The following is a 144,179-nucleotide window of genomic DNA, read 5'->3' as shown; positions in this document are numbered from 1 at the left end:
AGATAAGAAGGAAATACTTAAGAAAAATTTAAAACTATACAATATTTCTTATTACATTGCATTTACAAAATATGCTTTCAATTAATTACAAATAACAGTATTTTCTCATTTAGAAGCTATCTTGTTTGTGGAAATATTTAATTTAAACTAATACGTAGTAGAACAAATGAATTCTATATGGATATAATCTATGCAACAATATAGCTTAAAAGAAGGGGCAGAGAATGGAGCTATACTGAAACAATGAAGTAATACCAGACAGTAACTTGGAAAAAAGTGAGGAAGAAATGAAGAATATCAGAAATGGTATATACGTAGGTTAATAAAAAAGAAAAACTTCATAAATATAATATTCTCTTTTGTTCTCCTAATTTCTATAACCTTTTATGAAGCAATAATTTTAATACTATGTTGCTGGGTTATTAACACATCGATATAAGCACAAATGAGGGAGGTTGGATGGAACTATAATGAAAAAAGTTTCCATATTTTCAGTTCAGTTCACAGTGGCTCAGTCGTGTCTGACTCTGTGACCCCGTGAATCGCAACATGCCAGGCCCTGTCCATCACCAACTCCCGGAGCCCACCCAAACACATGTGCATCGAGTCAGTGATGCCATCCAGCCATCTCATTCTCTGTTGTCCCCTTCTCCTCCTGCCCCCAATCCCTCCAAGCATCAAGGTCTTTTCCAGTGAGTCAACTCTTCGCATGAGGTAGCCAAAGTATTGGAGTTTCAGCTTCAGCATCAGTCCTTCCAAAGAAATCCCAAGACTGATCTCCTTTAGGATGGATTGATTGGATCTCCTTGCAGTCCAAGGGACTCTTAAGAGTCTTCTTCAACACCACAGTTCAAAAGCATCAATTCTACGGCACTCAGCTTTCTTCACAGTCCAACTCTCACATCCATACATGACCACTGGAAAAACCATAGCCTTGACTAGACGGACCTTTGTTGGCAAAGTAATGTCTCTGCTTTTCAATATGCTATCGAGGTTGGTCATAACTTTCCTTCCAAGGAGTAAGCATCTTTTAATTTCATGGCTGCAATCACCATCTGCAGTGATTTTGGAGCCCAAAAAAATAAAGTCTGACTCTGTTTCCACTGTTTCCCCATCTATTTCCCGTGAAGGGATGGGACCGGATGCCATGATCTTCGTTTGCTGAATGTTGAGCTTTAGGCCTACTTTTTCACTCTCCTCTTTCACCTTCATCAAGAGGCTTTTTAGCTCCTCTTCACTTTCTGCCATAAGGGTGGTGTCATCTGCATATCTGAGGTGATTGATATTTCTCCCAGCAATCTTGATTCCAGCTTGTGTTTCTTCCAGTCCAGCGTTTCTCATGATGTACTCTGAATGTAAGTTAAATAAGCAGGGTGACAATATACAGCCTTGACATATTCCTTTGGGGGGTGTTTCCCTGACAGCTCAGTTCGTAAAGAATCCGCCTGCAATCCAGGAGACCCTGCTACAATTCCTGGGTCAGGAAGATCCCCTGGAGAAGGGATAGGCTACCCACTCCAGTATTCTTGGGCTTCCCTTGTGGCTCAGCTGGTAAAGAATCTGCCTGCAATGCTGGAGATCTGGGTTCGAACCCTGGGTTGGGAAGATCCCCTGGAGAAGGGAAAGACTACCCACTCCAGTATTCTGGCCTCGAGAATGGGGTCACAAAGAGTTGGACAAAACTAAGCGACTTCCATCTTTTACTGGATTTAAATTAGTGTTGCTCTGAAGTGGCATTTGAGCAGAGATCTAAATAGACTGAGATGTGAGACCCAGGACTATCTAATTAGAGTGTCTCAGACAATTTACACAAAGGATACAAGGCAGATGAGTTGGGTTTATTGAAGGAACAGAGAAAGCTAGAGTGGAGTTGACCATGGAGGGAAGCTTATGACTCAATCACTTCAACACTTTCGGATTTTTAAATATATCATGTGATCATATGGGCTTCCCTGGTGGCTCAGATGGTAAAGAATCTGCCTGCAATGTGGGACACCCAGGTTCAATCCCTGGGTCAGGAAGATCCCCTGGAGGAGGGCATGGCTACCAACTCCAGAGTTATGCCTGGAGAATTCCATGGACAGAGGAACCTGGTGGGCTACTAGTCCATGGGGTTGCAAACAGTCAGACAAAACTGAGCAACTAATGCACACACACACACACACTCACACACACACGATCCTTAATAATTATTGTATTGGTCAAGTTCATTGTTTCTTATTTGTGTTAAGGGATAAAGAAGGTGTCAAATGAGGCAAAGGTAATGTTGATAATATGTAATTGAGGAGTCCAGCACCACACCAAAATCCTACTTGTGATCTCTCAGGTCCAACCATTCATAATTAAAAGGCTTTACCTGGAAGGTGTCATGGGTCAAATCTGCCCTCTGCACCAGGGTTGGTACCAAGTCTGGAGGGAGTTACTTTCAAGGACTCAGCCCCTCAGTTGGCCAGCATGCTCTTCTTTGTACCTTATGGGTACCTGTATTCCCAGCCCAAACACCTCAGTTTGGAGATGTCTGTATCAGGAGACTTTGGCCAATGCCACCCTCAGATGCCTCTGCTCAGGTCACATTATTGAAAGGTCTTGAAAATATTTTTCTTCATCCTAACTCAATATTTAGTACTTTTCGACTCCCAGCCATCTCTTGAAAGCGAAAGTCACTCAGTTGTGTCCAACTCTTTGCAACCCCATGGATATACAGTCTGGGGAATTCTCCAAGCCAGAATACTGGAGTGGGTAGCTGTTCCCTTCTCCAAGGGACCTTCCCAACCCAGGGATTGAACCCAGGTCTCCTGCATTGCAGGTGGATTCTTTGGAAGACCAGCTGAGTTACAAGTGAAGCCCCATCCTCCCCTGCAAACCCCTGGTCTGTATAAGTGGCAGGAGCCCCTTTTCTGGGTTTTTATCTATTTAAATTTAGTAAAATCTAAAACGTTAAAATAAATAACTTCTGCTCTGCAAAAGAACAGGAAAAGACAAGCTACAAACTGGAGGAAAATATTTGAAACAGACACATCTGATAAATGGCTGTTCTCCAAAATGTAAGAGAATTCTTAAAACTCAATGAGAAAGCAAACTGATTTTTTTCCCAAACCTTTTAAACTTTTTATTTTGTATTAGGGTATATCTGATTAGCAATGTTGTGGTAGTTTCAGGTGTATAGCTAAGGGACTCAGCCATACATATACTTGTATCCATTCTCCCCCAAACCTCCCTCCCATCCAGGCTGGCACATTTTAACATGCAGCAGAGTTCCATGTGCTATACAGTAGAAAACAAACTGATTTAAAAATGAGTCAAAGGCCTAAACAGGTATGTAACCAAAAAAGATATACGATCAACAAATAAGCATGTGAAAAGATGCTCAATATCATATGTCATCAAGAAAATGCAAATGAAAACAACAATGAAACAGAATCATGGAGATAGAGAACAAACTTGTGGTTTCCAGGGGAAGAGGGTGGTGGTTGAGGAAGTGTGGATTGGTAGTTTGGGATTAGCCAATGCAATCTATTATATAGAAAATGGATAAACTATGTCCTACTGTATAGAACAGGGAACTACAATTACTATCCTATAATAAACCATTAATGGAAAAGTATTTGAAAAACAATATATATATAGATATGTATAACTAAATCACTTTGCTGTTCAACATAAATTAACATAACATTGTAAATCAACCATGATTCCATAAAATACATTTAAAAAAATGAGATACTACCCTACAGCCTGTTAGAATGGCTGAAATCTGGAATAGCAACAGCAAGAAGTCCTGGGAAGAATGTGGAACAGCAGGAATTCTCATTCATTGCCAATAGGAATTCTGAGTGGTGAAGCCACTTTGGAAGGCAGATTGGCAGTTTCTTACAAAACTAATGATACTCTTACCATGAGATTCTGCAATTGCACTTCTTAGTATTTACTCAAATGAGTTGAAAGCTTACATCCACATAAAAATCTGCACATGGATATTTATAGCAGATTTATTCATAATTGCTTAAACCTGGAAGCAAACAATATGTCCCTCAGTAGGTGAGTGGAAAAATAAAGTGTGGCATATCCAGACAGTTATATTATGCATCACTGAAAAGAAATGAGCCTTCAAGCTGTGTGAAATGACTGGAGGAAACTTAAATTCATATTACGAGTGAAAGAAGAAGAAGCTACATACTATATGATTCCAGCTTACATATCATTTTGAAAAAGGTAAAATTTGGAGACAGTAAAAAGATCAGTAGTTACCAGGGGAGAGGAGGATCCTTAGGCAGAACACAGATTAATTCTAAGGACAATGAACCTACTCTGTATGATACTATAATGGTGGATATATGTCATTATGCTGCTGCTGCTGCTGCTAAGTCGCTTCAGTCGTGTGCGACTCTGTGCGACCCCATAGACAGCAGCCCACCAGGCTCCTCCATCCCTGGGATTCTCCAGGCAAGAACACTGAAGTGGCTGGCCATTTCCTTCAATGCATGTAAGTGAAAAGTGAAAGTGAAGTCGCTCAGTCGTGTCTGACTCTTAGCGACCCCATGGACTGCAGCCTACCAGGCTCCTCCATCCATGGGATTTTCCAGGGAATAAGTTTGTCCAAATCCATAGAAAGTACATCAAAAGAGAGACCTAAAGGAAATGATGAACTTTAAGTGGTAATGATTTGCCAAGATAGTTTCACCAGTTGTAACCCATCTACCACTCTGGTGGGGGCAGGTGATAATGGAGGAGGCTCTGCATGTATAGGACAGAGGATAGGGTTTATATGGGAAATCTCCATACCTCCTCTTATTTTTGCTTTGCACTGAAAACAGAGCTCTAAAAAATAAAGTCTATTATTAAAAAAAAAAACTTACTCTTCTCCAATCAGACATTTCTTTTCCACATAATTACTCATTTTTCCTTCTGATATGGCTCTCATAGCATTTAACTAGAAGGCACTTTTCTGCTTATTTCACGCTAGGTGTAGCTAGTTATACCTTTATGTGTATGATTTTATCGCTCCAAATAAATGTTATGCTCCTTGAGGGAAGGGATTTTTCTTCATTCCTCTGAATATTCTCTTTCCTGAGAATATGCATGCCTTGATCTCTATATGACTGAAAATAAAATATAAGAACAACTTCATTCTGTAGAAAATATTCAAAAGGTGTTTTTCCTTTCACTTTGCATCCAATATTTTATAATTTTTTAATTCAACATTATTATTCTATTTTTTATTAATACACAATATTTTTTTATTTAAAAGCATTGGAAGCAACAGGAAGCATTTATTTTAAGGAGAAATAAATTATAAAACTACCTAGGAATGCAGGATTTGCTTGTTTAAAAACAGTGACACAAATTCATATGGCAATGGATTACTGAATTTAGTTTTCTTCCTTGTCTCTAAGACTACAAAGAAAAGATGTTGTGTTACTTTGTTCCTATGAATTGATAAAAAGGAAGTTTTCATAGTTTTTTAAATGAAAATTTTATATACAATTCACTACTTAACATAATAAACATTGTGCATGCTCAGTCAGTTCAGTCGTGTCCAACTCTTGTTAACCCTATGAAATGTAGCTCTCCAGGCTCCTCTGTCCATGGGATTCTCCAGGCAAGAACACTGGAGTGCGTTGCTGTTTCCTTCTCCAGGGAATCTTCCTGACCCAGGGATTGAACCCATGTCGCCTCGTCTCCTGCATTGTAGGTGGATTCTTTACCTCTGTGCCACCAGGGAAGCCCAAAAAGAAAGGTACTTACCTTAGTGGTGGTGGCGGTGGGGTAGTTGCTAAGTCGTGTCTGATTCTTGCAACATCATGGACTGTAGCCCACCAGGCTCCTATGTTCATGGGGTTTCCCAGGCAAGAATATTGGAGTAGGACTTTAATAGCAAATATGACAAAACTGCACATATTTTTTCATATCCTACTTTGATAGGCAGAATGAAGCCCCTCAAAAATGTCCATGTTCTTAACTCTGGGGCCTGTCAGTATGTTTCAGAATGTGGCAAAGGAGAACTAAGGTTGCAGATGGAATTAAGGTTCTAATCAACTGACCTTAAAAATAGAGAGAGTATCCTGGCTTTTCCAGGTTAAATGTCATCATGAGAACCCTGGATTGTGGAAGAGGGAAGCAAAACAGTTAGTTAGTGTCAGAATGAAGAGATGTGAGAAAATCCAAACTGCCCACATCTTGCTTCAAAGATGGGAGATGGAAGGCGACCATGGGCCAAGGAATGCCAGCACTTTGATTCTAATCCAGTAAGACCATTCTGGATTTCTGATCTTCAGAGACTGTAAGGTATTATATTGCTTGTTGTTTTTAAGTCACTAGTTTGTGGTAATTTGTTAAAACAGCAATAGCAAACAAGTGTATCAAAAATTTACAGGAATGATACTGTCACAGAGATAATATTCATCAAATATTCCCTCCCCTCACTTACATTTTCCAGTCCTCTCAAAGTCAGATGTTAGTCTTTCTGGCCAATGAAATGTAAGCAGAAGTGAAAAATGGGTCACGTTAGCACCATCGCTGTATGGTTTAGGTGGTACAGCCCTAAGACAGCAGCCTCTCAGTCAATGTGGGCCCCCGAGGGCCTATGTATAACAGAGAAAACATTTTCAAATCCTCTTTGAACATGTAGTGGAGCTAGAAATAATTTTTTAAAATTATGTTTAGCCACCACAGTTGGAGTGGTCATTTGTTACTGCCATTTGACACTTTATTCTAAAAAAAAAAAAAAATGCAGATACTAAATATAACTTAGTAAAAATAGTTCTGTCAGGAACTAAGTTTCTTTAATTTCTAGAGTTCTGGCTTAAAGATAGAAATTACAGAATTTCCAAAGACTTAACACTGCCCTTAGACTGTAACCTCTCATCTACACTTTTAGCACATAAAATTTCCAGATCTAACTTGTGTCTTCTAGTGACTGGAATAAGGACTGTGTATCTTATTGAAAAGATTCATATGTTCCTTATGGATGATGGTCAATAAGCAGAATAAGATGCAGTTACACAAATTAAAGAGGTGGTTTTATTTTTGCTTAGAGGTAATCCCACCTCTCATGGAGGTGCCTGGGACAGAGTCTACAGTAATGCTAGGAGAGGAGCCAATATTTTTCTCAAAGAATTTTGAGCCTCTCATATGCCTGAATGGGCTTCCCTGGTGGCTCAGACAGTAAAGCATCTGCCTGCAATGTGAGAGACCTGGGTTCGATCCCTGGGTCAGGAAGATCCCCTGGAGAAGGAAATGGCAACCCACTCCAGTACTCTTGTCTGGAAAATTCCATGGATGGAGGAGCCTGGTGGGCTACAGTCCATGCGGTCACAAAGAGTCAGACATGACTGAACGACTTCACTTTATGCCTGCATAATACTTCTGTGGCAGTTGTTTCCTGTGAACTAAAAGTTATGGTTTCACCTTAGCCTAGAGATCTTTAAAGGCAAGTTGTTCCCATTTGACCCAGTTAATAACAGAAGAACTTTAGTGTGAATCTGTTTTATAAAGTAATCAAAGATGTTTCCTAGGTTATTTATTCACAGCAGACTGGGTCCTGTTAGCCTAAAGGTCACTGGTATCAAACTAAAATTTTTACACATTAATAGGTTTTCAACATAATAGATTTTTAGTCAGTTTGAGTTGGACTGCTTTCTGTATCTTGGGACACTATGCCCAACATTTGCTAGCCATAGATAAAATAAACCCTATAGCTTCAAAAGCCTGGAGGAAGAAATGGAAACCCACTCCAGAATTCTTGCCAGGATGATCCCATGGACAGAGAGGCCTGGCAAGCTACAGTCCATGGAGTCGCAAAGGCTGAAACGACTGAGCACGCGCACGCACGTGCACACACACACACACACACACACACACACACACACACACACACAGCTACAAAATCAGAGCTGCTACCCTTTGGAGCTCTCTGACCCCAGCTCCCTGCTGGGCTCCTGCGGGATGTCACTGAGACATGTAAGTCTCCTCCCTGAGCCCCCTCTCCCTTGGAGTTCACTTGCCTCCCTTCCTCTAGATAGTCTTTTCACCATTTACCCCAGGGCTTTAGGCTCCAATATTATCACTATCACTTTAATTTCCTGGGCTCCAAAATCACTGCAGATGGTGACTGCAGCCATGAAATTAAAAGACGCTTGCTCCTTGGAAGAAAAGTTATGACCAACCTAGACAGCATTAAAAAGCAGAGACATTACTTAGCCAACAAAGGTCCATCTAGTCAAGGCTATGGTTTTTCCAGTAGTCATGTATGATGTGAGACTTGGACTATAAAGAAAGCTGAGTGCCGTAGAATTGATGCTTTTGAACTGTGGTGTTGGAGAAGACTCTTGAGAGTCCCTTGGACTGCAAGGAGATCCAACCAGTCCATTCTAAAGGAGATCAGCCCTGGGTGTTCTTTGGAAGGACTGATGCTAAAGCGGAAACTCCAGTACTTTGACCACCTCATGCGAAGTGTTGACTCATTGGAAAAGACCCTGATGCTGGCAGGGACTGGAGGAAGGAGGAGAAGGGGACAACAGAGGATGAGATGGCTGGATGGCATCACGGACTCGATGGACGTGAGTCTGAGTGAACTCCGGGAGTTGGGGATGGACAGGGAGGCCTGGTGTGCTGCGATTCATGGGGTCTCAAAGAGTTGGACACGTCTGAGTGACTGAACTGAACTGAACTGAAGACCTTAGTCTTTGTCTCTGAGAGACCAGTGTTTGAATTCCAGTTTTGTCACTTATTTATGTAAATTTGGGCAAGTTCCCTAATTTCTTTAAGCAACTTTTCTTCTTCCTGCAGAAAGCAGGAATAATAATTGTATAAAAGCATGTGTCTTACCTGTTATTGTGTAATACATTAATCTAAAATTTAGTGATTTAAAACATTTATCACCCAGTTTCTGTGGGTCGGGAATCTGGGAGCAGTTCGCCTGTGTGGGCTTCCCTGGTGGCTCAGATGGTAAAGAATTCCCCTGCAATGCGGGAGACCTGGGTTCAATCTCTGGTTTGGGAAGATCACCTGGATGGCAGCCACCTCCAGTATTCTTGCCTGGAGAATCCCCATGGACAGAAGAGGCGGGTGGCCTACAGTCCATGAGGTCACAGAGAGATGGACATGACTGAAAGACTAAGTGCACAGCACAGAATCCTGGGTTCTATGGCTCAGGGTCTCACAGGGGTGGAATCAGGGTGTCAGCTGTGGCTGCAGTCAACTCATGTCTTACATAGAGAAGAACCCAGCTCAACCATGATAATCATACTGTTTTTGTTTGTAGGATTCAGCTTCTCAAGGTATGTTGGACCAATGGCCTCAGTGACTCCACTGGCTTTTGACCAGAAGTCCTTTGCCATGTGGCCCTCTCGATGTGGCTTACACCATGAAAGTTGCTTCATCAGAGCAGCAAGCAGGAAGAGTCCAAGAGTAAGTACAAGCTAGATGGAAGTCAGGGTCTTTGGTAGCACAGTCTCAGAATTGACCGCTCATTCCTTAAAAAAAAACAAAAACAAAAAACAAACTAAACTACAACTTTATTCAGATTTCAACAGTTTCTCCACCTAGGGTCCAATTCCTTAGTCTCTTTGTAACCTTTCATCTCTCAGTAACCATTCCTCAGTCTTTCCTTGTGTTTTGTAATCTTAACATTTTTAGAAGAGCTAGTTATTTTGTAGGATTGCCCCTCAGTTTTGAATTGTTGATATTTTCTCATGATTTTGTTGAGGCTTTGTATTATTAGAAAGATAACACAAAAGTGATATCCCTTTCCATTTTATCATAACATGGGTATAAGATGTCAATATATATTGCCAGTATCCAGAGGTTTGATGGTTTGGTCAAAGTTGCATGCATCAGGTTTCACTTCAATGAATTTGCTATTTTTTTCTTATATCATCCTGCCACTACCACCAATTTTGACATATTCTGTTTGTTAGAGATAAGTCACTAAGTCTAGCCAGGACACACAAGGGAAGGAGAGGACATAATGGCAGAAGTATCAGGAGGTAGGGGTCATTGTGAGTCATTTCAGAAATCGCCCATGATACTGTGAAAGGAAAGTAAATGTCCATCAACAGGTGCGTGGATAAAGAAGATGCGGTGTATGTGTGTGTGCGTGTATGCACACAATGGAATATTATCCAGCCATTTAAAAGAATGGAATAATGCCATTTGCAGCAATATAGATGGACCTGGAGATTATCATACTAAGCGAAGTTGGAGAAAGACTAACATCACATAATACAGCTTATATGCAGAATCTAAAAAAAAATGATACAAATGAACTTATTTATAAAACAGAAACACTCACAGACTTGGAGAACACATTTATGATTGCCAGGGGGAAAGGAGTGAGGAGAGAAAAATTAGGAGTTTGGGATTGATGTGAACACTCTATTATATTCAAAATAAATAACCAACAAGACCCTATTGTATAGCTCAAAGAACTCAGCTCTATTCTGTAATAAATTAAGTGGGGAAAGAATTTGAAGAATACATACTTGTATGGGTATAACTGGGGAGAAGGCAATGGCACCCCACTCCAGTACTCTTGCCTGGAAAATCCCATGGATGGAGGAGCCTGGTAGGCTGTGGTCCATGGGGTCACTAGGAGTTGGACATGACTGAGTGACTTCACTTTCACTTTTCACTCTCATGCATTGGAGGAGGAAATGGCAACCCACTCCAGTGTTCTTGCCTGGAGAATCCCAGGGACTGGGGAGCCTGGTGGGCTGCCGTCTATGGGGTCGCACAGAGTCGGACACGACTGAAGCGAGTTAGCAGCAGCAGCAGCAGCATGGGTATAATTGAATTACTTTGCTGTACACCTATAACTAATGCATCATTGGTAATTAACTATAATCCAATATAAAATAAAAATTTTGTTGAATAATAAAAAAGAAAGGTAAGGATACAGTGGTCAGTAAAATGAAGTTACAATAATGCCCATAAAGGACTTTAGCATGTCACTGTCAATAATGATCATTATAATAATTATTTTGTGGCTTTGTTTCAAATTGATTTATTTGGCAAAAGTTTATTCAACTTTTATAATGCTAGAACAGGAAATACAAAATTATTTGGTTTAGGGCAGCAATGATAATAAAAAGGTAAAGAAAATATTTGTGAATTTTGATGAATGATAGAAAGAAAGAAATCAGAGCAGGTGATTGCATGTGTGTGTGTGTGTGTGTGTGTGTGATGACTATTTCAATTCAGACAGGGAAAGCCTACTTGATATCGTACTTATGAGGAGACTGAACATTGAGAAAATATCAGCTTTATAAGATTCTGGAAAGTAATCTTGTAGGCAGAGAGATTAGCAAGTTCCAGGACAATGAGGCAGAGACGAGCTTGGCATGTTGAAAATATAGGAGGAACTTAAGAACAAAGTACACTGCGTGTATGTGCGCTAAGTCCCTTCAGTCGTGTCTGACTCTTTGTGACCCAGTGGACTGTAGCCCACCAGGCTCCTTTGATCATGCGAATTGGCCAGGCAAGAATACTGGAGTGGGTTGCCATGTCCTCCTCCGGGGGATTTTCTCGACCTACGGATCAAACCAGCATCTCTTAGGTCTCCTGCATTGGCAGGTGGCTTCTTTCCCACTAGCACCGCCTGGGAAGCCCAAAGTACACTGAGCAAGAGGTAGTGTGATAACGTTGGTGAGATAGTCAGGGACTAAAGTGTATAGGACCTTGTAGGCTGTGGGAAGGATGCTATTTTATTCTAAGTATGATGGAAAGGATTGGACTGTTTTATGAAAGATCTTATTTTTAAAATTTTTACTCTACATTTCTATTTCTACAAATTATAGAAAACTTGCAAGAATAGTGTAAGGAAGTTCATATATGAGAGGTGAAAAATACAACAGTGTCAGTTCTCTCTGATCAAATCTATGGTCTTCAAAACATCTAAAATGGTATACTGGCCTTTCCTTTTCTAGGATTCAAAGAAGATAAGATTTCTATTCCTACTGTATAAATAACAGGCACCATCACAATTAGGTCACTTTTCAAATATTCAGATAGTAAATGCAAAAATATTTGGGGACTATTAAAATTATCTCAAGTGTTTAAATTTGGGAGAGTCATAAAATAGCACCTATTGACTGGTAGGAAATTACATTTCAGATCAGTCTGGTATCATTGCAGGTATCCTATGGGCAATTTGATTTTACTGCTTGAATTTCACCTTAGGATTTTTGCCTTAACACTTAACATTTTTTGGGGGGTGGGCAAGGAAATAATAGGCACGAGTTTCTGAACCATGGCCATTTTAAAGGAATGTGTAATTGATCCAAAACTTTGATACCAACAATACTTGAATATTTTGACACATATATGATTAACACACATATAATTAACATTTGCGCCTACAGTATCTCCACGCTTACACCATACCATACTTACTGATTTTTCACGCTTAGTTTAGAAAGTATTGTATGACATTTATTGAATACATCTTTTATATTCAGGTTCATTGTTTGGGCAAGGATTTGTGGGTGTACAATTGAATGTGCTTTACTGGTTCATGACTCACTGCACTCCATGGATGACCTCGAAACTAGGTAGTATTTCATCTGGCTTCTTTCTTGTTTTCTTCCCACCCACATCTCAGAACTGAATCTTTCTTTCTTGGCTAACATGTACCTTGAATGCCTTAGACATAAATAGAATAAACGGTAAACAGTACACCAGAAATTAAGAAGTCTATTGTTTATTCAGTCAAGGAGTGCTAAGAAAGGAAGATGGTCACAATAAGCAAACATCTTAGCTGGTGAGCTCATGAATGCTTCTAGTTAGAATAGAACATTTATTTGCCCGGCCAAGGCCTGGAAGTAAACATAAGGTTGCTAGCTATGGGAATAGGATCACAGGAAAAAAGCAGCCTAGTAGAAAGACAAAATTCTAAGTCTGGCCCTGACGTGAAATGGATGTTAGATGAAACAAATTTTAATTAAGTTTATATTTTATCAGTATTTTATGAAATTAATGGATTGCTGGAAAGGGGTTCAGTGGTTATCTAACCCAAATCTCTGTAGTATGAATGCTAATATATTCCCACAACATCCCTATTAACTAACCAGCTAGTCCCTTCAGTGACAGAGAGTTTTTTACCTACTGAAGCAATCTGTCCCATTTTGTATACCTCTATTTCAGTGGGTCAAATTTTCTTTCTGTCTCAGGTCCATTTATACTGTTAGAACTTACTGAATAGAATATGACAAACAGCTTTTTGTTTATATGGGATGCATCTATTGAAAGTTATTATATTAGAAATTAAAATGAGGCTTTTAAAGAATTAGTTCATATAAAATAGTGACAATACGCCCATTAAATATTAGCATAAATATTTTAAAATTTTAATAATTATGAGCTAGACACAGGAAGGCAACTGCTGCATGATCTCACTTACCTGCAGCATTTTTTTTAAGTTGAATTCATGGAGACAGAGTAGAATGGGACCAGAGACTGGAAGACCTGGAGAAATAGAAGAGGTATTGGTCAGAGTATAAGCTTTCAGTTATAAGATGAAGAAATTCTGGTGACCTAATGTACACCACAGTGACTATAGTTAATGCATTGTATACTTGAAATTTGCCAAGAGAATAGATCTAAAGTGTTCTCATACACAAAACACACACACACACACACACACAAGGTAACTCTATAAATTGATGGGTATATTAGCCTGGGCTTCCTTGGTGGCACAGATGGTAAAGAATCCACCTGCAATGCAGGAGACCTGGGTTTTATCCTTGGGTTGGGAAGATCCCCTGGAGAAGAAAATGGAAACCCACTCCAGAACTATTCCTTAGGAAATACCGTGGACAGAGGAGCCTAGCAGGCTACAGTCCATGGGGTTGCAAGAGTTGGACACAGCTTAGTGACTAGACTACCACCACCACACCTTAAATATATACCACTTTTATTTGTTACTAATATCTCAATAAAGTTTAAAAATATATTTAAAACAATGATAGTGAGGAGAATGAAATGGTTTTATCTCTGTTCAAATCTCTTTAATGTCTAGCTTAACAAGGGGTTCTTATGTCTTCTTTTTTGTGATTTGATATGTCAAACAGCCTCTGGAAAACTTCCCTGTTCCTTTATAAGACAATGGGAATCTAAAAGGCAAGAAACATCCTACTATTGTTTAAATATAGCTGTGAACTTGCAGACCCCTTGAAAAGGTCTCAGATTTTCCTGGGGTTCCTGGATCACATTTGGAGAATCACTGTTCCAATTACTTATAAAGGATTTTCTTTGTTTTGGACTCATGTTTTCCTTCTACATGAAAGGTCCTTTTACTAATCTTAAGAACCATAAAGAATAAATGTGATCTCTGTTTCAAATGGTCCCCTCACTCAAATATTGTATAACAGCTAGTTATCCCTGTATCTTTCCTTCAGGATAAACTCTCATACTTTTTTCAACTAATTATCATGTGAAAAATTACAATTTTTCATTCCATTTTATTTATAACATCATTGGGCCTGCTCCCATTAGTCAGTTGTTTCCTTGGCGTGTGAATCAGGGTAGTAAACAATGTTTCAGGTCAGTCTGAATGATACAGAGAGAAAATCTTAACCTGGATTTCATACTTCAATTAATGTTTCTTAAAACACACATTTGATCCATACTTTAACTAGCTGATATTTAGTCAAGTGTTTATTTTCCAGTTTTAAGTTGATTTATAGAATTTTTTTTAAACCTATGTCATCTTGTTAGATATGGATCATGGTTTTAGTTTGTGAATCTTGATGCTGTTACACAAAGTTTTCATAATAATATTAATGGCAGATATAATACAATATGTTCACCAAACTGTTTTATATACTGAGCTCCTTTTGCATTGAAGCATAGGTCTGAGTTTGATCAGTGACATATGGACGGAAGTTCCCTAAGATCTGTTTCAGTGCTAGCCAGGAACATGCAGTACGGAGGTGTACTCTCTCTCCAACTGACTGATTGCAAGGAAAGACTTCAGAGGGAACAAGAAAGTGGGAGGAACTTGGATCCCTGAGTTCTTCATTGGAAGGAGAACATTCAGGAGAGCCTCCTAAAGAGGAAAAGTCACACTGAACCTTTCACGAACCAGAAAAAAAATCTGTTACTTATGAACCAGAAAGAAGCTGCTTTAAGTTCATGGAATTATTTGGCAGCCTATCCTAATACATGTTCTCAGCTTCTATTAAAATTCTCTATGGTTGACATTAGTCTGTTATTCATTCCCTGTTTTGCCAGAGTCATTCAACCAAAAAAGGCCATAATGCCTCAATAATACTAAGGAGACTAACAGTACTGTTATTTACCTCACATTTGTTTATCATATCCACGTGAATATAAGATAACTGTTGGTAGATGCTACAGTGAAATTTAGATAAATGATAAGTGATGATGGCCTCAGAATAAGTTGGGTTGTGTTCCGTTATCTTTGATTTTCTGAAAGGGTTTATGTAGAATTGCTTTGCTGTTTAGTTGCTAAGTTGTGTCTGACTCTTGCAGCTCCACGGACTGTAGCCCACCAGGCTCCTCTGTCCATGGGATTTCCCAGGCAAGAGTACTGGAGTGGGTTGCCATTTCCTCCTCCAGGGGGTTCTTCCTGACCCAGGGATTGAACCTGTGTCCCCTACATTGCAGGAGGATTCTTTACTGCTGAACCACCAGGGAAGTCTAGAATTGATAAAGTTCTTCCTTAAATGCTCAGTGGAATTACTTACAGAAGTTGATGGGTCATATAGCAAATTCCTATTGGCTATCTGTTTTACATATGGTAATGTATGTTTCCATGTTACTCTCAGTGAACTCAAACCAGGGCTTGATAACAACCTAGAGAGATGGGATCAGGAGGAAGGTGGGAGGGATGTTCAAGTGGGAGGGGACATGGGTAAACCTATGTCTGATTCATGTTGATGTTTGGTAGAAACCAATGTAACACTGTAAAGCAATTATCTTTCAATTAAAGGAAGAAAGTCAATGGGACTGAAGTTTTCTTTGTGGGAAGATTTCTAATTACAAATTCAATTTCTTTAATAGACCTTGACTTGTTCAGATGATCTGTTACCTCTTGAGTTCTTCTGTAATTTGTCTTATAGGACTTTTGTTCATGTCACCCAAACTGTCAAATTTGTATGCATGGGATATTTATAACTATATCCTTTTATACATGTAGAGTCTATAATGATATCACCTCTTTTGTTCCAGATATTGGTGATTTGTGCCCTTTTTCTGGTCAGTTGGACTAGAAAATTTTCAATTTTATCTTCTAAAAAAGTTGGTTTTGGTCTTGTTAAGTTCTCTATTGTTTTCCTGTTATCTATGCCATTAATTTCCTCTCCGGTCTTTATTATTCCAAGTTTTTAATTAGATACTTTACATTTAATTTGTTCTTTATTTTTCAGTTTCTTATGGTAGAACTGAAGTCACTGACTCAAGCTCTTTCTTCTTATAGGCATGTTCTAAGCATTGTTTTACTAGCATTCTGCAAATTCTGATGCTTTTTTTTTCATTCGGTTATTTTCATTTTGATTTTGTTTTTGACCTGTGGGTTATTTGAGCTGTGTTATTTGGTTTTCACACATTTGGAGGTTTTCTACATATCTTTGTTACAGATTTCTGATTTGATTCCATTGTGATGAGAGAACATATTTTGTGTGGCTTGAATCATTTAAAAATTACTGAGACTTTTTTCACTGCTCAAAGTCTATCTTGATACACATTCCACGTGCACTTTGAAAGAATGTGTATCCTACTTTTATTGGCAAGAAGTTCTATAAATGTTAATTAGATCAAGATTGCTTATAGTGTTGTTTGAATATGGTATACTCTTGAGTTTTCTATTTGTTGTATTAATCATTGACAGCGTATTAATTATTGCAAGCATGATTGTAGATTTGCGTATTTTTCCTTGCAGTTATATCAGTTTTGATTTTCATGCATTTTGACACTATTTTAAGTGCATAATTATTTGAGATTAAGTGCTATTGATGAATTTACCCCTTTACCTGTAAGAAATAAACTTATTTATCTCAGATAATATTCTTCTCTGTGAAGTCTATTTGGACTGTTATTCATGTATCCATTCCAGCTTTCTTTTGATTAGTATAAGCATAATATATCATTTTCAATCTTCTACTTTTACATTTATATTTAAAGTATATTACTTGTGGGCAGTATTTAATTGGTGCTTGTGTTTTTATCAGACCTGATTATCTTTTCCTTTAAATTTTAATCTTTATTTACATTTAGTGTGATTATTAATATATTTAGGTGTAAATCATCACCTCATTTCTTGTTCTCTTTTTGTCTTATCCATTCTGTCCCCTTTCGTCTCATATTCTGCCTTCTTTTAGATTAATTGAATGTATTTCCACTTTATTTTTTTCCCTTGGCTTTTTTATTATTATTGCTATTTTAAAGGCTGCTCTATGCCTCATGGTATAAGTCATTATATTAAACTTTTGACATGTTGTTACTTCACATATATGACATTTACAATAGCATACTTCCATTTCTTTTTATCTGGTCTTTGCATTATTGTTGGCATATGTTTTGCCTCTACACAACTATGAATCCCACAATACTTCTTTATTTTTGTTTAAACAATAAATTGTCTTTTAAAGAGACTGACATAATAAAATCACACATATTTCTCCATGGGTCTTAAGCTCCATCTCCTCATTTCTGGCGCTCTTTATGGCTTTGCACAAATCATTATTTTTACTTGTTATCATTTTCCTTTAGCCTGAAGGACTTCTATAACATAGCTGCAGGTGCTCTGGAAGATAAATTATTAATATTTCCTTTTTTTAATGTCTGAAAACTTGTTTCACATTCATGTTGCCTTACTGGCCACTGTCCTTCTAATCTGTTCAGATGGTTCTTTTCCTGGACTAGGACTGTTTATTTCCACATCTCTCTGGGCTCTGCTAAATACTAGAGGGAATCCTCTGCCCCTCAACCCAGTCTAGCTTTCCCATTCCAGTGTTTCGTCTTGCATATTCTTGCTGTCTTGGACCTTCAGCTTTGTCTCCTCAGCTCAAGAGAGTCTGCTGGGTTTCCTATGGATCTCATGTCCTGTCCCACCCTACCCACACACACCATCACTTGAAAACTCTCTCAAGGCAGCAAACTGCTCACCTAGTTTGTTTACCGTCTCTTTGAGATTACTCCCCTTCATAATTTGTTATCAGGTGTCTTGAAAACATTCTTTTTTTTTTTGTCTTCTTCTTTTAGGTGTTTCAAGAAGAGATTAAATCTAGTCTCTGTTACCCCATCCTGCCTAGAAGCGGTTTTTGTATTCTATTTTTCATATTTTTAAAAAATGCTTTTGTTTCACAACTGCCTCAGAAGTTTTTACTTCTTATAGTTCTTTAGTATTTTTTTCTTCTTCTAGTCTAGCAAATTTCCATCTCCCCTCATAAGTTGGAGTATGGAGAGCCTTGTACCTTCTCTTTAACTGAAGAGACAGTTAAATTGTGTTAAACTGTCTGTTAAATAAACTGTCAATCAATTGACAGTTGATTCTGTGTATTTCTTTGGATACTCACTTAAGCAATTCTCTATTTTCCTATCTCTTTTTGCAGAGTGTACATGTTGTAGAGTGGAAATGTAAGGGTTTTATTTTACCTGTGTCTCCTGACTTGAACTTTGTTTATTAAAGCTCTTGCTTTATTTATAAGTAAATTATTATGCTAATTAATAGCATCTTGCTAGCTCCCTTCATCTCACAGTAGACGTCTCCTAACTCCCAGTGAATTGTAAAAAGATTATTGTGAAAGAATATATGAAAATTCCTCACTCACCACTATCACTTTTTCTGTTACTGGCCTATTTTTGCCTCTGAATGCATGAGATTTTGGGTGTATTGGACATTAATCTTAATAGAAGCAGGCTGCTAGAACAAATAAAATCATGTCTCATATAGTTTTATAAATCTAAATTCTATTAACTTTCATTATCTCCTTTCTTTTGTTAAAAAGTGAGAGAGTGGTTAAATTGTGGGTGTCATGGTTACTATCAAGAGTGATAAGATGGCTGTTTCTCTATTCAGTAAAGAAGGCATTTTGTTATGATTATGACATTGTAGTTATGTAAATCCTACAGAACTGGACATGGAACAACGGATTGGTTCAAAATTGGAAAAGGAGTCAAGGCTGTATGTTGTCACCCTGCCTATTTAACTTATATGCAGAGTACATCATGAGAAACACTGGGCTGGATGAAGCACTAGCTGGAATCAAGATTGCTGAGAGAAATATCAATAACCTCAGATATGCAGATGACACCACATTTATGGCTGAAAGCAAAGAGGAACTAAAAGGCCTCTTGATGAAAGTGAAAGAGGAAAGTGAAAAAGTTGGTTTAAAGCTCAACATTCAAAAAACTAAGATCATGGCATCCGGTCCCAACACTTCATAGATGGGGAAACAATGGAAACAGTGAGAGACTTTATTTTGGGGGGCTCCAAAATCCCTGCACATGGTGACTGCAGCCATGAAATTAAAAGATGCTTGCTCCTTGGAAGAAAAGCTATGACCAACCTAGACAGCATATTAAAAAGCAGAGATATTACTTTGCTGATGAAGGCCTGCCTAGTCAAAGCTATGGTTTTTCCAGTAGTCATGTATGATATGAGAGTTGGACTATAAAGAAGAATAAAGAAGAGCCCTGAAGAATTGATGCTTTTGAACCGTGGTGTTGGAGAAGATTCTTGAGGGTCCCTTGGAGTGCAAGGAGATCAAATCAGTCCATCCTAAAGGAAATCAGTCCTGAATATTCGTTGGAAGGTTGATGCTAAAGCTGAAACTCTAATACTTTGGCCACCTGATGTGAAGAACTGACTCATTTGAAAAGACCCTGATGCTGGGAAAGATTGAAGGCACCAGGAGAAGGGGATGACAGAGAGTGAGATGATTGGATGGCATCACCGACTCATGAGTTTGAGCAAGCTTCGGGAGTTGGTGATGGACAGGGAGGTGTGCTGCAGTCCATGGGGTCGCAAAGAGTCAGACACGACTGAGAAACTGAATTGACTGATAGAATCATAGCATGTTGAAGACTGCTTCCAGGGATCAAAATCAGACCTTGAGTATAAAAGCAATGTATTATAGAAATAATATCATAATTATTAATTTGGTATTGTTGTACAGTCTGAGGTTGTTGATATTTCTCCCGGCAATCTTGATTCCAGTTTATGATTCATCCAGCCCAACATTTCACATAATGCACTCTGCATAGAAGTTGAATAATACAATATATAAGACAATATACAGCCTTGTTGTACTCCTTTTCTAATTTGGAACTAGTCCATTGTTCCATGTCTGGTTCTAACTGTTACTTCTTGACCAGCATACAGCTTTCTCAGGAAAGAATTAAGGTAATCTAATAGTTCCATCTCTTTAAGAATTTTCCAGTTTGTTGTGATCCACACAGTCAAAGGCTTTAGCATAGTCAATGAAGCAGAAGTAGATATTTTTCTGGAATTCCCTTGCTTTCTCCATGATCAGAGAGACTGAACTGAACTGAATGTTGTAATACTTGACCATAAGTATGCTTTTAAGAAATTCAGTGTTTTGAATGAATTATAATAACAATCACTTATCAATGAAAGGCTTAACTTGATACTATATAGTAAATTTTATACTAATAGGTTATTTTTCACTTCTGAGTTTGCTTTCTTATGAGATTTATTGTACTATATGTTTACCTTTTTTATTTTAAAAATTATGATACCCGTGGTGGATTCATGTTGATGTATGGCAAAACCAATATAATATTGTAAAGTAATTAACCTCCAATTAAAATAAATTTATATTTAAAAACAATTATGATCAGTCCTGTTTATAGATACTCTCATTGTGATTTATGATTTGTAATACTGAATGAAAAGTACAGCTGTCTTCCTTATTAATATAAACATATTTTCCTGTGAAAATGCAATTCAAAGCAGTATTTTACAAATCTAGTCAGCATTAAATTTTTTCTTGGATATAATTTGTAATTTTTAATTATACATTTTGGAGAGAGCTTAAAGTGAACTTGAATGAGGCAATGAAACAATCTTTCCTGCTTTTGTTTAGTTAATATAAGATCTAGTGGTGTCAGGGCCTCCCTGGCGGCTCAGAGGGTAAAGCATCTGCCTGCAATGTGGGAGACCTTTGTTCGATCCCTGGGTCGGGAAGATCCCCTGGAGAAGGAAATGGCACCCCACTCCAGTACTCTTGCCTGGAGAATCCCATGGACGGAGGAGCCTGGTGGGCTACAGTTCACGGGGGTCACAAAGAGTCGGACATGACTGAGCGACTTCACTTCACTTCTAGTGGTGTTATAAATCTTTAATTCTAGGAATTTTTCTTAATTTTTTCTGGTGTTGCTTCACTCTTCTTTGTTTTGTTCTGTCCTTTAAAAAATTTTTATTGGAGTATAGTTGATTTACAATGTTGTGTTAGTTTCTGCTGTAGAGCAAAGTGAATCAGTTTTACATATACATATATCCACTCTTTTCCCATAAAGGTCATTACAGAATATTGAGAAGCATTTTCTGTGCTATACAGTAGGTCCTTACTAGTTATCCATTTTATATAGTAGTAGGTATGTGAACGCTAGGATTCTAAGTTATTTCAAAAATATCTGCATTTGACCATCTTTCTCTTCAGGCTTCCCTCCAATTTGAACATTCTATAAGTCTCATAACGTTATACTGCCAAAGATTTCACATCCTGCCTCAAAGTGGAAGGGAACTGATAGAGTATTACAAGCAAATAAAGGAACATAAAATATTCTAGATAGGCAGATAAGTACATTTTCACCCTATAAGTGTATCTACATAGAACACAAAAACATAATCATTAGAATGCTTTTAAGCATGGGATCAGAGCAAGGGGAGTTGGTGGGATCATCTCGAAAGCTTCTGTCACTAGTCCAGTTCCCTTGGGTTCACCCAGCTCCTGATATGGAAGATCCACTACTCCGCATGCCAGAAAATGAAAATGGAACTCACAGGCAGGTACTTCTGCTCCTGTGTACACTGGGGGGCGGTTTCTACTTTAAAATCTAGATGCTGTTCTTTCTCTCATTCTCCACAGTTTAAAAATATAGCAAATAAAATCTGCTAAAAGAATAGCAATTTATTAATTACTTCCTGAAAATTAAGATGGCATTTTGAATATGCTCACTAGATTTACCCTAGGTTGAACAAAGAATTTTCAAATGACAATGTTCCACACAATTATCAGAGACAAAAATCTATGAAACTGTTTGGTTTTTGCAAACTTCAACCCCCTTCGTTTTAAAATTGCAGCATAAAGGATGTGAGGGAACAGGAAAGTACTTCTTGCATTTTCATGAAGAGCAAGAACTTAAGATGAAGCAATGGTACTTTGCTAATCTTTTAGCAAAATTCTACTCTTCCTCACAGCAAGAGTGGCGATTTCTCCTTAGCCAGCATGGATTTAAGTGCATGAAGATTATGCTTCTTTGATTTTGATAGTTTGAGTTTGTTCATTCAAAGCTGCAAAATAGTCTTAAACTACGAATGTACTTAGATCTCATCAAGCAAACTTGGCTGATTGGTTAAGTTAATTTGTATTTCAGAGATAAAATGGTGACCATATCTATTTATACATTTTTTTCTTTTTTTAAATTTATACATTTAAACACCACTTATTTTTGTCGAAACTCAATTTTAATTTGAATATTTGCAAAATATGGGGAATTCAGAGCAGCATTAGTCTTCTAGACCTCATCAATATGAAGTAAATATGAGTTTTGATCTCTCAGAATTGCTATGCAATAATTGTAACCACAAATACAGGGTACAGCCATTACAAGAGAGAAAATGCAGAGGCCAGAGAGAGATCTAACTGAAAGAAGTACATTCAAATCCTTAATAAGTGGTTGACTATTTATTAGTTATATGACTTTGGAAGAGTTGGTAATCCTTTCTGGAGTGTAGTTTCTTTAATATGTAGAATGAAGATGATAGTAGATACTACTGTTATAAGGTTTAAATGATGGGACATTTAAAAAATGCTAGTTTCTACTTCTACTCTTTCCTTAGGTTTTAGGCCAGGGTAGACTTTTTTTGACTGTGAGGGGATAAAAAACAGAATGTACGTGTGTTTGTGCTCAGTTGCTTCAGTCGTGTTGAACTCTTTATGACCCCATGGACTGTAGTGACTTCCCTTTCACTTTTCACTTTCATGCATTGGAGAAGGAAATGGCAACCCACTCCAGTGTTCTTGCCTGGAGAATCTCAGGGACAGGGGAGCCTGGTGGGCTGCCGTCTATGGGGTCGCACAGAGTCGGACATGATTGAAGTGACTTAGCAGCAGCAGCAGCAGCACTGAATCTAGATGTAGCTTCTTGGGCAGGCAATTAGCCTGAACGAGGATAGGAAGACTTGAAAACTGTCTCTAGAACTGGTTATAAAAAGCATGTGCTTTTTATGGTTAGCATGCACTAACTTTTTTATAACCAATTCGGCAGCATGCACTACTGAATTATTGCTGTTTGAGCGGCATTAGCACTGAATCTAGAAGTAGCTTCTTGGGCAGGCAATTAGCCTAAATGAGGATAGGAAGACTTGAAAACTGTCTCTAGAATTGGTTATAAAAGTTCTCAAACAGTATGTCTGAACTACATTTAGCAAAGTTAATAGAGGTCTCAGATATTACTGGATACTGTACTGTTGGTATTGCTGTTGTTCAGTCTCTCAATCATGTCCGACTCTTTGCAACCCCATGGACTATACAGTCCGTGGAATTTTCCAGGTCAGAATACTGGAATGGGTAGCCTTTCCCCTTTCCAGGGGATCTTTTTTGTATATTCAAAAGCAGAGACATTACTTTGCCGACTAAGGTCCATCTAGTCAAGGCTATGGTTTTTCCTGTGGTCATGTATGGATGTGAGAGTTGGACGGTGCAGAAGGCTGAGCACTGAAGAATTGATGCTTTTGAACTGTGGTGTTGGAGAAGACTGTTGAGAGTCCCTTGGACTGCAAGGAGAACCAACCAGTCCATTCTGAAGGAGCTCAGCCCTGGGATTTCTTTGGAAGGAATGATGCTAAAGCTGAAACTCCAGTACTTTGGCCACCTCATGCGAAGAGTTGACTCATTGGAGAAGACTCTGATGCTGGGAGGGGTTGGGGGCAGGAGAAGAGGACGACCGAGGATGAGATGGCTAGATGGTATCACGGACTCGATGGACATGAGTCTGAGTGAACTCAGGGAGTTGGTGATGGACAGGGATGTCTGGCGTGCTGCGATTCATGGGGTCGCAAAGAGTCGGACACGACTGAGCGACTGAACTGAACTGAACTGAACTTACCAACCCAGGGATCAAACCCAGATCTCCCACATTACGGGCAGATTCTTTACCAGCTGAGCCACAGCGGAAGCCCAGAACTTGATAGCATGATTAATTAATATTTAGTGAAGTACTCCAATCCAACTTTCGATAAAAGGGCCCTTACAAATGAATAATAGTACTAATGTACTGAAAATGATATCATATAGCAGTGTAGAGGAAAAGACTCATTGGAAAAGACCCTGATGCTGGGAAAGATTGAACAGGGGGTGGTGGCAGAGAAAGGACAAGCAGATGGCAGAGAATAAGATGGTTAGACAGCATCACCAACTCAACTGACGTGAATCTGAGCCAACTCAGGGAGATAGTGAAGGACAGGGGAGCCTGGCGTGCTGCAGTCCATGGGGTCACAGAGAGTCTGACATGATCGAGAGACTGAACAACAATGACAGCAATACAGTATCCAGTAATATCTGAGACCTCTATTAACTTTGCTAAATGTAGTTCAGACATATTGTTTGACAATTTTTATAACCAATAATTGGGGCTTCCCTGGTACTCAAATGGTAAAGAATCCACCTGCCACTCAGGAGACCCCAATTTGATTCCTGGGTCGGGAAGATCCCCTGGAGAAGGAATAGGCTACCCACTCCAGTATTCTTGCCTGGAGAATCTCCATGGACAGAGAAGCCTGGCGGGCTGCAGTCCATGGGGTCTCGAAGAGTCGGACACGACAGAGTGATTAAGCACAGCACAGCACAGCACAGCATAACCAATGGTCAGATCTGAAGAAGTTGGTTCCTTAACAGTCTGCAGTCTTATGAAGCCTAACAGCTTTGTGTATGTAGCCCTGATTACGCAGCAAATAGACAGCATTTGTGGGTTTTATTATGTTCCTTTTTGGAATAAACATTTCATTTAGGGAAAGATAAACATTCCAAGATCATAATGTCTTTGTTTAAAATACATTACTTTCAGATGCATTAGTTTACCTTCGGAAGGGGAGAGAGAATGGGTTCTTTGAAAACCTAATCATACCATGATCGTGTCACGCCTCAGCTCCAAACCTTCCTGTTTAATCACAATAAAGCCAAAGTCCTTATAATGGCCTACAGGGTCTGGTCCCTGCCACTTCTCTCCCACCCTGCCTGTGCCCTCTTTACACCCCTGCTGTGAACTTCCAGTGCTCTCCAATCATCTCATTTGAGCCCACTCTACTTCCCCAACATACCAGACTCCCTCCTTTACTTCAGGTTTTTGCTTAAAAACCTGAGGCCTTTCCTGTCCACCCTATTAAAAATTGCATCAAATTCTCCCCCTTCCCCGAAAACACCCTTCCCAGCCTGTCCTTGCTCTACTTTTCTCCACAGCATTTGTAGAGAGGTACTCCATTATTCTTGTCTGGAAAAGTCCATGGACAGAGACTGGTGGGCTAAAGTCCAGAGGATCTCAGAGCACGCCTGCAGGCACTACATATGCAAGGGTTTCCCAGGTGGGCTCAGTAGTAAAGAACCCACTTGCTGTGCAGGAGACAGGGACTGCAGGTTCCATCCTTGAGCCAGGAAGATCCCCTGGCCTAGGAAATGGCAGCCCACTCCAATATTCTTGTCGAGGAAAATCATCCCACAGTCCACAGGGTCACAGTCACACATGTCTGAGAACACACGCACTGCATATTTATTACTTATTGTCTGTCTTCCATCAGAATGTAAGCACAGTAGGCCTAGGGGTGTTTGTCCGTTTTTTGTGCACTTTTTCACCCCTGGGGCTTAAAACAGTGTTTGCAGTCTGGAAAAGAAATGTGTTTTGTTGAATGAATGAAAGGACAATTGAATGAATTGTAACTACAATTAGCATAATGGTGTTCGGTTGTTCAAGGTGTTATTCTTATTTATTCCACAGATACAAATTAGTTACACTGCTATCAGCATTGTTCATCTGAAGGTATGCAATGTACAGCAGAAAGAATGTTATATAGATACATGGCTTTAAAGTTTTCTAATTTGTATTCCTTCACTTTGGGGGAAGTGAGAACTACAAAAAAGGTGGTTATCATGCCAATGGCTGTAGTGGTGAGGGCTGGTAGGTATTTTCGTTTCTAGGGAGGCTGACAGGTACAAAGTCTTTTAGCACGATGCTCACGGAATCCAAAATACTGTACCTGTGGCGGCTCAGATCCTTGGGAGTCCAGACCGAAGCCTGATTCGCTAAGCGGCAAGGGAAGATTTCCCGAGTGGCTCAGCCGGTAAAGCGTCTGCCCGCAAGCCGGAAGACCCGGGTTCGACCCCTGGGTCGGGAAGATCCCCCGGAGAATGGCGACTCATTCCTAGTCTTGCCAGGAAAATTCCATGGACGGAGGAACCTGGTGGGCCATACAGTCTATGGGGTCGCAAAGAGGGGGACACGACTGAGCGACTGGTTCAGGAAAGAAGGCCGCTGGAGAGTTTCTGGAATTATCTCCTGAAGCAGGTGTGTTCACAGCCTTCCCGCCAGCGGCCAGACGACTCCCACAACGTCCTGTTGGTTCCCAGTCCCCGGGAAGGGGCGCGGGGGCACCCGGGGGCCCCTCTCAGGCTCCTAGGAGGCTGACGGGCCGCGCGACGAGAGAGGCCCTGAGGCGGACGCCGGGGAGGCGGGGACTCGCCCCGCGCGGGCGGCCACAGGCGGGCGAGGCCGAGGCCCGACCGCACCGCCGCTCCGGGTGACGACGCCGGGGAGCCCCTGAGGGGACGCCCGGGAGGCGGGGACTCCCTCCGCGCGCGCGGCCACAGGTGGGCGAGGCCGACGGCCGGCAGCTCGCTGAGGAGGCTCCCGGCGACGGCGGCGGCGGCGGCGGCGGCGCAGACAGACCCCCTGAGAGGGACGCCGGCGAGGCGGGGACTCGCCCCGCGCGGGGGCGCTGCCACCTGCCCGGAGGAGGAGCCCCAGCGGAACCTGGGTGTATGTTTTATTTATTTTGATTATTATTATTATTTTGCGGCTCCGGCAGTCCCGGGGAGGCGGGAGGACGCGCCCGGATCATGAAGAGCCTCAAAGGCATCGAGAACCCGGCTTTCGTCGCCTCCAGCCCAGACACCCCGCGCCGCGTCTGTGCGTCGTCGCCTTCCATCGAGATCTCCGTCCTGCCCACCCCGGCCGCGGGCTCGCCGCCGCCGCCCGCGCCTCAGGAGCTCCCGGAGCGCCCCGAGCCGCCTCAGCCCCCGGGGGTTCCCGGCGCCTCTGGGCCCGGGTCGCTGTCCGAGTATGAGGAGGGGCCCTGCGGCTGGGGCAGCTTCCAGCCCCGGGCTCTCCAGCGCTGCAACACGCCCCGGGGCTTTCTGTTTCACTACTGCCTCCTGGCCCTCACGCAAGGTGAGGACGGGCGCCGGCTCCGGCGGGCGGTGGGCGAGCGGGGGGTCGTCGAGGGGCGTCGAGGGGCGCCGGGGAGGAGAGTGGGGGCGGCAGGTGCGCCGCCAGCCCCGGGGGTGACGGGGTCTGCGCGCCCGAGAGGGGTGGTCCCGGGCTCGGGACTCGCTAGCGCTCGCACAGACGCCACCCAACCAGGTTCACGCGTCTGCATTTTTAGCTTCTCTTATAGCGAAACATTGAAAACTTGCCAGGCAAGCTCTTTCTCTTCTAAGTGTTCTACCTCCAGCCTAGCAGTTTCCTGCAGAGAAGGTGGAAATGAGGGGAGCCCTCCTTCGGGAACTGGGTGCTCGAGGTGGGGTGGGGTGGGGTGGGGGAGCGCCTCTGCTTTACAAAAGCATGCATTTTGCTAAAAAAACGAGAAGTATTAAAGGGATTTGTCTTTACATCGCTTCTGGAAGAAAGTGGATTAATGTGCAGCTGAAGGTAGGACGATTCGCCAAGGAGAAACTTTTTGGATATACATACGATTGGTCAGATCTACACATTCAAGTTTTTGTGAGTGTAATTGGAGAGCATTGGATGTTCTCGTGAGTCCAGGGAATATAAATCTGCAGAGGCTTCAGGCGTTATTAACTGGTAAGTGTAAGTGAAGTCGCTCAGTTGTGTCCAACTCTTTGCGACCCCATGGACTGTAACTTACCAGGCTCCTCTGTCCATGTGATTTTCCCAGGCAATAGTACTGGAGAGGATTGCCATTTCCTTCTTCAGCAGATGTTCCCGACCCAGGGATCGAACCCTGGTCTCCCGCATTGTAGAGAGACGCTTTACCGTCAGAGCCACCAGGGAAGTCCTGTAAGTGAAGTGAAAGTCACTCGGTCTTTGCGACCCCCATGGACTGACTGAGAAGTCGAAGTTCGTGGAATTCTCCATGTCAGAATACTGAAGTGGGTAGCCTTTCCCCTCTCCAGGGGATCTTCCCAACCCAGGAATTGAACCCAGGTCTCCCGCATTGCTGGCAGATTCTTTACCAGCTGAGCCACAAGGGAACTGTTAAGGCACTTCAAACCCTGTATCTGTTCACGGATCTCTCTTAGATTCTCTTAGGAGTTACTGATGGAGAAGGCGCTGGCAACCCACTCCAGTACGCTTGCCTGGAGAATCCCATGGCTGGAGGAGCCTGGTGGGCTGCAGTCCATGGGGTCGCTAAGAGTCGGACATGACTGAGCGACTTCACTTTCACTTTTCACTTTCATGCATTGGAGAAGGAAATGGCAACCCACTTGAGTACTCTTGCCTGGAGAATCCCAGGGACGGTGGAGCGTGGTGGGCTGGCGTCTGTGGGTTCGCACAGAGCCGAACAGGACTGAAGTGACTTAGCAGCAGCAGCAGCAGCAGGAGTTACTGATAAAAGCCCAGGTTTATACCCTCAGGAAGTTGAATCTAAGTCTCGATTGGAGGGGTAGATAGGCAGAGGGACAGTGATTCTCATGAAGGAAAGCATGCAGAGAATGAAAGAAATGGAACTTATGCTAGGGTGACAAATTAAGGACAGGGAGCATTGAAATGGAACATCTTCAAGGACATGCTATAAGTTAGCTGGAATTTGATAGTATGTAGATTTTTTTTTGGGGGGGTCACAGTTTAAAACTTTTGTAAAGAGGCAATTAAGTACTGATGGAAAGAAATGTAATTGGAAAAAAATATTGGGTTTGAAATAGCTCTTTTTTAAGATTAACAGAAGACTGAATCAAAATATATTCTACCTGTTCTATTCCTGCCCCACTGTCTTAAAGCAACTCAGTGTCGCTTGCACAGGTTAGGTGCTGAGTAAATATTTGTTGATTGCAAAGCAGCTGCAGCTCTTCTCCTAGTGACAGTTTTGTGCTCCAGTTACTTCCTTTTCCACCTTTCTTGTCACAACCAAAGTTGGCCCTCTCTTAGCATCTTAACCTTAGTTGTCCAAAATCAGTGATTACCAAGCATCTTAAGGTCAAATGTAAAGTTCAAAGAAATTCAGTTCAGTTTCTCAGCCGTGTCCGACTCTTTCACAAGTAAAAAATTTATCTTATGTTTTAAGACATATTCTGAAACTGCAATATTATTCCAGAATATATATTTTATGTTTAATATAAAATATTGTTTAAAATTATTATCAAATGTAATTGAAGTTCTTAGAGAAATGTGTCAAGTTTAACCTGGAGTTACCCTATCTAGAAATCTCCAACTTCAGAAGCGTAATCTGAGATGAAAATGATTCCATAAATTCTTATTTCAGCTTAAGTTTGAATGACTGAAAACATTATCATGTTTCTCAATCTTGATTCTTAGGAAGACTGTTTCCAAGATATAGTATTGTAATAGGTGATTAATTGGTGAAAAAAGACCCAAAACTTGTCAAATGAGTTTACTTAACCCAGCCACTCATCAAAAATAAACAGTATTTCTCTTAGCACTGGCTTTCCTGGTGGCTCAGACAGTAAAGCGTCTTCCTGCAATGTGGGAGACCCAGGTTCAATCCTTGGTCTGGGAAGATCCCCTGGAGAAGGAAATGGCAACCCACTCCAGTACTCTTGCCTGGAAAATTCCATGGACAGAGGAGCCTTGTAGGCTACAGTCCATGGGGTCGAAAAGAGCTGGACATGACTGAGTGACTTCATTCACTCACTCACTCTTAGCACTTAATTTCCTAATGTACCTCCTAGATTCTTGCATTTACAGTGGACATAGTATGCAGTCTTTCATGAAATTTCTTTTTCAAAATAAACAAAGTTCTTGGAGTTTATGTAGTGTAGAATTTACTTTGGGATCCTAGGCTTAAAATGCTATCTTTCTGTAAGGGTCTACAAATTTACTTTCTCAGAATTTTTTTTTACTGTAAAAACAATGAATTCTAATGACTGATTTTTAATCAGTATAGCACGTGTTGGGAAGTTGATTTTAGATGGGAACTTTTCAGATTCTCAGACAAACTTGGTGGTGGTGGTTTAGTCACCAAGTCGTGCTGACTCTTGCGACCCCATGGACTATAGCCTGCCAGGCTCCTCTATCCATGGGATTTTCCAGGCAAGAATACTGGAGTGGATTGCCATTTCCTTCTCCAGGGGATCTTCCTGACCCAGGAATCGAACCCAGGTCTCCAGCCATGCAGGCAGATTCTTTACTGACTAAGCTATACCTCCTTATAAATCTGTCATTCCTAGCTATTTAGAAATTTTATCTTAAAACATCAAGAGCTATAAATTGGCATATAGATTTATTAAACTGATATGAAAGTAAAAATCATGTTAGGACTTTTAAAATTTGTAAAAAGTTTCTTGCAATATATTCCCAGTTACAGTCTTGATAAAGCAAAATTTGAAGAGATTACAGAGATAATGTCTTGGATATACTCTTTCTATTCATTAATGATTGAAAACAATTCATGGTAGCCTCTTAAGTAAAAAGAATAATCAATTTGAAACTTTGTAATTTGATTAGATGGTTTTTATTTTCACTTAATAGTAATATCTCAGAGAAGGCAATGGCACCCCACTCCAGTACTCTTGCCTGGAAAATCCCATGGATGGAGGAGCCTGGTGGGCTGCAGTCCATGGGGTCACTAAAAGTCGGACATGACTGAGCAACTTCACTTTCACTTTTTACTTTCATGCACTGGAGAAGGAAATGGCAACCCACTCCAGTGTTCTTGCCTGGAGAATCCCGGGGCGGGGGAGCCTGGTGGTCTGCCGTCTCTGGGATCGCACAGAGTCAGATACGACTGAAGTGACTTAGCAGCAGCAGCAGCAGCAGCATAGTAATATTTTAACTTCTGTATAATCAGTATCCTAATTGGACATTTTTGTTGTTAGTCAGATTTGAATTTTCAGCTTTTTCTGGTTTATCTTGTATTATTTCATCAGTTATAATGAGCAGATGAAGTGTAAGTTGTTTGTTTTTTATTTTCTGTCACGTTGCCTATGATTTAGAATGCTAGTAATTGAAATAGACTTTTAGTTTGTTTGTTTTTGCCCCAGGAACTTTTAAATGATGACTTTAATGACTCTAAGAGTGCTAGAAGAAGATAGAGGTTTAAGAACTCAATTGCATCTTTCATAGGACTAAGTCAAGGATTCGGTGATTTGAACAGTTTTAGCGTTTGACCTCTCAATCATCTATATGTTTTGTAGTCTTCCAAGTGAGGCCCATGGGAATATACTATACCTGGAAACTCTCTAATGAATCAGCTTCATGAGACTTTACCAGTCTCTTTTGTAATTTAAAGAAACATGGTTAACTGTAATTCAGTATGTGATAAACATCAACTTTATGTAACAACTGAAAATTCACAAATGTATAATTTAAAAGAGAACTGATCTGTAAAGGAAATATGTTTGGCTTGCTTAGTTTTGAAACGTTGAGATTTTTAAAATTGGACATTTAAAAATATCAAAAGAAATGAACAAACTTTAGTAATGTCATGTTAATGATCATGCTCTATATGGTAAAGTTGTAAACATAAATTTCCTCTTTTCTCTTTTAGGTATTGTGGTGAATGGCCTAGTAAATATTAGCATTTCCACTATCGAGAAGCGCTATGAATTGCAGAGTTCCCTGACCGGCTTGATATCATCAAGTTATGACATTGCCTTCTGTTTGCTGTCTTTATTTGTATCATTCACTGGTGAAAGAGGACACAAACCAAGATGGCTTGCGTTTGCATCCTTTATGATAGGGCTGGGAGCGCTTGTGTTTTCACTGCCCAAATTTTTTAGTGGAAAATACCAATTTGGGTCCCTTTTTGAAGGTAAGTTTCTCTTCCCTTCTTGCTTGTATTGGCTCTGTATTGCACCTCACTTGTATGGGTACGTAGGGTAAGGGCTTAGCTGTCTTCCAGTGTTCACTGCTGTGTTATGATGTGATTTGTGTGGAGCAGGAGATTATAGAGACAGATTGGGCATTGTTCATTGCTTCAGTGGATCTCCAAGGTTTTAATCTTCTTATACTCATTCCCCATATTATACACAATCTTCCTTAAAAAAAGACATGACCTGTTGTGCTTTGCTGGTGGTGTGGCTTCGCTGGGGCTTTAAGATCTAGTTTTTCCTCTTAATTCTGTTTGCTGTGCTTACAGCTTTTCACCCTGGACCTGCTGACTCCTGATTTGAGAATGAGAGGTGAAACTTACAGGAGTAGGGCTTTCCTGAGTACTGAAACTAGCTTCACTTTTGACTCTGATTTAGAGATGCAGAACTTCATGAGTTACCTAAAATGTTGCTCTGCTCAGTACATTATTTAAAAGCTCAGAAAGGAAGTTTGATTTTTATATTCCTTCTTTTTTTCCCCCAAAGTATCTTTTTTTAATGGAAAACCAATTATGGTAGAGCCCGAGAAATGTGCAAATGAAAGTAGACTTTTTAAACACTTTTGTCCTTCCTGAGACTTTTAATAGCAAATATTGAAAAAAGATCAGAGAGCTACAAAATCAGAAGCTTTCAGAGGTTAGGTAAATGAAAAAAATGCTTATAGTAAGAAGAAGGGGGAACTGGGGCCTGCTGCATGATAGTCATTATTTTTAAAAAGTTAAGATTTTATATTTGTATTAGTACTGAAGATTCATGTCAAAGTGTTAACATTTCCCAAGATCTATTTCCAAGTTGTAGACTGACAACAAATAGGACAGTATTTTCAATAACAAAGTGTATATTATCATGCAGCATGGTTTTAGGGGTGCACATACTAAGTAAGCAGACTTCATTTTAGAAATAAAAATAGAATGTGCAAGTATATGGATCAAGAGAAGATGTTTTAAAAAGGTGCTACAGCTTGAAATGAATGAGATAAGGTGAATGTGTTATCTATAGAAAGAACAGTTACTGGGTTCTACTATATTATCTAAGATTCCATAAAATTTTATTAGGTCAACTGCACATACTTTCTCTGGGAGTAGTTTTAGAAATAAGACATTCAGGATTTAGTATAGTATCTTTGATATCTTAATGGTAATGGAAAAGCTGAATTTTTGTCTGTCACAAGAAATACAAATCTGATTCTGAGATAGCAAAACCAGTATTGTATTGATAGCCTTTAGGTGGTGCTCTTTGTCCTGATTTTAATCCCTCATTTTTCCAGTTGATCAGATACCCTACTGTTATTAAAGTACACAGACTTTGTTTACAAAAAAACACTTTAACTCTCTGAACTAAAACATAAACACCTGCTGCAAGTGCAAAAGCCTGATCTGTCCTCAGCTTTCTTCTTATCTTGCTCTCTTCCATACACCGGTTGTATTGCAGCCAGTTTGAATAATTTCTATTTCCCAAAGGGAAATTGCCGCAAATTAAGGAGTGTGTGGCCAGAGATGAAGCCAAGAAGGTTCTTGAAACCAGATTATAAACTTTTAGTATATTATTGTATATCTTGCAGGTTTACACCACATTCATGTTGATGTTTTTCATGATTTTAGTCAAAGTAGATTAGGTAGAGGAATTGGATGAGCTGTAAAATTTTTACTCTAAAGTCACTCATAATTTAAATAATAATTTCTCCATGGAAAATAAAAATAAAAATTCAGTTTGCCCTTATTCTGCCATTGGTATGATGAATATTTATTGATATGGACTCTACCTGATGCCGAAATAATAGCAATGAAACAGTTTTATGCCCTCTGGATTGTATATACTAGTGGGAGGAAATACAAAATAAAGCAACAAACATGATAACTAAAGATTGAGGGGAGTGTGTAAGGGGAGAAATAGTATGAAGTGATAGTGCACACAGGAAACATACGTGGGCAAGGAAAGGCTATTGAGATAAAAACTGGATAATGAGGAGCCAGTCGTGAAAGATGATTTCCAGGCAGGAGAGAAAATGATTGCAGCCTTTGGAGCAGGAAACAGCTTGGTAGATTTTAGGAAGTGTCAGTTTTGGCCAGCATTCTCAAAGGTAGGGAAAAAGTAGCTGAGATGAACTTGAGAGGCAGGCAGACCACAGCGTGAGTCATTTGGATTTGTCTTTAAATGCAATGGGAATTCATGAGAGAGTTTTACACAGGGGAGTACATGATCTTATTTATGTTTTTAAATGATCATTTGGCATCTGTTGTTCTGAGGGACAAAAGTATTTGTGAGGAAATCACCCAGGAGATTTTCACTATAGTTCAGGTGAGCAATAAAGGTGGTTGGGGTGGGGTTGGTAACAGCAGAAATTGAGAGGAGTGATTGATTTTCAATCTGTTTTAGAGGAAAAAGAGATGGGTCTTTATAGTGGGTTGATTGTGAAGAAAGAATGGATAATGAGTCCTTCATATTTGGTTTGGCCAACTGGGGCCATTTACTCTCGTGTGGAAGACTGGGTAGAACAGAATTGGGAGTGCAAATCAAGAATTCAGGTTTGGACCTAAGTATGAACTGCATACTGTATATCCAGTGTTGCAATGTATATCTCTAGACATGAATGTTTATGTAAATGTTCAAGTCATTCTTTAGTCTTCATTCCTAGAAATGAAAACACTGGTTAGAAGGGCTTCCTTATTCTAATTATTGATAGGTAATGTCACACTGACTTTTAGAAAACAATATACAAGTTACTCTTCCACAGTCAATATATGAAAAATGCCTGGTTGCTATTTTGAAAGTTTTACATTATTTTTTCCTGAAAATTTTCCTTAATAGAAATGTCACTGGGGTGTGTTTGTGTGTAAGTGGAGGTGTTTACAATGTAACAGATACAAAACTCAGGGTTGAAATTATATTAAATATGTAAAGGAAACTGGACACTTACAAATAGAAGAAATGTTAGAAGTTGTGAATCCCTTCTTTTACCATGAAGAAGCTTAGGACAGGGCTTCCCTTGTGTCTCAGATGGTAAAGAATCCACCTGCAATTCAGAAGACCTGGATTCTATCCCTGGGTTGAGAAGATCCCCTGGATTGAAGATCTCAGTCCCCTGGGTTGAGAAGGAAATGGCAACCCACTCCAGTATTCTTGCCTGAAGAATTCCATGGACAGAGGAGCCTGGAGGGCTACAATCCATGGGGTCGCAAAAAGTCAGATACGACTGAGTGACTAACGTGCACACACACACACACGTATGCACACACCCCCTAGGAAAAGAGGTGAAGTGACTTTATAGTGATTTCATAGGTGGTCAATAACAGCTCAGATTAATACTCATTTTTACGGGCTGTGAAGAAAGCTGAGCGCTGAAGAATTGATGCTTTTGAACTGTGGTGTTGGAAAAGACTCTTGAGAGTCCCTTCGATTGCAGGGAGATCCAGCCAGTCCATTCTAAAGGAGATCAGTCCTGGATATTCTTTGAAAGGACTGATGCTAAAGCTGAAACTCCAATACTTTTGCCACCTCACGTGAAGAGTTGACTCATTGGAAAAGACTCTAATGCTGGGAGGGATTAGGGGCAGGAGGAGAAGGGGACGACAGAAGATGAGATGGCTGGATGGTATCACCGACTCGATGGACGTTGAGTCTGAGTGAACTCTGGGAGTTGGTGATGGACAGGGAGGCCTGGTGTGCTGCGATTCATGGGGTCGCAAAGAGTCAGACATGACTGAGTGACTGAACTGACTGACTGACTGATGCTTTGTTTAGGTTTTTAAAATTTTTTATTTATTACTGGTGGTTAATTAAGTGTATCAAATAATTTCAACATTTTTACTAAATTAAACCATTTCTTCCCTAAGTTCATATAGCCAGTTTAATTTTAATTTTTATTGTAGTGTAGTTGATTTCCAATGTTGTGTTAGTTTCTGCTGTATAGCAAAGTGGATCATGTATGTGTGTGTGTGAGTTTTCAGTGTGTCTGACTCTTTGCAACCCCATGGACTATAGCCCGCCAGGCTCCTCTACCCATGGAATTCTCCAAGCAAGAATACCGGAGTGGGTTGCCATTCCTTTCTCTGGGGGTCTTTCCGACCCAGGGATTGAACCCAGGTTTCCTGTGTTGCCAGCAGATTCTTCACTGTCTGAGCCACCAGGGAATCCCGCATTTACATCTATCCACTCTTTTTTAGATTTTTTTCCCACATACACATAGGTCATTACAGAATATTGAGTAGAGTTTCCTGTGCTATACAGGGTCCTTATTAGTTACCTATTTTGTATATATAGTGTGTATATGTCGGTTCCATCTCCAAGCTTATCCCTTCCCCCTTCTCCCTTGTGAAAGTTGCTCAGTTGTGTCTGACTTTTTGCAACTCCATGAACTATACAGTCCATGGAATTCTCTGGGCCAGAATACTGGAGTGGGTGGCCTTTCCCATCTTCAGGGGAACTTCCCAACCCAGGGATCTAACCCAGGTCTCCCTCATTGCAGGTGGATTCTTTACCAACTAATTTGTCAGAGAAGCCCCTTGGTTACCATAAGTTTGTTTTCTACATCTGTGACTATTTCTGTTTTGTAAATAAGCTCATCTGTACCATTGTTTTAGATTCCACAAGTAAGTAATATCAAGTGAAATTTCTTTCTCTGGCTTACTTCACTCAGGGTGACAATATCTAGGTCCATCCATGTTGCTGCAGGTGGTGTTATTTTGTTCTTTTTGTGGCTGAGTAGTATTCTGCTGTATGCACGTACCACACCTTCTTTATCCGTTCCTCTGTCAGTGGGCATTTAGGTTGCTTCCATGTCCTCGCTCCTGTAAACAGTGTTGCTGTGAACATTGCAGTATATGTCTATTTTTGAGTTATAGTTTTCTCCATACATATGTCCAGGAGTAGGATTGCTGTATATGGTAGTTCTGTTAGTTTCTTAAGGAACCTCCGTGTTCTCCATAGTGGCTTTACCAGTTTACATTGTCATGAACAATGGAGGAGGGTTCTCTTTTCTCCACACCCTCTCCAGTATTTATTGTTTGTAAATCTGTTGATGATGACTATTCTGAACTGCGTGCGATAATACCTCATTGTAGATTTAATTTGCATCTGTATACTGATTAGTGATGTTGACCATCCTTTTGTGTGCTTTTGGGCCATCTGTAATAGATAGCCAGTTTTAATGGTCTGTACTAACTTGTCTGCTCAACTGAATTAATCCACTTTTGTAAATACAGGATCGTGTAACCACAAATCTGAGTTATTTATCCAACTCTAAGGAGAATGTTGAAAAAAACTGGAGGTTTAAGTGAGAAAAGGAAAACAAATGAATTTGAAAGCTTTTGGAAATAAATTAGAAGGAAATGTGTAATCTTCTTAGGTAATTTTATGTAAATAACCTAAAGAGCATAACATTAAGAAATCATATTATTTGAATCATACATGTCATTTTAAGTTAACTTGAAACCGACACTGAGAAAATTAATATATTCCTTTGTATGCTTTTTTAGTTGCTGTTGTTTTGAACTTGAGGGAAACCAAACATCAGTTGGGATGAAATACTCTCTGTAAGAGGAAATTAAAGTAATGTAATATAATTGGTAAGCAGAAGAAAACAAAATATGAAATATGATAAGCATGTATAATTTCCACAGGTGTGAGAATAACACAAAAGGAGGTTAAGAATTAGCAAAAAGGAAGAAAAGTGTTTGGGAACAGCTTGAATTTTCTATTCTATAAAAAATAAATTTAAGTAGGTTTGGGAATTATTTTCTTAAAGAAAATTTTAGTGGAGACAGAAGCCTTAGAGGCAATTATCTAACTTTGAATGGAGAAAATAACATTTATCAAAGAGAAGTTTTGCTTGTTGTTATTGGACAAACACAAGAAAAAAGGAAGAATTACTTTCAAAAAAGGAAGGACAAACACGAGAAAGGAAGAATTAATTTCAGGGAAACAAATGCTTCTAGGGGCTAATTTCCTTATATGTTAACCTGAGAATAGAATAATGTCATAAACCGTTTCCAAGCAGATCATACTTGCCACTCATTTTTGCTGCATTTTGGGCTTCCTTGGTGGCTCAGACGGTAAAGAGTCTGCCTGCAATGCGCGAGACCCGGGTCAGACCAATAACAGAACATAACATATTTTAATATAGCTTTTAAATACTGTTAAATTGAAATAAATAATCAAAACTTTGCTACATAACATTTTGTTTTCACCCAAGCACTTTTTAATTTCCTTTGGATGAGTGTTAATTTAATGTTGGTAAATAAAATTATCTTTTCTTCTCTTTGAGACTTTGTGACAGGAGTCGTTAGTAAACACTTAAGAATTATAGAGAACTAATTGCTAAATCCAGTAAAGCAGTTTTTCTGTATTGATCAGTTAGTTGGATACATTTTCTTAAGTTGTATTATTTTCTTGTTTCTCATTCATATCCTTTTCTCTCTCTCAAAAAAGAAAAAAAAAAATATATATATATATAGCTCTCAACACTTCCCATTTGCTTAATCACTAAATTTCTAATGTTTTAGAAATGGTATTTCAGGGAGCATTTTGCATCAAAGGACTTTAGTTGAGCAGGCTGACTAAAAATGTTGAATTAGGAAAATGATTAGAGCAGGAGTCAAAATTGCACTTAATTTTTAATTACTGTTTTGTCTTTATCTTGTGTTCTTAAAGCTTTTTTTTTTTTTTTTGAATATGGAATGCTTGCCTGTGGAATACAGGATGCTTTAATTTTGCTTGGCCTCTGAATGTTCCTCCTTCTTCATATTGCTTCTTTCTTATGAAAATCACTTTTATTTTTCTTAGATTTAAATTTTACTATAATGAAATTAAGAGGGGAGGTGGTTTCTTAGGTTAAAATATATAGTAGTGTAATAAAGTGAATTATTTAAAATGATCTTTAAATTTAATATACAGTAGTGAAAGAGCTAGAGCTAACTGTTAGGGATATTCAGTGCCGTAGAAGAAACTACTGCCGTTTTTAATATCACTGTTTTTACTGTTTCCCAGACTACCTACCTTAATGTAGCCAGCTTTGTTGAAATTCACATGACCTAACTTCTGAAATAGAGGAAACTCACAGAGAAAAATAAGTAGGGAGGCATGTTTCAATGAGATGTTAACACAAACTCAGTTCTGCCCACAGTTATAGTTTGCAGACAGATACACATTTTAAAGTTCATGGTCTTGAACAAGAGAAAGTAATGTTGCTACATTTACCAAAATATGATCTGCCAAGCCGAGTTTCTGACGGTATCAGAAATATGTTAAGCATGGATTCCTCCAGTTCAGTGAGTTTGGGAAAAGATGAGTTAGGGGATATGAAATGTACAGTTTTGAACTTATTGACCAAAGAACTACATAGATATGCTTGTCCCTTTTACCCTGCTTCCACTATTCACTTTACATTTTCTCCTCCAGATTATTGAATTTAGAAACTTCATTATGGCCAGCACCTGTAACAACATATGATGGATAGTAGGTACCTTAGAAATGTTTGTTGAGTTATCTTATCAGACATATAAATGAATGACTGGACCCCTTCAGAAGAGGCATGTTAGGAGTATGATGACTTGTCCTTTCACAGAAGGCAGTAAGAGTAGGCAATGGCAGATAAAGGCAGTCTGGGATTCTCTGTCCACATTTTCTATTAGCTTGGCCTTATGGAACCCAAAATTACTCCATAAAGAATAATTTTCCTTTCTTTTGGCCACTGACTTGGAAAGAATTGTAAGTTATCAGAGTCAAAGATTATTTGCCATAAATGACCTTTATGGATAAGATTTGGGATCTGAAAAATTTGCAACATGAAAAAGGAAGCTAAAATGAGAAGCATATTCAGAAATAGAAGCAAAATGAATTGATATCCTATTTTTGGCTTTCATCTTAATTTGCTTGCTAAAATATTGATTTCACTATCTACTGTACTTCTAAAGTGATACTAAAATGTCCAGTGTTTTTGGATACACTTTAGTAGTGATTATCCTTATTTATTTTCGTGTGTGAAATAAAAGGAAATGTTCTGATAGGGCATTCAAGCGGACCATAGGCATAGTTGTGTCTAACCAGATGTAATATATGGGAGGTAATGATTAAGCAATGCTTTTTGTAGCTTCCTCAGAATGGTTGGTAAAAATTGTGGTAAGAAAAAATGAGGAAATTCAATTTTATTGGTCACTAGTTCTTTAAAATGCACAAATTAGCCAGTGTGTTTTACTGTATTTTTTCTTTTATTTTAGTGGTATTAGCACATTACATTGAATGAAAGTTTCAGTAGTATAACAGGGATGTTAAGGTCAGACAAAATAGTTTAAATTTTTGCTTGAGCACTGGATGATAGAGCTATGTGATCCTGCACAGGTTTTTTCAACTATAAATCATGATGGTAGTAGTAACTGCTACTTCATAGGAAATTACACACAGTGCTAAGGCAGTGCCTGGTATGGGTAAGTTCGCATCAAATAATAGTAACGAATAAAAATTATGTTCATGCTAATTAACAGCTATTTTAATGCAAAAAATTGCCTTTCTTGGTTTGTTTTAGTTATTATCAATGGTAGTAACAATATGGACAACTAAAAATCTTTCAGTCTAATACATATGTTTTTGTAGGTGCCGTTTGATATCAGCATATCCCAAAAGTCTGGCTAAACTTGATTTGCTGTAGCTAAATTAATTGGGGCTACTCAATATAACATAGTGAAATATTACCTTTTAAATAACCAAAGTGCCTCTTTTTAAATAGTTTTAATTTTTTCCTAATTTTGAATATGATATGTCCCTTTGGCAGCCAATCAGAAGATTGAAAAATTTAAAAAAATGATATAAAAGGAGAAAAACTAGAATATATGGAATAAAAGGAAGTAAGTCTGCATGATAACACATCCTAGATAGCACACTACCAGTAGTTCAGCCTTTTAATGTATATACATATTCAAATGTGTATTCACAAGTAGTTATGCATGATTGCACTTTTACATTACATAGTCATTAATATCATAGTCCTTGGATCCATCCATAGTCATTGGATGGCTGGATGCCATCACTGACTCGGTGGACATGAATTTGAGCAAGCTCCAGGAGTTGGTGATGGACAGGGAAGCTTGGTGTGCTGCAGTCCATGGTGTGGCAAAGAGTCAGACACTACTGACGACTGAGCTGAACTGAGTCATTAGTACATTCTCACGCCTTCTTACTAACCTTTATACATATTCATATATCTTTATATCACATTTTCATATATATATTCCAATGCACATTTTAAGGGAAACAATATTTTGAACTTATGAGTATCTATTTTTTTAACTTAGAATATATGTGGGATATTGTAAATATTAAAAAAGACAAAACTGAAGAATATTTATGCTTTTATATTGTTTCATTTTATAGATAATCTATTTAACCGACCCTCCTTTGTTGTGATTTTTATTAATGCATTTTATTTTTCTGGTTAGAAAAGTTCTATTGGCCATGGCAGACAATTGGAGTAATACTAAATAGTAGAAAGAGGGGGGAAAAGTTCATTATTATTCTTTCCTCAAGAGAACAACTTTGGGATTGTCTTAATATTTTTATTGTGTATGTCTCTTATAGAGTTAGTGTAATATTTTTCATAGTTTACAATGTGTGAGCATTCTTGTTCTTGTACCATATTCAATTATATATATTAACCATTCTCACAGAGCTAAATAATTATATTTTAAAAGTTTTCCATAATAAATCATCTCATAACATTTTTATGTTTAAAAATTGTACTCTACTTTGGTAGTTATACAGTTCTTAACATTTTGAAATTGACTTTTTTCATTCAGAATAATTCTGTAAAGACTCATCAGAGTTGAGTTTATTAATTACTCTTTCCTTTTTATTGCTAATTAGTAAGTTTTTCATGGTATCGATTTACCATGTTTTGTTCAACCATTCATCTGCTAAAGGGCATTTGAGTTGACCTTAGTTTTTTGGCAAATTATAAGCATTTGTATACGGATTTTTGTGTGAACATACTTTTCAGTTTTCTGGGATGGACGCCTCGGAGTAAATCTGATGGGTCGTATGATAGTTCTCTGCTTTGTTTATTACTGTTTTCCAGAGTGACAGTACCATTAGCAAGGTATGAATGATCCAGTTTATCTACATCCTTGCCAACATGTCTTGCTGTCATTACTTTAAAAGTTTTTTTTTCAGTATTTATTTTTATTTATTTGGCTGTGCTGGAGCTTAGTTGCTGCACACGAGATATTCAATCTTTGTTGTGACATGCGGTAATTTTTAGTTGCAGCATGTGATCTCTTTAATTGGGCCATGTGGGATCTAGTCCCTGAAAAAAAGATGGAAACCAGGCCCCCTGAATTGGGAACATGAAGTCCTAGCCACTGGACCACTAGGGAATTCCCCCTCAGTATTTTTTACTTTACCCATTTTGATAGGTTGTAGTGAAATCTTGTTATGCTTGTAATCTGCATTTCCCTAATGGCTAATGATGTTGAGCATCTTTGCTTGTGCTCTTTTGCCATCTGTTTGTCCTTCATGTAATATCTTTTTTAAAATTTTTTGTCCATGTTCTAACTAGATTGTTTATTTTTTACTGTAGAGTTTTGAAAGTTACTTATGTATTCCGAGTACTAGATCTTTGTCACATAGGTAGTTTGCAAATATTCTCATCTTGTCTGTAGCTTATCCTTTTCAATATCATTAACAGAGATTTTCACAGAGCAAAAAAATTTTAATTTGAGTGAAATTCAGTTTCTCTCTTTTTCCTTTTGCTGTCAAGCCTAAGAACTCATTTCCTAGTCCTTGATCTCAAAGGTTTTTTATTTCTTTTCTTCAAAAAGTTTATCAGTTCAATTCAGTTCAGTTGCTCAGTTGTGTCCGACTCTGCAACCCCATGGACTGCAGCATGCCAGGCCTCCCTGTCCATCGCCAACTCCCGGAGTTTACTCAAACTCATGTCCATTGCATCGGTGATGCCATCCAGCCATCTCATCCTCTGTCATCCCCTTCTCCTCCTGCCTTCAATCTTTCCCAGCATCAGGGTCTTTTCTAAGGAGTCAGTTCTTCGCATCAGGTGGCCAAAGTACTGAAGCTTCATCAGTCCTTCCAATGAATATTTAGGATGATTTCTTTTAGGATGGACTGGTTGGATCTCCTTGCAGTATAAGGGACTCTCAGGAGTCTTCTCCAACACCACAGTTCAGAAGCATCAGTTCTTCAGTGTTCAGCTTTCTTTATAGTCCAACTCTCACATCCATCCGTGGCTACTGGAAAAACCATAGCTTTGACTAGAGGGACCTTTGTCAGCAAAGTAATGTCTGTGGTTTTTAATATGCTGTCTAGGTTGGTCTTAATTTTTCTTTTAAGGAGCAAGTGTCTTAATTTCATGGCTGCAGTCACCATCTGCAGTGATTTTGGAGCCCAAGAAAATAGCCGGTTTCTGTTTCCATTGTTTCCCCTTCTATTTGCCATGAAGTAATGGGACTGGATGTCATGATCTTATTTTTTTGAATGTTGAGCTTTATTCCAGCTTTTTCACTCTCCTCTTTCACTTTCATCGAAAGACTCTTTAGTTCCTCTTCGCTTTCTGCCAAAGGGTGGTGTCATCTGCATATCTGAGGTTATTGATACTTCTCCCAGCAGTCTTGATTCCAGCTTGAGCTTCATCCAGCCTGGCATTTCACATGATGTACTCTGCAAATAAGTTAAATAAACAGGGTGGCAATACGCAGCCTTGATGTACTCCTTTCCCAATTTGGAACCAGTCTGTTTATAGTTCTCCATTTTCCATTTAAATCTGTGATACATCTTGAGTTGATATAACTCTTTATATTTGTATTATTTGTTTTTTTAACTCTTCTTTATATTTCCAATTAACATTCTGTTTATATTTTAAAAACAGAAATGTGTAACTAATGTACTTGCCACAATAATCATTACCAGTTTTTTGTTCATTGTTTAGTTGTTCAGACCTGTCTGATTCTTTGCAACCCCATAGACTGCAATGTTGACTGCATGCCAGGAGTCACTGGTTCAGAGAAATCCTGAAATCCCACTGGGAAGCTGTCATGCTTGTTCCTTGAATAAACTCTCTTCCAGCTTCTTGGGAGGGGCTTCACAATTCATTTTTCTCTGTTGGTGCTGTTTTATAATTATCCCTGGCTATATTTGGATGCTTAAATGTTGTATTAGCCTGTTTCTTGCCTATAAAGATTAGGGAACTGAGGGTCATTTTAATACTTATTCAGTCATAATTTCTCCTAGAAGAGGCTAATAGTTCATTTAATAGTGTAGATGTTTCAGAAACTAATTGATTCAGGTATTGTTGTTGTTTAGTTCCTCAGTCGTGTCCAACTCTTTGTGACCCCATGGACTGCAGCACGTCAGGCTTTCCTTTCCTTCACCATCTCCCAGAGCTTGCTCAAACTCATGTCCATTGAGTCAGTGATGCCATCAAACCATCTCATCTTCTGTCGTCCTCTTCTCCTGCATTCAATCTTTCCCAGCATCAGGGTCTTTTCCAGTGAGTCAGCTCTTGTATCAGGTGGCCAAAGTATTGGAGCTTCAGCTTCAGCATCAGGCCCTTCAATGATTATTCAGGATTGATTTCCTTCAGGATTGACTGGTTTGATCTCCTTTCAGTCCAGGTGACTCTCAAAAATCTTCTCCAGCACCACAGTTCAAAAGCATCAGTTCTTCGGCACTCAGCCTTCTTTATGGTCCAACTCACATCTATACACGACTACCGGAAAAACCATAGCTTTGACTATACAGACCTTTGTCGGCAAAATAATGTCTCTGCTTTTTAATATGGTTTCTAGTTTTGTCATGGCTTTTCTTCCAAGGAGCAAGTGTCTTTTAATTTCATGGCTGCAGTGATTTTGGATCCCAAGAAAATCATTTCACATGATTCAGGTTTATGTGCCAATAATTACACTCTAAGTTTTGCACTGTGTCTTGTCTCTTTGGACTTAGCTTTTCAGAGTAAGGAAGAGTCAAACCCTTTGGCACTTTTCCCTGAGCCTTATTTTCCAATTAAAAGTATTTGCTTGAAGTGCTGGTCAATAAAAACAAGTAGGTTAGTAGTACGAGAGATATGCCTATGGTTACTTGTGCCTTCCAAATCTATTTCCATCCATGTACAGTAGGTAACACATACTTCATGATGGAGAGTTCAGGTTGCAGAGTCTATAATCCTGTTTATGTCTAACATACCAGCATCTAAGAGCAAACCAACAGTTGCTTTTCAAAACAATAATGTATGCCAAAAAGCTTAGTCTTAGCTGCAAAAACCCAGGGGTCTTCCCTTTGGAGACCGGCCAGAGGCTTCCTACATCTTCCCAGTCTGCCATAAACACTGCCCAAACCTGCTGTAAGAACTTTATCATGTTCCAGAACTCAGAACTCAGAAGGCTTCTGAGCAACACAGGTCAATTAAAATAGACTGTGGAGTATATAACACCAAGGCTATGGCCCCACTCCCTGTTAATGGCATGGGATGTATTTTGCTTGGGGTCACCTTAATCCACTCAGTGCCATTAACAGCGAGTGGGGCCATAACTTTGGTTTTATCTACTCCACAGTCTATTTTAATTGACCTGTATTGCTCAAAGGCCTTCTGAGTTCTGGAACATGATAAAGTTCTTGAAGCAGGTGTGAACAATGTTTATGACTGTTTATGGCAGACTGTCCAAAGAACACGGTCATAAATATTGTCCATACCCATTGGCCATACCTGAAGCTGAAGCTCCAAATACTTTGGCCACCTGATGGGAAGAACTGATTCCTTAGAAAAGACCCTGGTGCTGGGAAAGATTGAAGGCAGGAGGAGAAGGGACAACAGAGGATGAGATGGTTGGATGGCATCACTGATGCGATGGGTATGAGTTTGAGTAAGCTTCGGCAGTTGGTGATGGACAGGGAGGCCTGGTGTGTTGCATTCCATGAGGTTGCAAAGAGTCGGACATGACAGAGTGACTGAACTGAACTGAACTGGACTGATGGCAGACTGGGAACATGGAGGAAGCCTCTGGCAAGTCTTCACAGGGAGGACCCCTGGGTTTTTAGTAAGGCTGAGCTCTTCTGCCTACATTATTCTTTTGAAAAGCAACCATTGGTTTGCTCCTCAGTGCTGGTGTGTTAGACATAAACAGGATAACGATCACTGTGCAACCTGAACTCCTCATCATGAAGTATGTTACTACTGTGGTGGTGGTGGTTGAGTTGCTCAGACGTGTCTGACTCTGACCCTGTGGACTGTAGCCTGCCAGGCCCCTCTGTCCATGGGATTCTCCAGGCAAGAATACTGGAGTGGGTTGCCATTTCCTTCTCCAGGGGATCTTCCAGACCCAGGATTTAACTTGAGTCTCCAACACTGCAGGCAGATTCTTTACTAGCTGAGCTACAAGGGAACAAATCATAAAATTAGACGTGAAAGTTGGACATTTTGTTATTAAATGAAATGGCAGATGAAAATAAATTTGAAAAGTGCAAGTAACTATAGGCATATATCTCATACTACTAGCCTACTTGTTTTTTATTGACTTGCACTTCCCTTTTTTCCAATGGAGAAAGGTTGCTATAAGGAGGAGTAAGCATGATTTTACTACAAAACCCTAGATGTCCTCATTACAAGGATCTCACAGAGTTCCTTGTGACTGGCTAACAGAGCAGGAAAAGGTGTAGCCTGGTTCACAGAGGGTTTTTGCTGGCACCTACCAAAAGTGAAGATTTTGTAGAGAAACCCCACTTAGGCATGTTCCTAAAAGCCAATCGACTATGGAAATTCTGTTTTGATAGAAGAGAAGGCCTGAGGTACAGATTTTCATTGATTCACACTCAATAATCTGGGCTTCCCTCGTGGCTCAGACAGTAAAGAATCTTCCTGCAGTGTGGGAGACCAAGGTTTAATTCCTGGGTCAGGAGGATCCCTTGGAGAAGGAAATGGCAACCCACTCCAGTATTCTTGCCTAGAAAATCCCGTGGACAGAGGAGTCTGGTGGGCTACAGTACATGGGGTCACAAAAGAGTTGGACACGACTGAGCGACTAACTCTTCCATGCACAGCACTCTAATAGATAAGCTGGCCAGTCAGAAGCTTGAAAACAAAACAAAACAAAAATGAAAGTTGTTAACAAGGTAATTTTAATAGTATGCTGTGAGATAATACATATGTATAGTGGACTGCAGCCATGAAGTTAAAAGATGCTTGCTTCTTGGAAGGAAAGCTATGACAAACCTAGACAGCATATTATTAATAAAGATCAGAGACATTATTTTGATGGCAAAGGTATCTTTTGTCAAAGCTATTGTTTCTCCAGTAGTCATGTACAGATGTGAGAGTTGGATCAAATAGAAGGCTGAGTGCCCAAGAATTGATGCTTTGTAACTGTGGGGTTGGAGGAGACTCTTGAGAGTCCCTTGGACTGCAGGGAGTTCAAACCAGTCAGTCCTAAAGGAAGTCAATCCTGAATATTCATTGGAAGGACTGATGCTGAATCTGAAGCCTAGCATGTAAAGGTGTTTTTGCCACTTGTTAACTTGAGGGCATCCTTTGTAGAAGACTCTCTCAATCAGGAGGAAAATATGGTCTGTCCAGTGAGTGTCAATCAGTGTTTTTCCCCAGCCACTGTACTTTTTGTGGAATTGACCCATATTAAAAATGACCACGTAGTATAGAAGGAAGCTAAACATGGGTTCAAAATGATATTTCCCTCCTCATAGACTGGTCTAACTCCTGTATTGCAGATGCATTACCCAATTTACCAACTCCAGTCCTGAGAGCAATGATTTGGTAACATTCCCTAGGGCAACCGATATACGCCAGAACAGCCAGAATATATCTATCCTGGTTGCAGTTTGTCTTCCTAAGACAAATATATATTCTAGACATGAATTTATTTTTACCACCTGTGATGCTTCTAGCAACACTCAATGTTGTTTGACTTACTCAATTCATTATTATAGCTAACTTCTGAAGTTGCATCATTTCTGATGAAGAAATTCATTTGCAGCAGAATTATGGTAACAGATTTCTGCTCATGAAATTCACTTGTGTGTCTTACTATGTACCCCAGCACCCAGAAGTCTCTGACTTGGTAGAATAGTGTCAGTTTTTTTTTATAACTTGCAGAATAAGATTTCCTTCTCTACAGAACATGGTATATTCATTAAGTGGGGCAGAATGCATTCTGTGTTGCTGGGACCTCCACAGCCAGAATACATAGGGTTCTGAACCAGGGAGTGGCAGTGGTTGGAGCCTTTTAGTACTGTACCTAAAAATCTACTTACAGAATTTGTTTCCAGCCTTAGTCTTCATACTAAATAATCAACGGGTAGAGAACATGACCACTGAATTTGCAGAAGTGATGGATCCTTGTTAAGAAGGGGAAATTGGGTTGTTTTTAATCACTGGCAAGGCAGAGTGTATTTTGGACCGAGGGTTCCTGTTAATATCCCCGTACCCAGTCAGTTCAGTCACTCAGTTGTGTCCGACTCTTTGCGACCTCATGGAGTGCAGCATGCCAGCTCTCCCTGCCCATCACCAACTCCTGGAGCTTACTCAAACTCATGTCCATCGAGTTGATAATGCCATCCAACCATCTCATCCTCTGTTGTCCCCTTCTCCCACGTTCAATCTTTCCCAGCATCAGGGTATTTTCAAAAGAGTCAGCTCTTCGCATCAGGTAGCAAAAAGTATTGGAGTTTCAGCCTCAGCATTAGTCCTTCCAATGAACACCCAGGACTGCTCTCCTTTAGGATGGACTGGTTGGATCTCCTTGCAGTCCAAGGGACTCTCAAGAGTCTTCTCCAATACCACAGTTCAAAAGCATCAATTCTTCAGTGCTCAGCTTTCTTTATTGTGCAACTTTCACATATCCAGTAGTACTTGTTAAAAGGAAACCCGTGGAATGTGGCCGACTGTGCACAGAGCCCACTCGCGGGCTGCCAGACCTTGCTGAGCAGAATGTGCGGCTGGCTGGCCTCTGCAGCCCTGCTGAGGGACACGTGCTGCTGTCCGTGGTTGTCTCCCCGAGGTGTCTGCTCGCTTAGGGATCCGGCCCTCCACAGACAGGGGCGAAAGGATGGAGAAACAGCCCTGCGTCTTGGACCAGGCGTTGCTGCAGTTCCTGTTGTGTCCTCTCTCCAATAAGCTGCTCAGTGAAGCATTAATGAATTGATGAATGAAGAATTAGGAATAGCCTATGCAATTACTGATGGGATTCCTAATATGATACCACAGGCAGCTAGGATGACACATCAGAATAGAAGCAGGAAGAAGTGGAGCAGCAAAAGCAGCACACACAAGTCAATATGCTAACTACCATCTACCTTTTAAAAGGTCAGAGTGGCAGGGAAGAAGGTTTCTGTCTGTCTGTGCACTGACTGTCCTTGTTCTGTTGGTATCTTCAGCAGGGGTTTACTCGGGCTGTGTGGAGGAGTACTTCCCCCAGGGCTGCACTGGCACCACCAGCCTGTGCTTTTACTGTCAGCTGTTGCCGATTACCATATCTGTTTATGTGTTCTTCCACCTTTGGACTTGGACGGGTATTAACCTCTTCTGGCATAGATAAGGGAACCAGAGCCAAGATGGTATATCCTTAAGTGTCTGTCTCTGAAAGCCTGACCACATGGAAATATTGGAAACCCATTTACTGTGCTGGAAAGATGCTTTACCTAGTGTCTCTCAGAGGTCTAGGACTATGGGAAACTTAAGCTGCAGAGGCTTCTTTAACATACCTTGGTTCTGCCCTGTGGTTTTCTGAAGGTTCTCATTTATATACTAGGGGTATCAGAAGAAACATGTCAAAAGAATGTCTTGTTGGAAATTAACAGCCCCAGCCATCAACTTGTGACTTATTCCATTCGTAATGAAATGTTACTGATTGAAAATTTTATGTTTATTTTAGATTCAAAGTCTTTGGTAAAGTCATATGACTTTATGACTGAAATAGTTCTGAAGAAGCTATGTTGGAATAGTTGTAGAGAAATGCATTTGAACTCATGTCATTTGAAGCTATAAATAAAATGGAAATTTCAGGGACGTGCCAAAATTCTGAGTTGTAAAATCACCTTCACTTCTTTGGCATCAGATGCTTACATTAATTATAATAAAATAAATAAAAAGATACTGATACTTTGCATTAAAAAAAAAAAGGAGCCCTGTGGCAACCTAATCGAGACAGAACAGCTGAAGACTTATAAATACTGTAAAATCCCTCATCAACTGAGAGACAGGCAGGTGGTAAGGAAACAGCCTGGATGATAGAAGAAGTGATTACAGAAAGGAGAATTACCAAGCTTGTCAGCTGTCTGATTTATTAGAATAAGCCACATGGACTATATTGCCATGTGGCTTCTAGTTGGATTCAGCCAGTGGGAGTTTGCATGTGGGAAAGGAGGGATTCTCCTGCTTATTCTCCTGGTGTGAAAGTTGCTATGTGTCTCTGCCTAAGGCCACATTGCTGCAATTTCAGTAACTGCCCAGTCACACCCAGTGTTTCTTCTTTTAACTGCCTTTGTAAAAAAAAATTCACTCATAAAGCATCCATATAAAAATCTTAAATTTGCTTGTTATCTCTTTTATCTGTGCCCTACTGCAACCTTAAATCATATATAAAAATATATACATATTCTAACTTGACTCTTAACAAATATATTGATTTAAGCTCTTCTTTGCAAATGGCTGTTGTTTTGAAGTGAAATTGTGCTAATGTTGCCGTTTAGTAGCTAAGTCACACTGGAATCTTTTGCAACCCCATGGACTGTAGCCTGCCAAGCTTCTCTGTCCATGGGATTTCCCAGGCAAGCATACTGGAGTGGGTTGCCATTTCCTTCTCCAGAGGATCTTCCCTGCCCAGGGACTGAACCCAGGTCTCCTGCACTGACAGGTGGATTCTTTACTGCTGAGTCACTTGGGAAGCCCAATTGTGCTAATACTTCATACAAAGTGAGAAACTTTTTATTTTCTTCCCTATATTGGAACAGTTTAAATAGCATACATGGATTGATTGTTCTTGATGGAGCTTTGATATACATTCTCTAGAGAAACTGTTTTGAATACGTTGATTTTAGAAGTACACTTTTGATTCCTATTTCAATTTATTCCTGAATCATGTGAAAGTGAAAGTCACTCAGTTGTGTCCAACTCTTTGTGACCCCATGGACTATACAGTCCATGGAATTCTCTAGGCCAGAATACTGGAGTGAGTTCCCAACCCAGGGATCAAAACCAGGTCTCCCACATTGCAGGCAGATTCTTTATCAGCTGAGCCACAATAGATTCACTCAAGTTTTATATCATTTGTAGTCAATATTTTTATTTTAAGAGATTTTAAATTTATTGGTATATGCTTATACATATAATTTTCTAATGTTTAAAAAAATCTTTTATGCATTTATAGTCATTCCTGTTATATTCATGATATGCAATTCCAAGTTTCTTATCTTTTAATGGGTTAATGGCCTGTTAGGTCCAGAGTTTCTATTGTACTTTAGAGATGATAAGGAGATCAACTTTTAAATCTTATTATTAAAAAGTTTTTGTCTCTTTATCTTAAAGTCAGGTGCTCTTATAGAAATGTTTTGAATTCACATCCCGAACTATTCAAGAAACTGATTAATTTTACTTTATGTCACCATTAACCATGAGATGAATCTCTTAAATACATAGGATAGGCTCTTAAATCTTAAGAAATTTTGAAGTTAATCTAATCCAGACATTACTTATCTGTAAAAGAGGAAAGCAATAGTATCACTTTCATAGGATTTTTCTGGGGATTAGATAAGAAAATGTTTGCCATTGAAGGACCTTGCTTAAGATAAGCACCCAGTGTGTATTATTTTTATTGCTGTTAACATAAATGATAAGATAAAAGTAATGTATGGTAATTAAGAGCCCAGTGAGTCATACAGGCCTAGTCACTGAATAAAGAAAAATACTAGTAAATGAAAATCTCCTTAGGGCAACTCAGGTGACTAGACTTGAACAATGGGTGTGGTATCAGGAGAAAAAGCACTTAACATGGTCATTATAGCCAGGGACTATATTATGAATGCTTTTCATGTTTCAGACTTGATGACTTGAAAATGGATGTTATGAACAGATATTGGAATATCAGGTGGAGAAGTCTGGTTTGTGGTGAAGAATTTTGTTTTAGATTTAGAGGTACAAGCTTGGCATTAGAAGTATAACTCTAAATAAACAAACTATAGATTTCTCTAAATAAATAAAATATAGATTTCTTCTTTTTAGAAAAGTGTAATTCTAAAGCATAAAACACTGGAAGTTCAAATTGAGATTTGGAGTCATCCTCACAGTTTCTACCTCTGTATGTTCATTTCAAAGGAGATGGGTTATAAGACAAAAGATGAGAAGCAAAATCCTGAGCCTTGGCACTCAGTTCAGTCTCTCAGTTGTGTCTGACTCTTTGCAACTCTATGGACTCCAAGACTCCAAGACTCAGGAGTCTTTTCCAACACCATAGTTCAAAAGCATCAATTCTTTGGTGCTCAGCTTTCTTTATAGTCCAACTCTCACATCCATACATGACCACTGGAAAAACCATAGCTGTTACTAGATGGATCTTTGTTGGCAAAGTAATGTCTCTGCTTTTCAGTAAGCTGTCTAGGTTGGTCATAACTTTTCTTCCAAGGAGCAAGTGTCTTTTAATTTCGTGGCTGCAGTCACCATCTGCAGTGATTTTGGAGCCCCCCAAAATAATAAGAGTCTTGGCACTAGGAATCACTAAGTGATTATTATGTAATCACTAATCCTTTCAAAATTATATCTGTCAATACAAGAGTTATTTTAAAACTTTTAATTACCTAGGGTTGTTTTGTTTTACCTGACACCTTTGTTATACTTCAAACCAAAGTGTGTTTTATGGAACACTAGTTCTGTGAGATGTTAGACATTAATGGAGAAAAGAGACACTTGAATGTATGACAGATAATGTATAAAACTTTATCATATTACTTATAAATGCATGCTTATTAATCTAAGAGGAGAGGTACTATAATACAGTATTTCCCACACTGATTTGACCATAGCACCCTTCCATTCATGGAAATTCTCAGAAGCCTAGGATTCCATAAATTATACTTGAGGAAATCTTGCTTTGTATCTCTTTAGATAATGATTCAGCTCATTTAATTATAGCTCCCAAAGATTACAGAGAATATATTGGAGGATCAGAAGACTAGAAATCTAATTTTTAGGCCATGTTGCAAAATATGACTTTGCATAGCATGTGACTTTGGTCTTCAATTTCTTCATTTGTAGAATGATTGCAGAATGCTGTAAAGATTAGGCTAGAAATGTATGTGAAAGCTTATAGTTTTTTCCTTTGGAATACTACATTGTGAGTAAAATAGGATAGATTTCATTGTAGTTAAAGGTGAGTGTTATTTGGCACAGGGTATAATTCAGATTTGTAATTTCAGTGTTTCTCTTTTTTAAAAAATGGTCGTAATTTGATCTTTGCCTTTTTGGGACTTTCTTACTCATCCATATATTTAAGTTCTTAATGGCCCTTTTCCACCTGTGTATTCTGAAAGCATTTAGAACTGCCTGTGACACTGGGTGTCCAGTATAGTGTTAGTCACTCAGTCATGTCTAACTCTGCAATCCCTTGGTGCGTTTCCCACCAGGCTCCTCTGTCCATGGAATTCTCCAGGCAAGAATACTGGAGTGGGTTGCCATTCCCTTCTCCAGGGGAGCTTCCCAATCGAGGGATCGAACCCAGGTCTCCCGCATTGCAGGCGGATTCTTTACCAGCTGAGTCACCAAGGAAGCCCCAGATATACAATATAAATGCTCATATTTTCTACCAAGAATATTCTCAAGAGTCCATATGGTCTGTGCATTTTGGAGTCTCTTCAAAGTCCAGTTGAAGCTGTGTCTTAGGATGACTATTGATTTCACGGTTCCCTGGCACCCGTTTATGCAGATTGAAGCATATAGGTTTACATGCATATTTTCACATTTTAGGGACATTTTCTTAAACTACATATCTGAGTATTTTGTTCCTTGATGTTAGTTGGTTCCCCACCCCCTGCCCCAGATACTTCAATTATGTGTATATATAATCTTCTTTGGCCACCTTATATCCTTCGCATTTTCTCTGCCTTTTTCTTTATCTTTCATTTTACTCCCTTTTCTAATTTCTGTATTATGTGCCCATGGCTGTGTTTTCTCAACCTGTTCATCCTTGTGGTTTTACCTTCCTTTCCACACAGTTTTGGTTATTCCCTTTTACTTTTTTCTTGGAGTTTTGCAGTGCAAGCTTAATCTCTTCTTTCTCTCACTGCTTCTTTTCTAAGTTATTTCAATTCTGCTTTGCCATTACGATGTGCTCACATTTTTCATCTGCTCCATGAAAATATATTTTTTAGTCAATGTCCAAATCTTAATTTGAATGAAAGTATGTTGCTCTTTTTTCTTAACAGCATTTTTGTATGGATGCTGTGATAGTTTTTTTTTTTTTAATCATTTTATTGGTTGAACTAGGTTCTCATGGGAGATGAGTGATCAGCTCAGCATCCCAGGTGGGTTAGTTGAAAACAGGTAGAGGCTCTCCAGGTCTTCAGCTCCCACAAATGCAGAGCCCTAAACCATCTGTGAGATTCCCTGTGATGTCTCTCCCCACCCACTCGCTCTCTCTTTATGAACCAAAGCAGCCCAAGAATACCCTGCTGCAACCTGACTTATCACGTGTTTCTCCATCAGTTGTTTCAGGAACTCTCGGGAAGCCTGGGCTTCAGAGTGTTGCTGCCCACCTTCAGAAAGAGTATTTTTCCCCCCTCCTCTTACATAAATCTGCCGCCAGCTGCTTGCCATTGGGCCTGGGTAAGAAGGGTCCTTCCCTGATCCCTGTGCTTACAGGGATGCATATTACAGACACTGAAACTCAGAGATAATTTTTTATTCCCTTTAAAGTTTTGTAAGAAAGATTTTTGAGAGAGTGATAGTAAGATAAGTGAACAGAGGTTATAGGAGAGGGAGCTAGGGATGAGCTACCATCTCCAGGTCAGAAGATGCTGTGTGGACTTGTTCATTTGCTAAGTCATGTCTGACTCTTTGCAACCCCATGAACTGCAGCACACCAGGCTGCCCTGTCCTTCACTATTTCCAGGAGTTTTCTCAGACTCATGTCCATTGAGTCAGTGATGCCATCCAATCATCTCATCTTCTGTCGTCCCCTTCTCCTCCTGCCCTCAATCTTTCCCAGCATCAGGGTCTTCTTCAAGGAGTCAGTTCTTCACATCAGGTGGCCAAAGTATTGGAGCTTCTGCTTTAGCATCAGTCCTTCCAATGAACATTCAGGGTTGATCTCCTTTAGGGGGCACTCTGAAGTCTTCTGTACCACAATTCCAAAGCATCAGTTCTCCAGTGCTCAACCTTCTTTATGGTCCAACTCTCACATCCATACATGGCTACTGGAAAAACTATAGCTTAGACTTATATAGACGTTTGTCAGCAAAGTGATGTCTCTGCTTTTTAATACACTGTCTTAGGTTGGTCATAGCTTTCCTTTCAGTGTGCATACATCTTTTAATTTTGTGGCTTTAGTCACCGTCTGCAGTGATTTTGGAGCCCAAGAAAATAAAATCTGTCACTGCGTCCACCTTTTCACTTTCTATTTGCCATGAAATAATGGGACCAAATGCCATGATCTTAATTTTTTGAAATGTTGAGTTTCACGCCGGCTGTTTCACTCTCCTCTTTGACCCTCATCAAGAGGCTCTTTGGTTCCTCTTCAATTTCTGCCATAAGGGTGGTGTCATCTGCATATCTGAGGTGGTTGATGTTTCTCCAGGCATTCTTGATTTCAGCTTGTGATTCATCCAGCCCGGCATTTCTCAGGATATACTCTGCATGTAAGTTAAATAGGCTATATGGTATATGGCTTTGTCGTACTCCTTTCCCAGTTTGGAACCAGTCACTTGTTTCATGTCTGGTTCTAACTGTTGCTTCTTGACCTGCATACAGGTTTGTCAGGAGACAGATAAGATGGTCTGGTATTTTCATCTCTTTAAGAATTTTCCACAGTTTGTTGTGATCTACACAGTAAAAGGCTTTAGCATAGTCAATGAAGCAGAAGTATATATATATTAATTTTCTTGCTTTCTCTGTGATCCACTGAATGTTGGGAATTTGACTTGGGGATGGTCAAGTTCAAATAAAAGCAGGAGCTCGTTCTCCTTTTTCAGGGCAGGGGTTAAGGTGATGGGATGTGGAGCCTTGGGAAAAAAATTAAAGTCACTCCCTGGGGAGAAAGAGAGGTTGCTTTTCATCCAAGTCAGCCACCTCAAAGTACAGGTAATTGAAGCAGACAGGGTTCCCCATAAAACTCCTTCTCAGGAGGTTCAGGCACTTCCTGGAAATACTGTCAGGAAAGTGTGGTTGGGGGAGTGGATTGCACTCCTTCCCAATGCTCGACAGCAGGATGGGCCAGAGGAAAAGGTGGTCTCTTTACATTTAACAGGTGTTGAAGGTGAACGCCCGCCAGGGTGGAGGTGGGGTGGTGGGGTGGAGCAGGCTGGGGGCCTCTGGGCGAGGCTGAGGGATGCTTTGAGCTTCATATTTAAGTTCTGAATATTCTGGATTATGGATTTCCTTTTGCCCTTTAGCCTTTAGTTCCTGCACGTGTGGCTGGGCAGAGCTTGGTACCAGTTTGTTCATTAAAGAAAATTTGAGTCTTAATTTTTTTGGCAGCATGCCTCTGCCTCTTATGTTCTTAAACGACATAGAAGCTCCCTCTTGTGGTGTCTTGTCAAATCACATACCTTTAATTTAGCGTTGAAAATATTTTGTCAGAAACTTTTTGATTTCACATCAGAAGTTGAAATTCAAGGTTCAGATATTTCCCTCAATTATTAATACCACAGAAGTCATGTAATAGGTAAATCTAGCTATCTTGTAAAGCTGTGTTGTAACAGATGCAATTTTATAAATTGATATTACTTAACATGAATGGTCTTTAGGGACCTATAGTACATCTCTGAGTGAAATACTGATGTTTCACGGTAGGCTGAAATGTATCCTCTAGTAGGTTTTGTTTGTTTGTTTTAAGGAAAGGTTAATTCCATGAGATTTTAAATACGTTAAATATTTGTATTTTATATATGTTTGGATAACAGTTTGAGCATAAGATTTCTGAGTCACATTATCTTTCACTAATTTTCTATGTCATTCCTTTACTGCCTTTATGAGATTAATTTTTGTTTAAAGTAGTTTGAGTCTAGCTAAGTGCTTTATTTTTTTTCAAATTTCCCTCTGCCTAAGTGACTATCTTTTTTCCTGACTGTTCAAAGAAGTCTTTCTTCATCATTAAAATCTAGTAGCTTTACAAGGGAATGTCTTGTTGAAAGTTCTACATCAAAATCACCAGGGCTGTTCAACACCTTTTAAAATAATACATTACTCTTTAATTATTACAGGACAGCTTCCTACTTGAGTATATGTATTTTTTTCTATTCTTATGGATTCTGCATATGTTTGATTTTCTCTGTCTGGATATCATTTCTATAATTTTCTCTCTAGTCTTTTAAGTCTTGGTTTTTGTTCATATAATTTATTATTATTATTATTATTATTGCATTTCTCAAGTGTTTTCTGTCTGTCCTTGTAATTCTCAGTCTCTGCTCTCTCTCTTGACCACTGCAGTCTGACTTCTATTTCTGTGGTAGTTTTCATGTGTATTTCAGTTGTATTTCATGTGTTTCCAGAGCTTTCAGCCTACTTTTTCTCTTTTTAAAATCCTGTATCTCACCATATTTATGAGCTTATTAAACCCCTGTTTTCAGCTTTTGATTTTAAGAACCAATTGTTTTCATCACTTTGAAGGCTAGCAATATGGTAATTGTTCTGTTATGTATTTGCTTTTCCTTTTGGGTTATAAGGAAATTATTTTGAATGAGGTGTATTATTACGTTGGAGAGCTTTTTGTATGAAGTTTGTATTAACTTTCTTTTGTTGTATAGCATATTATGTGAATTTACCAGCTTGATAAAGCACAAATATATTATCTTCTTGCCTTGAGAACCCCATGAACAGTATGAAAAGGCAAAATGATAGGATACCAAAAGAGGAACCCCCCAGGTCATTAGGTGCCCAATATGCTACTGGAGATCAGTGGAGAAATAACTCCAGAAAGAATGAAGGGATGGAGCCAAAGCAAAAACAATACCCAGCTGTGGATATGACTGGTGACAGAAGCAAGATCCGGTGCTGTAAACAGCAATATTGCATAGGAACCTGGAATGTCAGGTCCATGAATCAAGGCAAATTGGAAGTGGTCAAACAGGAGATGGCAAGGGTGAACGTCAGCATTCTAGGAATCAGTGAACTAAAATGGACTGGAATGGTGAATTTAACTCAGATGACCATTATATCTACTACTGCAGGCAGGAATCCCTGAGAAAAAATGGAATAGCCATCATGGTCAACAAAAGAGTCCGAAATGCAGTACTTGGATGCAATCTCAAAAACGACAGAATGATCTCTGTTCGTCTCCAAGGCAAACCATTCAATATCACAGTTATCCAAGTCTATGCCCCAACCAGTAATGCTGAAGAAGCTGAAGTTGAACAGTTTTATGAAGACCTACAAGACCTTTTAGAACTAACACCCAAAAAAGATATCCTTTTCATTATAGGGGACTGGAATGCAAAAGTAGGAAGTCAAGAAACAGCTGGAGTAACAGGCAAATTTGGCCTTGGAATGCGGAATGAAGCAGGGCAAAGACTAATAGAGTTTTGCCAAGAAAATGCACTGGTCATAGCAAACACCCTCTTCCAACAACACAAGAGAAGACTCTACACATGGACATCACCAGATGGTCAACACCGAAATCAGATTGATTATATATATGCAGCCAAAGATGGAGAAGCTCTATACAGTCAACAAAACAAGACCAGGAGCTGACTGTGGCTCAGATCATGAACTCCTTATTACCAAATTCAGACTTAAATTGAAGAAAGTAGGGAAAACCGCTAGACCATTCAAGTATGACCTATATAAAATCCCTTATGATTATACAGTGGAAGTGAGAAATAGATTTAAGGGCCTAGATCTGATAGATAGCCTGATGAACTATGGACTGAGGTTTGTGACATTGTACAGGAGACAGGGATCAAGACGATCCCCATGGAAAAGAAATGCAAAAAAGCAAAATGGCTGTCTGGGGAGGCCTTAGAAATAGCTGTGAAAAGAAGAGAGGCGAAAAGCAAAGGAGAAAAGGAAAGATATAAGCGTCTGAATGCAGAGTTCCAAAGATTAGCAAGAAGAGATAAGAAAGCCTTTGTCAGCAATCAATGCAAAGAAATAGAGGAAAACAACAGAATGGAAAAGACTAGAGATCTCTTCAAGAAAAATAGAGATACCAAGGGAACATTGCATGCAAGGAAGGGCTCGATAAAGGACAGAAATGGTATGGACCTAACAGAAGCAGAAGATATTAAGGAGAGGTGGCAAGAATACACGGAACTGTACAAAAAAGATCTTCATGACCCAGATAGTCATGATGATGTGATCACTAATCTAGAGCCAGACATCTTGAAAAGTGAAGTCAAGTGATCCATAGAAAGCATCACTACGAGCAAAGCTAGTGGAGGTGATGGAATTCCAGTTGAGCAGTTTCAAATCCTGAAAGATGATGCTGTGAAAGTGCTGCACTCAATATGGCAGCAAATTTGGAAAACTCAGCAGTGGCCACAGGACTGGAAAAGGTCAGTTTTCATTTCAATCCCAAAGAAAGGCAATGCAAAAGAATGCTCAAACTACCACACAATTGCACTCATCTCACATGCTAGTAAAGTAATGCTCAAAATTCTCCAAGCCAGACTTCAGCAATACGTGAACTGTGAACTCCCTGATGTTCAAGCTGGTTTTCAAAAAGGCAGAGGAACCAGAGATCAAATTGCCAACATCCGCTGGATCATGGAAAAAGCAAGAGAGTTCCAGAAAAACATCTATTTCTGCTTTATTGACTATGCCAAAGCCTTTGACTGTGTGGATCACAATAAACTGTGGAAAGTTCTGAAAGAGATGGGAATACCAGACCACCTAACCTGCCTCTTGAGAAATCTGTATGCAGGTCAGGAAGCAACAGTTAGAACTGGACATGGAACAACAGACTGGTTCCAAATAGGAAAAGGAGTACGTCAAGGCTGTATATTGTCACCCTGCTTATTTAACTTCTATGCAGAATACATCATGAGAAACGCTGGACTGGAAGAAACACAAGCTGGAATCAAGATTGCCGGGAGAAATATCAATCACCTCAGATATGCAGATGACACCACCCTTATGGCAGAAAGTGAAGAGGAGCTAAAAAGCCTCTTGATGAAGGTGAAAGAGGAGAGTGAAAAAGTTGGCTTAAAGTTCAACATTCAGAAAAAGAAGATCATGGCATCTGGTCCCATCACTTCATGGGAAATAGATGGGGAAACAGTGGAAACAGTAGCTGACTTTATTTTTTGGGGCTCCAAAATCACTGCAGATGGTGATTTCAGCCATGAAATTAAAAGACCCTTACTCCTTGGAAGGAAAGTTATGAGCAACCTAGATAGCATATTCAAAAGCAGAGACATTCCTTTGCCAACTAAGGTCCGTCTAGTCAAGGCCATGGTTTTTCCAGTGGTCATGTATGGATGTGAGAGTTGGACTGTGAAGAAGACTGAGTGCCGAAGAATTGATGCTTTTGAACTGTGGTGTTGGAGAAGACTCTTGAGAGTCCCTTGGACTGCAAGGAGATCCAACCAGTCCATTCTGAAGGAGATCAGTCCTGGGATTTCTTTGGAAGGACTGATGCTAAAGCTGAAACTCCGGTACTTTTGCCACTTCATATGAAGAGTTGACTCATTGGAAAAGACCCTGATGCTGGGAGGGATTGGGGGCAGGAGGAGAAGGGGACGACCGAGGATGAGATGGCTGGATGGCATCACGGACTCGATGGACGTGAGTCTGAGTGAACTCTGGGAGATGGTGATGGACAGGGAGGCCTGGTGTGCTGCGATTTATGGGGTCGCAAAGAGTCGGACACGACTGAGCGACTAAACTGAACTAAAACTGAAACCATCTCCATGGTTCAAGAGTCTGGCACATCTCTGAGTTCTCTGCCTGAAGTCTCCATCTCAGGGTGTCAGCTGGCTGCATTCTCATTTGAGGCTCTAGAATTCTTTTGCAAATCTATTAAACTTTCGTGACGTATCCATTTCTCAGAATTGTTGAACTAGGATCTTGCATTTCCTTGATGATTGTCAATGGGGGTTTCTCTCAGCTTCTAGAAGCTCCTCCTTTCTTGGCACATGGTCCTATCCATCTTCAAAACCAGCGAATTTCACAGAATCTTTTTGCTAATTTAATCTCCGTCACCTCTTTTTCCCGCCAGAGAAAGTTTCTGCTTTTACGATTAGATTGTTGAACACAGTCAGTTAATCTTCTCTCAGACTAATTCAAAATCAAGTTAAGTTAGTAACTTAAGTTAGTTAATTAGTAAGATGGATTTACTCTGAGAGTTCCCTTTGCCACTGTTACATAATCAGGTGTGATGTTGTCATAGTCAGTTCAGTTCAGTTCAGTTCAGTCGCTCAGTCGTGTCCGACTCTTTGCGACCCATGAATCACAGCATGCTAGGCCTCCCTGTCCATCACCAACTCCTGGAGCCCACCCAAACCCATGTGCATCGATTCAGTGATGCCATCCAGCCATCTCATTCTCTGTCGTCCCCTTCTCCTCCTGCCCTCAATCCTTCCCAGCATCAGGGTCTTTTCCAATGAGTCAACTCTTCGCATGAGGTGGCCAAAGTACTGCAGTTTCAGCTTCAGCTTTATTGGCTCCAAAGAAATCCCAGGGCTGATCTCCTTCAGAATGGATGGGTTGGATCTCCTTGCATCCAGGGGACTCTCAAGAGTCTTCTCCAACACCACAGTTCAAAAGCATCAATTCTTCGGCACTCAGCCTTCTTCACAGTCCAACTCTCACATCCATACATGACCACTGGAAAAACCATGGCCTTGACTAGATGGACCTTTGTTGGCAAAATAATGTCTCTGCTCTTCAATATGCTATCTAGGTTGGTTAGAACTTATCTTCCAAGGAGTAAGTGTCTTTTAATTTCATGGCTGAAATCACCATCTGCAGTGATTTTGGAGCCCCAAAAAATAAAATCTGACTCTGTTTCCACTGTTTCCCCATCTATTTGCCACGAAGTGATGGGACCAGATGCCATGATCTTCGTTTTCTGAATGTTGAGCTTTAAGCCAACTTTTTCACTCTCCTCTGTCACTTTCATCAAGAGGCTTTTTAGCTCCTCTTCACTTTCTGCCATAAGGGTGGTGTCATCTGCATATCTGAGGTGATTGATATTTCTCCCGGCAATCTTGATTCCAGCTTGTGTTTCTTCCAGTCCAGCGTTTCTCATGATGTACTCTGCATAGAAGTTAAATAAGCAGGGTGACAATATACAGCCTTGACGTACTCCTTTTCCTATTTGGAACCAGTCTGTTGTTCCATGTCCAGTTCTAACTGTTGCTTCCTGACCTGCATACAGGGATGTTGGCGATTTGATCTCTGGTTCCTCCGCCTTTTCTAAAACCAGCTTGAACATCAGGGAGCTCACAGTTCATGTATTGCTGAAGCCTGGCTTGGAGAATTTTGAACATTACTTTACTAGCATGTGTGATGAGTGCAATTGTGAGGTAGTTTGAGCATTCTTTGGCATTGACTTTCTTTGGAATTGGAATGAAAACTGACCTTTTCCAGTCCTGTGGCCACTGCTGAGTTTCCAAATTTGCTGGCATATTGAGTGGAGCACTTTCGCAGCATCATCTTTCAGGATTTGAAACTGCTCAACTGGGATTCCATCACCTCCACTAGCTTTGTTTGCTGGATCATCGAAAAAGCAAGAGAGTTCCAGAGAAACGTCTATTTCTACTTTATTGACTATGCCAAAGCCTTTGACTGTGTGCATCACAATAAACTGTGGAAAATTCTGAAAGAGATGGGAATACCAGACCACCTGACCTGCTTCCACGTCCTAGCTATTGTAAATAGTGCGACAACTGTCATTGGGATACATGCATCTCTTTCAGTTATGGTTTTCTCAGAGTGTATGCCCAGTAGTGGGACTGTTGGGTCGTATGGTCGTTCTGTTCCTGGCTTTTTAAGGAATGTCCATACTATGCTCCATAAAGGCTATATCAGTTTACATTCCTACCAACAGTGCAAGAGGGTTCTCTTCTCCATACCCTCTCCAGCATTTATTGTTTGTCGATTTTTTTGATGATGGCCATTCTGACCCTTGGAGGAGATACCTCACTGTAGTTTTAATTTGCATTTCCCTAATAATGAGAGATGTTGAGCATCTTTTCATGTTTATCAGCTATCTGTATGTCTTCTTTGGAGAAATGTCTGTTTAGATCTTCTGCCAGTTTTTTGATTGGATTGTTTGTTTTTCTAGTATTGAGCTGTATGAGCTGCTTGTATGTTTTGGAGATTAATGTTTTGTCAGTTGTTTCCTTTGCTGTTATTTTCTCCCATTCTGAATGTTGTCTTTTTACCTAGTTTATAGTTTTCTATGCTATGCAAAAGCTTTTAAGTTTAGTTAGGTCCCACTTGTTTATTTTTGTTTTTATTTTCATTATTCTAGGAGGTGGGTTATGGAGGATCTTGCTGTGATTTATGTCAAGGAGTATGCTGCCTGTGTTATCCTATAGGAGCTTTATAGTTTCTGGCTTTACATTTAAGTCTTTAATCCACTTTGGTTTATTTTTGTGTATGATATTAGGAGGTATTCTAGTTTCATCCTTTTACATATAGGTGTCCAGTTTTCCCAGCACCACTTATTGAAGAGGCTGTCTTTTCTCCATTGTCTAATCTTGCCTCCTTTGTCAAATAAGGTTCACATAGGTCTGTGGGTTTACTTCTGAGCTTTCTATCTTGTTCCATTGGTCTGCATTTCTGTTTTTGTGCCAGTACCATAGTGTCTTGATGACTGTAGTTTTGTAGTTTAGTCTGAAGTCAAGAATGTTGATTCTTCCAGTTCCATTTTCCTTTGTCAAGATTACTTTGGCTATTTGATGTCTTTGTGTTTCCATGAAAATTATGAAATTTTTTGCTGTAGTTCTGTGAAAAATACTATTCGTAGTTTGATATGAATTGCATTGAATCAGTCAGTTGCTTTGGGTGGTATAGTGAGTTTCACAAAATTGATTCTTCCAATCCAGGAACATGGTATATGTGTCCATCTGTTTGTATATCTTTAATTTCTTTCATCAGTGTCTTGTACTTTGCTGCATACAAATCTTTCGTCTCTTTAGGTAGGTTTATTCCTAGGTATTTAATGGGACTGTTTCCTTAATTGTGCTTTGATTTTTCATTGTTACTGTGTAGGAATGCAAGGGATTTCTGTGTATTAATTTTATACTTGCAACTTTACTATACTCATTGGGCAGATCTAGTAATTTTCTGGTGGCATCTTTAGGGTTTTCTATATAGTATCATGTCATCTGCAAACAGTGAGAGTTTTACTTCTTTTCCAATCTGGAGTCTTTTCATTTCTTTTTCTTCTCTGATTGCAGTGGCTAGGACTTCCAAAACTATGTTTAATGATAGTGGTGAGAGTGGGCACCCTTGTCTTATTCCTTGTGTTTCCTTGATCTTAGAGGAAACGCTTTCAGTTTTTCTGCACTGAGAGTAACGTTTGCTGTGAGTTTGTTGTCTATGGCTTTTATAGTGTTGAGGTGTGATCCCTGTGAGAAGCTTCCCTGGTATGGCTTTTGTAATGTTGAGGTGTGATCCCTGTGAGAAACTTCCCTGGTATGGCTTTTGTAATGTTGAGGTGTGGTCCCTGTGAGAAGCTTCCCTGGTGGCTCAGTCTGTAAAGAATCTATCTGCCTGCAGTGCAGGAGACCCAGGCTTGATCCCTGGATCTGAAAGATCCCTTGGAGAAGGTAATGGATATCCACTCCAGTATTCTTGCCTGATGAATTCCATGGACAGAGGAGCCTGGCAGGCTATAGTCCATGGGGTCGCAAAGAGTCAGACACAGCTGAGCAACTAAGTACACATGCACACACGATCCTTCTGTGTCTAATCTTTGGAGAGTTTTTGTTATAAATGAGTGTTGAATTTTGTCGAAATCTTTCTCTGAATCTTATTTAGATGATCTATGGCTCTTGTCTTTTGATTTGTTAATATGGTGTGTTACATTGATTATTTTGCATAGACTGAAGAATCCTTGCATCTCTGGAAAGAAGTCCGCTTGATCATGATGTGTTGTCCTTTTAATGTGTTGTTGGGTTCTGTTTGCTAGAATTTTGTTGAGGATTTTTGTATCTATGTTCATCAGTGTTATTGGGCTGTAATTTTCTTTTTGTGGCATCTTTGTTTGGTTTTGGTATCAGGGTGATGGTGGCCTTGTAAATTGAGTTTGGGAGTTGTCCTTCCTCTGCAATTTTATGGAAGAGTTTGAGTGATACAGGTGTTAGCTCTCCTCTAAACTTTTGGTAGAATTCACCTGTGAACCCATCTGGTCCTGGGCTTTTGTTTGTTGGAAGAATTTTTTTTTTAAGTTTTAATTCTTTAAATTGCATATATAATTTATTTTTTAAACCATTTATCATTTGTTTATTATTATTATTTTACTTTACAATATTGTATTGATTTTGCCGTACATCAACATGAATCTGCCACGGGTGTACATGTGTTCCCCATCCTGACCCCTGCTCCCTCTTCTCTCCCCGTACCATCCCTCTGGGTCATCCCAGGGCATGAGCCCCAAGCATCCTGTATCCTGCATCAAACCTGGATTGGCAATTTGTTTCTTATATGATATTATACATGTTTCAATGCCATTCTCCCAAATCATCCCACCCTCTCCCTCTCCCACAGAGTCCAAAAGACTGTTCTATACATCTGTCCCTCTTTTGCTCGCTCGCTCGCATACAGGGTTATCGTTACCATCTTTCTAAATTCTAACGCATATATATGCGTTAGTATACTCTATTGGTATTTTTCTTTCTGGCTTACTTCACTCTGTATAATAGGCTCCAGTTTCATCCACCTCATTAGAACTGATTCAAATGTATTCTTTCTAATGGCTGAGTAATACTCCATTGTGTATATGCACCACCACAGCTTTCTTATCCATTCGTCTGCTGATGGACATCTAGGTTGCTTCCATGAACTGGCTATTACAAACAGTGCTGCGACGAACATTGGGGTACACGTGTCTTTTTCAATTCTGGTTTCCTCGGTGTGTATGCCCAGCAGTGGGATTGCTGGGTCATAGGAAAGTTCTAATTCCAGTTTTTTAAGGAATCTCCAGACTGTTCTCCATAGTGGCTGTACTAGTTTTTTATTACAGTTTCGATTTCTGTGCTTGTGATTGGTCTGTTCATATTTTCTGTTTCTTCCTGGTTCAGTTTTAGAAGGTTATACTTTTCTAAGAATTTGTCCATTTCTTCTAGATTGTCCATTTTATTGGCATATAATGTAGTTGCTCATAGTAATCTCTTATGATCCTTTGTATTTTTGTGTTGTCTGTTGTAACTTCTTTTTCACTTCTCATTTTATTGATTTGAGTCTTCTCCCTTTTCTTCTTAATGAATCTGGCTAATGGTTTGTCAACTTTGTTTATCTTCTCAAAGAACCAGATTTTGGTTTTATTGATCTTTTACTTTTTCTTTGATCTTTGTGATTTCCTTTATTCTGCTAACTTTGGTGTTTTTGTTGTTGTTGTTCTTCTTCTTTTTCTAGTTGCTTCAAGTGTGAGGTTAGGTTGTTTATTCAATGCTTTTCTTGCTTTTTGAGGTAGGTTTGTATTACTATAAACTTCCCTCTTAGCATTGCTTTTAGCACATCCCATAGGCCTTGAATTATTGTGTTTTTATTGTAATTTGTTTCTAGGTATATTTTTAATTCTTTTTTTATTTCTTCAGTGATCTCTTGGCTATTCAGAAGCATATTGTTTAGCCTCCATGTGTTCGTGTTATTTTACAGTTGTTTTTTTTTCGCCCTGTAGTTGATATCTAATCTTAAAATGTTGTGGTCAGAAAAGATGCTTGGAATGATTTCAGTCTTCTACAATTTGCCAAGCCTTGATTTGTGACCCAAGATGTGATCTATCCTGGATAATGTTCCATGTGCACTTGAGAAAAAAAGTGAAATCTGCTGTTTCAGAATGAATTGCCCTGTAGATATGAATTAGGTCCAGCTGGTCCAATGTATCTTTTAAAGCTTGCGTTTCATTATTAATTTTCTGTCTGGATGACCTGTCTATTGGTGTGAATAGGGTATTAAAATATCCCTCAATTATTGTTACTGTTGATCTCCCCTTGAATAGTTGTTAGCATTTGCCTTGTGTATTGAGGAGCTCCTATATTGGGTGCATTTATAATCATTATATCTTCTTTTTGGATTGATCCCTTGATTATTATGCAGTGTCCTTCTTTGTCTCTTGTCACAGCCTTTTTTTAAAAGTCTATTTTATCTGATATGAGTATTGCTACTCCTGCTTTCTTTGATTTCTGTTTGCATGGAATGTCTTTTCCTAGTTCCCTCACTTTCAGCTGTATGTGTCCCTAGGTCTCAGGCATATCTCTTGTAGGCAGCATATATAGAAGTCTTGTTTTTGTATGTATTCAGCCAATCTGTGTGTTTTGGTTAGAGCATTTCATCCATTTACATTTAAGGTAATTATTGATATGTATGATACTATTATCATTTATTGTTTTTGGTTTGTTTTTGTAGACCTTTTCCTTCTCTTGTGTTTTCTGTCTAGAGAAGTCCCTGTAACATTTGTTGTTAAGCTGGTTTGGTGGTACTGATTTCTCTTAACTTTTGCTTGTCTGTAAAGCTTTTCATTGCGCCTTTAAATATGAATGAGATCCTTGCTGGATAGAGTGATCTTGGTTGTAGGTTTTTTCCTTTCATCGCTTTTAAGTATATCCTGCCATTCCCTTCTGATCTGCAGAGTTTCTGTTGAAAGATCAGCTGTTAGGTTTATGGGGATCCCCTTTTATGTTACTTGTTGCTTTTGCCTTGCTGCTTTTAATATTTGTTTTTTGTGTTTAATTTTTGTTAGATTGATTGATATGTGCCTTGGCATGTTTCTCCTTGGATTTATCCTGTATGAAAATCTCTGAGCTTTCTGGACCTGGGTGGCTATTTCCTTTCCCATTTTAGGGAAGTTTTTGGCTATAATCTCCTCACATATTTTCTCATGCCCTTTCTTGTTGTCTTCTGGGACCCCTATGATTCAAATGTTTCTATGATTAATATTGCCCCCATAGGTCTCTGAGACTGTCCTCATTTGTTTTTAGTCCTTATTCTTTAGTCTGCTCTGCCTCAGCCACTTCCACCATTATATCTTCCAGCTCATTTATCCATTCCTCTGCCTCAGTTACTCTGCTGTTGGTTCACTCCAGTGTATTTTCCATCTCAGTTATTGTGTTGTTCATTGCCAACTGTCTATTCTTTAATTCTTCAAGGTCCTTATTGATCATTTCTTTCATCTTCTCTATCTGTGCCTCCAGTCTATTCATCCATGCCTCCATTTTATTTTCAAGATTTTGGATCATCTTTAGTATTATTACTCAGAATTTTTTTCCAGGTAGACTGCCCATTTCCTCTTCATTTGTTTTGTCTTTGTGGTTTTTACCATGCTCCTTTATCTGCTGCATGTTTCTCTGGCTTTTTATTTCGTTTAATTTGCTGTGTTTAGGGTCTCCTTTCTGCAGACTGGAAGGTCATAGTTCCTCTTATTGTGGAGTCTGACCCCCATGGGTAGGGTTGGACCAGTGCCTTGTGAAGATTTTCTGGTTGGTGGATGGAGTTGGTCTTGTCTCTCTGAAGGGCAGGGCCATGTCTAGCAGTGCTTTTTGATGTGTCTATGGGTTTGGTATGCTTAGAGCGGCCTCTCTGCTAATGTGCAGAGCTGTACTCCTGTCTTGCTAAAGGATTGCCATGGAGCATCTGTCCCTGGAGCTTGCTGACCTTAGGGTAGGGTTTGATCTTAGTGTTGAGATGGAGACCTTTGGGAGAGCTCTCATCAGTTAATATTCCATGGGGTTGGGAGTTCTCTGGTCGTTCAAAGTCCTGGACTCAGCTCTTCCACCTTAGGGGTTCAAGTCCAGCTGTTTATTGTGGCACTAAAACCTCATAAGCCACACAGCATAGAAGACAACAACCCCAAGACTATTGATAAAAGTAACACTCAACAGCCCAGAGCACTCAGAGAAGCACACACCAAAGTCCTCCAGTATTTCCAGGAAGTTCTCTAGACCTGTTGTGGGCCATGTGGGGTCCGCTCAGTCTCAGATCTGGCCTTATTCCAGCTTGTACTTTGTCCCAAAGTCCAGAGTCTCTAGAGTCCACTGATGCTGCTGCTAAGTCACTTCAGTCCTGTCCGACTCTGTGCGACCCCATAGACTGCAGCCCACCAGGCTCCCCTATCCCTGGGATTCTCTAGGGAAGAACACTGGAGTGGGTTGCCATTTCCTTCTCCAGTGCATGAAAGTGAAAAGTGAAAGGGAAGTCGCTCAGTCGTGTCTGACTCTTCATGACCCCATGGACTGCAGCCCACCAGGCTCCTCCATCCATGGGATTTCCCAGGCAAGAGTACTGGAGTGGGGTGACATCGCCTTCTCCACTAGAGTCCAGTCTCAGGCTAATTGTGGGTATTTGATCCGCTGCACCTGTGGCTGCTAATGCTCTTTCTTCTTTGGTCACACAGCTCCTGGTGTTCTGCTTTGGTTTTGGGTCTGACTCTGCTTGGAGGTGGGCTTCCCAGGTGGCTCAGTGGGTAAGAATCCTGCAATGCAGGAGACACTGGTTTGATCCCTGGGTCGGGAAGATCCCCTGGAGGAAGGCATGGCAGCTCACTCCAGTATTCTTGTCTGGAAAATCCCATAGACAGAGGAACCTGGTGGACGGCAGATCACCGGGTTGCAGAGTCAGCCACGACTGAAGTGACTAAGGACACACGCATGTGCTGCTTGTAGGGTGCCCTCTCATGACTTCCCTCCTAGACACGAGGAGGCAAAGGCTGAGACTTTTTAGGACTCACTTGCTCACTCTGTCTGGGGAGAGGGAGGGGGTATGGCAGCCACAATTGGGATATGAAAGTGAAAGTGAAGTCGCTTAGTTGTGTCCGACTCTTTGCGACCCCATGGACTGTAGCCTACCAGGCTCCTCTGCCCATGGGATTTTCCAAGCAAGAGTACTGGAGTGGGTTGCCATTTCCTTCTCCAGGGGATCTTCCTGACCCAGGGATTGAAACCAGGTCTTCTGCCTCACAGGCAGAAGATACCGTCTGAGCTACCAGGGAAGTTCTAGGAGCTACCTGTGGTAATAGAGACCTGCTGGATGTTCTCACAGCCTGATATGGGTCATGTGCACTCAGAGCATTTGGCTTGGCCCCAGACCGTGGGTCCCTGGGAAGAACCAAGCTGCTTAGCCTCTCAGCAGTGTGCAGGCAGCAATGTGTGTCCACTCACAACCTGGTGGTAATTGCCACCTCTGGGGTCTGGGCCACATCAGTGGCAGTTTGTCTGCTGCTTCAGGCACTTTCCCTGGGTTTGGTAGTGGCTTGTTGTTCAGTCACTCAGTCATGTCTGACTCTTTGAGACTCATGGACTGCAGCACGCCAGGCTTCCCTGTCCTTCACCATCTCCCAGAGTTTGCTCAAACTCATGTCCATCGAGTCGGTGATGCCATCCAACCATCTCATCCTCTGTCGTCCCCTTGTCCTCTTGCCTTCAGTCTTTCTCAGCATCAGGGTCTTTTCCGATGAGTCGACTCTTCATATCAGGTGGCTAAAGTACTGGGGCTTCGGCGTCAGCATCCATCCTTCCTGTGAATATTCAGGGTTGATTTCCTTTAGGATGGACTGGTTTGATTTCCTTGCAGTCCAAGGGACTCTCAAGATTCTTCTTCAGCACCACAATTTAAAAGCATCAGTTCTTCAGTGCTCAGCCTTCTTTATGATCCAACTCTCAAATCTGTACATAACTACTGGTAAAACCATAGCTTTGACTATAAGGACCTTTGTCAGAAAAGTGATGTCTCTGCTTTTTAATAGACTGTCTAGGTTTATTATTCCTTTTTTTCCCAAGGAGCAAGCGTTGTTTAATTTCATGGCTGCATTCACCGTCCACAGTAATTTTGGAGTCCAAGAAAATAAAGTTTGTGAATGTTTTCATTTTTTCCCCAACTATTTGCCCTGAAGTGAAGTGATGACACCAGATGCCATAGTCTGGTAGCTTGCATTTCGTGCTGTGGAATTGTAAATTGCAGTCAAGTGTAATTCTGCCTGGGGCCCTGACTGGTTTGGTTGGCAGGCGCTCAGCTGCTGTCTGTGAGTGCAGAGTTAGCGTGTCCCAGTGACAAGGACCTCTTGCCCCCCTGGGATGCCCAGTCTTTCCCCTGACTCCCTGCACTGTGTCATCCCAGGTCCCTTAGAGAATGGAAACCAGTCCAGGTCCTCTCCCTGAGGTCCAACACCTGCACCTGAGCCAACACCCTGCTCTAACCTCTGCTGCAGGCGGAGGCATCCAAGCCGCTTCTTGGCCGTGGCGTGCTGTTGGCCATGATCTCTGTGGTGGATTCCTCCATTGTGCCTTCTGAGCGCCCGCCACTGTGCTCCCCTCTGTGGTTCTGAAGCTTCCCCTGACCCCAGCCATGAGAGAATTTTCTAGTGTGCGGAAACTTTTCTTCCTTCAGGTCCCTGTCCTGAAACCCTTTGTCTCTTTTATTATTTTTATCTTTTGCCTTGCCTTGTTCTAAGGAGATTGGCTTGCTTTTTTGAAAGCTTGGGTGGTTCTGCCAGCATTTAGAACTTGTTCTGTAGGTGTTGGTCCATATACTGATGAATTTTTGATGTATTTGTGGGGAGAAAGGTGATCTCGCCTTTTTATTCCTCAGCCATCTTCTCTCCTAACCCTGGATACTTTCCTTGATGTTCTTCAAGCATGTTGAAAATTTATTTAAACAAGCAAGTTGAAGCTCATTGATTACTTCCTCTGGGAAAAACAATAAAACACCAAACCCCATAGGATGCTCATATAATCAAAATGTCTAACTGGATTATTACAACAAAATATTTTCCTAAGGGCAATTTACCTATTATAAAAAAGGAAGTAGGAGAAAACAGTAAAGCAATAATGCATATACATAAGTTCAGTTTTGCAGTGTATCAAGTAATAAGAGATTGATAGTCTAACCTACTACCTCCAGGAAAATGAATACTGAAATCAGGAAATATAATTCAAAGGTTTGACATGGCCAGGGAAATATCACAAATAATGCAGACTTAGTCCCGTTGTAAATACAGATTACCTGCCAAAATATCCACAAACCTCTTATAGCATGAATATACACAATATTATTATAGAGAATATTTTAAATACAAAATTTTAAGACTTACTTTTATGCATTGAATTTGCATCTGAAAATTTGATGACTATCAACCAGTTAAAGAATATTCAGAATTGGTGCTTTAGGGGCCCTACGTCTCATCAATTTGGAAATAGTAAATCTTGATCTGATATCAAGAAAATGAAAATAGAATTAGCTGAAGTCATTGTTAAAATACAAATTCCTGGATGCTACACTGGATTTAAAGTGAGAGGGTTGGGAATATATTTTTAACAAGTCTCTCAGTTCATTAATATAATATGATGAGTTCGTTTGTGTGTGTATGTTAGTCACTCAGTCATGTTTGACTCTTGGTGGCCCCATGCACCATAGCTTATCAGGCTCTTCTGTCCATGGGACTTCCTAGACAAAAATACTGGAGTGGGTAGCCATTCCCTCTCCTCCAGGGGATCTTTCTGACTCAGGAATTGAACGCAGGTCTCCTGCATTGTAAGTGGGTTCTTTACTGTTTGAGCCAGTAGGGAAGCCCATGATGAAGTTAGAAAATATGGATTTTTTATGTCTAGCCTTTAAATATGATATTTTTTTATAAAAGGTTTTATTTAATCAAACTTAAAGGTAACCATTTTCAGGTATCTAAATTGGAAAGAAAGGGATAAAATTATCATTTTATGCAGATGATATGATATGATGTGTAGAAAACTTTAAAAGAGTCCACACAAAAACTTCTAAAATTGATAAATGAATTCAACAAGGTAGCAGGATACCAGTTTAACACAGAGAAATCTGTTGTATTTCTTTGCACTAGCAATGAAGTATCAGAAAGGAAAAGTAAAAAGACAATCCCTTGTAAAATTTCATTACAAAAGTAAAATAAACCTGACAAAGGAGGTAAAAGACTTGTATTTTGAGAACTATGAAACATCAATAAAGAAAACAGAAGATAATTTAAAGAAATGGGAAGGTATCCTATGGGCTTGGATTGGAAGAATTAATGTTGTTAAAATGGCCACACTACCCAAAGCAATCTATAGATTTAATGCAGATACCTATCAAATTCCTTATTACATTTTTCACAGAACTAGAAGAAATAATTTTAAAATTTATATGGAGCCGTGAAAGATCCAGAGTTTCTAAAGCAATCCTGATGAAAAAGAACAAAGCTGGAAGTATAACCTTCTCAGATTTCAGACAATATTGCAAAGCTACAGTGGTCAATACAGTGTGGTACTGGCAGAAAAGCAGATGTGGATTAATGGAACAGAATGGAGAGCTCAGGAAAAAACACACACATATAGGGTCAGTTAAAAAGGAGGCAAGGGTATATAATGGAAAAAAGATGATATTTCCAGTAGGGGATGTTGGGAAAGCTGAACAGTTACATGTAAATCGATGAAATTAGAACATTCCCTCACACCTGACACAAAAATAAACTTAATGGCTTAAGGAGTTAAATATAAGACATGACACTGTAAAACTTCTAGAAGACAACGTAGACAAGACATTCTTTAACATAAGGTGTAGCAATGGACGGAGGAGCCTGGTGGGCCTCAGTCCATGGGGTTGTGAAGAGTTGGACATGACTGAGTGGCTTCACTTTCACTTTTCACTTTCATGCATTGGAGAAGGAAATGGCAACCCACTCCAGTGTTCTTGCCTGGAAAATCCCAGGGATGGGGGAGCCTGGTGGGCTGCCGTCTATGAGGCTGCGCTGAGTCAGACACGACTGAAGCGACGCAGCAGCAGCAGCAGCAGCAGCAGCAGCAGCAGGAATGTTTTCTTAGGTCAGTCTCCAAGTCAGTTGAAATAACGGTGAAAATAAACAAATGGTGCCTAATCAAGCATATAAAATTTTACCTAGCAAAGAAAACCATAAAGAAGACAAAAAGACAACCTACAGACTGAGAGAAAATAGTTGCAAATGATGTGAACAACAAAGGCTTAATTTCCAAAATACACCAATAGCTCATACAACTCAATAACAAAAAACAACCCAATCAAAAAATGGGCAGAAGACCTAAATTTCTCCAAAGAAAACATACAAATGTTCAATAGGCACATGAAATATGCTCAACATCACTGATTACTAGAGAAATACAAGTCAAAACTAAAATGAAGTATCCCCTCATACTGGTCAAAATGGCCATCATTAAAAAAAAAGCAAAAACAAACTACAAGTATCAAATGCTGGAGAGAGTGTGGAGAAAAGGAAACCCTCCTACACTGCTGGAAGGAATGTAAATTGATGCAGCCAGTGTAAATTGGTGGAGACAGTTTGGAGGTTCTTTAAAAAACTAAAATGATCCAGAGTCTACTCCTGGGCATTTATTCCTAGAAGACGCTAACTTGAAAACATACGTGCTCCCCAATGTTGATATCTACATTATTTGGAATAGCCAAGACAGGGAAGCAACTTAAATGTCTATCAATAGGTGAATAAGGTAAAGAGGATGCAGGGTGTGTGTGTATGCATAGATATATACACACATACATACAATGGAATAATATTCAACCATTAAAGGAAAGGAATAATTATCTGTCGTAGTGACATGGATGAACCTAGAGATTATCACACTAAGTGGAGTAACTCAGAAAAGTGAAAGTGAAGTCGCTCAGTCGTGTCCGACTCTGTGCGACCCCATGGACTGTAGCCTACCAGGCTCCTCCCTCCATGGGATTCTCCAGGCAAGAGTACTGGAGTGGGGTGCCATTTCCTTCTCCAGGGGATTTTCCCGACCCAGGGATCGAACCCAGGTCCCCTGCATTCCAGGCAGACGCTTTAACCTCTGAGCCACCAGGGAAGCCAAATGCCATATGACATATTTTGATTGATAAAATCAATATTGTGGTTAAAAAAAAGTATATATATATATTTAAACTTTATTTTGTGTTGGAGTATAGCCAATTAACAATGCTGTGATAAGTTTCAGTTGAACAGAGAAGGGATTCAGCCGTGTATACACGTGTAACATTCTACCCCAAACTCCTGTCCCATCCAGGCTGCCATGTAACACTGAGCAGAGTTCCCTGTGCTATATAGTAGGCCCTTTTTGGTTATCCATTTTAAATGTAGTAATGTTGTACATGTCCGTCGCAAATGCCCTAACTATACCTTCACTCAGTCTTTCCCTCCAGCAACCATAATTCATTGTCTAAGTCTGTGAGTGTCTTTCTGTTTTGTAAGTAAGTTCATTAGTATTGTCTCTTTTTAGGTCCCACATGTGTGGGATGTCATAGGATACTTCTCTGTCTGACATCACTCAGTACCACGGTCTCTAGGCCCATCCATGTTGCTGCAAATGACATCACGTCCTTCTTTTCAATGGCTGAGTACTATGTCATTGCATATATGCACCACGTACTTTGATGCTGCCATGCTTTGAAGCTGCAATGTTTCATATGGGCATCCTAGGTGGCTCAGTGGTGCAGGATCGACTGCCAGTGCAGGAGATGCAGAAGACCCAAGATCTCTTCCTGGGTTGGGAAGATCCCCTGGAGGAAGAAATGGCAACCCACTCTAGTATTGCTGCCTGAAAACTCCCACAGGCAGAGGAGCCTGGCAGGCCAGTCCATGGGATTGCAAAGGAGTCAGACACACCTGAGCAATTGAGCATGCATCCAATGGTTCATGTATTTTCTTTAATAATATGTCTTTTAAATATCTTAATTATATTCTAAGTATTTTTTAAGTATAATAAAGTGAAGAAGGAAGGTTATGTTAGGCAAGTATAATTTCTGAAATTTAGAGTATTAGGTAACATTTTGATAAAGTCACAATCTTATTTTATTTTTTTCCCTAAAGATACTTGCTCAACAGCAAAGAATAAACGCAGCTGTAGCACTTCAAGTTCTCCACTTTTCTACTACTTGTATGTCTTTATTTTGGGACAACTGTTGCTGGGAACAGGGGGAACTCCTCTGTATACCTTGGGAACAGCCTTTATTGATGACTCTGTGCCCATCCACAAATCTTCTCTCTATATAGGTAAGTTTGCTGCTAATACAGATGTCTCAGTGCCATTTCATGTTATTGCTTATTGAATTTATAAGTAATGTACAACATACACTTTTTAAGAAGTTAGTTGTGATTTCATAAGTATTTACACTAGGTAAATGCAATATTACTTTTTTTTTTGTTTAACTATTTGCTGAAGTACCAGTTGAATGTGGTTGATTTTTATTGACATCCTCCTTTCTCTCCTATGCTGGGCATTTCAAGCCTTTCTTGAAGTGCCATCCAAGAAGTAGGTCGTCTGATTGCTGGAATGTTTCCCAGGCTAATTTACACAGGTGTGGGGGTAGAGTTTTGCTGTTCTGTGTGACTTACTTCATCCTACATGGAACTGACTAAAGTCAACAAAAGAAACCACACAGTGGTACTCAGAAACTTCTGTGGAGTTGTCCGTTTCAGATTAATGCCTTTTACATATGACTCAATATTTTCCCTGTGTGATCTAATTCTTGACAGCACAAATTTCTCTTAAATTCCATCCCTGGAGTTCCTGAAATGTAGAGCTGACTAAATCATGGATGGCCTACATCTAAGTTAATGTGTAATAAATTTGCATGTGAGTTTTTGCTTTATCGAGGCTTCCCTAGTGGCTCAGATGGTAAAGAATCTGCCTGCAGTGCAGGAGACCTGGATTCAATTCCTGGTCAGGAAGAGCCCCTGGAGAAGGGAATGACTCCTTATTCTCTTACTGGAATGACTCCAGTATTCTTGCCTGGAGAATTCCAGGGACAGAGGAGCCTGGTGGGCTACAGTCCATGGGGTCTCAAAGAGTCAGACACAACTGAGTGACTGACACTTTTCACTTTTCACTTTCACTTTACTAGTATACTCAAATGTAGGGGATTTTGTCCACTTGGACTGCTCAAAGAGAATACTATAGACTAGTTGGCTTACAAACAAGAGAAATTTATTTCTCACAGTCCTGGAGGTTGGCAAGTACAAGATCATGGTGTCCAGAGATTTAGTATCTGGTGAAGGTCCATTTCTTGATTCGTGGTCAGCTGCCTTTTAGCTGTGGCAGAGGGGACAAGTGAGCTCTTGGGCCTTCTTTTAAGGGCACTAATCCTGTTCTGAGGGCTTCACTCTTATGACCTAATCCCTTCCCAGAGGCCCCACCTCCAAATGCAACTGCACTGGGAATTGGGTTTCAACATATGAATTTTGGGGCGACATCAACTTTCAGTGTATAAAGAGACCTGTTGCCATAGTCGCTGGAAGTCACCTGTGTTCAGTGGAGCCCTGAATCTCTGATATAGAAACCACTACACTCCTACCTGTTTGCTTGCTTTGCTTTGGTCTTTGCACAAGATCTGATGCTCTCTCGCACATTCTGGCTGATCTGTACAACCCCATGTAACTAATTTAACAGTGCTTTTATTTCAGCTAGCTACCAGTGCTGCTTTTCAGTCTTTCAGTTCACAAATTTCCTCTCTGAGGTCCTCCTCTAATCAGTGCTTCTCATAAAACAACTTCAATCTTTATATTTTAGTAACACACAGAATACATAGTTTTTCAAAGACTGTTTAAGAATGGAAGGGTGGGGTGAAGGCCCAAGAGACCATCTCAGATTTTATATTCCCCGGGACTGACAGTTTTCAGGGCTACAGTTTATTACAGCAGAAGGATACAAAGGAGAATCAGCAAAGGGAAAAGGTGCCTGAGGTAAAGTACATACACAGCCACGCACAAGCTTCAAGCACCCACTTGCTCCTAGTGGAGGCACAGAGGCCAAAATTAATTCCTCCAGCCAGGAGTTGTAAGAGCATATGTGAAATGTATTCTACCAGCTAAGTTCATTAGAGATTCAATGCTCAAGGATTTTACTGGGAATCGACCGTATAGGAACCCTCTACCTTGCACATAGGAAAGTTCTAGACTCTCGGAAGGAATACAAGTGTTGGGAAAAACCACATTGTTTGTACAAACAGTTTCAGCACAATGATCCACCTTTATATGGGAATAGTGGCATCCCTCTGGACATTCAAGATCCCAGATGCAAACCAAGGGTCAGCCTCACAAGCATGGTCTTTCTAAAGATTACAGCCACAAAGCCCACTGCTGTAACTCTTCTCAGTACTGTAGGGATTCACTGAGTGGTAATTTTTGAGAGTAAAGGGAAAAAAAAAAAACAAAAGTGATAAAACTTGGAAACTCATTTTAATTGTTTTCAACGTCAGGTAACTGATTCTTTTCATTGGATAATTAAGTTTTGTTGAGTGAAATCCTTTAAGCTTTTTGTGTTTATACATTTCCCCATTTCCAAAATCTTCCCCCATTCTATCTTTGTTTTACAATAGTATCTGTTACTGATAGGATGCCTCCCTCTATGTGAAGCAGTTTTAGGCAGCAAGGCAAAAATGGGCAAAATGAAAACAGTCAAAATTTGGTACCTATTAGAATGATGGGAAAATTGTAGTCACACAGCATGTCTAACCTCACAGCCATCTCCATGTCATTCACTCGTTATGTCTTTGTCTTTAAATGCTTTTTGGGGTTTACAATTTTTGTTCTTTAATTAAACTTTTAAGTTCATTGAATCTTATTTTGTGTTAAAATCTTTCATCTTAATATGTACTTCTTGTTTACTCTACATTCTTATTTAGTGCCCTTTTTTCCTTTCTTTTTGATAATTTAATATTTATTATTTTATTTCTCCCCTCTATTAACTTCCTAGCTATATGCTCTTTTACTGTTCATCTACTAATTACCTTATATGCAAACTTGATTTTATGAAATTCTAATGTTAATTGATACTTTTATCACATTCCTGATCATCACATAATCTTAAAACCTTTGAACTTTACTCTTGTCCCAACATTTAGTTATTTCTGTGCCCTGTGATCCCTTCTATATTTAAGCTCCTGAAATAAGTGTTATTAATGATTTATTTGGGATTCCTAGGTGGCACCCTGCCAGTGCAGGAGACGTAAGAGATGTGGGTCCGATCCCTGCGTTGGGGAGACCCGCTTGAGGAGGGCCTGGCACCCTACTCCAGTATTCTTGCCGGGAGCATCCCATGGACAGAGGAGCCTGGCAGGTCATGGCCCATAGGGTCATGAAGATTCAGACACGAATTGAAGCGACTTAGCAACAGCAGCATCCGCAGTGCTTTATTAAAAAATCATTTTCCTTTAACTTGAAGAACAATCTTAAGTCAATAAGTTGAAATTATACTAATAATCATAGGAAAGGAGCAGAAGTGAACACAGTAGAATAGTGCTTTTAAAGTACTGAGTAATGGGCAGCTAGTCTTCTGTTTCCAGTGAAAATACTCCAGGGAAAAGAGTAAAAAAAAAATCATTTTCAGATGGAAAAATAAGAGAATTCAGCACAAGCAGACTGCTCCAGTGTATTAACTTCAGCTTTATTATCTCCTCTCCTATTCCACTTACATGTATGCTAGGCCTTTTTTTTTAAATGCATTCTTTGTCCTTTAATGTCCTTTCTATACTTTCTATCTTTATTTTTTTTCTCGCTTCCTGATAAATATTTACTGATTTAATAATATATTTTCCAGTTTCATAATACCCAGTTTAGTTCTAAGTAATCTACTGTGGATCCATTTCATGTTTGTTTTGACAGATCTATTCTCTAGTTCTAGAATTTTTTTGAGAATCACTCCACGTGTCTTTTAGTAACTTGCTAGTCTCTCTCATATGCAGGAACACTGCAGTGGGATGCCCTTTATCTAGTTTCAGGGATTGAGTTTATTTGAAGCTAAGCTGCACTTGTGCTGTGAACCAGTCTACCTCTAACTCGTCCTTGCTTTTAGAGTATAACCTCCTCGGGGCCAACTTAAAATGTAAGGCAGGGAAAGTTTACAAGATGTACTTTGAGCCGCATCGTTTGTATCCCTCCTTCCTAAAGCCTAGCAAGGGACAGTTTCCCCTTCCAGTGCCTCTTGTAGAATCAGCCAGTGTACTCAGCGGGGAAAAAAAATATCAGTCTCGATTTTTGTTAAACATCTCTCTTCTTCAGAATCTTAACACAGTGGTCCTTCACTATTTTTATCTCTTTGCCTTCAAGTGTATATTTAAAAATGATTGTTACAGTTTTTAGAAGTTTTTCTTAGTGGGCAATTTGGTTGGAAACACTAGTCTACCTAGTCCGTCTACCATTCTTATAAATGTATCAATCTAAACCCAATTGGATATAATTTATAAAAAAGATCTATCACTAAAGAGAATTTGGGAATCATCGATTTCCGTTTTAAATCGTGTATTTCTATCCATAAAGGTTTTGTGAGCATGAATCTTAGATATACTTAAAATTTTCTACTAACACATTTTTTACATTTAAATATATATATATCAGTCACTAAGTCGTGCCGAACTCTTTTGGTGACCCAATGGACTGTAGCCTGGCCAGGCTCCTCTATCCATGGGACTTCCTGGGAGAGAATCCTGGAGTGGGTTGCTATTTCCTTCTCCAGGGGATCCTTCCTACACAGGGACTGAACCCACATCTCCTGCGTTGGCATGCGGATTCTTTACCACTGAGCCACCAGGGAAGCCCATACATTAGGGTAGGACAGATAAATAAAAGTCTTATATGTTTTCAGATCATCTTGCATGACCTCTACTTTGGAGCCTTAATCTAGTACATAAATCATTTTTGCCACTGATGTATGCTTCACTTTGTGTTTGGTATATTTCTTTCCTTCCGTGTATGGGAATGAGAATTTCAGTAGTTAATAATCATTTCAGAAGGTGGTGCCATAAGAGGATATAATTTTTTGTATGAACAATTTTTTAATAAAGAGTAAAAAGTTGTGTATGGCAAAATTTTAAATATCAGAAAAACGAGGTCCATTTAATTCTGCTGCCAGTTAAAATGGGAGATTCACTAAGAGCAAGAGTTTACTGGTTTACTTTTAAGAAGCAGACTAATGACCAGATCCAGGTTTTAAATCAGCTGCCATAGTCCAAAATAAAGAATGCTTTTGGAATGTGTACAGCAGGCTACAGTCCATAGGGCTGCAAAGAGTCAGACAGGACTGAAGCAACTTAGCATGCATGTATGCACAGAAGATAAAAGGCTTCTCATTTCACCCTGCTTTCTTCCATGAGCATTGTAGACAGAAATTACCATCACTGTTCACAGAGGGTAATGGTAGATGAAGACTACCCCTGCTGTGAGTTCACATGACATAGCTTTCCATATATTTATAATTATTGGATTTGTTGCAGTCATTATTGTAGTCTAAAAAATTTTATATAGATTCATGTATTTGAAGCTCCTTGACAGTGGTACCACTCAAATGGCATTTTTTAGTTAAAAATGTGTAATTGTGATGTAATTTGAATCATTTTGTTTTTCTGTAATAAAATATTTGTCTTTCTTAACTTGTCAGACATTCAAAGCAAAATTGCACAGACGATCATGTTCAGTGTCTTTGCTTTTTTCTAGGAATTGGCTATGCCATGTCAATTTTAGGCCCTGCTGTTGGCTATGTGCTAGGAGGACAATTGCTAACCCTGTACATTGATGTTGATTCGAAACACAGGCAAGGCGATATCTATTTTTCTTTGATTTAGATTTATATTATTTTAATCATGTTAGTACCACAGGCAGAGCATTTTTATAGTATTTCTTCAGAATAACATGAGGGATTTTTCTGGAAAAAAAACTGAATGCACACAATTTTTATGTAGTATTTTGGCTGCATTGCTTCATGAATTAATGCCACATCATCGCTTGGTATAGTGTATTTATTCATAAATAAGGATGACTGATAGTTAGCTGGTCTTATTTTTCAAAATATACAACCAAGATGCTATGCATTGTTCAAAAATAATAATTTAATTAAAATTAGCTGTGCTTTCAGTGGATGTTGCTGTGGGTAGATAGCCTGAAAGAGTCTTAATAGTTTATGGTTCTCAGACAAAGTGCTGTAGTAGCTCTGATAATACCATAGGGATAATAGTTGTTCAGCTGTATCAATTGTGACACTGGAGGATAATAATAGATAATGTTTATTTATCCCATACTATGTTTCAGACAATATAGGTATTTTCGTGTATATAAGATATATAATATAGGTTTTGTGTATATTATATATATATATGTATATATATATATATATATATATATATAAAACTTTATTTTACATGCCATTTTATTTAATCCTCTCACTTATCTTATAAGGTAGTTGATATACAGAACTGGGTAAGTGGCCAAGGCATGAAATGAAGTAGGTCTTTTTGACTCTGAAACCCCCTTCTTATCCACTGAGTTACCTTCTCCTTTTCTTGAAAAGAGAAGTTAGTAACCTTTGATGAGGGCATGTTATCTCATTTTACTGTAACTACACAGTCCTTTGCATCACTGTGAACAATGAATAAGAAAACATAGTCACAGCGTATGATCTGTTCTTTAGCTATTAGTCCTAGGTTAATCTTCTTAGAGACAAAGTAAATCTTTTAGAGACCGTAGGTTAATAAAAACATTCAGAGGTTGTACTATGCAACGATACTGTTGTATGCAGTCCTAGGTTAATCTTTTAGAGACTATCTAAAAGGTCTGGAGAGGAAGTCCTGCAGTAGAGAGCTGGGTTTTCATTTTGGTGGGGTGAAATGAGTTATCGGAATAGTGTATTTTAGGGGAAAGCTTGTTGATATAAGAACGTGACAACCATTTTAAGAAACTGTTATGGCAACCCACTCCAGTATTCTTGCCTGGAAAATCCCATGGACGGAGGAGCCTGGTGGGGAGCCTGGTGGGCTACAGTCCATGGGGTTGCAGAGAGTCAGACACGACTGAGCAAGTGGCTTAACTTAATATTTATCACTTTAAGCAGAGTTTTTACATTCAAATGAATGCCACAATTGAAGCATAGTGTATTGGCTTTTAACAAAAATTGGTGATTTGCTGTGAGATGTATTTAGTATTCTATATATATGTTACATATTATAATATGTGAAGAAGAAAAAGTTAGCCAAGATTGAAGAATGTTCAGAAATTCTGTGTATGCCTTCAAATAGTTAACATACTTATATTTACTATTAAATAGCTAAAACTTTTATGCTGTATTTGTCATGTGAAATACTTGTAGGCCATTATTCTGAGACCATTTATGCCTGCTATCCATTGGGATTCTTCAAAATGGCTCCACTTGAAATTTTGAATAATATAGTTTATCTGTATATGCATTTGAATTATAAATTATGTAGTTATCAGGGCTGAGTTCTAATTAACAAGACAGAGTTGACGTCTGCCCCTTGTTTTTCTGTCACACAGCATTGATATCACTGAGGATGACCCTCGATGGCTGGGGGCATGGTGGATTGGATTTCTTATATCTTGGCTGCTTGCTTGGTCTTTGATAATACCTTTTTCTTGCTTTCCAAAACATCTACCAGGTAAAAATGTCTTCTTTAAAACCAAAGTTTTATTCCAACTCTAGGCCAAGTGGTGCTTCCTAAATGATTGATAAGAACCCTGGAAATTAGTAAGAACTCTGGAAAATTCAATGTTTTTTTTTTTTTACTTAGAATCTCAGTTGTCTGCTTATGCAGACTTTTGAATATGCCTCTATTTTAGGAGATATTGGGTAACAATCTTAATATTCATGGCTTTTGTTGGTTTTTCATTAATACCTAATAAAACTGTACATATTCACCTTTTTATTAAATACTTGCTAAATTTGTAACTTATGTGTCATCAGAATCTTGTTTTATGTTTATTCAAGATATAATATCTTTTAAACTATTAGTCTATATTTAGTTGGTAACTTCAGGACCCAATCTACGTTAAATTATTGATGTTAGTTATTGGTTAATGATAATGCAAGTACTTTTTTTTTCAGTTGTCACCAAAGTCATGCTGTAGTATACTTATTTTCCACTAAATTTCAATACTAAAAATTTGTACAAAAATAAAAGATTAATGGAAAAAATATACATTTCTTTCTCTGTGAGATTTTGCTTCTTTATAATTGTGTGGTTCATACACGTATCTATAGAAGTATTTTTCTCTAAGCTGAAGACATTTCATTGTTTCTATTGTTATATGTACAAGAATAGATGATTAACTTTTGGAAACAGGCAAAAGAAAAGTAGGAAGTGTAGCAGTAGATTCCATTGAATCAGAGGCCATTCAGCTTCTGATTCCACATAGTGACTTTTCTCAACTTTATTCACAGTACTGTTATTAAAAATTAAAGGACATGATAATGGTTACTAAATATTATTTCATCTAGAAAGTATGTTAGAATTAGAGTAAAAGAAAAAAGCTTTTAACTCATTTTGTTTAATGTGGAAATGATGAGTCAGAATCATTTGAAAGCAAGAAGACAGAGTGAGTATATTTACTACTTTTTTAGGTACAGCAAAAATTCAAGAAGGGAAAGTTTCCCAAACTCATCAGAGTGATTCCTTACAAGCTACAGATGGTAATTTTGGACAAAGTTTTAAAGATTTTCCAGCTGCTCTAAAGGTACAGTGTGTACATACACACGCATACAAACACACATACTCCACACACAAATACATATGTATATATATATCAATATCAGTATCAGTTCAGTCACTCAGTCATGTCCGACTCTCTGCAACCCCATGAACCGCAGCACTCCAGGCCTCCCTGTCCATCACCAACTCCTGGAGTTTACCCAGACCCACGTCCATTGACTTGGTGATGCCATCCAACCATCTCATCCTCTGTTATCCCCTTCTCCTCCTGCCTTCAATCTTTCCCAGCATCAGGGTCTTTTCAGATGAGTCAGCTCTTCACATCTGGTGGCCAAAGTATTGGAGTTTCAGCTTTAACATCAGTCCTTCCAATGAACACCCAGGACTGATCTCCTTTAGGATGGACTGGTTGGATCTCCTTGCAGTCCAAGGGACTCTCAAGAGTCTTCTCCATCACCACAGTTCAAAAGCATGAATTCTGTGGTGCTCAGCTTTCTTCATAGTCCAATTCTCACGTCCATATATGACTACTGGAAGAACCATAGCCTTGACTAGACAGACCTTTGTTGACAAAGTAATGTCTCTGCTTTTTAATACACTGCCTAGGTTGGTCATAACTTTCCTTCCAAGGAGTAAGCGTCTTTTAATTTCATGGCCGCAGTCACCACCTGCAGTGATTTTGGAGCCCAGACAAATAAAATCAGCCACTGTTTCCACTGTTTCCCCATCTATTTGCCATGAAGTGATGGGACCGGATGCCATGATCTTCATTTTCTGAATGTTGAGCTTTAAGCCAACTTTTTCACTCTCCTCTTTTACTTTCATCAAGAGGCTTTTTAGTTCTTCACTTTCTGCCATAAGGGTGGTGTCATCTGCATATCTGAGGTTATTGATAAAAATGTAAAACAAATAATGTTAATAAACAGTATACCCATACACAGAAGTATTATCACAAAGCATTCTTGCTTGCTTATTTACTATAGTTCTAGCTCTTATACAGACTTCTCCAGATTTAATTGTATTGTGCTTTGAGTAAATGAAAAGTATTTCTCAGTAGAATGGTTAGAAGAACGTGAGTTATCTTATTGGCAATATCAATATTCAGTAGTTATCCCATGCCATTTCTCTTATGTGATGGGTGGATCAATTACCAATGAATTGTAACTATGTTTTTGAGAATGCCAAACCAGTATTTTTCCTTTGTGGAAAAAGTGGCAGTTAGAGGTTACTTCTTTTGAATTTGAGGTTAAAGAAACAATAATGTTATGGTCTATTTTATTAAACTTGGCAGAGTATTCTGTTTAGCATCATAAAAGTTTTGTACATAAGGGAGTTTATAATTTTACCTTTTCAAGATTTGAACTTAATTGCTGCTGCTGCTGCTAAGTCGCTTCAGTTGTGTCCGACTCTGTGCGACCCCGTAGATGGCAGCTCACCAGGCTCCCCCACCCCTGGGATGAGCTTATTTACTTTTCATTATTTTTTTTCCTCCTCAAATGAAAGCCTTAAAATATTTTTACATCATCCATCCTACCTTTTAACTCTCCTTCCTCCTCTCCCATATAGGCACATTCTTGTGTTTTGCTGTGGTTGTTTATAATTTTAAATTCCAACTTTTTATAGTAGTTTCATTTTATTTCATATGTTTCTGTTTAAATTTATTTTTATAAATTCTCACATGTATTGCCATCAAGACTCACTACTCACCAATGCTTTTTTTAATCCTTATGTTCTCATTCTTGAATATCTCAATTCTGATCAAATCTCTATAGATACAGCATTTTATCACTGTCTTCTCAGATAGGATGCCATCTAAGTATCCTTGAATGTCAGAATGATATTTCTAACTGGATGAATACTTTCAGATCATACTTCTTTAATTTTCATTGTCTGTAGATAGTGTTTGGCTCCTTTCGAGTTAAATATGTTGAAGTTGAGAAGTCTCAAGTTAATGTGATTCTTAGCTATCCTTTCCATCTGCCAATTTTTGAATTTCTCTTTGATTTCAGGAACTTTACTAGGTCCTATGAGTCTATCATTTTTCATTAATGCTTACTAGGAGTCCATTATCTTTTTCAATCTGAGAGCTTAAATATTTTCTAGTCATTATTCTAAAAAACTATTTCATTTCTTCATTCAGGTGTTTTTTTCCTTTTGTCATTATTGTTATTTTTATGTTGCATCATCTGGCTCTGACTTCTGAATCTTTTGTGTTACCTTTTTGTGCCTCCTCTGTGTGTGTGTGTGTTGTTTAGTTATGGATTTTTTTTGCATTGAATATTCCAGAACTATACTTTATAGTTTTTCACTTTATGGTTACATATGGTGAAATAAGTGAATCTCTCTACTCTCCTCTGGTAGATTAATAGATTCTGAGAACACCAGCAATATAGACCCTTGTTTAAAATTGCTTAACTCTATACCCAGCTAAGGTTCTTAACTAATGATTGCTTCACTTGTGGAGCAAAACTACAAGTATGGTACTTAGGAACCACTCTCATCTCTGCTTATAGTCAATTCTTCATTTATTGAATATAGGAATAGAGCACAATAAAAAAATTGAGTAAGAGGTAGATTTATTATATGGAGATTTATAGTAAGACTGGGGAAGGGAACTTTCCAAACCAGCTTTCACCTCCTTTCCCTAGTCCCTTGCTTGTGATCAGGGCACGTTCACCCTACTGATTAATTATCTATCAATTTCCTAGGTGCTCTATGTATAATTTTTATCAACATTTTATGTAGAAGGCTATCAATAGTCAATATTTATTTTTGTGCTAACGGAAATGCTGAAATTTTAGAAAAATTTATTTAAAATGTGCTATTTCATCAGGGAACTTACCATTCTAGTGCTACGTTTTACAGTATAATCATAGTTATTCATTTGGTGAACTGTATTTTTTCTTTAGAATTTGATGAGGAATACTGTCTTTATGTGTTTAGTTCTATCAACTTGTTCAGAAGCCTTAATTACTACTGGATTTGCTACCTTTTTACCTAAATTTATAGAAAATCAGTTTGGATTGTCTTCTAGCTCGGCAGCTACTCTTGCAGGTAAAACATTTTCTTTTGTTGTAGCTTTATCTAATAATTTTATTTTACCACATTAGATGTTTATTGAATTTTATGTGTGTAAAATTTTGGGTGCTCCTGCTGCTTAGTTGCTTCAGTCGTGTCTGACTCTGTGCGACCCTATGGGCTATAGGCCTCCAGACTCCTCTGTCCATGGAATTCTCCAGGCAGGAAGACTGGGGTGGGTTGCCATGTCTTCTCCAGAGGATCTTCCCAGCACAGGGATTGAACCCTGGTCTCCTGCATTGCAGGCAGATTCTTTACCACTGAGCCACCAGGGAAGTGAAAAATTTTGGATAGCCACTTGTTGAAGTTTATACTGATTTTGATATGTTTCCGATTTTCTGATATGAGACAATTTGTTGTATGAATTTGAGAGCTACAAAGTCTATATACATGTTGATCTTAATATTCAAAGCATTAATTTTATTAACTTTCATTTTAATATGACTATTAACTCATTTATGCATATTATTTCTAAATCACATGAATGTTTCATATGTTAGAACCAGAGTAGTACTTGTTTTTGATGTTTTCTAATTTTTGGTATGAGGGAAGTAGAAGGTGCCATTTTCAAAATGTTATAAATTTTATTAAAAATTATATAAAAATTGACTGACTAACACACACACATATAAAAATTATAGTTTTAAAATGATATAATTATTGGTATAAATTACTGAGTATACTTGTATGTTTTCTCACTGTCTGTATCTTTTTTCTCATTAGGGACTGTTTTAATTCCTGGAGCTGCTCTTGGTCAGATTTTAGGTGGCATTCTTGTTTCGAAATTCAAAATGACGTGTAAAAACATAATGAAGTTTGCTTTGCTCACATCTGTAATTTCACTTGTACTGACTTTTGTGTTTGCTTATGCCAACTGTGAAAATGAGCCATTTGCGGGTGTGTCTGAATCATATAATGGGTAAATATATTTCATTGCTTTTTGATGTTAATATCAGAGTAATAAACCGTGTGTGTATTTCTAAGTGTATGCTTTCTTAAAGAAAATGATGAATAATTGGCTTTAAAAAAAATTGAAAGACTGCTTTTACTATGTAAGAATATGTAGTTTTTCTATTTAGTTTCAGCAATTGATATCATATTAAAAGTTGGATATTTTCAGGAAGAATTTGAGGAACAACTGTTCTGTACTGAGTACTATGTTCAAGGATACAAAGATCAATATTACAGAATCTTTGTCCATAATGGATTCAGCATCCTAGGGAGAATTTCATGTTATATGTTCCTGTTGATTTAAATTTTGAAACTCCTTACGATGAAATTCTTTCCTTAGGTAGATTGAACATAGAGCAGGAGAGAAATTAAAACGAAGCTAGAACTAGGTGATGGTAATCATTGTATTTACTTTAGAAGTTTGTTTGTTTTAAAGAAATAAGTTCTCATTTTTCTGACCTATAAACATGTTTCTGCCTTTAACTGGTTTGACTATTTTATCTTTCTTTGCCTGGTTTATTCTGCTTTAAAATCCTAAGCCATAAGTAGAGGATCAGGGCATTGTTCAGCAGAGTGTTTTACAGCCCACAGTACTGCTTTAATTGTTTGAATATATGTATTTGAGACTGTTGAAGGGGATGGTGCACCAGGTCAGGGACTCTATAATTCTGTATTAATATAGATTCAGATAACATAAATATAGAGAAAAGTTTGTCAATAACATTTATCATGATTTGTAGCTACTATTTATGTCTGTCATTCTATTAATGAAAAATGGCAAATCTTCTAAAGCAGTGTTTGGTTCAGCTTTATTACCATTATTCAGCATTTATTGACTGCTTCCTCTGGTAGACTTTTACAGCAAAATTCCTACTCTAAAGGATTTTCCTGGGTAGCTGCATAGATTGGGAGACAGAACAGTGAATGAAAAGTGTGTTAGGTGTTGAGAGATATAAAGGGCTATGGAATTCAAAAGAGAGCTTTTCAGTTTCTTTAATTTAGATTTAGGTAAGGCTTCATGGCACAATAGAGGAATAGGGCTAATATATCCTCTTAAGTATACAAAAAGTTAGAGAGAGAAAGATTTGGAGAGAGGGAATGCAGAGGAATATGTTAAGCCAAAGCATAAATGCTAGAAAGTGAAGTCTAGGTTCAGGCACCGGTTTGAATGGGACTTAGGTCATGTGTCTGGACATAAGAGGGAAATACCTGGAAAGGTTGAAAGGTAGATAGAGGGTAATTGACACCCATAAACTTCACCCAGAGGTGCTCCAAGAAACCACAGTTTTTTGTATGTTCCTTTTAGAAGTACAGAAATTTACTACTCTATCACCTTGGCAAACAAATGATGTGGATGTGAGTCCATCTGGTTTTTTCTACCTTAAACAAGAGTCACTACCCAATGAGTTATCCTTAGCTTACTCAGAAGGGAGGGCAAGTGAGGTGGTATCAGTTTGAGGTGTCTGTGGGGACTGGTCATGGAGAGATATCAAGATCTGGGACATAGAGATTGTGGTTAATTACATACACATTCTTAGTGATGAAAAGACTAAAAGTGAGTATACACACACACACACACACACACACACACACACACACGTGTGTGTGTGTATGTGTGCTCAGTCATGTCTGACTCTTTGTGATCCCAGGGATGGTAGCCCACCAGGCTCCTCTGTCCATGGAATTTTCCAGGCAAGAGTACTGAAGTGGGTTTTCATTTCCTACTCCAGGAGATCTTCCCAACCCAGGGATAGAACCCATTTCTCTTGCATCTCCTGCATTGGCAGGTGGGTTCTTTACCACTGAGCCATCTGGGAAAACCCATACATACATACACACATACATTCATATGCATGGGATGTGTGTTGTGTGTGTAGATTGTACTAATATAGAGATAAAGCCAAGCCACAACAGAGGTGTGACATCATCAGATCATTTTTCTCTGTGGCCCTACATTCTTAATTTACCTCTGTACCCTGCATATTAAAGTGTCCATATCGTGGACTGCTGCTGCTGCTGCTGCTAAGTCGCGTCAGTCGTGTCCGACTCTGTGCGACCCCATAGATGGCAGCCCAACAGGCTCCTCTGTCCCTGGGATTCTCCAGGCAAGAATACTGGAGTGGGTTGCCATTTCCTTCTCCAATGCATGAAAGTGAAAAGTGAAAGTGAAGTCGCTCAGTCGTGTCCGACTCTTCGAGACCCCATGGACTACAGTCCACCAGGCTCCTCCATCCATGGGATTTTCCAGGCAAAAGTACTGGAGTGGATTGCCATTGCCTTCTCCGATATCGTGGACAGTTTAGTCATAATAACCTTATGCAAGAAACTCACTCATAAGAAAAAGTATATGGATAAAACAGACTTGGAAGCTCAAGAAATACCTCCTTAGTGAGTGGGAGAAAGAGAGGTAGTCAAGATGGCAGGATTTCTAGTAGAGTGATGCCAAGAATCTTCATCCTTTGCTCTGTAACCATAGACGATTAGAAAGCTTTTATAACTCTGAATTAATGAATTAGGCTTATTGTTAGGTTCATTCAAAGTGCTATATAACAGTATATCCAAAGTTTAAGATCAGTAATACTGATCATTTCAGGGGATATTTGTAATATTTATAATATTTCAAATAAATGTGTTATTAAATGTTTGATATGAGCACAACACTGGGCTTCCCAGGTGAGGCAGTGATAAAGAATCTGCCTGCCAATGCAGGAGACACAGGAGACGCAGGTTTGATCCCTGGGTCAGGAAGATCCCCTGGAGGAGGAAAGGGAAACCCACCGTAGTTTTCTTGCTTGGAAAATTCCATGGACAGAGGAGTCTGGTGGGCTGCAGTTCTTGGGATCTCAAAGAGTCAGACACGACTGAGTACACACACACATGAGTACAACACTAAATTCACTTGAAAGGAGATTGTCAAAGAATATTTCCAGAACTCTAGTAGTTATTAAAATTTGCCATTGTCCTGTATCATCTTGGTAATCTATCTGTAAGATCTTTGGGTCTGTTTTGGTAATCAGTATTGGTTATGGTGATTTGCATTTTACTTTATACTTAGTAAGTACACACAATATTTTTTCCCTTTATAGCCTAAAGCTGTAATTTCATTGCTTATCTGAAACAGCACCTTAAAGTGGCATATCCATCAAGGAGTTGCAATAGATTTAGGGAAATCTTTGCTTTTTATAGAAGCATATTTTTAGAATAATAGTTTGGATTCAAATAAAACATTAATGATTAAATTCAGCTATTTGGATTAAACATGTTTCATATCTACATATGTATATATATAAACACAGTTATGTGCATTTTTAAAATACTTAAAATATATTTTGTGTATATTTAATATTAAAAATTTTAAAATATTCAATTTTTTAAAATAAAATATTTTACATATTTTAAAAATTTAAAAAATCCATAAACTTAACAAACATTGGCTATTTTCCTGATAATAGTCCCCACTTCACTTCATGAAATAAATGTTTACAAATATATAGGCTACAGTGACTAATCCTTGATAATAAGGAATATATTCTATATTTCTTTGTTTCTATGGTAGTTTACATGACTGTCTTAAACTTTGATGTTCTTAGTAATCATTTATCAATAATATGGGAATTATAAGAATATTTTAATTTAAAAGTTACTGTGTAGAGACTATTTCTAGAGTTGCAGGGATAGTTTTTCTGTCACCTTATTTCTACATATATATTATGAACTAGATGAGAGCAGAGATTGTAATGCTTGATTTCATGAATGGAATCATGCTTGATAAAGAAATTTAGCAGCAGCTGGTAGAACAGATTTGAAGGAGAGGCTCCAAGCAGCAGACGAATTGCCTAAAATTGACTCTTTGATCACCCTTTCCTTCAGATTCCCCACTGGTGATCTTCCTGTTTATGTCCTTCTTGTTAATCTATTTCCTGTATGGACTTCTTGTTTTCCACCTGCTCTTTAAGTGTCACCTTTCTGCAATATAGCAGTTACTCTCTGCTAATAGTTCGATAAATCACTCATTTATGCTTTTCATCCCCAGTGCAAGAAACTTTGCTTCATGATGGCAGGAAACTTTATTCCCCCCTGACTTCCATTCTTTTTCCTTCCTTCCTTTCTCTCTTTCTCTATCTTTATTTCTATCTCTTTATTTATTTTGGATCTGTGTCCACTACTTCAAGGCTGCACATAATTGGAGCTCATTATGTATTCATGAAATACATGAACCCCCAGGACCTCTCTGTACTCTTCCCACTCTTTACATGGTTGATCTTATCATTCTCGTAGTTTCAGCTACATCCATATGCAAATGGATATTAAGATACCTGGCTCCAGACCAAATTTCTTCACCGAATTTGGGACTCTTAATCTCAATATGCATTTATAAAGCCACACCCATCATCTCTTCCCCAAAACTAGTTCTTTTCTGCCAAAATGCCAGGTTAGACACTAGGAGTCATTCTTAACTCTTCCATTCGGTTCCTATCTCCAGTCAGCCAAACACCGAATATTACTGATTCTACATCCAAAATATTTCTCAAATCTGTTTTCTTTCCTCAGTATTCTATTTCAGTTCTACTACACATTGTCATAACTTATTGCCTGGGGTATTGTAACTGGGAACTTTGTGTAACTCCTAGGGTTATCTCTTTAAAATGTACTTTTAACAGTGTCATTTTTCAGTCTAAACTACTTGATTACCTTTTCAAAGTAAGTTAAAGCCCTTTGTTTTCAACAAGGCTCATGAGGCACTCAATAATCTGATCCATGACTATATTCCGACTAGATTTCCTGTTACTCTCTGCCTTAGACATCATTCATATTTCTCCATATAGAATGTAGAATGCTGTTTCCCATCCTTATGCCTTTTATCAGCTTCTCTGAAGTACCTTTCGCCTTCCCCATTTACCCAGCTAACTGACTCACTGTTTAAGACTCGAGTAGCAGCCCTTCAACCCTCTTACCTAAACTGTGGCTTGTTTTAAGCATCCTTCCTCAGCGCAGGTATCTAAAATGCATGTTGTTGACATCTATAACCACAGTCTATAACCATCTTATTGTATACATTTGGTCCATCTCTTCTCCTGAACTGTGAAATCTTTGAGGATGACAACCACCTTATCAGCTCTGTAGTCCCAGTTCCTAGGATAGCAGCTTGCACTTGCTCAATATATGTTCGTTAAATGAATAAATAGATAAGGGATTGGAGAAAGACCTTTGTCTATGCATGTGTGCTCAGTCATGTCCAGCTCTTAGCAACCCCACAGATTGTAGCCCACCAGGCTCCTCTGTCCGTGGAATTTTCCAGGCAAAAATACCAGATTGGGTTGCCATTTCCTTCTCCAGGGGATCTTCCCAACCCAGGGATCAAACCTGCGGTTTCTTATGTCTCCTGCACTGCAGATGGATTCTTTACCACTGCCCCGCATGGGAAGCCCAGCTTTGCCGAGGGTAACCCTTTATATCTTAAAAGAGGCTGCCTCCTATTAAGAGGCAGGATGGAATAACAGTGAACCTGGGAACCAGGAATATTAGATGGCAGAGAAAGTTAAGTCAATTAATTTCTCTAGGCCTCAGTTTTCCCATTGATAAAGTGAGTATGCTCAACATTATAACTGTATTCATCCTTCCAGGTTTAACATTTTACCCGTTCCCTAGAGAAATACCCTGGAGAAGGAAATGGCAACCCACTCCCGTATTCTTGCCTGGAAAATCCCATGGACAGAGGAGTGTGACAGGCTACAGTCAATGGGGTCACGCAGAGTCAGACACGACTGAGCAACTTCATTGTCTTTCATGTTAGGGAAATACAGTAGTGTCTGGAGCCATTTTGGTTGTCATAGCTACGGGGATGCTACTGACATCCACTGGGTAGAGGTCAGGGGTGCTGCTGAACATCTTACAATCCCCAGAACCAGCCCTCCTCAATCCCCACCAAAAAAAAAAAATGTATTATCTGGTACCAAATGAGAAGCCGCTTTGCTTACTCTGCCTATGTTTTTTAAAACATTGACAGACATTCTATTATATAGCTGTTGTTTCTACTTCCCATCTCTTCCACGAGAAGTTAAGCTCTATGTGAAAAGGCAGACATTTTGTTTATTTGTTTGCTAATTAAATAAGCATTAAGTGAATGAATAAATGACTGAATGGCAGGATACAGCAATGCTTGCTTCTGATCTGTTCATTGAAAGTTATAACGTAGATAATTTATCCATCTTTTATTTCATGCTGACAGGACAGGAGAACTGGGGAACTTGACCGCGCCTTGTAATGCTGACTGTAACTGCCTGCGATCGTATTATTATCCCGTCTGTGGAGGAAATGGAGTCCAGTATTTTTCTCCCTGCTATGCAGGTTGTGCACAGTCTGTTTCCAAAAGACAGCCGAAGGTAACTTGTGTTTGCTCCGTTACTCCCGTGTGCGGCAGTATGTTTGTGTTTCTGGATGCCCTCCTGTCTTCCTCTAGTGGAGCTATGCTACGACCAGTCCCTTCTCCCTGGCCTACCTCCTCCATTCAGAAGCCAGGCATGAAGTTTCAGTCGGGCGAAATGAGTCAGCTCTAGAGCTCTGCGGCACAGCACTGTACCCACAGTCAACAATGATGCATGATGCACTTAGAATTCATTGCTGTTCTTGCCTTGATTTTTAAAAAAGGCCCCAACCACTCCCACGTTTTATGCCTCAGATTCAATTACCGTCATGGCAGTTCTTCACATATATCTTTAAACATCACTTCCGAAATATTATTTACCTTTTTACATTGTTTTTTTTTTTTAACTATACTGTATGTCCCTTGAAGTCAGGAAACTTCTCGTATTCTTACTAAGTACGTTGTATATAATAAAAACTTAGTAAATATTTGTTTTTAATTGATAAACGATGGACACATTAAAAAATATACAAATGACTAACCCATTCTCAAGTGCAAAGTTACTTTTAGTAGTGGATTAGAATGCATATTAACTTACCTGAATATGATTTATTTTAAATTCAATTAAATAGTTTTAAAAAATTCCATAGAATTTTGTTATTCTACATCTACAATCTAAAAATTTTATCTTCATTAAATTTAAAAGCCTTGGGAAAAATAATATTCACATTACTAGTATTACATAATAGGTTATGTTATATATTAACAGATAATGTGATAACTTTGAAAAGATATGAGGGAAATATATAATACAAAAGACTACAATGAATAAGATACGTAAGAATTATATGACAAAACAGCACAGTCTTGGTTATTTGAAATATGGATTAGTGATATGGCATTCTTTTTTTTCCTATATGAAGATAAGTTTAAGATCACAAAATTACTTCATATTTCTTTTAAATATAAATTTATTTATTTTAATTGGAGGTTACGATACAATAGACCAGTTAGACCTAATTGATATCTATAGGACATTTCACCCCAAAACAATGATTCATATTTCTTTTAGCACTAACATGGATATCTGTGTGTGTGTGGTTATACATATTTATATGTTCATATATACACACACATAAATATGTCTGTGCATATGTGTACATATCTAATGATTTTGTGTGTGATAAATACGTTGAGCATTTATCTCAGGAGAGATGTAGGATTTCATTTTTCTGCTGGGAGTAAACTAGAATGTGAGAAAGAATATACATTTTTTTTTCATATTATCTAGCTTCAGTTCAGTTCAGTCGCTCGGTCGTGTCTGACTCTGCAACCCCATGAACTGCAGCACGCCAGGCTTTCCTGTCCATCACCAACTCCTGGAGCTTACTAGATTTAAAAATAGTTTAAATTTTGCTTACTAGATTTAAAAATAGTTGTCTAAGAATATTGAAAATATGGCAGGAAAAATGTGATAAATCATAGCAGATTTCATAGACTTCATTGACATGTGCAGTTTTAATCCTTGGAATAAAACTAATTAATTAGATCACTACCATAAAGTTCCTATAAAAACTTAGGAAGGACATCAGGAAGATTTTTAAAGTCCCAAAACTGAGGGTTATCATACCTTCAAATCTGTGGACATCTGGGGAGGCTTTAGTTTCAAAACAGGTTGAAAAATTTAGGTATTTGTGTCAGTTATAAAGAATCAAATTCCACAAGTGAGCATGGTACATATCATAGATTCAGAACTATCTAGAAGGTAAACTGTTCCTTTGAGAAGCAGATAAGTAGGTAGCTTTTTCCTGTATATTAAAATAATCAAAAAATTTCCATAAGTGCTACTGATTAACTTCAATTAGAAGATTATGACAAAGAATTAAATTGTTGGAAGGGTTTTATCCACATATCAAAATGTATAGACACAAATAACATCCTGCACAAGGAAACCAAAATAAATGAATAAATAAATAAGTAAATAAATAAAAAATTATAATACCCAGAGCGCACCTGAAATGGTATTGGTCATTTTGACATGGTTAATTCAATATTTGTATTTGTCAGCAAATATTGTCATTACCGTTTTAAACAGTAAATTGTCTTCTAGGGATTGTTTTAGAAAAACAAGTTAGTTTGACTTCCAAATTTTCTATTTTCCAAAAAATCCAGTTCGTCCTGGTTTTTTTATGCCCAGATAATCCATGTAACAACTCATTTTTTTCACTGGATTTTTTAAATGAAATATTTTAGATAGGCAAAAATGCATTGATAATAATGTAATAAAGAACTGTACACGTTTGTTCACAGAAATAGAATATATTTCGTACCAGTGGTCTAAATGACAGAAACAGATGTTAACTAACAGCTAGCTAGTAATAGGCAACTGTATATTTTTTTATGTAAGGGAGTTGTAAAAATTCATTAGGATAGAAAATACTGTTTTCAGTTTTTCTTCTTAATATTTCTAAAGGCTCCATTATTTCATTATTTGGTATATCTGGTTGCTGAGTCCATAACAGTCATTTTAGGAATGCCACCTCCACATCTGGGTTTCCTGAATCAGTCCCAGGGGTTTCTGGCCTTCGGGGCAATAGAAGCGCGGATTCACCTTGACTTCTCTAGCTCTGCTCTGACTTTACTGTGGCCTTAAACATAGCAAAAGATTTATAGTGAGGATAAAGTTGAGATGTAAAAAGCCTTTGCAAAATGATTGTGCCTCACTTTTCATACACCTGAATTATTTTCCTACAAAAGCAATACTTGTGATTTTTAAAACATTTTACTTTCCAACATATCATGCTATTATAGTATACATGTATATATACGTGTATATGTGTATACATATATTAAATAGTTAATTTTTTATATGTAAAATAGCCTTTAGGATAATGTAATAACTTCCGTTTTTTGTTTATGGTAAATATGTCACCTTAAGAGGGATACAATTTGCTTTTTTCAGAAAATTACAGTAAAAAGTTCAGTTGAAAGCAGTATTTTTTTTCCCAAACTCTTGTGATGTATTATTTAATTTTACTGTGGCAGTGGTTAAAATTATATTGTGTTCATTCTTTCAAGCTAGCATAGACAGTGAGATTGTCACAATGCATGCTTTTCTTTGTGTCATAGTAATGGAAAAGAAGAAAATTAGCAGGAAAACTGTTTGAGCAATTGAATAGTTCTATTGAAAGTAGTCTAGAATGTGTCTGTGTGTGAACACTCCATTGTGTCTGACTCTTTGTGACCCCATGGACTGTAGCCCACCAGGCTTCTCTGTCCATGGGATTCTCCAGGGAAGGATACTGGGGTGGGTTGCCATTCCCTCTCCAGAGGATCTTCCCGACCCAGGGATTGAATCTGGGTTTCCAGCATTGCAGGCAGATTCTTTACCATCTGAGTCACCAGGGAAGCCCCCTAGATCATCTAATAGTTATATTCTTGTCAATTTGTCTTATAAGACATGAATCAACACCAGATTACAAATTAAAATCATAGACACAAAAGTCAAATGCAGAGTATTCTACTTTGTAAGTATGGTCCCTTGTTTTCACTTGCTTAATTTCTTAAGGGCGATTACTGTTTCTCATCACTGTTTGTTTTTGGATTAAGATTGTATAAGAGTGTTTGCCATATCTAGAAATCACTTAATTTGCAATGATAAAATATGTTTTCAAGATAAGCACTTTCCATATGTTTATGTCTAATATTTCTAGGTATATTATAACTGTTCATGTATTGAAGGGGAAATTGATATAACACCTACTCCATCAAGTGTTAGTCTTGAAGCTCAAGCTGGAAAGTGTTCAAGTCAATGTAAAAACTTGCCACCATTCCTTGGCATTTTCTTTGCTGCAATAGTTTTTACCTTCATGGCTGGTACTCCTATAACTGTGTCCATCCTAAGGTATGTGTTACATTGTGAAATTTGCTATCCCTAAGGCAACATGTTGAATGAAAAAGAAAATGGACTCAGGGATGCATTGGGGTTTAAATTGACTTTTGGTTCCAGTACTAATTCAGCCCTCACTAGATCATTAGTTCTATGGCATTGGAAGAGCTACCTCATTGAACCTGAGATGTTTGAGGCTTTAATGAGATCATGGTTGTGAAAGTGTCTTAACGTTACCTGCTTGACATCTGTTCAATGCTATTTTCTCTGCTCCTGTAATGAGGCTTCAGTTGTAAGCTGGGGTCATGATCAATTGTATTTCAGTATGATGGAAATGGCAGTGCGTTCCACATGTCAGAATCAGAATGACGGGCATTCTGCCTTATACAGTAGGTGCTGTTATAGTAAACCTTCCCATAAACAGTAAAAACGCTGCCTGTGACCGGGCTCTTCACAGTGTTGCACGGTCTCATTGCCTCTGCCTTCTTTTTGTGTGCGTGTTAGTTAGTCATTCAGTTGTGTCCGCCTCTTTTATTTTACTTAATTTACTTTTTTAATTGAAGGATAATTGCTTTACAGAATTGTGTTGTTTTCTGTCGAACATCAACACGAATCAGCCATAGGTGTACATATATCCCCTCCGTCTTGAACCTCCTCTTTGTGACCCCATGGACTATAGCCCCCCAGGCTCCTCTGTTCATGGGATTTTCCAGGCAAAAGTACTGGAGTGTGTTGCCTTTCCCTTCTCCAGGGGATCTTCCCAACCCAGGGATTGAACCCAAGTCTCCTGCATTGCGATGTGGATTCTTTATCATCTGAGCTATAAAATAGTTCCTGTTTGCCCTTTTATAAGCTTGTCAGCCTTTCTTTTATATTTCCTAACAAACTAGTTTTTTTCCCTCTTCAGTCTTTGCGTCTTGATACTCAGTCACTACCTTTCCACATAGTTTTTGACAAATGGAAACTTTAGAGATTTTGTCTAAAAACATTAAGTTGTCTGTTAATATTACACCTATTTTATCTACGTCACCATTTACCTACATATTTGTTTTTTAAAGACTGCTTGATCTCCTTTATCTCCTGTCTAACTCTCTTGTGTGCTAACATCACATCTCGTCCATCTTTGAGAGTTATTACTGAAAAGACTTATTGTGGAATCAAATTGAGTATCAAAAACTGTTTTACACTGACTCTAATTTGTAACTGTAACTCACAGGTATAATTTCTGTCTCAATGTTAGTAAGAGAGTAAGAATTATTTGCTTGCAACTTAAGTCATGTGACTTGTAACATACAGAATAATCAAATAGTCAAGAAGAAGTAGTCTGGTTAATGAATGTCCTTTCTCCTTTATGTTTGGTGTTATTCCTACATATTCTGTATATTTGTTAAAACTCGTTTGACTCTTTTTGGTATTATTTGCACTATTTTAGTTTAGATAAAATTTTTCTTCTCTTACAGTTCCAGAAAGGTTGACCTGTATATAAGCTGTTATAAATAATTGTTTACTTCTTGTGTATAATGTTTACTTTAATCTGGAAATGCTAAGCTCATATAAAAATGAATTTTCTCAAAGAGTAAATATACTATACAACTATTTTTTGTTTCCTATGCATTAAATATCTCCAGGTGTGTTAATCAAAGGCAGCGATCTCTAGCATTGGGAATACAGTGTACATTGCTTCGATTATTAGGTATGTCATTTTTCTAAGGGCATTGGTAACTGCTGACTATTTTTATTCCTTACTGTTATTAATTTATTTACTTATAATATGTGCCAATAAAACAGTTAGTTTATTTGCAATGGACAACTACATAATTGTCTTTGAAGAAAACTATCTTCCACTATTCAAGATGTAGTATTTATATATCACATAAAAAGATATAGACTTTACTTTTTACCTGATTGATTCCCTATTGTTTCCAATTCTGTTGCAAATATAACCCTAAAGGGTATATTATATTTATTTAAAATATGACATGATCACCAGCACATTTCTAATAGAGCACAGTAAAAGACAAATTTTTTGTTTATTGACATAAAACCTACTACCAACATAAATTATGATAAAATACTATTTATAGTCATTGTAATTCCTTTTTCTCCCTGTATTTAACTTCATTTGGGACATAATCTTGCATTAGCAGTGAAAAATAATGAGTTTGTATGTTTCAATAAAAACTGCACTGTAAATATTGTGTCTAGTTAAAAATTGATGAAAGAAATAACAATCCCCCAAAATTTAAGATTCCAGATATAGGAAGAATAATAAGACAAAAACATGTCTTACACATAATTATTTGTGTGTATAATTTTACATATAATATTATACACATAATATTACAATTGTTTATAAAAACGAAAACCAAAAGCATGGAACATTAGAGATCCCCTAGACTGATTTTCCCCTTTTTTAGAGGAATAAATTAAGGACCTGAGAGATTCAGGGATTTGCCTGTAGTTGCACAATTAATGGTGAACTCAACATGTTAGTGTGAATGTGTTTGTGCATGTACACTCCCATGCACATACATGTCAGTGTATGTATGTATATAGAGTGTATATATATATATATATATATATATATACGTATACTCACACATCCATATTAGTTTACATGCACACGCACACATATCAGTTCAGTCACTCAGTCGTGTCCGACTCTTTGTGACCCCATGAATCGCAGCACACCAGGCCTCCCTGTCCATCACCAACTCCCAGAGTTCACTCAGACTCATGTCCATTGAGTCAGTGATGCCATCCAGCCATCTCATCCTCGGTCATCCTCTTCTCCTCCTGCCCCCAATCCCTCCCAGCATCAGAGTCTTTTCCAATGAGTCAACTCTTCGCATGAGGTGGCCAAAGTACTGGAGCTTCAGCTTTAGCATCATTCCTTCCAAAGAAATCCCAGGATTGATCTCCTTCAGAATGGACTGATTGGATCTCCTTACAGTCCAAGGGACTCTCAAGAGTCTTCTCCAACACCACAGTTCAAAAGCATCAATTCTTCGGCACTCAGCCTTCTTCACAGTCCAACTCTCACATCCATACATGACCACTGGAAAAACCATAGCCTTGACTAGACAGACATTAGTCATCAAAGTAATGTCTCTGCTCTTGAATATGCTATCTAGATTGGTCATAACTTTTCTTCCAAGGAGTAAGCGTCTTTTAATTTCATGGCTGTAATCACCATCTGCAGTGATTTTGGAGCCCCAAAAAATAAAGTCTGACACTGTTTCCACTGTTTCCCCATCTATTTCCCATGAAGTGATGGGACCAGATGCCATGATCTTCATTTCTGAATGTTGAGCTTTAAGCCAACTTTTTCACTCTCCACTTTCACTTTCATCAAGAGGCTTTTGAGTTCCTCTTCACTTTCTGCCATAAGGGTGGTGTCATCTGCATATCTGAGGTTATTGATATTTCTCCCGACAATCTTGATTCCAGCTTGTGCTTCTTCCAGCCAGCATTCCTCATGATGTACTCTGCATAGAAGTTAAATAAGCAGGGTGACAATATACAGCCTTGACGTACTCCTTTTCCTATTTGGAACCAGTCTGTTGTTCCATGTCCAGTTCTCACTGTTGCTTCCTGACCTGCATACAGATTTCTCAAGAGGCAGGTCAGGTGGTCTGGTATTCCCATCTCTTTCAGAATTTTCCACAGTTTCTTGTGATCCACACAGTCAAAGGCTTTGGCATAATCAATAAAGCAGAAATAGATGTTTTTCTGGAACTCTTGCTTTTTCCATGATCCAGCAGATGTTGGCAATTTATGTACACATAATACATATGCTGAAGTTTAGGAGACTTATTCCATGCATCAGATATTTATTTTGATTTTTTAAAAATATAATAGGTATTTCAAAGACATTTATTAGAAAAGCAGTGAACAAAAATATTTCTTAACTAAACATTAATCCAATATATTAATATTTATTAATGTATTGATATAGATTAATAAGATGTTTATTAAAATAAAATTTCTAATTGAAATATTTAATAATTATGTGTAATTATTTTAGAATGTTTTATCTGTGTTTCTTTATATTCCTATTACTTGCACATGAACTGATTGATTTGTAGGATAGACAGATTAATATCTGTTTCCCATTTATGTAGAAAATATATGTAGAAAACCCTGTTACTGTAAACTATAATTTTCACTCATGTATTTTACATGTGATTTCTTTTAGGCACCATACCTGGACCTATTATATTTGGCAGCACAATAGACAGCACATGTATTCTCTGGGATATTAATGAATGTGGAAGTAAAGGAGCTTGCTGGATTTATAATAACGTCAGGATGGCCTATATGCTAGTGGCCATAAGTACGTGGTGACTTCTTGATAACTTTACAGTAAATGGAGTATGACTAGAGAAAGATATCTTATTGTTACTTACTTAGGTTTTGACATGTTTTGGTCCAGGCAGTTGGACTGTGCTTTAGTCCTAAAGCAGAGATTAGTTATCAAAGCATGTTTTAAAAGGCCATACCTAGAGTCTGTGAGGCACAGCCCAAGATAGGAGGGAGTAACATTTTAGCTGTCCTTGCATCACATATTATATAATTTTCTTTTAACAATTTTTCTCAAATTTTTTTGGAACGTATAACAAAAAGCTAAAAGAGAATTCTGAGAAAGTGGAATGACTGTCATCTAAGCACCTGGGCTTTGGAGAGCACATACAGCCTAGGTCAGGATGTATTCTTGGCTCTAAGGTACTTCCTAAAACACCTTTTTATGATATAACAGTTTGGCCATGATGTTTAACCCGTTTTGCCTTCAGTAGATAAAATTAGAAAATTTTAAAAACAACCTAAGAAATTGTGCTTAGTTGCTCGGTCATGTCCGACTCCTTGCGGCCCCGTGGACTGTATCCCACCAGGCTCTTCTGTCCAGGGGGATTCTCAGGGCAAGAATACTGGAGGGGGTTGCCATGCCCTCCTCAAGGGGATTTCCCAACCCGGGGATTGAACCCAGGTCTCCTGCACTGCAGATTCTTTACTGTCTGAGCCACCAGGGAAGCCCATGAATACTGGAATGGGTAGCCTGTCCATTCTCCAGGGGAGCTTCCTGGCCCAGGAATTAAACCAGGGTCTCCTGCATTGCAGGTGCATTCTTTACCAACTAAGCTACCAGGGAAGCCCCTTATTTCTCCTACATGTGTTTAAATTCAGAGTATGCTCTCTGAATTTATAATGACAGAATAATAAATTATCCACTGAAGAAATAAATACATAAATCTAGGAAAACAATGAGATGATAAATATTGACTAAAATGGGCAAAATTAATCTTCCCATCACTTTTACCTGTTAAGAAACATTTTTTATTCAGTGTATTTTTATGTTAAAAAATTATTTAAGTGGTTATGTTTATACTTTTTGACCAAAAATGTAGATAATTAATTTTTCTTTTACCTACTCAGTGATAAATATGAGAATTGCTCCACCAGAAACATATGTACCTTTAAATATTCCAAAAATATTATAATAATAGTACCTATAATTACTCTAAATATAGAAATGCTTAGCTCAAAGAGTATTTCTGTTTCTCAAATACCCAGTTTGAGTAAAATATTAATGATTAATACAAATTAGCTACTGCAAAAACTACAATGTGAGGTCATTTAATATATTTAGTTGGCACTTAGATGCTTGTACTATGACCAGAACTAGTTTCTTTAAAGAGAAAGAGCCTCTTTTAAAATTTTTAAACCTTTGGTAAGAAAGGTGATATTCTTTCAAAGAACCCTCAGAGTTCTTTGAAAATAAATTGAAGCCTGTGACGTGAATCTAAATGTTTAATATTTTTAGTTGATGCTTAAAGGTAAATATTAAGTATTGAATATTATATATTCCCAAAGACACTTTCTCCTAAGAACTCTGAAGCTTTTTTTACTTTTAGAATTACTTTTCATCATGGACACAAAAATGTTGCAACTGTTTATTCAGGTGCAATGATGATGTAAGCTATCAGTATCTTTCCTTGGTTAAGAATGCACATGCTCTGTATGCTATGCTATGCTGAGTCGCTTCAGTCGTGTCTGACTCTCTGCAACCCCATGAACTGTAGCCCACCAGGTTCCTCTGTCCATGGGATTCTCCAGGCAAGAATAGTGGAGTGGGTTGCCATGCCCTTCTCCAGAAGAATGTACAATCATAGCCAAAAATAGAATAGTTATTATATATTTTTATTGTTTAGAAAAATAAGACTCATTCATTGATTTGTAGACAATGTTCTATTGAAAACTATCACCTTTCTTACTAAAGTTTTAAAAGTTAAAAAAAAAACTAATTGCCTGTATACTCCTTTTTTTTACATGAAAGTGAAAGTTTCTTTATGTAGTGAGATTTCTATTCATGAAGAATTTTCAATGAGGATCAATTTTTGTAATAATTAAAGCCTAAAATCCATGATTAATCATTGTTTTTCTATGTAGGTGTTATTTGTAAAGTTATCACTGTTTTCTTCAATGGACTTGCAATCTTTTTGTATAAACCACCACCATCAGTCAAAGATGTGGCATTTCAAACTCAGAATTCAGTTTTGACTACGGTTTCATTAGAATGTGATCTCAGCAAAGCAGGGAATGACGGATGAGACAGCAAAAGAGAAGATTGAAAATCGGCCTGCATTTGTAAGAATGCATGCTATCATTGCAGCATTAACTATCCAATATGGACAATCATAGTTTAGAAATTGGTTTTTTATAATTAAATGTGTTTCCTGTGTATGTGTGAACTCTGAATTTGTTTTTGTTTTAATATAAGAAACAGACCTGTGCCTTCAAAGCGCATCAAAAGCCTCAAAACACACACACACACATACAGATGAAATCCTCAGCTAATAAACAATACTAGAAAGAAAAAGCCAATGTTTAGTTATCAGTTTATATTTTAAAACCAAAGTGATGTTTCTATCCTTCTTACAACTTGTTTTATTTTAATTATCATTGTCAGAAGTTTGGCCTTTTTAAGAAAATTCATGGTGTAAAAATTTAAATATATCTAGTCTAAGTTCTAAGTTTCAAGAACTATTATTGAAAGAACATGAATTTAAAACCATCTAAATAATATTATTTGTTTTTAAATTTGCATGTACTAGTCTGTCCTTGACTTATCATCGACAGTTAGTGAACTGCTAGAATGTCGGTAAACTATCTGTTTTGTGCCCCAGGACGTAGTGCATTCAGAGACCCTGGCATTCTGCACACATAGCTTCACTTTAACTCAAGAATTCCAGGAAGTGATTTGTTGATATTGCTGATTTTTAACATTTTTATTATTCTGTGATAGTATTATTCAGTTCCATGTCTTCCAGAGGATGGTGCCAGGTTCAGTAAAGTGCCAATTAGATAGGAAAAGATTTCTTTTTTTAAAAAAAATGGCTTATGTCCATTTTATTGATTTTCTTTAAAAAGCTTTCTTCATGAACTATGATCAGTGTTTATATACTCAGTAGCTCAACTTTTCTCGTTTGAAAAACAGATCACCTAATATATTACTTATAGCACATAAGCAGTGCTTTGCTTATAGTAGGCATGTATTATTGTTAAAACATTAAACTCTACTTTTAACTAATCTGCTTATTTAAAGATTAAGTATTTCACATATATAGCATTATAATTCCATTTTTTCAGCTCAGACTTCAGCTAACTTTGTGTACTCAGAATTGTGGAGGACATACATCGGTAAACATCAATAAAAGTAACTTCTACCTGGTCAAGAACTTTACTGATTAAGAAAACAGGTAGCTGTTTACAATCAGTGTTAGTGAGTAACGAAATGGGTAAAGGCCTGATTGGAGACCAGGATCAGAAGCACTAGTAATTCACAGAGTTTTGAAGAATTATATTTTGTAGTAATTGGTGGCCAGAGGTGATTCAAGAATTGAGTAGCATTTATAGATTGAGGTGCAAGAAGGAATGAATTTGAAGTGAGGCAAGCAAGCACACGTGAATATTAGCGAATTGGAGGAGCAGTGGGTCACTCATCAGAGAGACAGATCTACTTAAACTAGGAATACGTAAGCACCAAAGGCTGAAGCCAGAATGGCTGGCCAAAACCCAGGTGCTTGAGAAACAGGAAATGTGTAACAACCAAAGAGACAGTGCAAGGTAGACAGGGGAACAAACACGTGGTACTCCCAATTCAGAAGCAGCCTCCCTCCTACCCAGCCAGACGCATTTTAGCTTACTGTTTATTTTTAGTTTGGCTGTGTGGGTCTCCGTGGCTGCTCAGGCGTTTCCCTAGTTGCTGGGGGCAGGGACCACTCTGCAGTGGCAGTACTCAGGCTTCTCACTGGGGGGGCTTCTCTTCTTGCAGAGCATAGCCTCCTGGATGCACTGAAATACTGCAGACCCGGGCTCTAGAGCAGAGGCTCAACAGTGGTGGTAGACGGGCTTAGTTGCTCCGTGGCACGTAGGGTCTTCCCGGACAAGGGATTGAACCCACGTCACCTGCATTGGGAGGCAGATTCTTTATAATGAGTCACCAGGGTTTAAATGTTTCTTAGAGCTAAGGCTAAAGGCAGATTTTAGGCTTTCTATATCCTATGTGTGGGGCTTCCACAGTGGCTGAGTGGTAAAGCATCTGCCTGCCAATGCAGGAGATGTGGGTTCGATCCCTGGGTTGAGCAGATCCCCTGGAGAAGGAAATGGCAGCCCACTCCAATATGCTTGCCTGGAAAATACCATGGACAGAGGAGCCTGGTGGGCTACAGTCCAGGGTGTCGCAAAAGAGTCGGGCACGACTTAGCGGCTAAAAACAGCAATCCTATATGTGGAAACTAGGAGTTGAGTGGAAACATTTTCTAGATGTAAAATAACAGCACATCCTCAATAACTCATTTATAGAGTGGAAACAAAAACTATAAAACGTATTAGTCTAAAGCCACTTGAGAGAAAAGAAAAAAATCACACCACTCATAGAAATAGTTGAATGAATAAGTCACTAAATGATTGGCATTCACAATGATTTTTAGTTATCAAGGGTTTCACTGTGTTCAGCATACTCATTTTATTAGATGATAAACATTCTTACAAAATTTGTAATGAAAATGATTAAAGTGAAAATAATTTTGGCACTTGAAAGAAGTCAGACTCATTTATAACATACATATTTACCAAGAATACCTCCTCTTATGCTAGGGCAATATAGACACTACTATAATTTTTAAACATTGTTTATTCTTTTGGAGTTACCTAGATTATATGAATTGGTGTAATGCTACTTTCAGAACATAATTTTTTATAATATGTATTTTTCACAATTTATAATGATTTTTAAGTTTGTAATTTGGTGATTTTTTTGTACATAATTGAAGATATGTCTTAAAATTTAACATTTGAATTTTCTTAATTGTAGAAAATACAAATGTAAAACCTTTATATATGGAAAGAACTGTACAATTGTTTAGCTGTGTAAATTGGAGGAAAATGCAAATAAAATTTTAGCTCTATTTTTTCAATTTTTATTATAAATAATTATGTAAAATCTATATATTTTAAAATATCAATATGTTTGTACTTGTTTAAGTGTTTAATCTTATTAAATTCACAGATTTTAAAATATGATTTATCTCTGTTTATGTATACACACACATTTGTTGGTTGGGAGAGGGAAAATCCGACCTGTTGAACGTGCGAATGTAATTTAATGCAATGATTTCTGCTGTCTCAGTGGATGTATTTAATTCAGTATAAGCCATTCATTGTGAAATATACACTAAGATTCTTTCACACAACAGTTTCCAGGTAAGGCAGATGAATATATAGGATTGATATAATAAGGGTATGTGTTACAGATGGTTTGTTTTGAAGTATCTGACACCAAAAGTAATGTGTCTTCAAAAGGTTATACATTTAATTCATCATGGATTATCAAAATACTCAGTATGATATCTTTAAAGCATTGGTCATTAACTTGAGATGTAATGATATTTTCCCTTCACTTGAACACATTCAAGTTCCTTTAGCCTATTTGTACTCCAGATAATAACATTAACATATGTTAAACTTGTTTTTCAGTCACTCAGTCGTGTCTGACTCGGTCATGTCATGACTGCAGCATGCCAGGATTTCCTGTCCTTCACTATCTCCCAGAGTCCACCCAAACCCATGTCCACTGAGTCAGTGATGCCATCCAACCATCTCATCCTCTGTCGTCGCCTTCTCCTTTTGCCTTCAATCTTTCCCAGCATCAGGGTCTTTCACTTGAATGAGGCAGCTCTTTGCATCAGGTGGCCAAAGTACTCAGATCTGGTGAAGTGGATCAAAACATTTTAGCATTTTAGCATGATTATAAGTGTATCAGTGGTCTACCTCTGTGACCAGGTGACTGACTGGGAGCGGTTGCCATTGCTGTTCATGTGGCAAGAGCACGTCTGCCCCATATCACTGACCCAGGAAAAGATCCAAAGACAAAATGCACAGTACAATTTTCACCAACGAGTGTCACTTTTACACCATCCGAAGGTTCGAAAAAACTATGTTGAACCATCCTAATTTTGAGACTGTCTGTAGTGATGGAATGTAACCTACTCTGCTTCAGTTCAGTTCAGTTCAGTTGCTCAGTCGTGTCCGACTCTTTGCGACACCATGAACTGCAGCACACCAGGCCTCCCTGTCCATCACCAACTCCTGGAGTCCACCCAAACCCATGTCCATTGAGTCGGTGATGCCATCCAACCATCTCATCCTCTGTCGTCCCCTTCTCCTCCCACCTTCAATCTTTCCCAGCATTAAGGTCTTTTCAAATGAGTCAGTTCTTCACATCAGGTGGCCAAAGTATTGGAGTTTCAGCTTCAACATCAGTCCTTCCAATGAACATTCAGGACTGATTTCCTTTAGGATGGACTGATTGGATCTCCTTGCAGTCCAAGGGACCCTCAAGAGTCTTCTCCAACACCACAGTTCAAAAGCAGCAATTCTTCAGCGCTCAGCTTTCTTCACAGTCCAGCTCTCACATCCATACATGACTATTGCAAAAACCATAGCCTTGACTAGACGGACCTCTGTTGGCAAAGTAATGTCTCTGCTTTTGAATATGCTATCTAGGTTGGTCATAACTTTCCTTCCAAGGAGTAAGCGTCTTTTAATTTCATGGCTGTAATCACCATCTGCAGTGATTTTGGAGCCCCCCAAAATAAAGTCAGCCACTGTTTCCCCATCAATTTGCCATGAAGTAACGGGACCGGATGCCATGATCTTCGTTTTCTGAATGTTGAGCTTTAAACCAGCTTTTTTACCCTCCTCTTTCACTTTCATCAAGATGCTATTTAGTTCCTCTTCACTTTCTGCCATAAGGGTGGTGTCATCTGCATATCTGAGGTTATTGATATTTTTCCCAGCAATCTTGATTTCAGCTTGTGCTTCTTCCAGCCCAGCATTTCTCATGATGTACTCTGCATAGAAGTTAAATAAGCAGAAGCTTGTCCAAGATAAGGAAAAATGGAATCGCTGATTCAAACGTGTCTGAATGTTTTCCCCTTCTCCTTTCTCTTTTCCTTGTTTAATATATATCCCTCTTTTGCCTTGGTTAGAGTAAATCAGTCTATTGTTAGCTTTCTGTTTCTATAAGTGGTATAATGATGATTTATCGTGGATCTTTGACAAGGAATTTCAAGGTCTGAAATTAGCAGCAGCAAAATCTGTTGGATAACACTACCCATGAAAACACTTTTTTAAAAAAATAGCAGAGATCAGATAATTCTCGTGAAAATGAGGCTGCTCTTGCCTGAAAATATCAGTTACTATTATCTCCTGGGTATGAGCTGGACATACATATGGTTTATACTCACTACAGTTCTGCTGTTTGACATGCGAGACAGCTAACATGCAGGGAAATTAAGTTTTCAAGGCCGAAAAGCTAATAAGTGGTCAGAGCTAGAACTTGAGTTTTGGCTCCAAAATTTTTATGAAGTTACTGTTGGTAAGCAAGTATCAGGCACACAGACATGAAAATAGTTTGGTCTCCCTGGTGGCTCAGCCGGTGAAGAATTCACTTGCAATGCAGGAGACCCCGGTTGCATTCCTGGGTTGGGAAGATCCCCTGGAGAAGTGATAGACTGCCCGCTCCAGTACTGCGCTTCACTGGTAGCTCAGCGTGTAAAGAATGTGGGAGACAGATTTGATCCCTGTGTTGGGAAGATCCCCTGGAGAAGGGAACTGCTACCACCTCCAGTATTCTGGCCTGGAAAATTCCATGGACCGTATAGTCCATGGGGTTGGGAAGAGTCAGACTGGATCGGGTGGCTTTCACTTCACTTTCCAGAAAAAGTGTTTAGTTTAAACCCTTTCATATCCTTTCCAGGCTTGCAATTTCTGTTTTTACCAGCAGGTGGTAGTATTGACCTGGCTACTGCAGTAAAAGTGCGTTTTCCTGAGTGAGAAGAGTTTTACTACTCAGAGCAAGGAACCCACTGAAGTATAGGCTCCACTCTGCACTCCTTTCAGAGGGCGTTGGAGGTCACCAGCTGCAGGGCGCATGCCATAATCCTTGTAGAGGTAGATGGCAAGCACCCAAGGATGGCAAGTACCAATATGTAGTTGGCACAAGCAACCATAAAAACACGCTATATAAAATTGTGCTCAAACAGGGTTAAGGAAGATCTAAATAAAGTCAAAAAAAAAAAAAAAAAAGAATTTGCCTCCTTTTGACAAGGACAGCCTCAACATATCCCTCAGCTTGACTGGTCTTAAAAATTAAGCTTCTTCCTAATTCTAGGCCCTACCTTAGAACATTTACTTTTAGAAAATCGGTCACTGTAAATTCTTTCTCTGCTCATTTGACATGTAAACATTTTCTTTCTTTTTTTAGTTTTTTTTGCCTATTTTACAACCTAGCATTGTCTTTCTCAATGACTTGAGAGATTTCCCCTTAAAATGCGTTATCAAGGAAGAGTCTATTCATAATGAGTTGAAGAGATGAGGTTGATAGATAACTGTTAGAAAGGATCTCTTTCCCACTGAAATGGAATGATAAAATATGGTATTATTCATCCCTCCTTCACCCGTTTCTGTGTAAGGATTGGAGCCTAACTTCGGTGGGTTCCTTGCTCTGAGTAGTAAAACTATCTCACTCAGACTCATCTCCATTGAGTCGGTGATGCCATCCAACCATCTCATCCTCTGTCGTCCCCTTCTCCTTCCACCTTCAATCTTTCCCAGTGTCAGGGTCTTTTCATTTTGCCCAAAATAAAACTTTACTCCCAGCTCTCACATTGTACCTTTCTTTTTTAAATTCAACACCTGGTATTGGATTTTGAACTTAGGGACTCTGTAATATAGTAATAACCTTTCATAAATTCTAGTCTAATTTAACCTTTTTTTTTTAAATTAAATGATATATCTGTCAATGGATTTGTGTTTTTACTCAAAGAGTTGTGGAGCAATTAGTTCCCCGAAGCTGTATAATGTCCTTAGCAAATATTGATCCTACTCTGACTCTTTAAAATTCTGATATGAGAAGACTACATATAAAAGACCGCTGTGAACAGGCAGAGATAACACAGGCTCAGACACACTAAAGCTAATTACTTACAGAAAATGGTTTGAATGTGGGCCAATAAGAGATTGGGGAGTAAGCATATTAAAGCCACTTTAATAGAAGACATGAAATGAGACAAAAGAAATGAGGGATGGAAATGCAACGCGTGGAAGGAAAGCCATTCAGGAGATTAAGAAAATTACATTGCTAGTGTGCTTCATTCCAGCTGAAATGAATGACCTTCTTTGGCAATGGTTCATGAATCCAGTATTTATAAGAGAACACAACACACATTGGTGGTATACAGGTGAGCTTTTTTTTTTTTTTTGCCTTTGTTTCTTTGATTTTTCTGTTTTCTTTAATGCTTAAGATAATTAATTACCTGCAGATACACAATTCTGTACACTGAAGCCTTAAAGAATAGAGACGCTATGAGCTGAAGACAGGACTTGCCCAATGTTATGTCCTCTTTACCAAACAAAACACTGCTGGATGTGGACGTCAATAACTATTTAAGGAAGGAGATCAGTCCTGGGTGTTCATTGGAAGGGCTGACGCTGAAGCTGAAACTCCAGTAATTTGGCCACCCGATGTGAAGAGCTGACTCATTGGAAAAGACCCTGATGCTGGGAAAGATGGAAGGCAGGAGGAGAAGGGGACGACAGAGGATGAGATGGTTTGGATGGCATCATTGACTCAATGGACATGGGTTTGGGTGAACTCCGGGAGGGCTGGCGGTCGCAAAGAGTCGGACATGATTGAGCGACTGAACTGAACTGAACTGAACTGAAGTAATGAAATGATGGGTTGTCAGAGCAGGGTTGTCTTCTCAATTTTCAATGAATTGTTAGGCCCAGGAAGTCAGGCCCGCTGTTGGGTAGATGTCTGAGTTTTGGTGGAAAATAATTTTTTTTCATTAATTCATTCTCATGCACATATAAATGTGAATAATATGCTTTATTATTCTTATGAAAAGATACAGTGGCACTTCCCTGGTGGTTCGGTGGTTAGGATTCTACTCTTTCACGGCATGTAGCATGGGTTTGACCCCTGGTTGGGGAACTAAGATCCTGTATGCTGCGGATGCAGAGTGTCCGCCCTCCCCCGCAAAAAAGAGGAGATATATATATATATATATATATATATATATATATATATTCACATGCACAAAAAGATAAAAAGATGGCAACGGACCTGGTCATTAGGGAGGGGAAACAAAACTTAAATGTGGTGCCATTTCTTACCTGTCCTAAACAGAAAGATCAATTCAGTTCAGTTCAATTGCTCAGTCATGTCCAGCAGCACACCAGGCCTCCCTGTCCATCACCAGCTTCTGGAGTTTACTCAAACTCATGTCCATTGAGTCGGTGATGCCATCCAGCCATCTCATCCTCTGTTGTCCCCTTCTCCTCCTGCCTTCAATCTTTCCCAACATCAGGGCCTTTTCAAATGAGGCAACTCTTCACATCAGGTGGCCTTCAACATCAGTCCTTCCAATGAATATTCTGGACTGATCTCCTTCAGAATGGACCAATCTCCTTCAGAACGGACTGGTTGGATCTCCTTGCAGTCCAAGGGACTCTCAGAAGTCTTCTCCAACACCACAGTTCAAAAGCAACAATTCTTCAGTGCTTAGCTTTCTTTATAGTTCAACTTTCACATCTATATATGACTACTGGAAAAATACTGAAAAACAAAACAAAACAAAACAAAAAGATAGTCTTAGAATTATTCCCATTTTAATGAATATGCACTTGAGTCTCAAGAGGCACAGACTGAGGTGACTTTGCTGTACTTCTATAGGTAGCACAGTAGTTTTGCAGAGATTGGGTGCTGATCCAGAAGGTCCCAAGCTTTCATGGTTCACAACCAACTTAGTATCTCAGTAAATTTTTCATGGCACATCTAGATCCAGAGAAACAGCTAACAGTTGTGTTTATTAACTAGACAGATCCAAAATTTAATAAATATTTATTTCCTGTAAATTTAACAGTTATTTGGGGACTTCCTTGGTGTTCCAGTAGCTAAGACACTATGCTCAAAATGTAAGTTGCCTGGGTTCGGTCCCTGATCAAGGACCTAGATCCCACCCACTGCAATAAAGAGTTCATGTGCTACAACCAAGAGTTCATGTGCTTCAACCAAAGATCCCACATGCTGCAGCGAAAATTAAAGATTCCATGTGCTGCAACTAAGACCTGGCACAGCCTAATAAATACATATTTTAAGATAGTTATTTGAAAAAAAGCATATGTAAATTGAAAGAAAAATTATATTTTTATTTCATTCTTCAAAAGTAATCAGAATTACTAATATATGCACCTGTTGGGCACATCTTCTTAAAGCTTAGCATTGGATTGGAAACTGAAATCCTTGTTTGCTTTCCTACTTTGCTTTTCACAGGTACTTGCTTTATTATCATTGTTGTTGTTCAGTTGCTCAGTCATTTCAGACTCTTTGGGACCCCATGGACTGTAGCACGGCAGGCTTTCCTGTCTTTCACATCTTCTGGAGCTTGCTCAACTCATGTCCATTGAGTCGGTGATGCCATCCAACCATCTCATCCTCGGTCTTCCCCTTCTCCTCCTGCTGTCAGTCTTTCCCAGCATCAGGGTCTTTTCTGATGAGTCGGCTCTTTGCGTCGAGAGGCCAAAGTATTGGAGCTTCAGCTTCAGTTTAAGCCCTTCCAGTGAACATTCATGGTTGATTTCCATTAGGATGGACTGGTTAGATCTCTTTGCTATCCGAAGGACTCGCGGGAGTTTTCTCCAGCACCACAGTTTGAAAGCATCAATTCCTAGGTGCTCAGCCTTCCTTATGGTCTAGCTCTCACATCTATACTACTGGAAAGACTGTACAGACCTTTGTGGGCAAAGTGATGTCTCTGCTCTTTAATAGTGACTGCTGAAAACCCGGCTTTGCAAGGATATGTCATCATGTAAAGGAATATAGTACAATCAAATATTAAGACTTTTTGAATTCTCAAGCTAGCAGTTTGTACAGAGTACCACAGATACTGAGTTCAGTTCAGTTCAGTTCAGTCGCTCAGTCGTGTCCGACGCTTTGCGACCCCATGAATCGCAGCACGCCAGGCTTCCCTGTCCATCACCATCTCCCGGAGTTCACTCAGACTCATGTCCATCGAGTCAGTGATGCCATCCAGCCATCTCATCCTCTGTCATCCCCTTCTCCTCCTGCCCCCAATCCCTCCCAACATCAGAGTCTTCTCCAAGGAGTCAACTCTTCACATGAGGTGGCCAAAGTACTGGAGTTTAAGCTTTAGCATCATTCCTTCCAAAGAAATCCCAGGGTTGATCTCCTTTAGGATGGACTGGTTGGATCTCCTTGCAGTCCAAGGGACTCTCAAGAGTCTTCTCCAACACCACAGTTCAAAAACATCAATTCTTCAGCGCTCAGCCTTCTTCACAGTCCAACTCTCACATCCATACATGACCACAGGAAAAACCATACTTGACTAGACGGACCTTAGTCGGCAAAGTAATGTCTCTGCTTTTGAATATGCTATCTAGGTTGCTCATAACTTTTCTTCCAAGGAGTAAGCGTCTTTTAATTTCATGGCTGTAATCACCATCTGCAGTGATTTTGGAGCCCAAAAGAATAAAGTCTGACACTGTTTCCCCATCTATTTCCCATGAAGTGATGGGACCAGATGCCGTGATCTTCGTTTTCTGAATGTTGAGCTTTAAGCCAACTTTTTCACTCTCCTCTTTCACTTTCATCAAGAGGCTTTTTAGCTCCTCTTCACTTTCTGCCATAAGGGTGGTGTCATCTGCATATCTAAGGTTATTGATATTTCTCCCAGCAATCTTGATTCCAGCTTGTGTTTCTTCCAATCCAGCGTTTCTCATGATGTACTCTGCATAGAAGTTAAATAAGCAGGGTGACAATATACAGCCTTGACGTACTCCTTTTAAACTTTAAATGTCCCACTGGGCCTTTGAAAAATGAACTTGTTACTTCCTTCTGTCTCCTCCTGTATGGAGGAGATTTTGCTTTTAATTGTATTTCCTAAGATTTTTCCTCTTTGCTTAGTTAGATGCAAAGTTTGTAATCTGCCATTGTTGACCTGATTCAAGTATTACAAGTTATTATTATTAATTTATACTTACAGGCATTTTCACTTTTTTATATGTTAGATAATTCATATCCCATAACATTACCACAACCTTCTATAAGTTAGAAGGGAGATATCACACTTTTTTTAAAAAAAAATTCATTTTGGACACAAAGGGGAATCTAACAAGGATGACATTAGTTGCCAGAAAAGGCACAAGGTTTGTACCTAGGATGAGTATGATAACCATTGTTTCACATTATTACATTGTTTTAACAAACTCAAAGTATGTGGCTTGCCCAACAGTCCAACTCAATACCTAAATTTCAATATATCATTATACTTTCCACAGCTTCATGAAAGAATGTTCTTTTTTTAAATGACTAGCAAAGAAGACATATGGTTAAATTATGACCAAGAAAATCTTCCTGTGTGTTAAAATATGTAAGACATCAGAACTCAGGTTCAAGTTCAGTTCAGTTCAGTCATACAGTCATGTCTTATTCTTTGTGACCCCATGGACTGCAGCACACCAGACCTCCCTGTCCATCACCAACTCCTGGAGCTTACTCAAACTCATGTCCATTGAGTCGGTGATGCCAGGTTCAAGAAAGTTTCTGGAATTTTCTTTTCAGGAGACTACATTTTCTGTATTAGTTCAAATTATAACATTTTTATGTGACTATTGACACAAATCAAATAATTTTTTTATCCCTTCACCATTCTTTGCTCAGTCTTCCCACGTCTCATGATTCAACTCCCTTAATTAACTGCTGTGAAAATGCATTAGGTTTTCAAATTTTTTCCTGGTCACACACACACACATTTGCAGAGTTTTCTTACTGATTCATTTGTCTATTTTATTTTATAAAACTCTAAAGCAAATCTTATACTACTTTCCCCCATTTTTAAAATTATATTATGGGCAAAGTCAATGTCTCGCTAGATAGATCTAACCTATTAGATTTTTAAAACACTCTTACAGATTTCTAATGTGTGACTATCATGATTAATTTACTCTTCCTTTCCATAATATAGAAAAATAATATGACAGGTCAATATATTTAAATGGGTTTGAGTGAAATATGAGATGCATCAGACGTCAGAAATGAATTTTATGAGTCTATCAGTTACTATGAGATAAACAATCATACCTGAAGATATACAATACAGCCTAAACTGGTAGATGTGATACTTTAGAACATAAGGTGATTTCAGAACATGAAAATGAAGGAAATCAAAAGAAGAGAAAATGTTTTATTTTTAATAGTTTTGAAACCATGTCATACAAATTAATAGATCTGAGATAGATATCTTAGACAAATTTCTAAGGAATAACAAATTTTAAGCAGAACATTCAGGGGAAGAGATTACAGTGGAATAAAGGTGAACTAGCAGCTTTTGAAAATCATCCAGTAGTAATCACACAAGAATGTACTAATTTTTTAAAAGCATGAAAGATACTTTCTTGCAGGAAGGTGTTTGCCAAATTCAGAGCATTTTAAAAAACATTACATAGATGGGACTCCATAATGATTTGACTTACATACATCATAAAATGATTATCACACTAAGTTTAGTAAACAAGCATCATCTTGTACAGAAACAGAAATAAAGAAACGTGAAAAGAATTCTTTGTGTCAAGAACTCAGAAGTCCCTAATATTTAAATATAACATGCATCTGTATGCTGATTATATATACCTTGTTGTACATTACATCCCTAGTATTTATTCCAATTATAACGGATACATCTTACAACTTGTACTTTTGACCACCTTTCTCCGGTTCCCCCTGCCACCCTGCCAAGCCTTTGGTAACCACAAATCTGATCTCTTTGTCTAAGAGTTTGTTTGCTTGTTTGTTTTTGAAGTATAATTGACCTACAACTCTGTGTTCATTCCTGTTATATACAGTGATTTGATATTTCTATATATTTTAAAATGATCACCATGTTAAGGCTAGTTATCATCTGTCACCACACAAAGGTATTACATACTTACTGACTGTCTTCCCCAACTGTGCATTTTTCCCTGCCAATGATTCATTTATTCTGGAACTGGAAGATTACAGTTAATCCCGCTCGTCCCAGCTTCCTCCCCTCTGGCAAAACTCCTGATTGTTCTCTGTATCTGTGACTCCATTTTGTTATGTCTGTTCATTTGTTTTTTATTTTCCTCATAGAACTGAAATCATGCATTTTCTGTCCTTGTCTGACATTTCACAAACCTTGCTTTTATTAAGTTTGCAGCCCTAGTTGACATTTCAAACTCTCTGTGTATATTGTTTATACAGAGATTAAAGTTTAAAGCCTTTTGATTCATAACAGGAAAATGGATTATTTTTGCAAAAACATAGACTTACAAAGAGTTTTGTGGGTTTTTCAGTGGAAGGTCTAACATTTTCCTTCAGTACAATCACCTAAACTTTGGTAGCCCTTTCACAGTGAATCCTTCTTCATTCTACTCACCAATGTTTTTATGAAAAAGATGCAGAGACTGATGGATCTCAAAGTAAAACACAAGGAGTGAAGGTTTTCTGAAATTTGTTATTTGTCTAAAAATTTGTAATAGATACACTATGTCTGCACAGGATGCCAGAATAATCAGCTAAAAAGGGAAGAATTTAGTCAAGGGAATGCGAAAAGTCTTGGTTCATTGCCAAGTTTTTTTCATCTTGTATAGATACCAATTTAGTGCTTTCTGGCATTTATACTAATGTGTTTTAAATACATTTGCTATGGAATAGTTAAATAGACCTCCAAGCTTTTTTTTTTTGCACTGCACACACAGATGCGTAGGTGTGCATGTGCACACACACACACACACACACATTTTTTCTCATAGTCAAATCCTGAGTTTTAAAAATGCTTCTTGACCATGGTAATATAAGCCCACATAAATACAATATTTCATTTTTATGCTTACAGGCACAACTCTAAATTCATTTGATTGAAAACCTAGTACTGGCAGCTTATGGCATGAAAATAATCAGAGGTTGGTGAGAAAGGCAAGCTTTGTGATTCACTCACATCGGGTAAATTTTAGCCACTGTGTGCCTTAAAGTTATGTGCCCCGCAGCTTTGTTAATAAAACAAATGTGTATGACTTTAACATACTCTGAAAATCAAAGTAATCATTTTTCTTTGTTACTGAGAAGCACCCTTAAGCTATATAACACTGAGAAAATTAGAGTCTAGTAAAATCATCACTGAGTTCATGTAATATCTAGATATCAGAAGTTTTATCATTAAACTAATACGAGGAAAACAGTTCATTATGCTGTTAAGACACGATCATGAGAGATAGTAAGCCTAAAGAATCTCCCTGGAAGAGCCTCCTAGTCTTGCTTCTCTTTCCTCTGCGGGTACATTTCTGACATGCTTTGATGGCGTCATCTATTTCCCGTCACAGAAATGAGATGCATCTGGACCTGAAGTTTGATCCTGGCCAGGAGAGCAAACTTTGCAATCCCAACGGTGGCTGACCTTGCCGTGGCAGTGTTATACAGGCGGGTTTTGCAGTAGGAAGAACTGGCGCAGCATTTTTATTAAACCAAAAAGAGAGAAAGTCATTTGGACAAAATGACTGTTATTATGGGGTATATGATAATGAATACAATAACTAAGTTTACAAACTAGCTTTCAACAAAATACCATATTTACAATCACTTGGGATGAACTAAAATAAAACCTAGTTTTGACTTGAGTTTTTCACATTTGTTCTCAGGCTTTCCTGAGGGTATGGTTTCTGAAAGTTGAAGAAGTATTTATTCAGCAGTGTTTGAAAACTGAAGTCTCACGAAACAATGTCCACTTTTGTAAAAATTAGTCTATGCATTTCCTCTTATAGATAATCGTGCATCAGTGATGAATGAAACTTAATATTGTAGAAACCTAACTTTCAATACTTCTCCAAAGCAATGTTAGAAGCAAATTATCTTGGATAAAAAATTCTAAAATTGTAAAACTGGCATAGTACTACAAGTTCAACGCCAATTCATTAATATCTGGTTCCTCCTCAACCTTTCAGCCTGCTCTTTTTTTCTGGGGGTGGGAGAAGGTGGCCCTTCTTGCCTCCTAGATGCCAGCTTTTCTCTTGTTCCAGACATTTGGTTTTTTTGGCTGTGCCACCTGGCATTTGGCATATTTAGTTCTTCAACCAGGGATTGAACCTGAGCCCTTGGCAGTGAGAGCATGGAGTCGTAGCCACTGGACTGCCAGGGAGTTACCCCCAGCCTATCTTCTGGTTTACGCTGTATCAGACTCAGCCACATCAGTTCTCAGGTCCCATCCACGCATTTTCAAATGTTCCATTAGCATCACAAACCCGGTGCTATCAAAACTGGGTTGAGTCCACACATACTCTTCTTTCTGACCATACTTATTCCATCATTTGCTTCAGTTCACACAAATTCAAATCATCTTAAGGCACAGACTCCACCTTACCGTGCCAGGAGACAGTCAGCACCCAGCCCCTTCCTTCAACCCCCGGAGGAGTTACCTACCATCCATTGTCTTTCTTGCTGGTCATGGAGCAAGTCTGACTCAGGTATGGAGCAGGCCGGAAGTACCCAGGGATTGATTGCTTATAATTGAAACTAAAATATATGAAATATGCATACCTTGAAAATTCTGAAGTTAGTCACCTAAAGAAGTTTTCATTTGATTTTGCAGAGACTACATAATCACAATTTTGTATACTCAGCCAGCGATTTATGGAAATATTAGAAATTTGCAAAATATTTGTCAGAAAGTGAAATGTGGAAGTGTCCTCATAGTCCTAGCATAACATATGTATGTCTTGGATCATATAATCCATTCTTGTTAAAGAAGATGTGAAAAGTTCTGCCTTCAGTCATAAAAATTGCACTTATTGTCACAGAGATCCAGTGTGTGGGTCCCCTATCCTTCGGCTTCCCATCCCAGGGAGTTGTCTGCGGGTCATTTTGCTCCATGACATCTTTCTTACGAGCTTGCTGTTTTCTGTAGAGCTTATCTATGGCTGGTTAGTAATCTTTTCCTAAGCAGGAAAGCCGGGTGGTGACTAGAATGACGAAGGAGTACCATGAGTGGAGAGAAGGGAAGCGTGGGGAACCTCAGTGCTGGCGCCTTGCATAGACTCCCCACCCAGGGGATCTGGGGTCGTCCTGTGCAGAGAGAGCACTGTTATTGCTGGCCAGTCAGTGCTGAAAGAGTCCTGAGCTCCTGGCAGAAAGTATCCCCATAACCCGTGCAGGAAGTATAGAAGAGACCCCTTACAAATCATCGTCAGGGACAGAACGCTACTGTGGGCTCAGTTTATTTGGAGAAGTCGATGGCTACCCACTCCAGTACTCTTGCCTGGAAAATCCCATGGTTGGAGGAGCCTGGTGGGCTGCAGTCCACGGGGTCGCATGCTTTAAGTTCTGTCACTGACCTAGTCATGAATGTACCTCAGAAACTTAGGGTAGAGAATCCATCATGTATATCTTTGCATTGATTCAAGTCACTTATCTCATAGCTGCTACTTCATGATTCAGTAAAGTTTAGAAAAATTCAGAACTCGTATGTTCCTGAAACCAAGTGTCTTCCCGTATATTAACTTCTTTAGTCCAGACAACCTTTCGGGACGGGTTTAATAAATGAAGAAATGGAGATTTGAGAAGATTAAATGACTGTTATTCAAACTAACCACTATAAAAGAAATGAATGAACACACTCTAGAGGTATGTTGGCAGAGTAACATGAAGACCTCACTGTCTCTTTCTTGCCTACAACACACATAAAAGGTATCTTTTATGGGGCAGCCTTAAAGCCAGTAAATAATAGTTCTGGTCAGCTCTGTAACTAAGCATGTTTCAGGAAACGAGTTTCAATACTTAGACATAATAGTATACATCATAAAATTTACTGCATACCAACAGAAACCCTGGGTAAGCAGAAGAATATAGGAAATCATTTAGATTATTTTGCAACATTTGGCTTCCCCCCACTCCCGATAACCTGAAAGAAACAGCGACATGAAATACATCAGTTATAACCACTATTTGCCTGTCATAACTTTAGGTTCTCTTCATAAAACTAATCGATAATGAAGTTGTATGTCATTGAAGATTAATAACCCAGCATGGCCCCAGTCAGGGGACTTAGAATGGAAATAGGAATGCTAGCATCCATGCCAGAAAGCTTTTCATCTTCCTCCAATCTCCAGTTGAACTCCCCACCCTCTCAATCCATTCTCTTGAATTCTCACTTCACATGACAAATATGAAGAGTTGGAAAATGCTGAAAATTCTTAGAGGTACTCTGTGGGACTGGCAACCCACTCCAGTACTCTTGCCTGGAAAATTCCGTGGCCTGAGGAGCCTGGTGGGCTACAGTCCACGGGGTCGCAAAGAGTCGGACACAACCGAGCAACTTCACCTTCACCTTCACTCTGTGGGACCTTGTCTTCTCAGAGCAGAAAATGGCACTATTTTGACTTCTTTTCCCTTAGGTTTGCTTCTCAATATACCACTTTCCAATACTGAGGGTTGTAATCCTCTGGAAGATTTGGCTCTTTCCTCAACTCATCTCACTTTATGTGGTTTGGTGGTTTAGTTACTAAGTCGTGTCCGACTCTTGCAACCCCGTGGACTGTAGCCTGCAAGGCTCCCCTGACCATGGGATTTTCCAGGCAAGAATCCTGGAGTGGATTGCCATTTCCTTCTTCAGGGGATCTTTCCGACCCAGGAATCGAACCTAGGTCTCCTGCATTGCAGGCAGATTCTTTACCAACTGAGCTAGGAATCTCTTCATAGGCTGACATTTTTCAAAGGAAAGAGGAAAGACTTGAGTTGAACAAGATTCTGTTTTCATACCCTGCAAATATCTCTTAGGAAGAATATCCTACAACCTTGAAACTGGAGAAGGACCTGTTTTTCCTTATCTTATGCCTGAAAACAAAATTAATTGAAAATTCCAAATTCCAAACTTGAAAGACCTGATGATTTATCTTTCTTTTCTTGTGATTAGATACATTATTTTCTGTGGAATTAGGTAGTTAAGAGGAATTAATATTCGGAAATTGAGTTCTCAATTAAGGGCACTCTTATTTTTAATTAACTATGCCCTTAAATACAATGAATTCTTAAATCGTTCTTTATTCTTTATTTAATGGTGAGATTTAAAAGACTTCATTAAGAGTAGCCATAGATCAGAGCCTAGATGCTTGCATGCCATTCACCCTTCAGTTAGAGTGAAATTATGAGAAAATATATGGATTTATGTAACTAAATATGATATTATCCTAACAATACACTATTAATTTTTGTCCATGATAATAATTACCATAATAATATGGTATTGATTTTTTGTTTTGAATATTTGGCCCTGTTTCCTTTCATACTATTAGTTACCCGTCACTTAAGGGATCCAGGGATCTATTCTTTTTATTTTTCACAATATCCTGATGGCTTAGAAAAATCAAGTCAGAATGTCTGCTTTCAGGAATAAGCCTTCTCTTCATGTAGCAAATAAGTAAATAGCAGGAGTCTTTGCAAAAAGAGTATGGGGTTTCTGGAAAGTCTGCGACATCACTGACTAAGCCTTTAAAGGAATGCCTTTTTAAAAAATCAGACAAACTTGAATCTACTTGTTTTCGGCTGTGCTGGTCTTTGTTGCTGTGCAGGTTTTCTCCAGTTGTGATGAGCAGGGGCTGCTCTGTAGCCGCGATGTGCAGACTTCCCGTGTCCGTGGCTCCTCTTGTCGCCGAGCACGTGCCCCAGGGCTCCTGAGTTTCAGTAGCTGCGGCGCGTGGGCTCAACAGTTGCGGCTCCCGGGCGCTAGAGCTCAGGCTCAGTAGATGAGGCTTATGGCTTCCTCGCTCCATCTATGTGGGATCTTCCCGGACCAGGGATCAAACCCGTTTCTTCTGCATTGGCAGATGGATTCTTTACCACGGAGCCACCAGCGCAGCCCTAAAGGAACATCTTAATAGAGAAGCTTCAGAAATAAAGAAAAACAAAAAACAAAAAAACAAAATAAAAAATTCTAGCTGTAAAGCATTGCCATACCTCTTGTTGCTTATCTCTATCATTGACATTTTACAAGTCATCGGGAAAATGGATCTTGATTTCTATCTTCACTTATACTATGTTAGAAACTGGCCCATCAATGGATAATTAAAGAAAGATTGCCTTTAGAATGATATGACTTGGTGTTTTCTTTCATAACATCACTGTGGTACAATGACATGGAGAGCAGTCAGGAACAAGGACCAGCCTTGCTTAATCTAAAGCGGAAACCAAGTGCCTTCTTAGTGCAGCAGAAAGCCCACTAGTGTCTTAAAAGCAAGGACCAGCCTCCTGCAAATGGAAAAGCTACTTTGTCAAATCAAACTTTCCCTTTCAGTTTAATGTATCATCTAGCTTTGATTAGAATCATGTGCTTAAAAAAAATCCTTTTGACCTTCCCAATATTCCTGAATTTGCTTTTTATCACTGGAAATTTAGAACAGAGAGGCTAATATTAAAAGTAAAGCAGATCCCTAAGTTTGAAAGTAAATAAAGCTATTTGAATATTTTTTTTCTTCTTCTCTGGGACCACATTATTTGTTCAATTTTTCTCCTGCTGTGAGAGTCTAAGCCTTGATCAGTCTTTGACCTAAGGATGAAAAGTTACATAGGGATTATTTTTCTATTTTGGGAGCTTCCCAGGTGGCTCAGTGGTAAACAGTCCGCTTGCCAATGCAGGAGATGCAAGAGACACAGGTTCAATCCCTGGGTCAGGAAGACCCCCTGGAGAAGGAAATGGCAACCCACTCCAGTATTCTTGCCTGGAAAATCCCACGGACAGATGAGCCTGGTGGGCTATAATCCATGACTGAGCGCACGCGCGCGCACACACACACACACGCACACACACACACACACACACAGGAAGGATGCAGAATTTTGAGGATACACATTGAACTAACATCTTTTTTTCACAAAATAAAATTTCAAGGAATAAGAAATTCCTTGCGTGAAATTCTGTACTAGGGTTGAATATTTTTGATATTGATCTTCTCAACTAACAATGTTTCTTTACTTGCTATAATTTGTCTGGCTTTCCTTGCAATGCCTTGGCTGTAGGGTAGAACAGAGGCCTCGGGTCCGCCCTCTCCTCCCTTACTGTGTTAGTTTACAATAGCAGTGTGTGTGTGTGCTGTGTGCTGTCGCTCAGTTGTATCTGACTGTTACGGCTCCATAGGTCTTCCCTGGTGGCTCGGCTGGTAAAGAGTCTTGTCCGTAATGTGGGACACCTAGGTTCAAGCCCTGGGCCAGGAAGATCCCCTGGAGGAGGAAATGACAACCCACTCCAGCATTCTTGTCTGAAGAATTCCATGGACAGAGGAGCCTGGAGGGCTACAGTCTATGGGGTCACAGAGTCGGATATGACTGAGTGACTAACATTTTCACTTTCACTTATGGCCCCATGGGCTGTAGCTCACCAGGCTCCTCTGTCCATGGGATTTCTCAGGCAAGAACACTGGAGTGAGCTCTTGTTTCCTCCTCCAGGGGATCTTCCCCACCAGGGACTGAGCCCACATGTCTTTCCTTTCCTGCATTGACAGCCAGATTCTTTACCACTAGCCCCACCTGGGAAGCTCTTACAGTAAATTCATTCAAATTCAGCAATTTAAAGTTTCTTTTTTTTAAAAAAAAAATTTATTTATTTTAATTGGAGGCTAATTACTTTACAATATTGTGGTGGTTTTTGCCATACATTGACATGAATCAGCCATGGGTGTACATGTGTTCCCCATCCTGAAATCCCCTCCCACCTCCCTCCCCATCCCAGCCCTCTGGGTCATCCCAGTGCACCATCACCGAGCATCCTGTATCATGCATCGGACCTGGACTGGAGATTTATTTCATGTATGGTAATATGCATGTTTCAATGCTATTCTCTCAAATCATCCCACCCTTGCCTTCTTCCACAGTTTCTTTATATAATCTGGTAACATTTTCTTTCGGATGAATTGATATTTCAATTTTTTTTTAATCATTTTCAGCTGTTTGCCAAGATGCCTTCTGATACACGCAACATTGGGCTTAAGTGACCTCATGGTGATTCAGGAGACAGTTCAGTTCAGTTCAGTCACTCAGTCATGTCTGACTCTTTGCGACCCCATGAATCGCAGCATGAATCGCAGGCCTCCCTGTTCATCACCAACTCCCGGAGTTCACTCAGACTTACATCCATCGAGTCCGTAATGCCATCCAGCCATCTCATCCTCTGTCGTCCCCTTCTCCTCCTGCCCCCAATCCCTCCCAACATCAGAGTCTTCTCCAAGGAGTCAACTCTTCGCATGAGGTGGCCAAAGTACTGGAGTTTCAGATTTAGCATCATTCCTTCCAAAGAAATCCCAGGGTTGATCTCCTTTAGGATGGACTGGTTGGATCTCCTTGCAGTCCAAGGGACTCTCAAGAGTCTTCTCCAACACCACAGTTCAAAAGCATCAATTCTTCGGTGCTCAGCTTTCTTCACAGTCCAACTCTCACATCCATACATGACCACAGGAAAAACCATAGCCTTGACTAGATGGACTTTAGTTGGCAAAGTAATGTCTCTGCTTTTGAATATACTATCTAGGTTGCTCATAACTTTTCTTCCAAGGAGTAAGCGTCTTTTAATTTCATGGCTGCAGTCACCATCTGAAGTGATTTTGGAGCCCCCCAAAAATAAAGTCTGACACTGTTTCCACTGTTTCCCCATCTATTTCCCATGAAGTGATGGGACCAGATGCCGTGATATTCGTTTTCTGAATGTTGAGCTTTAAGCCAACGTTTTCACTCTCCTCTTTCACTTTCATCAAGAGGCTTTTTAGCTCCTCTTCACTTTTTGCCATAAGGGTTGTGTCATCTGCATATCTGAGGTTATTGATATTTCTCCTGGCAATCTTGATTCCAGCTTGTGTTTCTTCCAGCCCAGCGTTTCTCATGATGTACTCTGCATAGAAGTTAAATAAGCAGGGTGACAATATACTGCCTGATGTACTCCTTTTCCTATTTGGAACCAGTCTGTTGTTCCATGTCCAGTTCTAGCTGTTGCTTCCTGACCTGCATACAGGTTTCTCAAGAGGCAGGTCAGGTGGTCTGGTATTCCCATCTCTTCAAGAATTTTCCACAGTTGACTGTGATCCACACAGTCAAAGGCTTTGGCATAGTCAAGAAAGCAGAAATAGATGTTTTTCTGGAACTCTCTTGCTTTTTCCATGATCCAGCGGATGTTGGCAATTTGATCTCTGGTTCCTCTGCCTTTTCTAAAACCAGCTTGAACGTCAGGGAGTTCACGGTTCATGTATTGCTAAAGCCTGGCTTGGAGAATTTTGAGCATTACTTTACTAGCATGTGAGATGAGTGCAATTGTGTGGTAGTTTGAGCATTCTTTGGCATTGCCTTTCTTTGGGATTGGAATGAAAACTGACCTTTTCCAGTCCTGTGGCCACAGCTGAGTTTTCCAAATTTGCTGGCATATTGAATGCAGCACTTTCACAGCATCATCTTTCAGGATTTGAAATAGCTCAACTGGAATTCCATCACCTCCACTAGCTTTGTTCATAGTGATGCTTTCTAAGGCCCACTTGACTTCACTTTCCAAGATGTCTGGCTCTAGATTAGTGATCACATCATCATGATTATCTGGGTCATGAAGATCTTTTTTGTACAGTTCTTCCGTGTATTCTTGCCACCTCTCCTTAATATCTTCTGCTTGTGTTAGGTCCATACCATTTCTGTCCTTTATCGAGCCCATCCTTGCATGCAATGTTCCCTTGGTATCTCTAATTTTCTTAAAGAGATCTCTAGTCTTTCCCATTCTGTTGTTTCCCTCTATTTCTTTGCATTGATCACTGACAAAGGCTTTATTATCTCTTCTTGCTAATCTTTGCAACTCTGCATTCAGACGCTTATATCTTTCCTTTTCTCCTTTGCTTTTCGCCTCTCTTCTTTTCACAGCTATTTGTAAGGCCTCACCAGACAGCCATTTTGCTTTTTTGCATTTCTTTTCCATGGGGATCGTCTTGATCCCTGTCTCCTGTACAATGTCACGAACCTCATTCCATAGTTCATCAGGCACTCTATCTATCAGATCTAGGCCCTTAAATCTATTTCTCACTTCCACTGTTTAATCATAAGGGATTTTATTTAGGTCATAACTGAATGGTCTAGTGGTTTTCCCTACTTTCTTCAATCTGAGTCTGATTTTGGTGATAAAGAGTTCATGATCTGAGCCACAGTCAGCTCCTGGTCTTGTTTTTGTTGACTGTATAGAGCTTTTCCATCTTTGGCTGCATAGAATATAATCAATCTGATTTTTATGTTAACCATCTGGTGATGTCCATGTGTAAAGTCTTCTCTTATGTTGTTGGAAGAGGGTGTTTGCTATGACCAGTGCATTTTCTTGGCAAAACTCTATTAGTCTTTGCCCTGCTTCATTCCTCATTCCAAGGCCAAATTTGCCTGTTACTCCAGCTGTTTCTTGACTTCCTCCTTTTGCATTCCAGTCCCCTATAATGAAAAGGACAACTTTTTTGGGTGTTAGTTCTAAAAGGTCTTGTAGGTCTTCATAAAACCGTTCAAGTTCAGCTTCTTCAGCGTTACTTGTTGGGGCATATACTTGGATAACTGTGATATTGAATGGTTTGCCTTGGAGACGAACAGAGATCATTCTGTCATTTTAGAGATTGCATCCAAGTACTGCATTTCGGACTCCTGTTGACCATGATGGCTACTCCATTTCTTCTGAGGGATTCCTGCCTACAGTAGTAGATATAATGGTCATCTGAGTTTAATTCAGCCATTACAGTCCATTTTAGTTCGCTGATTCCTAGAATGTCGACGTTCACCCTTGCCATCTCTTGTTTGACCACTTCCAATTTGCCTTAATTCATGGACCTGACATTCCAGGTTCCTATGCAATATTGCTCTTTACAGCATCGGATCTTGCTTCTATCACAGTCACATGCACTACTGGGTATTGTTTTTGCTTTGGCTCCATCCCTTCATTCTTTCAGGAGACAAGTTCTGTGGAATCAAGTGATTCTTCTCTTGACTTTCTCTAGTGTCTTCTCCTGACCTTCTCTGGTGTCTTCTCCTGACCTTCTCTAGCCTCTTGTGGGGAGACTAGTCCTATATATTTCTTGAGTTAGTGACCATCATGCATGGTTGATCCACGTATGTTTCAGGTGTTAAAACATAAATGGAGGCATAATGAAAATTTTCAGGACTTTATTTGAGTAAAATCAATTCCAATTGGGCAGTTCCAAACCACAAATGGTTAGGAGTGTTCCACTGACAGGATTTCGGGGAGAGGTTTTTATAAAGGTGAACACAAAGAAAGGAAATTACTGATTATCTATAGCTTAAAGCCTATTTTCTGTTTGTGATTGGTTGTCCTTAAGTTTCAATTTTGTAACCTTGAGGTGCTTATCAGTTCAGTTCAGTTGCTCCGTTGTGTCCCACTCTTTGCGACCACATGGATTTTGCACACCAGGCTTCCCTGTCCGTCTAGGCTTAGATTTTGGTTTGCTTACACAGGAAGCCAGGGCATTAAGCCCCTTCTGTCTAACAGCCTCTTGTTTGATTAATTTAACAGGGCACTGTGCTGAAACTTACTACTAGGGTTCATGGTTGCCACTTTTGCCGCCAGTCACGAGGTTTCTATGCTTAGCTTTCTCTGATCCCAATCCCACATGCTTTGATAGTCCTTCGAGTCTCTGTATCAGGGTAAGACAAAGCTGATGCCCCTTCACAGACGAGGGGGTACCTTAGCCTCTCTGCTTCCCTCTGCTAATAATGACATCAGATTCCGTACATGCCAGGTTGCGCGTGGCCCCTGCAAATCTTCCCTAGAGCAGAGAAATCCAAACCATGGCCTTAGACCCAGTCCATCTGCCAGCTGGTCTTGTAAAGAAAGTTTTTTGGCCCATGGCACTTGTTCATTTATGTGTTGTCTGTGTCTATCTGCACACTACAATGGCAGAGCTGAGTGGTTGTGGCAGAGAAGATAAAGGCCCCCAACCTAAAATATTCAGTCTCTGGGCTTTTACAGAGACCATTTGTTGACTCATGCCCTACAGTCTTGCAGCCTTACTCAGTGACTGTAGACTAAAAACTTGGGGGTATTACCACCAACCCGAGTAGGATTTAAGACCAAAATTCCATGCGATAATCATTTTCTGTGTTATAAGTGATATAAGTTGTAGAGTTGAAAGGAAGAAATACTACTTCACCCAATTACATTCTGGAAGACAAGACCTCTAGACCTAAATATAACATGTATGCAATGGTGGGCTGTCACTTCAAGGCTTGTGTGGATTGTGGCCATCAATCTATACATTTAATGAATAAATTTCTACCTTTTTTGGTTTAACTTTCCCACTATAAAGAATAGCTTCACACAATTACACCCAGTGTGTAATATCTTCATTTTATGAAAAGTTCTGTTATATGAGGCCACTGCCTCACTCCAGTGTTTCTGATCCAATCTACTTACAGTCTTATGCTTTTTTTTTTCAGTTTATCCTGAATGATCTGTCTCTCCACTGGAAATAGTCAAGATAAGGAGAAGCTCAAAGCTCTCCTTACTAGATCTCTGATGAGGTTTTGGATTGTTAAGGTAAATCATCTTCATGCCTGGCCCCAAGCAAAGGTGGGGAAATCAATGGAAAATCTTTGAGAACATCCTGATTGCTCTCCATCCCTATCAGGCATATGGCCTGAGGACAGTGAATTTCTTTCTTGACTTTATTTCCTCCTATGATCTTAAATTATAAGTTAAATTATAATTAAAGGGAAGCCTGGCATGCTGCAGTCCATGGGGTCGCAAAGAGTCAGACACAACTGAGCGACTGAACTAAGCTGATAATCTTAAATGATGTGACTCATTTAAAGTGATTTCAGTTCTCATATATTTCTCCTTGATGTCCTTAGACTGGAAAATGGGAGGCAGGCAGCATGAAAGAAATGAAACTGAAAACCAAAGTATGTGAGAAGAACTGAATTGCAGATAACAAAAAACAGTATCTCCAGCACTGTGAAAATTTTGTATATATTTTTCTTTAAAAACTAAAGAGAGGAAACTTCATTATTGTAATAGCTCATCCCTGTGGCTATTACCGTGTGTACTGGTGAATTAAAAAATATTCACAGCCTAATAGTTGAGAGTTATATTTTATTCGGTGGGAGTTTTTAGGATTTCAAGGCCAGGAGACAGCATCTCAAGTAATCCTGACAGAACTGGTTGGAAGAGATGAGGGGAGAAACCAGGTTACACAGGTGTTTTGCAACAAAGGGCAAGTAGTTTGAACATCAAAACGTTACGGTGAATTAAAGTAAACCAGATATCCTAAGTTAGGGAATTTAGCATTTTTCTATGTATGGGAAGATGCAAGAGTCTGGGCTCAGTAAAATCATTCGTTTTGTATATAGCTCTGCTCTTCTGGGCTGGTATCCTGTTTGCTCACATCCTAAGTTCCCTTGGGGCTCAGCATAAGGAGTGGCTACAGTCTGAAGGCTGTTAGATCAGAGGTATTCTTCTCCTTCCTGAGTGCCCTTAAGGATCTGGAGTTCACATTGGGTTACTACAATCTCTGAAGACTGGGACATTCTTTACTTGATACAGCAGGAAATTTCTCAGTACTCTATTTCCATTTCTCAGTACTATAACTACCTTAACCTCATGTCTTGAGGTTATTTCTGTTTAAAAAGCTGCTTATAATCCTCCTCCATGTAGCAAAATACTGTATGGTTCCTTTTTTCCAGTAAGTACTTACTTATACATTATTTCAATTTATATTTTGCTTGATATCGTTCAACATATAAGAATATTTCACTGTTAAAGTAATTAGGTCATAATTTATTACAGAAAGTGAAGATGCCTTTAGGAAACCATAACCCTGTCTGGTGAATTCAGATTTTATCGTTAGAGTGTAACACAGTGGTAAAGACCATGAAAGGCTTTCAGTCGTTAACTCATCCATAAAACGGAAGCGCGGGCTTCTCAGGTGTTACTAGTGGTAAAGAACCCTCCTGCCAATGCAGGTAGACATAAGAGATGTGGTTTCAATCCCTGAAAATCCCCTGGAAGAGGCCATGGAAAGCCACTCCATTATTCTTGCCTGAAAAATCCCATGGACAGAGGAGCCTGGCGGGCTACAGTAAATAGGGTCGCACAGAGTCAGATAAGACTGCAGCAACTCAGCATGCCAGCATGCAAAATGTTCATTTTCATTTGATGATTGTTTTTTTTTTAGTGGATCCTCATGATTTGTGTTTTTAATCCTTGAGGTCCCATAGAGCCTCTCATGTTTCTTTTTGCAGTTTTTCATGGTCTTAGGTTATTCCTGCCCTGAACTGTGCATGCTAGAAAATGCAGACTAACAGAGTTCCTCTCTGTGCATCTCATCACTTCTTTTCTCAGACTGCCACCTTTCCTTCAGTGAGAGACTTAATCTCACATATTCCTGGGGTTGTGTTTTCTTATACTGCATGTTCTGAGAGGAAGAAGTTCTTTTCCAGCAACAGTAAACCCATCAGGAAGCATCCATTTAACGTGGCCTATATTCCACGCCCAAAGAAAGAAATGATGTAAAGAGAAAAAAATAGATGCAAGACACAGGCCTGCTTCAGAGCTCTGTGCCTTGCCAAAAACTTAGATGTCCCTGGAGGTTTTGATTCCACTCTGAAAAACATGATTTTACATGAAAACCATTGCTTATTTCAAAGAATAGGAATGAGATTTTGCTAAAATCATTTTTGAGTATTGCTACTTGACTGTATGTTACTGAAAATGGTATTATCCTGTTAAGTATTTCATAATGAGTAGTGAAATGTGTCATGAACTCCACCCCTTCAGCTCAGTCTATACCCTTGTTTGCAATGAAAAGCTAAGCTCCAGTGCACTTTGTACAGTTGGTTTTAAAACCACAAAGAGGAAGAAATGGTCTGTTGATCTGATGCATATGACATGACAATGCAAAAGACAATTATCCCTCAAATTTATCCCAGTTATGAATTCAACAAAACCATTCAAAGAGGTTGACGTCAGTTATCACCTAATGGACTTCATTCCACCTTAAAGTGGGTACCTTGAGAGGCTAGTAGACACATACTTACTTGGTTGTTTATGTGAACTCAGTTTCAATAACCATAAATGTGTTGCCTCATAGAAGGGAGACTGAAAGTCATGTGGCTTGCTTTGGGCTTTATGGGCATATTGACAACAAGATACTACGTACAAATGTACTGTGAAACATATTACATCAAGATTTTTGGCAAGGTATTCCTTTCTGAACATCAAGCCTAAGCTTACAACATTAGCATTACACCATGCTGCAGTGAGGACTTCCCTTGAGCCTCAGCTGGTAAAGCATCCTCCTGCAACGCGGGAGACCTGGGTTTGATCCGTGGGTTGGGAAGATCCCCTGGAGAAGGGAAAGGCTACCCACTCCAGTATTCTGGCCTGGAGAATTCCATGGACTCTAGAGTCCATGGGGTCGCAAAGAGTCGGACACAACTGAGCGCCTTTCACTTTTCCACGTTCATGCTGTCGTGAAACTCTGGCACTGCTTTGTTTCGGACTGCTGTAAGACAGATCTAGAACATTAGGAGTAAGGGTCCAAGATAGTCACTTAAAGAGATCATCATTGGATTACTCAGGTTTAAAAATGATTTTAAAATTTTAGGACAGTTTTAGATTTATAGTGTTTTGCACAAAAATGTGAGCAAACCAGAGGATTCCCATAGATTCTCCGCTCACTCTTTCCTATTATTATTTTAAACTATTAGTGTGCATTTGTCATGATTAATAAACTAATTTTGAAACATTATTATTTACCAAAATTCATATTTTACTCAGACTTCCTCAGTTTTCTCCTAATGTTTTCTTACCAAGACCATCCAGTAGTCATGTTTCCTCGGGATCCTCTTGATTGTGATATTTTCTCAGAATTTCCTTATCTTTGATGAATTTAATAAAGTTCAAGTTTTGAGAATAACCATTCAAATATTTTGTAGAATGTTTCTCAACTGGGATATGCTTTTTTTTTTTTTTTTAATTAAAATAAGACTGCAGTTATGGGTTTGGGGGGAGAAATACCATGAAGTTAATTTGACATTTACATCACATCATATCAAGATAGCATTATTGTTGATGTTACTTTAATGTTATTTGTCACGGGTCTATTTTATTTTTTAAAAGAGATTGCACTCTGCCAATCTCTATATTTTAATTGGTATGTATAAGTCATTTACAGTTTTTGATATGTGAGGGTTTAAGTTTGCCATTTATTTATTTTTATTTTTTGCTTTTGTTTCTCATGCCAAAGCTCAGCTTCTTTGTACACTGGTGCCAAATTGAGACAGTTTTGGGTGAAGTAGAAAAAGAAAGTGAAAGTGAAGTTGCTCAGTCGTGTCCGATTCTTTGCGATCCTCTGGGCTGTAAGCCTACCACGCTCCTCGGTCCATGGGATTTTCCAGGCGAGAGTACTGGAGTGGGTTGACATTTCCTTCTCCAGGGGATCTTCGTGACCCAGGGATTGAACCCGGGTCTCCCACATTGTAGGCAGACGCTTTTCTGTCTGAGCCACCAAGGGAGTCCTCTGAAGTAGACGAGGATCGGCTTATTATTTCGCCAGGCAAAGGGGAGCAGAGCAGTTGATGCGCTCAGAAGTGCGTGTCCCAACTTGGGGAAGGTAGTGAGAAGTTGTACAGTAATTGTTCACAGAGGGCGTCATGCGCATGTGAAAACAGTTTCGATGGGTTGGTGGTGAGAAGTCAGCATCACCAGCCTTCAGGTCCAACTGGTCTGAGGTCTACATGCTTGTGGGCGGCTTCCCGTCATTGATTGCTAACTTCTTCCACCCCGAGGGGGTTTCAGGATCGGCCAAGTAGCTCAAAGACATTGTTACATGTATCCGTTGATGGAGAAACAGGAACTTGGCCCAAGGCTGCTTGCTCTTTGACTGTTTCTCCCTGGTCTCCCATCTCCTCCTTCCCTAAGGAACGCCTGCTTGAATCTGCACAGTGGAACTCAGGGAAGCTCTTGGAGGCTGAATGAAGGCTATTTCCTATAAGCAAAGAAACGGGGGACACCAAAGGACCCTGCGGAGTATCGTTTCCTCTTCTTCGGCTACTCTTTTCATGTCTTCTTGTGAGTGAACTGAACCTGTTTTAGAATTCTACCTTGACTTATTTGTAGCGTTTTTGAGTGTATAGTTTGTACCGCTTTCTTAGTGGTTACTCCAAGCATTGCAGTCTGCACGGACAGCTTATCAGAGCCCCCGGGTATCAGCCCTCTACCATTTCAAGAGACCTGTCTCCTCTCCCCATGTTAAAGTATCATCGTCATTGTCTTGAGTATCACTCGGTATTCAGATTTTTATCTTAGTTGTCACATATGATCTAGAAAACCCCTGAGAAAGAAAGTCTATTGCGGGTACCCATTTTTTTCCGGTCTTTCTCCTTTTCTTCCTGTCCTGAAGCTCCAAGATTCTTTCTTTCATCATTTGCTGTTTGAAGAACCCCTTCTATAGCCATTCTTTTGTGTGTGTGGGAGTCCGGTGACTTTCAATTCTTATTTCACTAACGTCTTACCTAAGTTGGGGAGTAGAGATGGGATGGAGAAAGGGAAAGAAAGGAAGTGAAAAGCATCTTGAACTAGTTCTTGAAAGTCTGAAGTTTCTGAAGCTATTGAAGCAGATGCTAGGGTAAGAAAGTTCAGTAAAAGCATCACATCCTTATCACCACAGAGCTCTTAGCAGAGCTGTGTGATGGAGACACGGCAGCCCTTTATCCGGGGCAGCGGTGACTCTGACAGCTAGCCCTGCACTCGGAACGCGGGGCAATGCAACTGCGACACAGCTGGGCAGGCTAGAAGGCAGCTGCCCAGATTCTGCCTCGTAGCCTGCGAGTAGGAGCACGGCAGTCTCTTCTCTTCCTCTCCAGCAGCAAAGGGACACCCCACCAGCTTCGTAGCAATGAGGATACTGTTGGGTGAGACTCTTAGAAAAGAAAGAGTTCTTAGTTATTATATATTGAAGTATGCATCTGTGCGTATTAAGTCACTTCAGTCATGTCCGACTCTTTGAGACCCTGTGGACATAGCCTGCCAGGCTCCTCTGTACATGGGATTCTCCAGGCAAGAATACTGGAGTGGGTTGCCATGCCCTCCTCCTGGGGATCTTCCTGACCCAGGAATCGAACCTGTGCCTGTATCTCCAGCATTGGCATGTGGGTTCCTTACCACTTGTGCCACCTGGGAAACTCGTATTGAAGTATAGTTGATTTATAATGTTAAGTTAGTTTCTGGTGTATGACAGAGAATCAGTTATACATAAGCATATATGCGCTCAGTCGTGTCCGACTCTTTGTGACCCCGTGGACTGTAGCCTACCAGGCTCCTCTGTCCATGGGATTTTCCAGGCAATAGTACTGGAGTGGATTGCCATTTCCTTCTCCAAGGGATCTTCCCAACCCAGGGACTGAACCCAGGTCTCCCGCATTGTAGACAGATGCTTTACTGTCTGAGCCACCTAATCCCATGTTCTTTATTATATTCTAATGATTCTGATGAACTGACACAGATAAATGAAACACTGGCTTTTTCTATTCATACAAATACTGACTGCTTCTAGCTATATCACTAAATCTAAGGTCAGCTTAATCACAGCCTGGGATAACTATTATTGTGCTTTTAAAGTTAAGGTGAAAACTACATTCTTAATAAAGTAGTTTTCTTTCCTAATTAAATAGATTTGAATAAGCCAAAACCTTAAAATCTAGGGACTTTTTTCATTATTTTATTTGATGGGGGCCACCCTAAAAACTCATCACTGCCATTGTTTATTAACCTACAGAACTGGAAAGACACGAAATGAAAGCTAAAGGGGCTAAGCGTCTTTAGAGACAAACCCAAATGTGTTTAGAAGGTAAGAACATTATGCAAGTCTTTTTTGTTTGTTTCCCTGGTTGGAAGAAAGAGACATGTAGAATCGAGTGGGGTGGAAGGGAGACTGGTCTATTAAATAAACCCCCATGGAAACAGTCAGAGAAGGCAATGGCACCCCACTCCAGTACTCTTGCCTGGAAAATCTCATGGGTGGAGGAGCCTGGTAGGCTGCAGTCCATGAGGTTGCTCAGAGTCGGACATGACTGAGCGATTTCATTTTCACTTTTCACTTTCATGCATTGGAGAAGGAAATGGCAGCCCACTCCAGTGTTCTCGCCTGGAGAATCCCAGGGATGGGGGAGCCTAGTGGGCTGCCATCTATGGGGTTGCACAGAGTCGGACACGACTGAAGCGACTTAGCAGCAGCAGCATGGAAACAGTTCTGGCAGAGCGGTGTTGAGACAGGCTGGGACCTGGAGCCCTTTGCTGCAGTGTTGCGATTGCACCTGGACCTGTCCTGGAGCTACCAGATACAAAGAAATGACAAGGAACTATAATTTCTGGTGACTCAGTGGTAAAGAACCCGCCTGCCAATGCAGAAGACACAGGTTTGATCCTTCCTTCCAGGAAGATCCCCTGGAGAGGGAAGTGGCAACCCACTCCAGTGTTCCTGCCTGAGAAGCCCATGGACAGAGGAAGCTGGGGGGCTACAGCCCACGCGGGTCACCAAAGAGTCAGACGCTTTAAGCGACTAAACAAAAACAACTCCATGTGTGTGGCGCTGGGGCAAATTCTGGACAAAAGATGCTGAAAGATCAAAAGAGCTCAGCTGCCACTTTTGAAGACCTGGGAACAAAAACAGGGGGTTGAGAACGAAAGCAAGGTACTGCACATGTGCCCTGCATGCAGCACCACCTGAGGGGTGGGCAGACCACTTAAAGCACCCTGCCTGCTGAGCCCTGGGCTCAGCCCTGCCTTCACCTCAGGCGAGGAGCAAGCTAACCAAACCCCTACTCCCTGCCCAGGGAGGCAGCGAGCTAGGGAATCTGTCAGTTGTTCTTGTGCCCCCTGAGACAGCAGGCGCCCCGATAAAGCCTCTCCTGAATTTCTGTTCTGGCCTCTAATCAATTGTTATTGATTAAGGAGGCCAAGAACCCTGGTTGGCAAGTGTCAGGTGTGGGCCATTGGCTTATCCTTGACAAGGAGATTTTACAGGTGAGTGAAGGCTGGGTTTAGTGAGTGAACACAGGTTTTCATTTCAATTCACAGCAAATGATGATGATAACAGATTGAACACCTTAGTTTGCACTTCCCCTCGACCGGAATCATCTATTGCTGTGAAAGGGAGCTTTAGGGGAGGAAGCTATATCCTTATAGATAAATCCCTGTGATTGCTCCAGGACTGCTGTTCGCTCCAACCTAAGGTATGGTTTCCCTATTAGAGAAAGTAAGTAGGCAATGCTAAATATGAGACTGACACTCGGAAGACATTTATAGTGGTGGCAGGTGTTTTGGTTCCGTAACAGGCTGTTTAACAAGTCAAATGCACCTCATGCCATCTTAAGCGGTGACTTTTAAAGAATAGAATTCTATTTTTTTGACTTGCAATGATGCTTTCCTCTGTCTTTGATTTGTCGGTTTTCCTTCGTGCATATTCCTGTTTCCTCTAAGACGTCTTGAGAACGTTCCCCTTTCTGGGCAGCTGTCTCAGAGGCCATTTCTAGCATTAAAGCACCTCCAGGTGGTGCAGCTTCTGCAGGGGAAGAGAGGCAGAGGCCCCAGGGCGGCTCCTTGCTGGGGCTCCTGGTCTTTTCCTGGTTGGTGGCAGGCTCGGAGCCTGCTGGCGGCACCCAGGGCCAGGCCGGGCTGGTGGAGAGACAGGCTATACTGCAGAAGGGCAGCAGCTGCGAAGCAAACCACGCCGCAGATTAGCAACCTAAAGTAACAGACATGCGCCTAACGCTGGTTCTGGAGGCTCGCCGTTTAGGCCTGGACTCTGCAGAGGGCTTCTTTCTTAAACTGGGTTTCTTGGTTTATATTAACTCAGTTAGGAGTAACTAGACTGCTGTGCTTCCAGAGGTTGGTTGGCCGGGAGCCTGGGTACCTTAGCTGTTGTCCTTGTGTCTCATCTTTTCCACTGAAGACGTTCAGGGGGCAGCAGTGGGCACCCACAGAAGGAAACTCCAGAAGGTTCTTACGGAACAGGCTAGGAACTGGCACCGTGGGCCTTCTGTTGTGCTCTGTTGGCTGAAAGCATGTTCCAAATCCGCCTCTATACCCACGGGTGTGGGACATGATTCTACTTTTACTGGGAGGGTCTACAAAGTCAAAATGCAAAGGGGGTGGGTGCCAATGGGAAGATGCCAATGAGAAGAGTGGAAAACTGGGAGCATTTTGGACATGAGTCTGCCACAAATGTGTTTCCCTGGTGGCTCAGCTGGTAAAGAACCTGTCTGCAGTGTGGGAAACCTGGGTTCGATCCCTGGGTTGGGAAGATCCCCTGGAGAAGGGAAAGGCTACCCACTCTAGTATCCGCAGGATTGAGTGACTTTCACTTTCATTGCCACAAATATCTTAAGAAGCAAAGGCTTGCCTGCCACTTGTAGGCCCTTGGTGTTGAATGTTTTACTCATAGGAATGTTGATCTGATGCAATGTAATCCTTTGTAGTTAGAGGTGGAAGTCCTAGGGCTCTATTTTTAAGCATGAATTTGGGAGGAGGTGGTGTCAAAAGTTCAGAGAAAAACAGCAGTAAAAACAGCCAATCAACGAAGTAGTAACTAATCCGAGCTTATTTTGCACACACAGAAAGTCAATTGGTGAACCAGGAAGAGTCAAACCAAAAAATAGAATGAGGCTCAAGGGTATATTGTTATAAAGCAGATATATATTGTTATAGTGAGAATGCTGTGACTTTGATTGTCCACAGTGATTGGTGGTGATATTAGAATCTTAAATGATAGCGGATTGGTTAGTGGTTACCTCCTATCAATCTTGGGAAACTGTTTAAATTTTGCTTATGATTATCCAGAGGCACAAACAAGTAATGACCCTGTTCAAGATAGTCTTGCCAAAATAAGCTAAGTTGAGCTCCGTTGATATGACTAAACTGGTTTTGTCTGCTCAGGGAATTTTCAAGCCTGGTCTCATTTGTTTTCAGTTTTAACAGTAGAAAGATTATTTGGGCTTGTGGAAAAGGTAGCCATCTACATCACAAGACTGTAAATGATATAAACTGCTGGAAATAAAGTTCAAAGCACTTTTGATTTCCTTTGTGTAAGATGAAAGTGAGAATTAAGATAGTTTAGCCACAGCTGCCTAATCAAGATAGAACAGTGACAAGGATTCTGCAGTCCTTGTGAGAGAGAAATAGGATATACACAGATAATCAGGATGAGGCAATAGACCTTTGTCCAGCATCATGACGAGGTAAATAGACTTACACATCAAAACCATGGTAAACACAAGGGGCGGGGGTGGGTAGAGTTCTCTGCAGTGCTAATGCTCTTGTCTTTGGCTGTTGAATGGAATTGTTTTGTAAGGGTAAAGATCAACAATAATGCAGACCACAGTCTTAAATTTAGTTAGCCTGAATTCAACGCCATCTTTCTCCTGACATTTCTGTAATAATATGTGACATGGCATTTCTTTATAGTAGCCCTTAATAAAAATATATTTAAAGTCATTTATCTCACTGTTGTTCTTTAGTTGCTAAGTCCTGTCTGACTCTTGAAACCCTATGGACTGTAGCCCACCAGGCTCCTCTGCCAGGGGATTTCCCAGGCAAGAATACTAGAGTGGGTTGCCATTTCCTTATTAGATTATCACAGATATAAAACTTATTAAAATATTTGTCTATTATGCACTTTAAAATTGTCCCTAAAGAAATCTAGACTATTTGCTTTCTGAATAATATCAAGAAATATATGCTAGTGCATACAATGAGAACAAAATTCTCAAAGTGTCAATATGGGAAGTGAAAAGTATCAAACAGGAAAACTGAAATCAATCCCAATATAATTACAGTATAATTATAAGAGAGTGTAAGTGGTCCAGACCTTTCTGCTTGATGGTAAAAGAGTTTCATATTTGACAGTTGAAGGCCAGTGTAATTCAACAACTTGGCATTTGCAAGGTAGAGATCTTTCTTGAAAAAAAAATTAGATTACAAGGAAAAGTACGGTAAACTGAATTAAACAGGATAAAATTAAAGGAAAGTATGGATAACAAATAATACAATGCAATAACAATAATTATGTAATAACAAATAGAATCTTAATATTGAATAATATAAAATCAAAATATAGATGACAAAAATTTCTATAAGCAAGACAAATAATTTATACAGATAATTATATTTGGAGACTAAAAAATGTTGAATCTGTTAGTGGTCATGTAGATAAAATTTAAATAAGAACCTGCCATATAGTAGGCACCAAAATAATCTTTATGTAATTAACTTGGCATAAGTAATTCAGTAAATAAGTGGAAATACCATATGTATATTTTATGTGGTATAATCAATATAGTTTTCATGTATTCATGGGATATTTTTCCTAAATGCCACATATGTGCTAGGCTAAAAAGAAAAGTTTAATAAATGATTAAAAATATTGAAGTGAAATATAAACCCCCCAAATCAAACTCTAGTAAACACATAGGGAAAGATGATGGAGCTGATTAAAGGAATACTGTTCTTTACATCAGTATTTTCTAAGATCATCCCAGATGAAAGTGAAAGTGAAGTCACACAGTCAGGTCCGACTCTTTGTGACCCCGTGGACTGTAGCCCACCAGGCTCCTCCATCCATGGGATTTTCCAGGCAAGAGTACTGGAGTGGGTTGCCATTTCCTTCTCCAGGGGATCTTCCTGACTCAGGGATCGAACCTTGGTCTCCCACGTTACAGGCAGATGCTTTACCCTCTGAGCCACCAGGGAAGCCCATCCCAAATGGGAGCATGAATTAAAATATATTTTGGATACTCGTGTGAAGGCACCACTTTCTGTCTCTATAAATCTTGAAAACTAAAGTGCATTGAAGATTTTTAATGCAGGTTTATACAAAATTTTTAATTTTAAATAAAACACAATAAAAAGCAGAACACATTTGTCTTTAGAGCTCAGTTAAGTAGTTTTACAGGTTAGAAGTGAAAATGTGATCTTTACAAAAAAATCTTAGACAAAGAGCAGTGATGAAGAGAGAGAGAGTGCTATGGAGTGAAAGGAAACGCAGTTTTAATCAATTTCAGTGACTGTTTGTCTACCAAACTACCAATGACTGATTGTGAGGTCAATTCTCAGTAATAAGGGGAAAAGTATTATCAAAAAGTTCAGAAAAATCTAATTGGAAAAGGAATATTTCTTAATATTATATGTAAATGAGAGATGTTTTCTCTAAATAAATTTATATTTAAAAAATAAAAAAATTAAAAAATTAAAAAAATAAAATAAAGTCATAATCATGGAATATAATTTCTGCTTCTTCTAGTCTACATGTTTAGGCATTACACAAGGTGATTTAGAAGCTTAGATTTTTTTCCTACTTCTCTGAATTATTTGGTTGAATGGTTCATACTTAAATATAATATATCTTAAGTAAAATTTGAAAAAGTGACTGGGTTAATCCATGCGGAATTTGAAACACTGGGATGGCCTGTTGAGCCTGGCTTGGGGAAAGAGTGATACTGGGAAGCAGACTGTTTCAGGCTGGGGTTGAGAATCACAGCAAGAAAGAGTTCTGTAGTTTTCTGCTGAGGTAAGTTCACTTGTAACCTTCAATCACACCTGACTTTGCATGCCATTTTTTGGTTATCTGTGGTCAAAGTCAAGTTTCTCCCATTTCCTTAGGTCATAATCCTGCCTAGTCTTGGCTTTACTCTTTTTTTGTTCCAGTTTTATTTAAATATAATTGATGTATCACAGTATAAGTTTAAGGTATAGAGCATAATTCTTAGACTTAAATGTATCATGGAATGATTACCACAGTAAGCTTAGTAAACATCCATCATCTCATATACATAAAATTAAAGATATAGAAATAATTTTTTTCCTTATGAGAAACAACTCTTAAGATTTACTCCTAACAACTCTCATATTAATATACAGGAGTGTTAACTGTATCATGTACTTTGCATCCCTAGTACTTATTTATCCTATAAGTGGGAATTCGTACCTTTTGACTGCC

At 39.1% G+C, this 144,179-nt stretch overlaps 1 protein-coding gene across 1 annotated transcript; it reads left to right on the top strand.

Moving 5' to 3' along the window:
- Positions 1 to 27,311: 27,311 nt before the first annotated feature.
- Positions 27,312 to 106,141, top strand: LOC138086407 (solute carrier organic anion transporter family member 4C1-like). The gene is made up of 13 exons (XM_068981195.1): positions 27,312 to 27,642; positions 32,159 to 32,422; positions 76,631 to 76,813; positions 82,250 to 82,346; positions 84,080 to 84,201; positions 85,164 to 85,276; positions 88,161 to 88,305; positions 89,053 to 89,248; positions 95,510 to 95,663; positions 99,358 to 99,548; positions 101,162 to 101,226; positions 103,732 to 103,869; positions 105,981 to 106,141. The coding sequence occupies exons 1-13, from the start codon at positions 27,312 to 27,314 to the stop codon at positions 106,139 to 106,141; spliced, it is 2,160 nt and encodes a 719-aa protein (XP_068837296.1).
- Positions 106,142 to 144,179: the final 38,038 nt, after the last annotated feature.

The sequence above is a fragment of the Capricornis sumatraensis genome, chromosome 9, assembly GCF_032405125.1.
Source record: "Capricornis sumatraensis isolate serow.1 chromosome 9, serow.2, whole genome shotgun sequence".
In the NCBI taxonomy this organism is placed as follows: domain Eukaryota; kingdom Metazoa; phylum Chordata; class Mammalia; order Artiodactyla; family Bovidae; genus Capricornis; species Capricornis sumatraensis.
The sequence above is the reverse complement of the archived record's forward strand: the minus strand, read 5'-3'. Positions and strand labels throughout refer to the sequence as shown.

Bases quoted from the DNA above. Each gene is read 5' to 3' on its own strand.
- LOC138086407 (XM_068981195.1), top strand. From the start codon at position 27,312: ATGAAGAGCCTCAAAGGCATCGAGAACCCGGCTTTCGTCGCCTCCAGC. The intron at 85,277-88,160 runs GTACAGTGTGTA...TTTTTTCTTTAG, and splicing joins ATTTTCCAGCTGCTCTAAAG to AATTTGATGAGGAATACTGT. The intron at 103,870-105,980 runs GTACGTGGTGAC...TTTTCTATGTAG, and splicing joins CTATATGCTAGTGGCCATAA to GTGTTATTTGTAAAGTTATC.